This window comes from Tenrec ecaudatus, chromosome 1 (assembly GCF_050624435.1).
Source record: "Tenrec ecaudatus isolate mTenEca1 chromosome 1, mTenEca1.hap1, whole genome shotgun sequence".
Lineage (NCBI taxonomy): Eukaryota > Metazoa > Chordata > Mammalia > Afrosoricida > Tenrecidae > Tenrec > Tenrec ecaudatus.
The window spans coordinates 252,184,387-252,328,565 of record NC_134530.1 but is presented as its reverse complement, the minus strand read 5'-3'; the positions used below and the strand labels follow the sequence as shown (position 1 = coordinate 252,328,565).

Genomic DNA, 144,179 nt, shown 5'->3' with positions numbered 1-144,179 from the left:
CCTTTAATCAGTAGATGGCTGTAGACAAATTGTAATACACATGTCTTAGTCTTGGTAGGGTGCTTTAAAAAAAAAGACCCGACTTCTGGCAAGATGGCAACAAAGGTATACATACCAGAGGGACTCCGCAGACCTCGGCCCAGGAGAGTTGCTTATAGGGAAATTCAACACTGCCGGAACGCAGGAGAAGCATCATAAAGATAAGTAGGCACAGACCCATGGGGTTTAGAGGGACTGGGGGCTTTTGGCTTACCTCAGTGGAGGCCGGCTGCGGCTTGACCTTGGCCCCGCCACTGTCTCTGCTGGAGCCGGGACCATCTGGAGCCTGTAGGGCAGCTTGGGCTCAACACAGCCACAGCTTGCCGCTGCCTCCTCGGAGCAGGGACTAAACCCATGCAGCTCCACTGGCAGGGATCGCAACTAAGTTCCATTGTTTCTTTGTTTCCATCTCTTCACTATGTCCCCCCTCCCTGACCCCCAAAGACTCATCAGGCTTGCTTTTAAACTTTTTTTCCCTCCTCTTTGCCACTTTCTTGGTCTCTCACACTCTACTGCTAATCTCCAGACCACTTCCCTTAACCTAGGGCATTTACACCTGCAACACACCCAGCTAGGTGAGCTCCACCCTGTGTAGCTAGCGAGGCTTGAAAAAGCCCTGCTGACCCCCACCAGGGGATACTCTGCTCAACTTCTTACTGGGGAATTCCTGCCTGTGTACCTGGGAGCCAACACTCCTCAACACTCCAAGCTGCAGCAGGAACCTCTGCCCAACCTCCACAACACCAAAGCAGGAAACCCTTCTGGGTCACTCCTCTGAGAGGGAAGCCACAGGAGGATAAAGTGGTAGGTTAATTCCATAGTGAAATAAGCTATAGGCAGTTCAAAGAAACACTCCTACAAGTCTCCCAGAGAGAGCCAGTACTCTTCGACTCCCTGGAAAATGGCACCTGGCTCATCTAAAACAACGCAACACAAACAGCCATCAGCCCCAACAACTTCAACAACAACAACAAAAGGGAGAAACAAAAGGCAATGCCAGAAGATGTCCTGAGCATAATGACATGCATAGAGGAAGCAGACATTGAGCTGCCACAGTAAGAAATTTTCACAATGCTACTTGGAGTCATAGAGGATATGAGGGAAACAATACAGAAAAACGATGAAATGATAGAAGAGGTAAAAGCCATAAATCAAAGAGAAATACAGGAGCTTAGGGAGGAGATAACAAAACCAGTAGCACACACACGGACCTCGAGAAGCGACTGGAGGAATCAGAGAAACGCATCAGTGACTTGGAGGACAGCCAAGCAGACTTTAACAAACATGAACAAAAATCTAATAAGATCATCAGAGAAGCTGAAGAAAACTTAAGACCTATGTCTGATGCTATGAAGCAGAACAACATGAGAATTATTGGCTTACCAGAGGAAGACACAACAAAGAAGTCATCTGCAACAATAGTGAGAGAATTCTTGGAGCAAAGCTTCCCCAGCTTAGTGAATGAAAACCAGGCAACCATTCAGGAGGCTGAAAGAACCCCAGCAAGATTGAATCCCAAGATGAAGTCACCAAGGCATGTAATAGTTAAATTATCCAACTTTGAGGAAAAGGAGAAAATCATGAGAGCAGCTAGGGAAAAACAAGCATTCACATATAAAGGTTCCCAAATAATAATATGCTCAGAATTATTAGCAGAAACTATGAAGAAGAGGAGAGAGTGGAATAACATATTCAAAAAATTGAGGGAAAATAACGCAAACCCAAGAATACTCTATCTAGGCAAATTATCGATCAAGATAGATGGAGAAGTAAGAGTCTTCCCAAACAGCGAAAAACTCAAAGAATATGTTAGAAGAAACCCAGCCCTACAAAAGATCCTTGCCGACCCAGTATGGGCAGAAGAATAACACGCACCATGCATAACAACACTCACCAAGACCACCACATAGAACAACCTCACTCAGAGGGCATAAAAGAGAAAACAGACTTCAAGATAGCATTGACTTAAATATAGAAAGACTTGAAAGTCTGCTGAGATAAGCTTTAAAAATAAAAAAAGGCAAAAGGGGCATAGGGAAAAAGCAACAGTATACAAATATTCCTGGGGTGAGAACCAGGTAATATGGCAGGGACCAGACCAAATACAGGGATACATATGGTAGACAACTAAAAAGGAGGTGGGGAAAGGAAAAATAAAATAAAATATAAGGGTAGTGGGGGCACAGAGCACTAACCTACCCAAGGGGAAGGTATTGTTTGTGTCTCCACAGGGAAAGACTTCAACCCGATGCTCCAAGATGTGCATGCAACATGTCAGCATGGAGTAGGGAACCAGTGGAGAGGTCTGGGGGGCTGGCCCCAACCCCAACTACTAAGGGGACATCTGCCTCTTCCCTCACAAGAATTAATTTCAAAGGACGCCACTGAATCTACAGCTCTGTAAGAGGGACATATTTGATCGGAGCACATGGGAGTAGATGAAGGGGAAGGCGGAGAGAGTGGAGCACATGATGGCCTACCAGGCCAGGAGGTCGATGTTCCCAATTAGAACAGCCAGTTGACAGAGAGGACCACATGGCCAGCCCCACTATGAGACATGACGTTCCTCACTGACCCATAGCCCTACAGGTGACAACACCGGAGACACAGTGAGGGAATTGTACCTGGTCGGATCCTACCACACCAAGGCAAAACATCAAGGGGGTGCAACAGAATAGCAAGGGAATGGAGGGCAAGGTCCTCAGGGAATACTGAAGGTGTACTTTGCGGCCAAGGCATGGTGCCCCAATAGACTGGACTGGGAAACACTCCTAAAGGACAACAAACAATCCTGGAACTAATTACAAGTTTTTCTTCCTTGTTGTGTTTTGTTTTTGTCATTGGTTTGTTGTTGTTTTGTTATATATTGTTGCTTGGTTATGCTCTGTCTTGTTTTTGTGCATGTTATTATCTCCGCAGATCTGTCTAGATAAGATAGGCTGGATGAACAATTGCAGGAGAAAACAATGTGACCAATAGTTCTGTGGGGACATGGGAGACGGGAGGTGGGGGGTGGGGGGAGGTAGTGGTGTTAATAAATCCATGGACAAGGGAACAACAAGCGACCCAAATCGGTGGTGAGGAGGGTGTGGGAGGCCTGGTTGGGCATGATCAAGGGTAATGTAACTAAGAGGAACTGCTGAAACCCTGGTGGGGACTGAGCATGATAGTGGGACAGGAGGGAAGTCAAAGGAAACAGAGGAGAGAATTGGGAGGCAGAGGGAAGAGGTCTAGGTAAAGACATGCACATATGCAAATTATATTTATACATGAGAATGAAGAAATAGATCTATGTGCACATATTTATAAGTTTAGTATTAAGGTAGCAGAGGGACATTGGACCTCCACGCAAGTACTCCCTCAATGCAAAAGTACTTTCTTCTATTAAATTGGCATTCTATGATGCTCACCTTCCTGACATAACCGCTGAAGACAAAGTGGGTGAACAACTAAAGGTGGTGAAGAAAGCTGATGGTGCCCAGCTATAAAAAGAGATAGTGTCTGGGGTCTTAAAGCCTTGAAGGTAAACAAATGGCCATCTAGCTCAGAAGCAACAAAGCCCACATGGAAGAAGCACACCAGCCTGTGCGATCACAAGGTGTCAAGGGATCAGTTATCAGGCATCATCACAACAAAAATCTTACCATAGTGAAAAAAGGGGGAAGTACAGAGTGGAGACCCAAAGCCCATTTGTAAGTCACTGGACATCCCCTTACAGAAGGTTCTTGGGGAGGAGATGAGACAGTCAGGGTGCGACGTAGCAACGATCAAAAATGCAACTTTCCTCTAGTTCCTAAATGCTTCCTCCCTCCATCCCCCCTCCCACTGTCATGATCTGAATCCTACCTTGCAAGTCTGACTAGACCAGAGGAGGTACACTGGTACAGATGGGAACTGGAAACACAGGGAAGCCAGGGCGGATGATTCCTTCAGGACCAGGTGGTGTGAGTAGCAATACTGGGAGGGCATAGAGAGGGTGGTTTGGAAAGGGGGAACCTATTTCAGGGATCTACATGTAATCTCCTCCCTGGGGGACATACAGCAGAAATGTGGGGGAAGGGAGATGTGGGACAGAGCAAGATATGACAAAATAATAATTTATGAATTATCAAGGGTTTGTGAGGGAGGGGGAAGTGGTGAGGGAGGGAAAAATGAGGACCTGATGCCAGGGGCTTGGGTGGAGAGCAAAAGATGCCAGGGGCTTGGGTGGAGAGCAAAATGATGAGGGCAACAAATGTACAGATGTGCTTTACACAATTGATGTATGTATGGATTTTGATAGGAGTTGTATGAGTCCCTAATAAAATGATTTTTTTAAAAGACCCAGTTAAATCAGTTACTTCCCTAGGGAAGCAGCTGGGTCAGTTAAATTCAAAGCAGAGATGTCAAAAGGCTATGGCAGCTCTTTAGGGGAAAGTCCAAAGTAATAATCTTCATAGAGCTTGTTAAAGGAAAGAAAACGATGATAGGAACTTACTATAATGAACTTTTAAAATTGAAGATTGCATTGGTGGAACAAGGTCAAGAAAGTTGCACTGAAGAATTTTTTCCCACTTCCCCATCACCGCAATCTCATTCTTTAAGATTAGTAAGGGCGTGGTATGAGAATTTTATTGGGAAGCCTCATCCCATCAAATCTACAGCCTTGATCTTGCCTCTCCAGATTTCATTTTGCTCCCAAACTTAAAGAACAATCAAAAGGAACAAAATGGAGGATGCTTAGACTGTTGTTTTAATCAGAGTGCAGAATACTGCGAGGAAGGATCAGAAAGGGAAATGTCACCTACAGGTGGTATAAACGTAGATAGAGGATATGTGGAGAAACAATAGTTTCACTTTTCATATTTTTTAATAAAAAGGTCTATGATTTTATAGCTACAGTTTTGACTTGTCATATATGATTAAAGATTGAATGCACAAAATTCTAAATATATGTCCATAATTAAATATATCTGCTATTCTCCTATGGAGTCCTGATGGAATAGTGGTTACAAGTCAGGCTGATAACTGCAAGGTCAGCAGTTCTAAAACCACCGTCCACTCTGTCAGAGAAGAGGAGGTTTTCCATTCCTGTAAAGAACTATGGTCTCAGAAATGCACAGAAGCAGGTCTACTCGTCCTCTAGGGTCAATATGAGTAGGAATCGATTGGAAGGTAGTGAGTTGAGCAGTCTACTGTGCTGTTCCAAAGGTTGAAGGTTTGAATCTGCATGCTTCCTTAATAAAACTGCAAATTCATATAACCAAAGTTTCATAATTACTGTTCTTTAAAATTTAACATTATGATTCTATATAAAAGACCCTAGAGTATTCCATGTGAGTTTTTTCTTTAAAACATCTATTTTTATAAGTAAGTGTATGTGTTTTTAGAGTCCTGGTGGCATAGTGGGCTGGCAATGAGCTGCTCAAGACAACATCAGTGGTTCGAACCCATTAATTGCTCCATGGGAGAAAGAGGGGGATATCTGCTCCTATAAAGTTTTAAGAAAACCCAAAGGAGCAGTCCTATAGGATTGCTGTGAATTGGAACCAACTTGTTAGCAATGGATTTGGTTTAATATATTGTTTGAGAATGGATTTTTATACTTTAAAGTTATCTGATACACATATTATTTTACCATATAATTTCAAAAAGTTCAGAGTTTCAGACTGTTCTTCCTTTGATGACTTCTGTACACATCCTTCCTAGTACATTACTATGCACAGGAAAGATAAAAGTATTTTGGAAATCGGTAAATGAGCATGCAGTGAATTTCTGAGACCACGGTATTTTATATATTCATTGCATTATGATAGAATGCTACTGTAAATAGATACAACAAATTTTGATGAGCCAGTTGGGGCCACAGTTCATAAAATCTGAAGTTGATCAATAATATCCGTGATTTTTTTTTTTTTGCTACGCTACTTATCAAAGGCCCTGGTTAGAAATGAGTGAGTTATCCATGAATCTGAGAAGGCGAGGAAACATGTACAAATAAAATGAAGACTTTGTTCTTGATACAAAAACTTTATAGTCAGTGTCACTTTATATTAAACCTTGAGTCCAGTGGGACATAATGTTAACAGCATTTGGCTTGGTCTTGATAAATTTACAGGACTTTCTGGAGTTAAGGTACAAACTGAAGGGTAGAAAGGCTAGCCAAAGTGAGACCCCTAGGTTAAATGGACATTCAAGGGAAGGAAAGATTACAAAACGCCAAAGAAAATTACTGAACAAGTTAAACTATAAAAGTAAATGTATACTATTAGGTGAGTCCAGAAAGTTCAGGGGGGGAATGTGTGACCCTCAGGAGTAGCAAGATCACTAAAAGTAATGAGCAGTTATTAATGTAGCAGTTAATTTCAGTAGACAGAAATTTATGTAGGTGGAGAGTGGAAAGAACAGGGTGATGAAGTACAGTGCTACCAAGAATTTTAAAACGGTGGCTGGTGGAGCATGAGCCCTTATAATATAAATATATTATATAATTACAATAAATGACAATGGAAGTGGACATATCTGACTTCCTCTGGCTTCCCTATTGCCACAAGACCTGGGTCGGACAAACCTCTATGGTCCGTTCTTCTTTACCTATTCAGACACTAACTGTTCCTCCCACAGGATTCTATATTTATGTTGGGTTTGATAATTCATTGAAATGGCCATACAGAACTCACAGACAATATTCAAAAGTAAGGGGATTTGTTACGGAAGTCAATAAGTTACCACAGGTCAAGATAAGCCAACAGTGAAGATATAGCCATTAGTCTCCTTAGCCAGCATCTAATCTCTCTGGTTCTGTCTCTCAGTCACATAGTCCCTGGGCTTTTGCCTCCTTGGACCAGGAAGCCAGCCTGTGGCTCAGTCCCACAGTTCCATAAACTTGGGCCAGATGAGAAGGTACCCTCTAGTCCTGGCACTGTGCTTCTTAGGCTCTGTACTGCAGACTCTGGCATATCTGGTCTTGATGGCCTCCACCACTTCAGAAGCCTTCAACATGCTTTCCCAAATAGTCCTGGAGAGTTTTCTCCCTGTTGCTTCTTCAAAGATGACTCACCCTTATAGTCGGGGAGGTGATAATGCATCCCCTCTATTAGTGGTACATACACCCAATTTACATAGGCCCACCCAATCATTTTGGTGGAAGTTACAGAGACTTGGGTCAAAGAGCCCTTAAGAAATTTCATTCTACCACAAGACCTATATATAATATCAATATATTATATAATTAAATGTACTCCATAAGTATATATTATATGACCTGTATTGTATATATAACAGGAGCCCTGGTACTTTAGTGGTTATGAGTTTGACTCTAACCACAAGGTCAGCAGTTTGGAACCACGAGTTACTCTAAGGGAGAATGACGAGGCATTCTACTTCCTTAGAGAGTTACAATCTCAGAAATCCTCAAGAGGAATTCTACCTTGTCCTATAGGGTCACTGAATCAGAAAAGATTTGATGGCTGTGAGCTTGGTTTGGCTTTTTAATATATATAATGGCCTATATTTTTCTTTCTTCCTATTTTCTGTTTTGGAAGAACCCCGAGGAGAGAGGGAGAAGAGATGAAGAGAATATAGAGGCCAATAGTCACATGACCCATGAATTCCTCGAGTCATAACTCTGGTTTGGGGCAACCAGAGCCAACAGGTTTGGAGATTTCAGAGTATAATTTAGCTGGGAACATAAGTCATCCTAACTGTCCCCTTTGTTTTCTCAGCTCCTGTGACAACCCATCCCAAACTAGAAAATGGAACGATAGAAGCAGTTCCAGGAAAAACAGCGATTGCTTTATTACCACACAAGTGGTTCAGAGAGGCATTGAGATTGGTCCCGTCTGAAGGACTTGCAGATCAATACAGAAGTGTCTCTGCACCAATTCCCAGTGAAACTGCCACGGTAGAGAAGCTACAGATTGCGTGGAAGTTAGCAGTCATCAAGTGGTATCACTAAATTTCCCAGGTATCATTTCTAGTATCGTTTACACTTATGAAAATAAATCATGCCTACATAGGTAATTCTCTTTAAAAGGCCTGGAGATCCACTTCAGAAAGGCCGCAACCTTGAAATCCCTATGCAGTACAATTCCACCCTGCACACTTAAACTTCCCATGAGTTGAAATCAATTAGACAGCACTAGTCTGGGTTTTATGATTGTTGTATTTTTGTTACATGCTCTCAATGAAGTGGATTGTGTGATTTATTTATTTTAAAAATCATTTTACTGGGGAGTCTTACAGCTCTTATAACAGTCTATGCATTCATTATATCAAACATATTTGTACATATGTTGCCATCATCATTTTCTAAACATTTACTTTCTATTTGAGCCCTTGGCATCAGCTCCTCTTTTTTCCTTCCTCCCTGCCTCCCAAACTCATGACCCCTTGATAAATTATAAATTATTATTGTATTTATATCTTATACTTACCACTGTCTCCCTTTATCCACATTTCTATTGTTCATCCCCTGGGGGGTGGAGGGTGTTATGCATCTATCATTGCAACTGGCCCCCCCTTCTATCATAATAGACCATAGAATTTTCTTCAACTTCTTTATCTTTGGCTTTAGTGGTTGATGAGTAAAATTTGAATAGTAATCATATGAACTGGTCTTCCTTATAGGCCTATGGATATCATCTTATCCCTGACAGCATAGAATTTCAGGATAAATATTGGTATGTTCCTTTCGAAGATGAAAGTGAAAGCTCCTCTTGAATCAATCATTCCTGTCATAATGGATCATAGAATTTTCTGATTCAAAATGACAATCCCAGTCCATGTCAATTCATTTTTGTCAAGGATATGTTTTCAAATATATTATTCCATGTTTGACAACTTCCAGTGTTCCTGGATTCACACATCATACGTTCCAAATTTTGATTATTAATGGATGTTTGCAGCAGTAGCTTCTCCTTTTGTAATCATGCCACAATGGTAAATTAAGTTCCTTAAATCTTTACTCCATCTACATCATTAAGGTCTATTCGAATAGTCAAGTACCATGACTAATAGACCTTGGTCATCCTGTGGGGAAGTTCTACACTGTCTACTAGTAGCACACAGAAGGAACTCAGCAGATTGGGTTTGGGTTTTGTCAAGGATCTCCCTCTCTTTTTATTTATTAACAAATAGACCTTGAGATGTGAATATCAGAAACTAGAGAAATATTCCAAGCATCTACAGTTCAGAGAGAGTGCCTGAGACCAGAGTACTGAATGGAATTTACATCCAAGAGGGTCAATTTCTATTCAGAAATGTGGAAAATAAGATGGAAATGGAAGGCACTTAACCTTGTCTTCAGACCCAAGCTCTCGTATGCAAAGCTGTGACTTTTTCAACAAGTGAATTATCTTTGCCCTCAAGCTCTTCTTTCCAGAGTGTAACAACAGCAAATTAATCTCAACAACTTGAAGTCACATCTCTTTTTAAATGTGCTACATTTGAGTAAATAGTCTAAGCTCATGTATCAAGGCTGGCATCTTGTCTGTATTGGATTTCCAGCTGGATCTTGCTCTTGGTATCAGTCACTACCTGTTCTCTGAGCAGGGACTACGCATGGCTATTGCTCCAGGGAACCCACAGATCTCTGCTTCCCAACCTCCTCAAAGTTTGCAGCTCCTCTGAGACTCAGCCTCTTCTCCCACCTGCCCTTTCCTGGGAGATCTGCACCCTCTCAAGTCTCAGAATTATTATTATATAGTGTAATTTTCTGGTATACAATAATCCAACCCCACTGTTGTGTAGTCAATTCCAACTCAGAGCAATCCCACATGTTACAGAGTAGAAGTGCTTATTAGGGGTTTCTTGGTGTCATCCTATATGAAGGCAGATCACCAACCCTTTCTTCCGTGACACTTCTGAGTGGGCTCAAACTACAACCTTTTAGGTTAGTAGTCAAACCTAAACAGTTTGCACCACCCAGACACCTGGGTACATAATGTTGTTGTGGAGGTGCTGTTGAGTTGACTCATAGTGGCCCCAAGGGACAGAGAACTCATCTACAGTGTTTTCTAGGTTGTAACCTTTATGGAAGCAGATTGCCAGGTGTTTCTCCTGAGGAGTCATTGGATGGGTTTGAACTGCAAACCTTTTGATTAGCATCTGGGCGCTTAACCATTAAACCACCAGCCTCCTTGAGGGATCCCCTAACTCTACTGATTTCAGTTGGCCGGACAAAGTACAAAGGCCTTAGCACTCCCCATCACCACACTTGACACTCCTATTGTAGGGCATTCTGACCTTCGGGTATCCCCATTTGTAGAGTCTTTCTCGAATTTATGAACATATCTACGATCCCAGAAATTTCATACTGAAACAAAGTCAGGGGAAGTTCATTTTAAAGTAACTTTCTCATCTGACAGAGACCTTAATTTTCCAAGAAATATAATTCACTCAGGTGCTAGACTGGAGACCTGAGTTTGATCTGCCACCTCGCCCCTATAAAACTCTGTAAGAACTAATTCTGTGGGCAAGTAAACTTATGCCATGAAATATTCATCCACTACTTCTATATAGCTGAATATGTATGTTCCTCTGGGAAAAAAGTATGAATCTCTTCCATTCAGTGGGTCAGGGAGCTGTCTTCCAAATGTCTTGGCAGACAAGTAGTGCATCCAGTGCTTCACAGTATGTTGAAACAGTTTGGTTTTCAGTCAGTTCCTAGAGTCTTGTTTTTCCTTAATGCATTCCATGCAAGTTGGACTTTTCCCTCTAGTACCATAAGTTATTCATCATGTGTTACCTCTTAAAATAGTTGTATGTCAATTGATTCTTTTAGGTACAGTGACTGTGCTGCCCCTCCATTTTCAAATGATGCTTCCTGTATCTTTCAAGACTCTTTCAATATTTCAACTTGAGGTTTGAACTTTTCCTTCAGTTCTTTTAGCTGACTGATATATATATATATATATATATATATATATATATATATATATATATATATATATATATATATGCTGAGACATAATGAGTGTGCTCTTCACTTTTGGTTTCTAATGCCAAGTTCTAATACTTTGTCTCCTTGAGCTGCCTTTTGAAATGTTCTGTTCAGTTATTTTGCTTCATCATTTCTTTTGAACTTGTTCAAGAACACGTTTCGGAGTCTCTTCTGACATCCTTTTTGGTCTTCCATTTCTTTTAAATACCTTTTTGGTGTCGTGGGTTACATGTTGAGCTGCTAACTTCAAGGTCAGTAGTTCAAAACCACCAGCCGCTCTGTAGAAGACAGATGACATTTCCTACTCATGTAAAAATTTACCGTCTCAGAAACCACAGATGCACTTCTACTCTGTCCTACAGGGTCACTATGAATTGGAATCGACTTGCTGGCAGTGAGTTTTCATGTTAGTTTACTTTCTTCGTGTACGATGTTTTTGATGTAATGTCATAGTCCCTCAGGTCTTCTGTCATCAATGTTCAATAGAAGGATTCAGTATCTCAAGCATAGAATCTATTCTTGAGATGTTCTCAAAATTCAGGAAGGTTATACTCGAGGTGGCATTGTGGCACTCGTGGACTTGTTTTAGGTTCCTTCAACTTCAACCTCAACTTACATATGAGTAATTGATGATATGTTCTACAATCGGTCCCTGGTCTCATTTTAGCTGCTAACATCGAGCCTCTCCATGGTCTTTTTCAACAGTAGTAGGCAATTTGATTCCTGTGTATTCTATCTGGTAAGGCCCTTGTATATTGTTACTGTTTATGTTGTATAAAACATATATTTGTGGAGAAGAAGTTGTTAGCTTTTCTAAATTCTGTCATGCAATCTGAAACTTCATTTCTGTCACCAAGGTCATACTTTCCCACTACTGTTCCTTCCTCTGTTTCCAACTTTGGCATTCCAGTTGCCAATAAATATCAGTGCATGTTGACTGCATGATGGATTGATTTCAGACTGAAGAAACTGACAGAAAGTTTCATCACTTGTTTCAGTGGCTGATGCGCAAATTTGAAGAATGGTTGCATAACTGAATTTCCTTGTAAGCACATAGTTATTATTCTATTACATTTAGCATTGCTCTTCAAGACACATCTCGGAAAGTTCTTTTTGACAGGGAATGCGATGCAATTACTCTTGCATTTGTCATTCCTGTCAGAGTAAATCATATGATCGTCTGATTATAAACCAATGTCAGTCCACTTCAGCTCAATAATGCCTAAGATAGCTATCTTAATCTCTGTTTCATTTTTTTGACAACTTTCAATTTTCCTAGATTCATACTTCACACATTCCATATTCTGATTGTTAATGAATGTTTGCTGCTGTTTCTTCTCATTTTGAGTTAAGATCTATCCACAAATGAAGGTCCCAAAGGCTTACTCCATCCACATCTATCTGGTCAGTTCTACTTTGTGAAGGCAGCTCTTTCTTAGATGCATTTTGAGTGCCTTCTAACCTAAGGAGCTCATATCCAGTACTGTATGTGACAACGGTCTGCTGCTATTCATCTAAGTGGCATTCTCATGCAGACAAAAAGTAAACCAAAATAGGACTGTGATATCAGATGAACCATTTTGAAAATGTATGATACATTAATAATAGTGCAAAATTTGAGACAATTAAAGTAAACTAGATCTTTGGGTGTGGTATCATATAAACTGAGAGAGGTGTAATCAAAACTGAAGTATTCTAAATTTTTTGGTATTTTTGATAGAAAGTTAAATGTAGACTTTAAGTCAATGATGACGTGTAGTGACCCCCATGTGGTTTTCTGAAACTGTATCTGTTTATGGGAATAGATAGCCTCGTCTTTCTCCCTTTTAAACTGAGTGTATATTTTCCAAAGGAATATATTTGTAAATGAATAATAAAAGAATAAACAAGTCAAGAAAGAAGGGGACCAGAATTGTTTCCGACAAAATTATTAGGCAAGGCATAATCAGGATTAAAAACATTCTAGCCACATGAAAGGCAGTAAATAAGCAAATACATAGCATATTTATTTCTACCATAGATATAAAATGAAACATAATTAACTACAGTAAACAAAAAGTACTGGATCCCCTAATTAAAGAACAAATACTATGATAATAGATAAAATTAGTGAAATCTGACTGTGTATAATTTCAAGAAATACATATAAAACATAAGTTTACAGAAAAATGAAAATCAAAGGATAAATATATATGCATATATTAATATAAAATGAAAAATAATGCAAGGGGCCTGTGAAACATTATTTTGTGTGTGCCAACATGGCACCTGTAAGAAGATGAGTGGAGTTTAACCTGGCAATCAAGTCACACACTGATGACTTCTTGAGGGTATGAGAATGTGTGACACTGAGACCCTCATTCTCTGTCTCTCACTCTGTCTTCCTCTTCTTGCCTGCTGGCCCCAAGAGCTGTTGGAGCCCTGCTATGCTTCCATTCACCTTCCTTGGATGCATGAGACTTTGCACCCACCAGCATACGATCGTCTTGCCTTCTACATCATTGCTTGTGGCTGCATGAGTCTGAAGAGGGACTTATGGAGAAGTATCAAACTATGAACTTCAGTGGACTGGGATGTTGTCTTGATTTATAATTACTTCTTGATATAAACCTCTTTCTTTCACATAGATGAGGGTCACTGGATTTGTTTCCTTAGTCAACCGACCTAGTAAAGGGCTTCAAAATGTTCTTGGAAAAATATAATGAAAAGATAATGGTGGAATTCCAACAAGACGGCAGCCTAGAGAGAGGCACTGCATAGACGCTCTACAACAAAAATGTGAGAGAACAAACACAGATAAAAATTCTCAATCCTTGAGTCTCTACGGAAAGATTAGATAAGTGAACCAAATATCAAGGAGGAAAACAGGAGGACTTGCATTCAGAGAAGAAACAGATGATCAAATTCTTGGCTGGTCTTCAGGAGATGCAATCAAAATTAGCTAAAAACAAGCAAACAAGCAAAACAACCCTGCAAAAACATCATATCTATCAGTAACTACATTGAATTTAAATACATTAAATGCATCAGTGAAGATACAGAGAGTGGCAGAATTGATAAGAAAACAGGTCCCAACATTGCACTATTTATGAGATATATACATTACACACAAAGACAAAAATAGACTGAAAACCAAAGGGTGGGGCAATATATATCAACTAATGACAATCAAAAAAAGAACTGGAGTGACAATAATAATTCCTGATAAACTAGACTTTAAGGCAAAATCCTGCAAAAGGGACAAAAAAGGCTATGATATGACGATTAAGAGGTCAATTGAACAAGTGGTTATAACCATAATAAATACTCAGAATACATTAATCAAAATCTAACAGTTGAAGAGTGATGTAGATAACTCTAGAGTAATAGCAGACTTTAACACACCACTCTTGATGAAAGACAGAACAACTAGAAAGAAACTCAACAAAAAGACAGAAGAACTAAACAACACAATCAAGAAAACTTGACCTCATAGACATATACAGAACAACGGCCGCAACAACTGCACAGAATACATTATTATTCAGCACACATAGAACATTCTCCAGAATAGGCCATATGTGAGGCCACAAAGCAAACCTTAATAAGTTATAAAACATCAAGGTATTACAAAGTATCTTCTTATATCACAACACTATTAACTTAGAAATCATCCATAGGAAGAAAAAGGGAAGAAAAATCAAATGCATGAAAATGGAATACAACATACTGCTTAGAAATGACTTGACAATTGAAGAAATAATGAAGATTTACAATTCTTTGAAACAGCGATAATTAAAATACAGCATAACAAAAACTTTGGGACACATCAAAAGCAGCAATATGGTTTCCAAGACTGCAAATATTTACAGAAATGGACAGCCCTCGGAACAGCTAGTGTGTTTGAACCACTGACCTTGTGGCTAGCAGCCCAAAGTTTAACCCACAGTACCACGAAAACTCCTTATTTTGAGGACAGGGATCATATATGATTTCTGTACAGTGCTTGAGGTATTCCCTTGACTATTACATTAAAAAGGTTTTCTGATTCAATGGCACTTCTTATCAATTGAAAGATTTTAAATGCATTTAATTATTATGGGTGTGTTTGTGTGTGCATGTACCAGATTGCCCTTCTCTGTTATATTCATTCAGTATCATATTAAAATAGGATTGATGAGTAATTGAAGACAGCGAATCTTTAGGAATTGAGCATAACAAAAAGAGGAAGCCTTATAGTCAAGAAATCCAGAGTCAAATCTCAGTGATAGCTTTGTTCAGCCTAGTTATTTAACCTATACAAGCTTATGCTTTCTTATCTGTAAAACAGAACTAGTAGTACTTACATTTAAGGGGCTATTATGAAAATTAAGAGAGAGAATGTGCTTAAAGTATGAGCATGTAGGTACAGTACATGTTCAAATAATTTTGCTGGGTATTTTTTGTTTGTTCTTCAATATTAGATTATCGGTACAGTTATCGGTACATGTTGACCCTTGAACAACATGTGTTTGAACTGTATGGACCCACTTACACCCCCCCCCCCCCGCTGCTTTGCCTTGAACTCAAGTGTTGCAAGTTTCACTTTATAGGCCTGTAATACTAATTGGTTTGTGAGCAGAGAACTGCCCATGCGCAGATGATTAGTGTTATCATCAGTTCATGTCACTCCTGTTGTTCAAAGCTTAATCATACTTTTGAAAATGGTGGCTGAAAAAGAGAAATCAAACATAGGTAACCCACTGATGGGTAAATGAAAGTTGAGCTAACTACTTCTTAATAGCATTAGTTAACTTCACATTCAATGTTATTTTACTTACTGAACTGTATAATACCACATAAAGCAACTATAGGAATTTTCTATAGGCAGATAGCGTTCTTCTTCTGTTGCCTAAAAAATAAGAATATGTTAACTTTATACAGACAGGCAAGTCACAGAGAAATTGCTACTGACCTAATATTTGAGAAATGATCAATTTCAAAATAGAATTAAAAAGGATACATATAGAACTAGTTCAATTTTTTAAGTCACTCTCTAAAAGGAAGAATTCAGCACTGTGAATGGTAGATTTAGAAAAGGTTTTGATATCTTGTGACACCCCCCCCCCCCATCCCATTGCTTCCATTACATCTGTCTCCTCACTGAAACACAGTTCCAGTCATTTTCTCATTCAGAGGTTTTCCACTGAGGCTCCTACGTGCTTTTAGAAACGTCTGGAAACGTTTTTAGTTGTTACAATGGAATGCGTTTGCATAAACCTCGCAAGTCAGATGTATCTCCTTAACAAGTTGTAGGATCTGATGTCACTGTACACAAATGACAGATTTGTGTGTGTATTTCTTACGTAACATTGTGTGTTTGTCTGGGCTTCCAGTAGACGACAAAAGAGAAAGAAATCCTTTGGAACTGAGCTTTACAACTAGTAAATATTCATGGACCCGAGAAAGGAAGATCCAATAGGGATTGAAACGTGAATTAATAATTATTTGGTCTCTCCCACATTACTCTCTATGGTTGGCCACTGAAATGAGGGATTATTAATTAAGGAGAAGGCACAAACCCCTAAATAAAGGCAAAACTAGTCATGTGGAGTCTCTGCAGCAGTGGTTTCAGTCATACTTCTGTGGGAATATCAGTTGTGAGGTAGTGATATTTTGTTACTAATGTAAGTCTCAATGTTCTCAAATATTTTCATTTTTGTATTTGTAAACTAAAGAGGATTCAACTTCACTCTCACTCATTTACATTCACAAAAAGTTTCTTGAATAAAAGCATTTTTTAAAAAGCATTGAAGTGAAAATCATATATGCAAATTGCTCTTAATAGTGGGTGTGATCATAGGAGTAAATGGCATAAGTCAAAACTTCTTATTTCGGGGTACTATTACTAGATAATGTGAGGATAGCAAAGAACTGGGCAGCAATTTGCCTTGTTGTACTTTGGGTTATTATGAACCAGAACTGACTTGATGGCACCAAATAACATTGTCAGAAAGGTGGTAATTATGAACATTAGCATGTATACTTATTAATACTATATATACTAAAGTAAAATTATATATATGTCATAACAAAATTTGATTTGGCATATTATGACATATATCTAAAAATTAATGCTGTGTCAATTGTAAATTTCAACTAGTTCTTACTTATAGTTACAATTAATGCTATTTAAAAACAGTTTAAAATAGGTGGATAAGTTCAAAAGATAGGCAAAATAAAATGTAGCTGGGAAAATTATTAAAAATTTAATAAGTTACCATTAAAATCAACTTACTGGGCCTTGAACGTGTGGTTTTACCTGATGAGTACCAGGAATACAACGTATTTCTGTATTGGGTGATCTAGTGTTTAAAAAGAATGGGAAAAGAGAAATAACTACAGATGCATGTGAGATTGATAAAAACTTTGGAAACTCAGTGAAATGGACTGATACAGACTCACACCATGAACTCAAACATATCAACATTCATGAAGATGATTCAGGACTAAGCAATTAAATTTCTCTCTCTTTCTTTTTAAAAATAATTTCATTAGGGGCTTTTACAGCTCTTATCACATTCCATCCATCCATCCATCGTGTCAAGCCCATTTATGCATATGTTGCCATCATCATTCTCAAAACATTTGCTTTTTACTCGAGCCCTTGATATTTGCTTCTCATTCCCTCCCCGCTCCCTCTCTCCCTCATGAGTCCAAGGACGAGGCAATTTTCATTCTGTTGCACATAAGGTCTTGGTGAATGGAGCCAATTTGATGGCAACCACTAACTATTTTTTAAGCCTTAAAATGTCATTTGTGCGCTAGTAAAAAGTAAATGAAGAATATAGCAAAACGTAATGCCTGTTCCATGTCCACAGTGGTTTTGTTTTCTTTACATACCTATTTAATGGGCAGAATTTTATATTAAATTACAGCCTTGAATCCGAATTTCTACACGAAATGAATACCTTTTTTACATGCCAATACACAAATGCATTGACATTCACAGCAAAAACCTTACCTTGAATCTTTTATAACACAAGAGTCTGCCACACTCCAGTGAGAAAATGATGTTCCTTCATACTCTAAATGAATCTAAGAAAAGAAGGCAAAATACTTCAAACAAAAAAGTCTACCCCTATATAATTATCTAATATCCATTCATATGGTTTCATTTTCTGGTTCCATCTTTTAAAAAGAAAAAGTAACTAAAACTTTATTTTTGTGAACTTGTCCAAAGCAATATAACAAAGGAAAAGCAACCACCTTTCTGGGACATATTTCAGTGGTCTAAAAAGAAGAGAAAAGAAAAAAAATCCACAGGATCTTAATTTTTATTTATTTATTTTAAAAATGATTAAATTCCTAGGATGGAAATGGCACTGTGATAGGTTTTGGAGATTAAAAGTTAATCAAATAAGATCCATTACTCAAATCAAGTCCGAGAATCTGGTATTCATGTATGACTGACTCTATAGCTACCATCAAAACTTTCATTTTTTACTTATAAAATGACGCTTTTCTTGAAACCACATTCTTTAACTTATAAATTCGATTTTTCCCTTTCTTCCAAGCTAAATTGATTTGTTTCTAATTTTCTTATTCTCAGCAATTTCATCTTTCAATACTCATTACAGAAACATTATATATAAATATTTATTTAACATCTTATTTGTAAAATAGAGATTATAATACTGAGTACTCCATGAATTTAATATTATAGAATTAATAATTATATAAAAAGAAAAATTTATTAAAGACAGCATAATCTTACAATACATGAAGAAAATTTGATAATGGTACATTTTTTTTAATTGCAACAATTTTTAAAAATTTTAGATAATGGTACATTTTCAACACACTTTACACTATGTAAGCAACTTTGTTGACATATATGTTTAAAGGAATATATGCATAAACTATACATATTCATTTACTCTATCACAATATTTACCAAGATTAATTATATACATGAAAACCTTAACTAACTCCCAAGAATTATTATATATACCATGCACATAGAAAATAATAAAATGATAATTTTGCATAATGTTAACCTTCTTAAGATATCTGTAATCTTAATAAACTGTGATTTATGGAGTAGAGCAGCAATCAAAATGGAAATTCAGATTACTTAAAAATAATTAAGATAAGTATTTGCTATTATTGCAATTTGTAGCATTCAGTATAACAGCCCTTAACATGTCCCCCCAAAGTAAGATTGTTTAAAATGAATAAATTTTGCTTTTGGTGTGAGATGTTACTAAAAGAACAAGTGTGAAAAAACTTTTAAAATAGAAGAGCGAATCTAACTAACTAACTACATAAATAAATAGAAGAGCAGGCATAAAAAGCAAAGGACACAAAGAAGAAAACAAAGGGAGAGCATAGGGAAGTTGCAATAGTGAGATATATTTTTGATCTTCCTGAATTTTCTTATGCATATAAATAGAGAAATTAGGATAAGTAGCGAAAAGTACTGGACAACAAGAAAAAAACTCAAGGGCAAGGTATCCCTCAAATCTCCCCAAGTGAAAATAAGCTGGAAAAAATCACCTAAAATTGTAAGACTCTTGTGGTTAACAGCATATGGAAACAAAGGAAAGCAGCAGGATCTATGACAGTGCTGACACAGAAAATCATTTAAATCACTCACAGGTATTCAGAGAAAAGTGTAGAAGGTGGCCCCAAACTCCCTAACTTAAGAGGTGTTTGTTTGTTTTTTGTAATTTTCCATTTCTAGGTAAGTTAGAGAGGTCCACAATAATGTTTGAAAAGAAAAAGGAGCTAGAATCTATGAACTCTAAAACTAATAAGCCAAAATTTCCTTCTAGGAGAAGATTTCATATGAAGAGAAATTGAGGCAGAAGAATCCCAACTGAGTAAAAAGAGAAGGATAAATACAAAGAAAAGAAGTAAACATAGGGATAGGGGAGGAAAACAACGTGGGGCCTCATAAAGTATTCTCTTTATTTTTGAACACTTTACAAAGACAACAGAAGAGGGAACACTAAGGCTACCAAGTAAAAAGGTTCTTTGACCCACAACTCCTATCTACAAAGATGAAGAACATTATTTTCATGTAAAATATGAGATACAATAGAGGAACAAGTCAAATCCTATAAACTTATTATAAAGAGAAAGAGAGACTAAGAAGCAGAATAATGAGGAGTTCCGGCAAGATGGCGATCAAGTAACACACATCAGATGGACTCTACAGAAATCAGCACAGGAGAGCCACTGAGAGGGACACTCCACTATTCCAGGTCACAGAAAGAGCAGCATAAAGATAACTACACACCAATCCACTAGATTTTGAAGGGCTGTGGACTTTTGGCTTACCTCTGCGGAGGCTGCCTGGGGTTTAGTCTCAGCCCCATCACAGTCTCAGCCTGTGCCAGTCTGCTTTGGCCAGTCCCAGGTCTACACTTCAACACAATCACAGCTTGCCACTGCCTTTGGGCAGGATTTGAACTGCTTCAGCCCACAGTCAGGTGATCGGGGCTGTTTTCTCTTTACTTTCATTTTCTCTCTCTCGTCTCTTTCCCCCCATAGTTTCAGTGGGCTCAGTTTACTTATTTATTTATTTTCTCCTCTCTTTCTTTTCACATGACACTGCTGGTCTTCAGGCTACTCCCCTCCACCTAAGGCAACTCTGTCTGCTCAGCTGAGGGAGCTCTTTCCCACCCTCTGTGACCTTACATGCTGCTGTGACCTTACATCCCACCAATCTTTGCTGCACTCCAAATGGCTGGGGGATCCCCCCTTCAAATGGCTGGGGGAACTCCTGCCTACCCTACAAGGGATTGGAGGAACACTTGCCTGCCCGTTTCAGTGCTCCACTCAGCTGGAGGATATCCTGCCCATCCTCTGTGGCCCTACATGTGGCTGAGGGAATGTCCTCCCGCCTGCCTCAGTGCTTCACCCGGCCAAAGGAAGCTAAGTCAGCCTTCTTCAGCACTTCAGGCTGTTGCAGGAACCTCCACCCGACCTCTGTGGTGATCTTACTGACTAGGAAAATTCTGCACACCATCTGTAGTGCTCTATACCAAAGTGGGTACACTCACCCGCAACAGGGGGATACTCCTGTTGCAGTGGGTACCCCCGCATACATTCCGACACGCTCCAAGCCGCTGTAGGACATACCACCACAGCTTCCTGAGATCATCCAGTGTATCACTTTCCTCGCAGGCCTACAACCACCCAACCAGCATCCCCTGAGAGGACCATCCAACTTTCCCTCCAAATAACAGAATTCTGGTTGACTAGGGAAACAGTGAAACCACAGAGGATAAAGCTGTAATCCCCTATTCCCACCCAGTGCAGTTAGCTGCAAGCAGTTCGAAGAAGCATTCCTGTGAGTCTCCCAAAGAGATAGCTCAGTGCTCTTCGACTTTCTGGAAAGTGGCTGCGGGCTTCTCTAAAATGACACATAAATAACAACCAGCCTCAACAACCTGGAGAAACAAAATAAAATGTGGGAATAAGTCCTGAACCTAACAATGTTCATAGAAAAAGCAGCTATTGATCTGCCACAGAAAGAAATCTTCAGAATGCTGCTTAAGTCCTACAGGATAAGAGGGAAGCAAAACAGAAAAGGGATAAAACGATAGCAGAGATAAAAGCCATGCATCAAAGGGAATTACAAGACTTAGCAAATCCACAAACTTTTTCCAACAGACTTTAGGAGGCAGAGAATTGCACTAGTGACCTAGAGGATGACCAGGCAGACTTCAGCAAATGGGAAAGGCAGTCAAATAAGATAATCATAGAAGCTGAAGAACACCCGAGAGCCATGTCTGATGCTATGAAGAGGAACAACATTAGAATAATTGGACTACTGAAACAAGACACAATGAAGACGTCCACAGCAAAGATAGCGAGGGAATTCTTAGAGGAAAACTTCCCCAGCTTAATGAATAAAAACTAGGCAACCATTCAGGAAGCTGAAAGAACAACAGCTAGACAGAATCTCAAGAAGAAGTCAACAAGGTATAGAATAGTTAAACTATCCAACTTTGAGGAAAAGGAGAAAATCATAAGAGCAGCTGGGAAAAAACAACAAGTCACTTATAAAGGCACCCAGATAAAAGTATGCTCAGACCTATCAGCAGACACTATGAAGAAGAGAAGAGAGTGGAAAATATTCCAAAAATTGAAGGAAAATAACATAAACCCAATAATACTCTATCCAGCCAAATTATCTATCAAGATAGGTGGAGAAACAAGCATCTTCCCAGATGGGGAAAATTCCAAGAATACATTAAAAGAAACTCAGATTTACAAAAGATTCTTGCAGATCCAGTATGGTCAGAACAACAACACTCACTGGGCACAAATAAGAAACCATCACATAGAACAACCCCACCCAGAGGGCAGCAAAGAGTAAACAGACCCTAAGTTAGCATTGGTTCAATGGTGGAAAGAAAGCAAAAATGAGCCACACACACCTGCACAACACACTGATAAAAAAACAGAGTCCACACAGATGGATGTAATAACCCCAAATAACAATGAACTGAACTCAGGCATTAAAAGGCAGAGGCTAGCAGAGTGGCTTAGAAAACACAACCCACTGGTTTGGTGCCTACATGAGACACATATCAAGATTACAGACTACAATAGGCTGAGAATCAAAGGCCAGAGAAAAATATACCAAGCAAATGGCAATTCAAAAAAAGAAGGGGTTGAAATCCTTATCTCTGACAAAACTGATCTCAAGGTGCCAGCCATAACAAGATATAAGGAGGGGCATTGTATAATGTCTAAGGCAACAGTAGATCAAGAACCAGTAAGCAAAATAAATATATATGCACCCAACGAGAGACTAGCAAAATTCAATTATACCAAGCATTCAGGAAAGAATCGACACCAATCCTATACAAACTCTTCTAGAACAAAGAAAAAGATGGCAAACTCCAAAGCTCTTTCTATGAATTTAGTATAACTCTGATACCTAAAGTAGGCACAGAATTGAGAACTACAGACCAATATCCCTAATGAAAACCAATGCAAAAATCCCTAACAAAATACTGGCCAATAGAATACAAAAGTATATAAATCAATTCACCATGACAAAGTAGGATTCGTACCAGGGATGCAGGAATGATTCAGCATAGGAAAGACCATTAGTTTTATTCACCACATTGACATGAAAAAATTTAAGAGCCACATGATAATATTGATAGATGTGGAAAAAAGCCTTTGACAACATCCAACACCCATTCCTGTTTAAGACACTCAAGAAGATAGGAAAGGAAGGAAAATTCCTCAATTTAATACAAGCTATATATGAAAAACCAACAGCCAATGTGGAAGTCAGTGGAAAAAAGACAAAAACCGATCCTACTGAAAAAAGGGGATCAGACAAAGATCTTTTGTCTTCATGCTTATTTAACATTGTAAAAGAGGTCCCAGCTAAAAACATAAGGCAAATAAAAGGCATCTAAAGTATTATTCTGGGGAATGAAGAGGTGAAATTATTGTTTGTCTGGAGCCATGAGGCCCGGCCATTACTTGGAATTTATTAGCCTGAGCTCTGGGTATTCTTCCACCCCAGCCTACGTGACAGAGCACTGCAGCTGTGTTTGACATACTTAGTTTGCCAGACATAGATAAGGAAGTCTCTATCTGTCTGTACGATTCTGTTCTGCGGTCACTATTCCCAGAATGAACTCTGCTCACAACCTTGGGTAAACATGTGTGTAATGATTATATATGAGCACCTGCATCTTGATTCCCCCACTATTGTTCTCAGGGAAACATCTGCAGTTTGCTTCCCCCATTGCTGGCCTATATAAGCTGTACCTTTCCACTAAATAAATGAAACTTGATCAGGCATATTGTCTTGTCTCCATTCCTTGTGTCTCTTGTCTCCCCAATTCCCACTCCCTCCTCCAGGGTCTGCATTGAAGTTCCCGTGGGTCAGGACAATTGTTATTAGCAGATGATAAGATTATATATATGGAAAACCCCAAAACTTCCACAAGGGGGAGTGCTGGAAGCAATAGAGGAATATGGCAGAGTGGCAGGACACAATATCAACAAACCGAAGTCGAATGGACTGCTATACACATCGAACAAGATGATGGAAGAGTGGATCAAAACGGTAGTATCCTTAACAATAACCAAGCACAAATTGAAATATCTAGGAATATATCTGACTATTAAAAAATATTTACATGAGAACAACTACACAACAGTATTACAAGAAACCAAGAGTGACTTCAGACAATGGAACAATATTCCATGCTCGTGAATTAGAAGACTCAACATAGTAAAGATGTTAGTTCTGCCCAAGGTACTGTATAAGTTTAATGCTATCCTGATATAAATATGAGAATATTTCTTCAAAGAATTGGAAAAACTGATTACCAACTTAATATGGAGAAGGAAGAAGCCCAGAATTAGCAGAGAACTCCTCAAGGGAAGGACAAAGTGGGAGGGCTTGCTTTACCTGACTTTCACACCGATTAAACAATATGGTATTGATATAATGGTTGCTATTTAGACCAATGGAAAAGAACTGAAAACCCAGAAATAAAATCATCAGCATACAGACAACTGATCTTTGATAAGGGCCCAAAAAATATCAAATGGGAAACACATGCCCTCTTAAACAAATGGTGCTGGGGAAAAAATAGATATCTACCTGCAGGAAAATGAAGCAAGATCCTTGCCTCACTCCATGCACAAGAAAACTCAAGGTGGATCACAGACCTCTAGGTAAAACCACAAACTATTAGGGCCATCAATGAGGGAACTGGCACAAACCTAAGAACTTTGGCGCAGTGAATACATAGGCTTTTGGAAATAGGGAAGGACACAAACACAGAGGAGGTACAAACTGACAAGTGGGATATACTGAAGATAAAACACCTGTGTACATTGAAAGAATTCACCAAGAGAGTAATAAGAGAGCCACGGACCAAGAGAGTAATAAGAGAGCCCCAGGGAAGGACACAAATACAGAGGAGGTACAAACTGACAAGTGGGATATACTGAAGATAAAACATCTGTGTAAATTGAAAGAATTCACCAAGAGAGTAATAAGAGAGTCCACAGACTGGGAAAACATCTTTAGCAATGACACATCAGACAAAGGCCTTATTACTAAAATCTAAAATACTCTGCTAGTTTACAATAAGAAAATAACCTAATTGCCCACTGAGGAGGTGGGCAAAGGACCTGAACAGAAGTTTCACAGGGGCAGAAATAATATGAATGGCCAATAAATACATGAGAAAATTATTAGCCATGAGAAATGCAAATTAAAACAAGTGGGATTTACCACCTAGCACCCTCAAAGATAGCCCAACTCAAAAATCAGACATTAACAAGTTTTGGAGGGGCTGTGGTGAGATAGGAACTCTTTATTCCCTAGATCCACTGCTGGTGGACCTGTAGGTATGTATAGTCACTATGGAAATCAATTTGGCGATATCTAAAACAGATGGAAATAGAGTTACCATATGACCCAGCAATCCCCCTACTGGGCATATACCCAGAAGAGGCTAAAAAACAAACCACAGGCAGACATCTGTGCTTCATTGTTAATCATGGTGCAGTTCACAATCTCAAGGAGTTGGAAAAAAACCCAAATTTTGATCAACGGACAAATGGATTAAAAAACTGTGGTATACTCATACAATGGAGTACTACACTGTGTTAGTCTGGGTAGACTAGGGAAACAAATTCATGGAGACACTCATTTGAACAGAAGAAAGAGCTTTATATATATGAGCAATTGAATATGGAGAGAACATTCCAGCCCAGTCCCGGTCAAGACCATGAGTCTATTAACCCATATGTCTGAACCTATCTATAAAGTCCTCTTCAGACTCATGAAATGCATGCAATGATGCTGGATGCAGAAAGATCCCAGGCCAGTAGGTGGGAAGGAAATCTTGTGGATCCAGTGGCGTAAGCATTTCAGGCCTGGCAGGGGTCTCCACATGGCTCCTTCAGCTCCAGGGTTCTAGCATAGCTCCATGTGTCTTCTCAGCTGCAATGTCTCCCAGGGAGTGAGGCTGCATCCTGCCTCCAGCAAACTATTTATCTCCTTAGCACATCCAAGAGAGGACATCAAGCTGTGCTAAGCTCCACCCCTTCACTCTTAATCTTCTCAATTGACAACAGATTATATAACTACCACGTACACACCCCAAAAAGCAGTGATGTATGCATGAAGCACATCGCTTCATGGGAAGAATTGGAAGAAATTATGCTAAGTGAAGTAAGCCAACCACAAAAGGACAAGTACAAAATGAGCCCTCTTAGGTAAGTTTAAAAATGCAAACGGGCATAGGGGAAAAGCTACTATATACATACTTTCAGGAATCAGACCAAATCCAGAGATACATATGGCAGCCAACTAATAACAGGAAAAAATTAGAAGTTTTAAAATTTAAATAACACAAGGGAACAGAGATCAATTATTTGGGAATAAGTAAATGTAAAATACAGGCAAAGAATATATAATATCTGTATACTGTAGTCCCTGAACAGGAACCCCAGTGGAACAGTGGTCTATGAATTGAGCCCTAACCACAAGGTCTTTGGTTCTAACTCAAGAGTGGCTTTGTGGAAGATGAGGATGTCTACTATAAAGACTTAAAAGTCGCAGAAACCTAAGGGGCAGGTCTATTCTGATTATAGGGCCACTGTGAGTCAGAATTGACCTGATATCAGTGAGCTTGGTTTTTGGTTTGGAGTTTCTAAAGAAAAAACCAAATCACTTAAAAAAAAAAACACAACAATTTTAACTACAATTCAAGAATAAATTCTAAAACAGTAACACTTAAAACACTATATTGAAAGGGCACATTTCATAAGTAGAAAAAATAATTAAGAATTACCAAAACAAACCCAAACCCAAAACAAAACAACCAACCAAACAGAAAACCACTAACACCACCATAGGACTTATTCTTATATTGGATTTAAAAAACAAAACAAAAAACAAAACAAGCTGCCATCTAGCTCAGAAGCATCAATGCCCACATGGAAAAATCACACCAGCCTGTGTGATCACAAGGTGTCGAAGGGACCAGGTATCAGGCATCATCAGAACACAAAAATCACATCATTGTGAATGAGGGGGATTGCGGGGTGGAGAACCAAAGCCCATCTGTGGGCCAATGGACACCAGCCCCTCCAGATGCTGCAGTTGAAGAGGCTAGGCCTATACCTACTACTGGAGAGTAACCATGCTACCTCAGACTGACCATACAGGGTGAGCTAAGGAACTACAGTAACTGTGAAACAAGGTCCTGCTGTGGAGGAATTTACATATTTAAAGTTCCATTGCACTAAAAGAATTGTCCAGGGTTGGAGAAAATGTTAGTATTAACAGTTATATTATGTCTGGAAATTCCAGACAGAGAAAAGCCATCTCCACTCTGATCTCTGAAGTAAGAGACTTGCTGTGGCTGGGTCTGATTTACTTCCTCTGGCTCATGTCACAGTAGTACCTCACTCAGTGGAATGGGATGTCCTGTTGGGGGTGCTTTTGGGGGAACGAGCTTACAAAAGTTGACAGGGACTGCAGCCAACAGGGGTCTTTGAAGGGAGGCACACAGGAAGCATTGAGTGGCATTTTTTAGCACCTGGCTTTGATTAAGGAAAACTAAAGTGTGTTGGATTAGCTGAATCCATGAGGACATGACAATAGTCTGAGGTCTGTAAGGTATTTGATTTTGAAGTGTTTGTTCCTCGTATCTGGGCTTGAAAGGCCAAACCGTATTCCGTCAATGTTAATGCTGTCTGAGGGCCGTGAGCTGTATTGAGAGTAGGAGAGTTTGCCTATGACTCCCTCGACTCATCTCTGGTTCCATGGGTCGGTAATGCGAAGGAGAATGTTTTTTCCTGAATAAAAAAGGTTGACTCAGCATGTACTCATCCATTGTATGCGTCGTGTAATTTGCATGACCCGTATGGACACCCACCATACTGCTCAGGCCACAACTGACAGGGGGCCTATTTTTGGTAATATACAAAGCAGGCATATGATCTAAAATGAGTTGTGACTGCCTTAAGACTGAGGGGAATGACAATCCAACTTTGGCACCCTTGGAGAGAGCAGTCTTCTTGGCCAACAAGATGAGTTATCTCAGTTGACGGGTGTAGGTTTCTTTGACTTTAAAGTGCCACACATAAGGGTTTGGGCTTCAACCATCATTAGTAGGGCTATGATTATGACTCAGGCATATTCGAGTGGGTTCCAAAACCTGACAAACATAGGGCGATTCATGAGGATTAAGAGGAAAGTGTTTGACTTGGGAAATATGGTGCCACCCAGGGTCCCCTAAGAGTTTTACTGCTGTAGGAGTGGTAAGGATTACGATGTGTAGACCTGACCACCATGGTTGCAGAGGTTTTGGATGAAGAGTCTTGAGAAGCACCTAGTCTCCTGATTGCAGCGTGGCTACCTGAGAGGTTTGGTCTGAGTCTTCAGGATAGGGCAGGTACCTGTTCGTGTGTTCTCAGAGCAGCTGTCTTAAAAGAGTGAGATAAGGGAGGGAGGATGTCAAGGGGGTTCTTGGACTGGTACGTGGTGGTTAAGTAGGAATGGTTTCCCATACATGAGTTTGAAAGGACTTAAGAAGGTGGGACTCCGAAGGGCAGCTCTAATCCAAGCAAGAGCTATAGGTAAAAGTGTGACCCAGCACTGGTGGAGTTCTACAGAAAGCTTTGTGAGGTGATCTTTGAGGAGTCCATTAGCCCTTTCTATTTGTCCTGATGACTGAGGTCTGTATCGAATGTGTAGCTTCCGATCTATGTTTAGTGCTGAACATGCCTGATGAGTAATTTTGGAAATGAAAGCAGGCCCATTATCAGATTGTATGGAAGTGGGGAGAACAAAAATGGGAATAATGTGGGTGAACAGGGTGTCTGTCACTACTTCTGCAGTTTCATGTTTGGTAGGAAAGGCTTCCACCCACCCTGTAAGGGTGTCAACCATGGTAAGAAGGTGTTTCAGCTTTTTGTGCGATGGTATGTGAGTGAAGTCCACTTGCCAGTCTTGTCCTGGGAGATGTCCTCTCATCTGATGGATGGGGAAACTTGGTTTAAGTCCTTTCTGTGGGTTAATAGAGGTGCGAGTGCAGCCGACAGAACAAACAGAATCTATAAGGCTTAGCAATGATGGGTGATGAGACAGAGGCTTACGGAAATGGCTAAGGTGTTTTGGGGTACTGTGTAAAGAGTGATGGAGCTGTTGTACGATGGTGGCTGCCTGGGCGTGGGTAAGGCTAGCTTTTCTTGCAGCATTGCCCACCCTTCTGAGGTTAAGGTTCCTCCCTTGGACAGGAAGGAGAATAATTCATGTCTGTATACTGTGGCCGGACTTGGGGCCATGACAGGCAGAGGATGGGAGCGGGGTGAGGCTGGTTTGAATTAATTAGGTTGCAGGCGACCGAAGCACACCCAGCCACACCATCAACTCAGCACAAGACCGATTGCAGACTGCTTTGGAATCCAGCTCAGCCTCCTTAGCCTCGTTACAGCACCTCTCTGGACCAACTCTGACTAATGTTGCCCTACAAATCAGACGGGCCATAGATCTTCTCACTGCTGAAAAGGGAGGTACTTGCCTCTTCCTCAAGGAAGAGTGCTGTTATTACATCAATGAGTCATGGCTCATAGAGCAAAACACAGATATACTGACTCACTTAAGCAAAGACCTCTGCAGTCATGGAAGGAAAAATTACTTACCATTTGGCTGGCTGGAATCACCCTTAACCACCTGGTGGTTGTCCCAACTAGGGCCACTAATTCTTATCTCTTTATTTTTTTCTCTTAGCCCCATGCCCCAGAGTATGTCAATAATCTTTACTTGTAAAAACTATTGTAAGGGATAGGAACTGGAAACAAAGGGAATTCAGGACGGATGATCCCTTCAGGACCAGTGGTGAGAGTGGCGATAGTGGGAGGGGAGAGGGAGGGTGGGGTGGAAAGGGGGAACCAATTACAAGGATCTACATATAACTTCCTCCCTAGGAGGTGGACAACAGAAAAGTGGGTGAAGGGAGATGTTGGACAGTGTAAGATATGACAAAATAATAATAATTTATAAATTTTCAAGGGTTCATGAGGGAGGGGTAGTGAAGAGAGAGGGGAGGAAATGAGGAGCTGATACCAAGGGCTCAAGCAGAAAGTAAGTGTTTTGAGAATGATGATGGCAACAAATGTACAAATGTGTTTGACACAATGGATGGATGTGTGGAGTGTGATAAGAGTTGTACAAGCCCACAATAAAATGATTAAAAAAAAGAAAATGAAGATGGCAGCACCTGTACAAGTTCGCTTGATGCAATCGCTTATGGATTGTTATAAATGTTATAAAATAATCAATAAAAAATTTTAAAAGAAAAAACTATTTTAAGGAAATAGAAAATAAGAATAAAAAACATTTCAGCTAATAAAACTCTCTGAAAAACCAACTACAAAGCACAAGAAAACTAGAACCTAACATTCCCAACTAAATATACTCAAGCACCTAGTGATAGGGAAAGAGAGAATTATAAATTCCCAAAATTGGAGCAGAAAAAAAGCCACAAAAATTAAATAAGAGAGGTGTTGGCTAAAGTAACAATACAAAACATTATAATGAAAATAAAGACTACATTTAAAGATGTACTAGGGAGATTACAGTTGAATAAAAGTTTAATAAAGCACATTGAATAAAGGCTTAAAAACAACCAAAATAATATTCGTTCACAAATAAATATAGACATAAATCCAATCCACACAATGTGTGTATTTATCAATTCCCTATATCCCTACTTCTCAATCATCTCTGACATTATCCATCCATGCAACACTTTCTGTCTCTGACCCTAGCCCACTTAGAGACAGGTCAGATCTCACAAGGTAAAAAAACACATGGTCCCTCAGGCTTCCAAATAGTCAGGTACCTGCTGCAAACCCCAGAGTATACACGACATCCTTCTGTCTGACCTCCTGGTTCTGATTTGGTGTTTTCTCATTAACCTTTCAGGATGACAGTCACAAGTCTGGGCCCTCCCCTGGGATGCCTAACTTTTATCTGCTCTCCCCCATTCCTCCTTTGGGTTTGATAATTTTTTTGGAAGAGCTCACAGAAAGTACTATACTTACTAAAGATTTATCATCGCAATTGTATACATATTAGAATTAGCATAAAGAACACATAATCCCTAGATATCTGAAACAAGAGTGATCACTCTCACTATTTATATTCAATATTGTATTAGAAATTCTATTCAGAACAATAAAACAAGAAAAAGAAAAGATATCCAGATAAGAAAAATAAGATAACAACTCTTTGTTTTCCCTTGTAGCCATCATGTGGACTTGGTTGTATGAGCCCCTAATAAAATGATTTAAAAAAATTTTTAGTTGTTAGTTTGGTGCTGTTTTAAGCTAGAGTTTTGACAAATATTTCCTGTAATTCCCAGAGTTAAAAAAGAAAGAAAACAAACAAACAAACAAAACAAAAACCAGCTCTCCCAGATTTTGCAGATTGACTTTATGCTTGCATGTTACTTCAATATTTATCCAGCCAAATCTTGATCCTAACAGTCAAAAGCAGTTCAAACTATGTGTTTTTTCTGGTATTTCCTGAGCCTTCACCCTGACCTGGGCATGTACGTGGCTTTCTAAATTGTCCCACAGTTATAGGTGTTTTTTTGTATACCTTAATTGCTCACAAAAACTCTCTCCTCAGGCTTGACTCCCACTCTTTAGGTAGTCTTTTGTATATCTTGATTGCACTCTTTTGCCCTGGAAGCTAAGGCATTACCTAGTGTTGGAGCACAAGCGGAGGCGCCTTGTATTAATCTCTCTGGGCACACAACAGGTCAGAACAGAGGAACTCAGTAGTTTGTGAATATGATCTTCTCTGCTCCATACTGAACACGCTCTGCTATTTTCAAGTCAGATTTCAAGTCAAGCCAGATATGCAAAAAAAAAAAAAATCACAAAGCTTTCCTACAATTTTGAAGTTGCCTCCCTCCCCCCCCCTTTGATTCAGCATTCCTTTGCTTACTCTAAATCTTTAAGTATTCTTCACGATTCTGAGAGTTTCTCCTCCGTTTTATTTGTTTGTTGTTCTGTTTCTGTGTTGACTGGGAGTGTGGAGCTTTTTACTTTGCCATCTTGCGGATGCTAATTTTCAACACAACCTCTTTTTACTGCATGCATATTTAGGGATTACAACAGAGAAGATACCTCAGTTAGAAAGGCAAATGAGTATAGGAAATAAGGGGGAGGAAAATAAATAAAGATGATACAGATATGGATTAAACTGTGGTCCTTCAAATCATGTATTGTAAATTCTAATAGCACTCAATATATAGATGACACAGCCTTGCTGGCTGAAAGTGAGGACTTGAAGCACTTGCTGATGAAGATCAAGATTGCAGCCTTCAGTCTGGGTTAAAACGCAATGTAAAGACAACCAACATTGTCACAACTGGATTAATTGGTAACATCGTGATAAGTGGAGAAAAGATTGAAGTTGTCAAGGATTTCATCTTACTTGGATCCACAATCAATACTCATGGAAGCAGCAGTGAGGAGAGCAATGGACACAGTGCATTGGGTAAATCTCTCATCCAAGACCCTATAAAGTGTTAGGCAACAGAGATGTTATTTTGAGGACTAAAGTGCACCTGATCAAACCCATGGTATTTTCAATCACCTCAGATGCATGTGAAAGTTGGACATCGAATAAGGAAAATGAAAGGAAAACTGCTCCATTTGAACTACAGAGTTGGTGAAGGATATTGAAAGCACCGTGACTTCCAAAAGAAAAACCAGATCGGTCTTGTAAGAAGTAAGTCAAGAATGCTCCTCAAAGGCAGGGACAGCGAGATTTCACTGCTGTGCTGTGGTCATGTTGTCAGCAGAGAGCAGTGCCTGCAGAATGACATCGTGATTGGTCAAGTGGAAGGGCCTAGGTAAAGAGGAAGGCCCTCGGCAAGGTGGATTGACCCAATTGCTGCAAAAATGGGCTCAAGCACAGGAACCATCGTGAGAATGGCACAATTGTTTGCGCAGTGGTTTGGACAGTGGTTAGCTCTACTTTGCATAGGGACAACGTGATGGCTCCTAACAACAGTAACAACATTGGCTTGGAATTAAAATCCCACTGGAGAGTGGGTGTTCTTTGTTATACTTATGGGTCAATATTGGTGGAGGATGTGTTAAGTCAATCTCATCTGAGATACAAAAATGATTAGATAAGTGAGCAAGCAGAGATGGGGACCATAGGATCCTCACATGAAGGTCACCATAGAAAAAAATAACAAACACCATCAGTCAGAACATATAGAGAGAAGAGAGTCTTCTCCTAGAGCCAGTGCCTGGAATTCAGACTTGGGGCCTCCTAAACAGGGAGAAAACAAATAATGTCTTAAAGCCACCCAACTTGTGGATACTTTTGTTACAGCATCACTAGATAACAAAGATGGATACCGTGTCATAGCATTGAGTAGGATGGACTTTGCTCTGCAGTCTAAAGAAAAGTAAATCCTTAACATATAGCTTTAGAAATATTAAATACTTACAGCACTTCTGAGACTAAAAATGATGTAATTTGGACTTTTACTGTGATACCTGTGGAGGAGAAGGCCAAGCATGAATATCACTGCTACTTCTTCCTATAAAAGAAAGCTATATAACATCCTATACTCTCTCGTCAGAGAATGGCCAGGTTGACAAAATCTCGTTTGTGTGATCTGCCGCAGGAGCCCAAAGCATTGGAAACCAATAGCTGTTTTGAAGGGGAAAGATGAAGTTTTCTACTCCTATAAAAAAAATTTTAAGAACAGTTTTATCGGGCTATATTTCATATCATACATTTCAGTAATTCCAGCATATTAACAAGAGATATACAATCAACCTCAGAACCATTTACTTCCTTCTTGTGCCCGTATCATCAGTCCACCACATGCCCACCACCCCGCTTGCTGTACCCCTTAAACCATCCAGGCAGCCATTGTCTCCATAGCGCTACCCATTCTCGAGTTCATACACAGAAAAACCAACCAGCCAAACAAAGAAACTAACAAAAATGCTACACTCTGTATGACAGCAAGCTGTGTTAGTCTGGGTAGACTAGAGAAACAAATCCAGAGACACATGCTTGTGAGAGAGAACTTTATATCAAAGATAAATTGTACAGTAGGAAAACATTCCAGCCCAGTCCAGATCAAGTCCATAAGTCTGATATTATCCCCTATATCGATAATAGTCCATAAGTTCCTCTTTAGACTCATGCAGATATGCAATGACACCGAATGTGGGAAGATCACAGGCCAGTGGGTGGAAAGTGTTGTGGATCCAGTGGTGGTAGAAGCATCTCAGTGCTGGTATGGGTCTCTACGTATGCTCCTCCAGCTCCAGGGATCTGGCTCCATCATTGTAGCTCCATGTGGCTTGTCAACAGGAATGTCTCCCAGGGGGTGAGTGAGTGTCCTATCTCCAGCGAGCTATTTATCTCCTTGGCGCCTTTAAATGAGGTCGTCAAGCCATGACCTGATCGGCAGACTAAACTCCACTTCTTTACTCTTAATAGTCTCGAGTTGACAACAGATTATGTAACTACCACACAAGGTTATTCACATCCCTGGACTGTGGTCAGAGGAGATTCTATGTGTGGACCCTGCAAATTGATTTTGGGTTCCTACTGTCATTTATAGCCCTTCAAAGACTGGTTTTTCACATTTTAAGCTCTGACACCATTCCCTGCTTCAAGTTTGGATTTTATCATTCATAATCCTTGGATAACACAGGCTGATGTGCTTCTTCCCTGAGGGCCCAGTTGATGCTTCATTGAGATGTCTGCTTGTTAGAAGACAAGCCTTTAAGACACCGAGATGCTATTCTTTTTAATATCTGGGCACCATTTACTTTCTTCATCAAACATTGCTACAGCTACTTCAGTAATCTCTTCATGAGGATGAGCATCAAGCATGGCTATACAATCAGAATTATTTATTCTCAGACTGGGGTTAGAACTAAGTGTGAGCCCCAAATCCATCCATATATCTATGATATGTATATGTCTCTAGTTCACTTTAGAAAAATATCATTATCATTTTATGTTAGAGAGAATATTATTGATCATCCTCCTAGGGCATAAGGTAATTCTACTAATAGTATCATCAATTTAGTCAGTAGCATAAAAGGGGGACAACATTGGAGACACAGTGTGGGAATTGTGCCAGATTTCAACAATCATATTGATGTGAATGACGGGGAAGGCAGAGTGGAGACCCAAGGCCCATGTGTAGACAATTGGACATCTCTTAGAGAAGGACCACAAGGAAGAGACGAGCCAGTCAGGGTGCAGCACAGCACCAACAAAACACACAACTTCACTCTATTCCTTTACTGCTTCCTCCCTCCCTCCCACTATCATGACCCCAGTTCTACCTTACAAATCCAGCTTGACCAGAGCATGTACACTGGTACAGATGAGAGCTGGAAACACAGGGAATCCAGGACAGATAAACCCCTCAGGATACCAGGAGGGTAAGGGGAAGATGGGGGGAGAAAGGGTGAACCAATCACAATGATCAATATATAACCCCCTCCCAAGGGGACAAACAACAGAAAAGTGGATGAAGGGAGAAAGTGGTAGGTGTAAGAAATGAAAAAAAACAATTTATAAATTATCAAGGGTTCATGAGGGAGGGGTGGGGGATGAGCTAATACCAAGGGCTCAAGTAGAAAGAAAATGTCTTGAAAATGATGGCGGTAAAATATTACAAATGTGCTTGACACAATAGATGTATGTATGGATTTTGATAAGAGCTGTAAGAGCCTCCAATAAAATGATTATTAAAAAAGTTGAGAAAAGGACATTACATAACTGTAGGCCTGCTATAAGCTTCATTACATGAGTTGATGACTTGCACAAATTAAACCCACAAGTGAATGGACACTATTCACACTAACAGTGGGAGTTGATAAAGTCTGGGAGTTGAAAAAGTGATAAAGTCTGGTCCTACTACAGTGAAAGAGACACAGACCGATGGAATAGGGCAGAAAATCCAGAAGTAAAAATATCTGCCTACAGACAATTGATTTTTGACAAAATAACAAAGATTTGCCGTCTTGGAAACCCCTAAAAAAGAGTTCTACTTTGTCTTAATAGAGTAAACAAATCTGAACCAACTTGACCGCAGCAGGGTTGTTCTTGTTTTAAGAAACCAGTGGTGAAGCACTTGGCTGCTAACAAAAGAGGGGCGGTTTAAACCCACCAGTTGCTCTGGGAGACAGGTGTGCTCATGTACTTCTGTCAGGATTATTACCTTAGAACCCTATGAAGCCTTTTCTACTTCGTTCTTATGAGGTCACTGTGAATCAGAAGAGGCTCGACAACATATCACAAGAACAGGCTAGCTTCTCGAATGTGGGTTTGGCATGCGATGGCTATGCTGTGGGAGAAATGCTGGGCTGCTAATCGCAACACGGAGGCGCAAACCCACCACTTTGTCCGTGGGAGCCAGATGACGCCCTCTGCTCTTTTCAAAACCCCCCATGTCACAGTGTTTCCCAAAGTGGGTGATTGCGCCCCCTGTTGGATGCTGGAAGGATGGGGGTGGGGAGCTACAGAAGGAGATACCTACACTTTTCCCTGGATTATGGGCTTTGGTACAAAAGTACTTTTTCACTGCCAGAGGGGGCTGAATAATTTCCGTTTTCTCTTTCTGAAAAGGGGGCAGTGGGAAAATGAATTTGGGAATGTAAGTGATATAGGAAAGAGCCCCGATGGCCCGACAGTTCAAAACCACCACCTGCTCCATGGGAGAAAGAAGGGGCTTTCTACTCCCATAAGCAAGTACCGTCTCAGAACCTCGCAGGGGTAGTTCTACCCTGTCCTATGGGGTTGCCGTGAGTCAGCATCACCCCATGGCAGTGGGCGAGTCTTCTACACAAGGTAACTGAGTTGGGTGAACTCTATGAGAGTAGGTTTTGGTTATCAAATTGATGATCCCACATAGATAGTTCTTCAAAGAACATTATAGTCAAGGCAGACACTGTTTACGAGCTAAGATAAACTACTATTTGGTTTTAAGATGACTTAAGCCTTTTTTGGTTGTTGTTTACAGTTTAAAAATTATCACATGCTGTGGTAGTTACATAATCTGGTGTCAATTTGGGACAAGAGGATTAAGAGTGAAGGAGTGAATCTAGTCTATCAATTGAATCATAGTCAATGAGGCCTCTGTGTGGGCATGGCCTTCTCCTGAGAATTCTGGGAACTCCTAGATTTTTTTTCCTCCTTGGAGGTGGAGACAGTTTCTCCCTCTCTTTTTCTCTCCTCACTCCCTGAGGCGATGCTCTACTGACAGGGCACATAATGTTATGCCCTGGGAGCTGAAGAAGCTGCATGGACGTATGCTGATGCAACCAGACCTCTGGAGCCAGAGAAGCCATGTGTAGACCCTGCTAGTGCTGAGATGCTTCCACTGCCACTGGATTCACAAGAGTTTCCACCCACTGGCCTGTGATCATCCTGCACTCGGTGTCATTGCATGTATTTTGTGAGTCTGAAGAGGACTTTATAGATTGGTATCAGACATATGGGCTAATATTAGACTTATGGACTTGATCTGGGCTGGATTGTTTTCTCAATATTCAATTGCTCTTGTTTATAAACCTCTTTCTTTTTTAAATTAAATTTTATTTTTTAATCATTTTATTGGGGGTTCATACAACTCTTATCACAATCCATATATACATCAATGTGTAAAGCACATCTGTACATTCATTGCCCTCATCATTCTCAAAACATTTGCTTTCCACTTAAGCCCCTGGCATCAGTTCCTCATTTTTCCCCTTCCTTCCCCCCTGCCCCTCCCTCATGAACCCTTGATAATTTATAAATTGTTATTTTTTCATATCTTATACTGTCCAACGTCTCCATTCACCCAATTTTCTGTTGTCCATACCCCAGGGAGGAGGTTATATGTAGATACCTGTAACCATGAACCTCTTTCTTATTCACACGAGTCTCTATAAATTTGTTTCTCTAAGTCTACCCAGACTAACACACATGCCAGCAATTTCAGCAGTTCACTCACCCTTTATCCTCCAGGAAATCTGGAGCCCATGATAATTTAAGATTCTGTTCTGAATTTCTCCCTTCACTCAGAATTCTTATAAGTAATCTTTTATAAAATGCTCCACAATGGTACTATTCCGTTTCTTTATTTTCATAGCAAAGCCTCTATATTGTTGTTATTAGGTGCCGTTGAGTTCCAAACCATATGGAACTTGTGCTCACCAGGACAAAAATTGCCCAGACCTGCACAATCCTCACAATTTTTCCTACGCTTGAGGGCCTTCCTCTGTTTCACTGCCCTGCTATGAGGCCAAGCATGATGTCCTTCTAAGTCTCTCTGGAAGACATGTCCAAAGTTTGTGAGATGCAGTCTCATCATCGTGACTCTGAGGAGCATTTAGGCAAGTCAGGTCGGTTTGTCCTTTTAGCAGTCCACAGTACCTTATTTCAATCAATGTTAATACGTGAAACTGACTTATTGTATCTATGTATTGTCCTTATGTAATTTTTTAATAAGGACACCTGGGCCTCATCAAGCTAGATGTGTAGATTCTTTACCAAGCCAACTGCCATGGACTCACTTCTGACTGAGAGCAACACACTAGGACAGGGAGAGCTATTCCCTCGGGTTTCTGAGGCTGTAAGCTGTACAGAGTTAGCCTCATCTTTCTCCAAAGGTGCACACTGCTGATCATGCAGTTAGAAGCCCAGAATATAAGCCTAGTACTATACCACTAGGATGCCTAGAGAGATAGGCCTTTTTTCTATTTTCCAAAACAACTTATATAAGTTAAAAATAGTTATTCCTTGAGGGTTTGGTAGGACTTCACAATAAAACTATCTGGACTTGGGGGGGAAATCATGAAAAAGTTGGATCCTCTCACCCTATTGATGTAATCTTTATATTGGGAAAATCATCTGAGAAGCTGACTCATGTGAAGGAAAATGTGACATCGGGATTGGAGGAAGGCTTATTAACAAGCGGAAATATGCATATAACACAATTTTGCTTGCTGAACGTGAGGACTTGAAGAATTTGATGATGAAGATGTAAGATTGCAGCCTTCAGTACAGATTACAACTCAACGTAAAATGACCCAAATCCTCACAAATGGACTAATCAGTAGCATGATAAATGGAGAAAAGGTTGAAGTTGTCAAGGACTTTGTCTCACCGGGATCCACAATCAAAGCTACTGGAAGCAGCAATCAAGAGCTCAAAAGATGCATTGTTGGTTAAATCTTGCAGCACAAGACTTCTTTGGTTTACTGAAAAAATCAAGGATATTATTTTGAGACCTAAGGGGTTCCTCAATTGCCTTAATATGCATGTGAAAGTTGGTTGTTGAATAAAGAAGACTGTAGAATCAATGCCGCTTAAACTTCTTCCTTTAATACCATTGGTTCTTGCTCATATGTTATTTCCTGAACTGGTGTAAAGTCAATCAGTTCTTTTCGGTACAGTGATTCTGTGTATTCTTTCCATCTTCCTTTGATAACTTCTGCGTCGTTAATACGTTGTTCATAGAATCTTTCAATGTTTCAACTCAAGGCCTGAATTTTTTGAATTCCTTCAATTTAAGTATGCTGAATGTATTCTTCCTTTTGGTTTTCTAAGTCTTTGCACAAATTCTAGCATCCATATCCTCCTGCTGTTCCTCACTCTCCTTCTTCTGTTGCTCCAAGTGAATAAGGACCAGTTATTGGGCCTTGGGTGATTGCTTGCTAAGCTTCTAAGACCAAACACACGGTACATTGAATTGGAGATAGAGCAGAGACATTTAGTGTGTTACTAGGCCAATTAACTGGGATGTCCTTACCTACCCATGGTTCTAAAGTTTGATACCAAAAAGTCAAATCACATTAGATTTTTGTTGTACAAACTCAGACTCAGCAGGTTGTTGTGAATATGAGCGTAAGTAAAAAGTATTGGTACAAAATCACAGAAACCCTTATTAAACAAAAAAATATCAAAATGTGAAGCTATTATTTCTCAACCTATTCTCCATCTACAGACTCCTTTTCCCCTCCCAACAGTTTTATTGGCATATAATTCACATATCATACAATTCAATAGTTCATTTGCAACAAGAAGAATTGTACAATCATCACCACCTTCAGAAATAGAGTGCCATGGAAGGGACAGTTATTGTCAGAGTAGGGTTAAGAAGGATTGAAGGTAGAGGCATGTCTGGCCTCTACTTTGTGGCAATTCCCATTGGGACTTGGAGGATGTCAGATGTGGCCCCACATCATTTTGTCACTAGTAATATAAAACCCCATGTAGGGAAGCTAAGTGTCAAACCAAAAACCAGACTCACTGCAATTGAGTGGATGCCTTCTCATGGTGACCCAGGGCAGGGTAGAACCCCGCCCCCCTGTGAGTTTCCATGACTGTAACTCTTTATGGGAGTAGAAAGCCTCATATCCCCCCACCCCCAGAAGAGCAGGTGGTTTTGAATTGTTGACCTTGAAACCACTGTGCCACACCATGAATCAGAGCCCACTAAATAGCAGCTGTTTCCTCTTCTTTTCTTTTGTCCGATCGTGAGGTTACAGAATATTGAATTTGCCTTAAGGATCTCTCAGAAGTTTACTCTCATTCTCCCTAACAACTCACCTTGTAAAGACATTTCCTGATATTTGCATACTAATTTACATTTTAAAAATACACTGCCTCACAAGTCATTCAGCTTCAACTACCTGATAGGAATTACCAACTACTTTTATGACATTTACTTTTAGTGTCGCCCTTTCCAGCTCCCCACCCTATCCCTGGTTTTCAGTTCTCATTTCTGCCTCTCCTGCTCTGACAAGAGAAAATAAGACAAATTTAAGAACTCAAAGCGGCTCAACTGTCCTCAGGTCAGTGACATGAAGATCGTAAGACCTGTTTGTATGCAGGAAACAGAACCATGAAGCCCACAGGTGCTTCTGCTCCATTCTACAGGTTTGCTATGAGTTGGAACGGATTAGATTGCAGTGTGTTTGGTAAGGTGAGTTTGACAGTCCTGATTGAGCTGCTCACCTCAAGAACAGCAATTCGAAACCACCAGACGCGCCACGTGAGAAAGATGAAGATTTCCACTCCCATAAAAAGAAATTCCTGTTGGAGACCCTCAGGGGTAGTTCTGCTCTGTCCGATAGGATCATTTTGAGTCAGTATTGACTCGATGGCGTTGAGTTTTATTTTTTATTTTAAATCAAAACCTCCACCCGGCCTTCACTCGCTATCTGAATCCATTGGAAACTAGGTGGAAGTAAGGGATAGGTCGCTGGTGCTGGTATCGGTGAACCGGAAGGCGAGTTGGTGCCATGACCAAGCGGGTGAAACTGGGTGTCCTTCTGCTGTGGCCTCCCAAAGTGCTCCTGGACACGTGGGGTGCTCACTGCCAATCAGCCCCGGGGGACGCTGGGGAGACACCCCCCAACCCAGGGGTGTGGGACGCCCTCTCTACCTCCACACAGCAGAGCATCTGCAGCTGAGACACAAAAGCAGCAGCGCCGCTCCCCTGGCCTCCATGGCGTCGGCTGAGCCTTGGCCAACTGCCTGCACCGTTCCCAGACCAGCCGCGCGCCCTGGAGTGCAGACGCTTGGATGGGAAGCGTCTGAGGATGTTTTCCATCCAGACAAAGGATGTGTGAACCTGCGTGTGGGCAGGCACTCGGCTCCCTGGACTGTGAGGATGCAAACAGGCTTGAAGCACTGCCGGTTAAAAAACAAACCCCTTGCTGTGGAGTCTGTCTCACTCATGCCGACCCCTGAGTGTGTGTATGAAGAGAACTAGGCGCCACTGGGTTTTTAACAGCTGGTTTTCAGAGGGAGCTGGCCAAGGTCAAGGTGCCCCTGTGTATACTGAACTCCCAACCTTTCAGTTAGCAACCAGTATCTATAGCGGTTTGCATTCCACCCAGAGGCTCCTACCTTTTCTGCAGTGAAATAGCAAGCGTACTACAAAAAAAAAAATTCTAGTTGACTTAATGAAGGTGACACTTTAGTGTATCTTTGAACCAAAGCTTTGTTGTGACTACAAGTGTGTAACCACTGCAGTAACAAAAATACACTTGCCTAAGGGGTAGATAGTAATAAGGACACATTGTTTACTTGAGCAGTAATGTATGTTTATTGAGCACCTACTAAAGCCTCAACATTAACTTGTGCACTCTAGTACAAAGAACTATGACAGTATCCTTGCTAACAAAGTGTTTATAATCTTATGGTAAAGCCAAGTAAAACATCAAAGTTATTACATAATATTGTAATTTCTCAGTTTACTTCCTTTTTGTTATAATCATGACTTCTTTATTTTGTTTAAGTGGTGAATTACTTTTTTAAAAAACATTTTATTAGGGGCTCATACAACTCTTATCACAAGCCATACATACATCAATTGTGTAAAGCACATCTGTACTCTCCGTTTACTTATTGAGGTAGTTAGTTTATTGTACCAACCTGGCCGATAAACACATGTGGGGTTGATTGAAGGGCAGAGGGATAAATGGCTTGGTGAGCCTCGCCTTTCTAGTTCTAGGGTTTCTTGCTCTGTGGTGGTCGGAGCAGGGTGCAGCTGCCTTAGCCAGTTCCCTGCTTCAGCTGGCAAGGCTCACCTCCTGCAAGACATCCCAAGGAGAAGCTGCATGGACCTACCGCAATGCAGCCCTGGGCGCTGGAGCAGCCGTGTGGAGAGCCCTGCCAGTGCTGAGATGCTTACAAATTCATTGACTCGGCTTTCCTCCTGCAGTTGGCATCATAGTGTGTGTTTTGTGGGATGGAAGAGGACTTTGTAGATTGGTGTTGGACATATGGGTTAATGTTGGACTTGTGGGCTCCGGCATCACTGGGTTGGGATATTTTCTTGATGTGCACTTACCCTTTATGTCAAACTCTCTCATACATATGAGTTTCCGTGGAGTGGTTTCTCAAATGGACCCAGACTCACACACTTATCTTCAGCTCAAATATGTGACTCCCTGAGTGCTGCAATTATGTACTTTTTCAACTTTATGCTAATCAGTGCCCAGCACACTCCTAGATTGCAGTAGCTTCTCAATGTGGATTCACCTAATAAACCATTTTTTCACAATAATAAGCTAAATTGTGTTATATACATTGCCATAGTCAATTCCAAGTTGAGTGACACAAGGCCCAGATTTGAACTGCTCCACAGCCTTTCCAAGACTGTAAATCTTTACAACAGCACGCTGCTACATCTTTCTCCTACAGAGGCTGGTTGGTGTGTTTGAACCACTAGCCTTTTGGTTAGCAATGCAGTGGTTAATTACTGCATCACCAGGAATCATTTGAGATAAACTATAAAATAAAACCCAAACTCACTGCCATCAAATGAATTCCAGCTTGTAAGGACCCTAACAACTCTTTTGGATCTGAGACTGTGTATCTTTACAGGGGCAGACTGCCTCTGCTTTCTCCCTAGGAGTTGTTAGTAGGTTTGAACCAGCAATCTTGTGGTGGCAGCTCAATGCTTACCCTCAGAGCCACCAGGTCTCCTTTTAAAATGTGCTACAGGTTCTATTGAATAAAGGTGAGTGTACACACGATTTGAGGTACTACATATAACAGATTTCATTTCCATTTTGTTTCCCTTAAGCAACTTTTATCAGTTACCTAAAAATATTGTGTTAACTGTAAAATATTGGACAATGTATATTTGAATCCAGCTGCAACTGAAACACTAAGAAGAGAATATATATCGTATGGACATGCATTCTGGATTGTCTAGTACTAATACAGGCCTCACTAAAGCAAAGTTAACCTCATCTTTTACACTGCAGAATCATGTAATGTAAAGAGTGTACATATCACAGTCCTCATTTGGTTATGGACATTAAGAGTGCTTTAAAGTATCTAATATATACTATATGCCATCAGCAAGTCACTCAACCTAAATTTCTGTTAGGGTGTAAAACGGGAGACGGTAGGGCACCTGTTACTCTCAAGATTTTCAAGTCGAATTGTTTTCTACCTCACTGCTTTCCTCCAGTTTCTTTGTGATCTCTATCTCCATCTCTACTTTCACTTCTAGACGTCTCCTTTCTAATTATACCTATTTGCATTTGGAAATTCTTCCTTTGTGTTTTGTGCGCGCTAACTCCTTCTTTTAATAGAAACAAATGATTTCCTTTATTAAAAACGGACGCTTTCAGAGATGGAAGCCTGAGGATGGCGGACACCGAGGTAGCGGAGTACGTCGCGCGGCGCAGAGCGTTGCATGCCGGGAGCAGTAGTTCCGCTCGCCCCCGGCGCCCCGGGGGAAAGCGGAAGGGCGGGTAGGCTGGTGGGCGGGGCCTTCGGGAGGGTGTGTGGCGCGCTGGAAGCCCCGCCCCATTTCCCTGCCTGCTCACCGGTTCTCTCTAGAGTGGCGGGCCAGACCGCGGAAGGGGCGTGGCCTCGGGTCCCAGGTGGCGGCAACTGCTGCCACCAAGGCCTCGCCGCGGGCGGTGCTGCCGAGGCCGGCCTGCGCGGGGCAGTCATGGTCCCTCATTAGGACGGCAGCGGCGGGGCGGGGCCTGGTTGGCGGGTGGCGGCGCGGGTGGCGGCCCGGGCGGGGGCGGGGCCGGCCTCTAGATCCTTCTTCCTCCGCATGTGGCTTGTGGCCGCAGAGCAGTGCAGTTCGTTCACTCTTCCTCAGCTTCTCCTTCGGGCCCTCTTGGCGTCACCGGAGCCATGGCGTTCGCCGAGACCAGCCCGGCAGCAGCATCCATGCCCAACGGCGATTGTGGTCGCCCCAGGGCGCGGCCCGGAGGAAACCGGGTGACGGTGGTGCTCGGCGCGCAGTGGGGCGACGAAGGCAAAGGGAAGGTGGTGGATCTGCTGTCGCAGGACGCGGACATCGTTTGCCGCTGCCAGGTGAGGCGACGGGAAACCGGGCCCGAGATTCGGGGTGCCCGGCTCTAGTGGCTGGGAACTGGGGCCCAGAACCCTAATCTACCGGCCAAAATAAGGTGTCACCTTGAGGCTCTTTTGATGCAAGAGGCGGCGACGTGAAGAATTGGCGGGAGGTCAGGGGCCCCTGCCCTAGAGTCTTGGCTGAGGATTGGGGTGGCGGGGTAGGGGGTGGGGGTGGGTGGGAGCAGCTCTAGAGGAAAACGCGAGTTGATGGGGAGGGCGAGGGAAGCCCTGGAGTTGCAGTTTTAGGTCTCAGGACGGTGTTCAGCCCCATGGATTGGGCAGTGTGTGATTGGTTTCTGGTCGGTTTAGGAAGCCACCGCCGGAGGCCTTCACTTGACTATGGGTGGCGATTTAGTACCGCGGGGGCACCCCCTCACACCAGGCAGCCAAGTGGGATTGGAGTGTTCTCAAACGCACCGAAATCCGGACCCACCACTCCCTCACCTGCAGGCCCTGAGCTCGCAGAGATTGACTTCCTCCTGACCGGTTTGTTGACATCAAAACCCACAGTTGGCCTTTGGGCTACTTTAAGGGCCTCGGTGTTGCTTGTTCATTTTTCACCGGTTACCCCATCCATTAAGGAGAGATTATTTGTTGGTCCAAGCGGAAGAAACCCTTGCCCAGTTAAAAGAGTAAGTAAGGCAAGTAACATGGATATCAAATCAGCTGTTTAGAAATACACGGTGTTGGGGTAACATTGAAAGTGAACTTTAGGGAAATACAGTGGTTATGTGCTTCCTACTGGGAGACACGTGGTTTTCTGTGTACGCTTTCCTCTTATTTGTTCTTTGCTTTTAAAGGAGCATAGAGGCCTTTGTAAAAGTTCTCAAACAGTTGTCCCCAGTTTCAGCGTTTGAGCAATCCCACTTCCAAAGCAACATGTAACATCTGAGAGTGACTGCTGTCTCATTAGATTGCGAGAATATTTCTTGTTCTTGAATGTACTGTATAAAGTGAGGATGTTTTAGCAAGTTAGTAGGCTCACTTTCTACTTAAACTTGAGTACCATCTAAGTATCCAGAAACAAGGATATTTCAGTTCCATTTAGAAAACAAAACAAAACATTACCATGGAGTCAATTCTGACACTTAATGACCTTATATAGGATTTCCCAGACTGGAGATCTTCACAGGAGTAGACAATCTCACCTTTTCCCTGAGGCTTACACAGCTTCAGTTAGCAGCCCCAAACCCACAGTGACACCTGTTACATGAAAAGCTAAATGGAAACAATTCCCTTGATTTGCCCTGTTTTCTGCAAACACATCCACCTTCCCTTGACACCCATTACTTGGCTAGGATAGCGCTTGCATCAATCTCCTATTCTCCTTACCACCACCTTCTTCCCTTACAGCTTCTACCCTCCAAACAACACACTTAGTAGCACTCTTAACGGTATGGCCATTGCATTCCTGCGTCCACACTACTTTCAGGGGCTGTTCCCAAAGCCTGGTTTCCACCTTCCATTTATCCTAAAATCGAATATGGCCATGCTGTGGGGAAGAAGGATGGGATTATCTTAGGTAAAAGGGGAGAGAGGCTGAGGCCTGCTTGACTCCTATATTTCCTGACACTCCCTTTACCTGGAAATAGTAATGATCAGGTTGAACTACATTATGGGCTGTAAGTAGGTTCTGAATGGTCCCTAATTTTAATATCCCTTTGAAGAATGTTAGCAGTAGTGTGAAAATTGGAGAAGACATTAATGTATCATATGACCGTTATCCTGGAGGTCATGAACCATTGTGACCCGATGCCCTTTGAGAACCTAGATAAGCGATTCAGAAAGAGCCGATTTGGGCTTTTAAGGAAATGTTAGCTGTAGACAGTGGAGAGGCCATTTTGCACACTTGTTCGGTCAGCTATCTCCATCTGTACATTTTTCCTTATTGCCTTCCCTATTTTAACACCCCTCCCCCCATGCTTTTTAAGAGCCATCATTACTGTGATTGTAGTTAGTCTTGTCCCCAAACTCACTGCCATCGAGTTGCTTCCACCCCAGGGTGACCCTTTGGAACAGGGTGGACCTGCCCCTGTGGGTTTCTGGGACTGTCACTCTACAGGAGCAGAAAGCCTTGTCTTTGTCCTGCAGAGCAGCTGGTGTTTCAAACACTTGACCTTGCAGTTAGCAGCCCTACCCATAACCACTACACCAGGACTCCGGTCGTTAGTCCTGTTAGTGAACTGTATGTAATAGATTGAAGCATGCATCTTTTATCGTTCACCTTTAGTTGATACTAGTAAGCTAACATTTACCTGATGAAGTTCTCCTGGCACATAAGAATAAACAGGGTATGTGTTTTAAGTTCCTAATGTTTGTTTACAGAACTAGGAGAAGCCAATATTAGGCAGATATTATAAACTCGGTGGCCTAGTGTGATATTTCAAGCTTTGTGTGCTGTTGGAAATTTGTTCTTTGTTAGAATTTAGTTTCCCCCCCCCCCCAGAATTCATGCCATGAGCTCTAACTTTATCCAGTATTATTTATCCAAAAGTAGTATAACAATGAAATCATCATTAAATAAGGAGTTTCATAAACTTTCTTGTCTAAAATAGTGTGTTTTTTAAAAAAGTAACTATATATTTTTAATATGTAAAATGCCATTCTGGAAAGAATAGAAGCAAAATTAATGGTATATTCATCAATATAGCACTTAAGCCATACATCTTTCAGAGTCTAAATTACTGGGCAGTTATTTCTAACTTGCTTAGGTACTCTAGATCCATAAATAAGTGTAAAGGACTGCATTAAAGGACAGCCACTGCTGACACTTCATTTTTAAATAAGTGTTTTAAGCAAAGTAGAATTATATATAGGACCAATTTGAGACAAAGTTAACAACAAAGTTGATTGAGTATCTCTACAAAGGGACCATTTAACCCTGGAATTGAAAAGATAGGACTTGTATCTACAAGGCACTTAGTTTAGTGGAGCCAGCATGGGGATGGGTTCAGGCAGTCCCTGGGCTAAACAAGCAAAATCTGTTCCTGAGAGTGACTAAGTATCATAGATAATTCGAAACAGTTGCATATAGTTCTTATTTAATCTTCAGTAAGACTTAGAAGCTCCACGTGCAACATGTGATGATGATAGTGGTGAATGTGTTGGAATAGGGGTTGATTCAGCTGTTTCATACATAGTGAGGGTGGATTTATGTAACATTAAAGGGCAAGTCATCCCCCGGATCTTCATAAACAAGGGGAATTACTCTGTATGTGCTCCTAGATGGGCAGAGGAGCAATTAGTTCTCCCTGAAAGATTAGAGAAGGGTGTTGTTAACTGTATGTTGGCTACTCGTTTGACCTAAACTCATAGGAACCAGAACACAAATGGGATCAGAACCTTGTGATCCATAGGATTTTCATTGGCTGATTTCTTTTCTAGTAGATCTCCAGACCTTTCTTCTGAGCCCCACTTAGCTAGAAGCTCCACTGAAACTTATTGAGTGTTGCAGCAACAAGCACTGTCTGAGTGGTGCTTCCTTTATTTTATTGAGAAGAAAGTGTAAAGATGTTAGTTATTGGCGGTTTTACCAGATCTTCAGGGCTTTATTGTTCTTAGAGAAAGATAGCTTGGTGGTCTTGATTATAATGAGACATGAAATTGCCTATAATCTGGAATGGTTAGAACAATATTACTTTGTGGTTTTGGCAGGTTTTAAAGTCAACATAAAGAAGAAATACTAAATTTTAAAAGAAATATTAATTAAAATTAATTATAAAGGGAAAATGCTCAGGGCTTCAAGACATTTGTGAGAAAATTCCATTGTCTTTTAATTTCCATAAGCTTTGAAGTCCCATCTAATTTGCTGTAGAAACATGTTACCATAAAAATAAAATCAGTGAAAAAACCTTACTAAGTTCTTTCTAGATTCGGGTATCCAGTGAAGACTCTGAAACTGTGGTTGTCAAAAGGGAGACTACTAGTAAGTGATAAAGGAGAATAGAAGACAAACCATACAACAAACATCTTGTCTCCTTAAAATAGGAAGAGTGAATACAAATTCAAAAGAAATAGCATCAGTAATATTTAATGCCTTGATTTTGGATGCTTAAAAACATTGCCAGCCTGTTTCCCATATTTTTGAAGATGGTAAGAAATTAACATTTAATGGGAAACCATTCTTCCAGGTTTATAGACAATTGCTATTTTTCTATTTTCTGACTATTGTGACTATATATATATATATTTAATTGTTTTATTAGGGGCTCATACAACTCTTATCACAATCCATACACACATCAATTGTGTAAAGCACATCTGTACATTCATTGCCGTCATCACTCTCCACTTAAGCCCTTGGCATCAGGTCCTCATTTTTTCCCCCTCCCTCCCCACTTTTCCCTCCCTCATGAGCCCTTCATAATTTATAAATTATTATTTTGTCATATCTTACACTGTCTGACGTCTCCCTTCACCCACTTTTCTGTTGTCCGCCCCCCAGGGAGGAGGTCACATGTAGATCCTTGTAATCGGTTCCCTCTTTCCAACCCACTCTCCCTCTACCCTCCCAGTATTGCCACTCACACTGCTAGTCCTGAAGGTATCATCTGTCCTGGATTCCCTGTGTTTCCAGTTCCTATCTGTACCTGTGTACATCCTCTGGTCTAGCCAGTCTTGCAAGGTAGAATTGGGATCATGCTAGTGGGGGGTGGAGGGGGAGCATTTAGGAACTAGAGGAAAGTTGTATTTTTCATCGGTGCTACATTGCACCTTGACTGGCTCGTCTCCTACCCCAGACCCCTCTGCAAGGGGATCTCCAGTGGCCGACAAATGGACTTTGGGTCTCCACTCTGCACTTCCCCCTTCATTCACTATGGTAAGTTTTTTTTTGTTCTGATGATGCCTTATACCTGATTCCTTCGACACCTCGTGATCGCACAGACTGGTGTGCTTTTTTTCATGTGGGCTTTGTTGCTTCTGAGCTAGATGGCCACTTGTTCACCTTCAAGGCTTTAAGACCCCAGACACTATACCTTTTGATAGCCGGGCACCATCAGCTTTCTTCACCACATTTGCTTATGTACCCATTTGTCTTTGGCTGTACAGTAGTATGTGTTCAAGTCAGGTAAAGTAAGCCCTTCCACTGTGTCCTTCTTGAGGAGTTCCCTGCTAATTCTGGGCTTTTTCCCTCTCCATATGAAGTTGGTAATCAGTTTTTTTCATTTCTTTCAAGAAAGATGAAGGCAATTGCATCAGGATTGCATTAAACTTATATAGTGCCGTTGGCAGAACTGACATCTTGACTATATTGAGTCTTCGAATCCACGAGGATGGAATATTCTTCCATTTGTTGAGGTCGCTCTCGGTTTCTTGTAGCTTTCCCCGTATAGCTCTTTTGTTCTTTTAGTCAGGTGTATCCCTAGACATTTCTGTTTGTATTTGGCTATTGTGAAGGCTACCACCTTTTTGATCTCCTCTTCTGTGGCCTTACCCGATATGTATAACAGTCCGATGGACTTCTGTTTATTGATCTTGTATCCTGCCACTCTGCCAAACTCCTCTATTGCTTCCAGTACTCCCCTTGTGGAATTTTTGGGATTTTCCATATACAAAAATCATATCATCTGGAAATAACAATAGTTTCACCTCTTCCTTCCCCAGAAGAATACCTTTGATGTCTCTTTTTTGCCTTATGCTGTTAGCTAAAACCTCCACCACGATATTAAATAAGAATGGGGACGAGGGGCATCCTTGTCTGATCCCCTTTTTCAGTGGGATTGTATTAGTCTTTTCTCCATTGACTTCAACGTTGGCTGTTGCTTTTCATATATAACTTGTATTGTCTTGAGGAATTTTCCTTCCATTCCTGTCTTCTCAAGTGTCTTAAACAGGAATTGGTATTGGATGTTGTCGAATGCTTTTTCCACATCTATCGATGTTATCATGTGGTTCTTATAGTTTTTCATGTCAATGTGACGAATAATACTAATGGTCTTTCTATGTTGAACCATCCCTGCATCCCTGGTATGAATGAATTCCACTTGGTCATGGTGAGTTATTTTATGTACTTTTGTATTCTGTTGGCTAGTATTTTGTTAAGGATTTTTGCATCGATGTTCATTAGGGATATTGGTCTGTAGTTCTCGATTCTTATGGGATCCTTGCCTGGTTTTGGTATCAGAGTTATACTAGCTTCATAGAAGGAGTTCGGGAGTTTGCCATCTTTTTCTGTGTTCTGGAAGAGTTTGTGTAGGATTGGTGTTAGTTCTTCCCTAAATGCTTGGTAGAATTCTCTAGTGAAGCCATCTGGTCCAGGGGATTTTTTTGTTGGTAATCCCTTGATAACCTTGTCATGACTATATTTTATATTGTTTATGGTATTTTCCAAGGGCATTCACTCAATGCCATTGTAATGACTCTTTAGGGCAGAGTAGAGCTGCCTCTTTAAGGTTTCGAGGCTGTAAATCTCTATAGGAGTATACAGCATCATCTTTTTGCCAAGGAGTGGCTGGTGAGTTCAAACTGCTGACCTTGCAGTTAGTAGTCCAATGTGTAATATACTATGCTACCATATGTAGTTAAATTTTACTTTCTTTGATTATTATGCTTTCCCAACTAGAAAATAAATTTACTGAAAAAGTGGGATTTCTCCTAGTTTTTCTTTCATAGCACCTAGCATGATGTAAAGCCCTACAAATGTTTCTAGCATGGCTGGACCACCCCAAGAAATTTTTAGAAAATCAATTAACCTCTTACTGTAAATTATTTTAACATCTAGAGAATCTTGTTTGTTGACCTGAATTGGGCAGAATTTCCAGTATTCCTTGAATTAATAATTGGTATTTAGTCTCTGCCTTTTGATATTTAGTCTTTTAACTACTTTTTTACATTGTATCATTTTGTTGGAAAGCTGGTTATTTTTGTTAAAGTCTTCTTATATGTGTGCAGAAATAGATAACTGCTCTTTTTATTCTCTTATTTCTCCTTAGTATGTTTCAGTTGAATGCTGCCATGTAGTTCTAGTAAATTGTTTTCTCTGCTGTGGTTGGTAGATCTTAAAGTGTGGCCTATGAAGATGTCATAGATTATTCGCTACTTAATTCTGCTTTATTAGAATATATGAAACACTAGCATCTCTACTTTTAAAAAAGTTTTCAATAAACCATTTTATTTGGGGGCTCATACAGCTCTTCTATCAATCCATAACATCCATTGTGTCAAGCACATTTGTAGGTATGTTGCCATCATCCTTTTCAAAACATTTTCTCTTTACTTGAGCCCTTGGTGTCAGCTTCTCATTTTTCCCCTCCCTCTCCCATCCTCCCACCCTCATGAACACCCCCCCCCCTGTTTGGTAGCCAATGAAGATTTATTTATTTTTTGATTAAAAATCATTTTATTGGGAACTCTTACAGATATAATAACAATCCATAGTTAAATCATATCAAGCAGTATTGTACAATTTCTACTATAGTCAGTTTCAAGCCACCTTCTTGGACTTTTATTCCCTCTTCCCCTCCAGGAACCTTTATTTTAATTTCATTTTTACTGCATCTTACGCCATCCAATATTTCCATTTATGTACAATTCTGTTGTTCTCTCCCCTCAAATGGGGTTATACAGCCATCAGTGCTGTCAGCTGCTCTCCCTTTCCCCTTTTCTCCCCCCTCGCTTCCTGTTCCGTCAGGGAACCATTACTCCTGTTACTGTTTCTGAAAGCGTCTCTGTCTTGGCTTTCATATATTAAATAATCTTAGTTATATGAATCAACATACACAAGTCTAGCATGATTAATGAGGTAAAAGAAATAAAAACCATAATAGTAAGGGGAGGAAATATTAAAGAACTAGAAGATAGTTGTGTGGTTCATCAGTGCTATACTGCACCCTTCTATGGGGCCCTTCTGAGAGGGCCTGTTCAATTAATTTGCAGGTGGGTTTTGGGTCTCCACTACCTCCACATACCTTCACATTGATTTGGTTGCTTGGTTTTGAACTTCTGATACTTTTTCCTTTTGACACCTCATGATCACGCAGGCTGGTGTGCTTCTTCCTTGTGGGCTTTGCTGCTTCCCTGCTAGGTGGCAGCTTGGGTTGACTACAAGCCTTTAAGATTATCCTTTAATAGGTGGGCACCATTATCTTCACCACATTTGCTTATGCACCCATCTTGTCTTCAGCAATCATGTCAGGAAGGTATCATACAATGTCACATTATTGGAACAAACCGTTCTTGTACTGAGGAAAGATTTAAGTAGAGGCCCAAAGTCCATCTGCTTCTTTGTTGAATTTGCATTTATATACATATATAAACAAATATACCTACATTTAAATAATGATCCTGTATATGTTTACATACATAAATATATGCACATATAGATATATGTTTTTTCTTTTGGCTTCTTTCCTCTTTTTATTTTTTCTTTTCTCCTCCACTATCATGTTTACCCATCGTTCACCTCTCAGTAATTCCTGTCAGATACAATTCTATTAATCAGACATAACCAGAAAAGCAACATTTTCCTTGCCATCCATTTTAGCACCCCTTTTTATTCCCCTGTACCCATCTTTATTGGCTCACGGTTTCATACCCCTGCCTCCAACCCTTCCCATACCCCCAGGAATTGTTGGTCTTATTGCTGTCTGCATGGGATTGCCTATCCTGCCTATTTTATATAGATGAACACAAAAAAGAACATACAAGTCACAAGTCTATCAGGAATCCTGACACAGAGCAGATGAATATCTCCATTGAGAGAAAGACATGTTATAATCCACCATTCCAGTTCCCTTTTCTTTCAGAGATCCATATACCCGTTTGTTCTTCAGCATTCATGTCCGAAAGGCAGACATCCTAAAAGCCCTCATTGTTATACCTGCAGTCAGGAATGGAGCAGTCTATTGCCCTCCACTTCCTCCCTTAAACCTTTAGTGTAGGAATCAGATTTCTCCCAAGTTGTCTTCCCCAAATATCTGCTTGCTAAACATGGCAAATGACTATATACTTCAAGGTTAATGAAAGTAGGTCAGAGGTTATTCTCCCTAATGACTATTGATCATCTAGAGCAATCAGGCTGTATAGTCTGTCCTACCCTAAGTAGAGCCCACTCCTCTTCTTTTTTTAAACCATTTTACTGGGGGCTCATACAAGAGCCCACTCCCTTCCGATAAGGATAGTAGTAGATTGTTTCCCTGTAGGAAAACCCTGGGAGGTCAAGCCCATTCAAGGGTGACCAAAGTTAGGCTGCCATCAGGAATCTAGGGTCTGCCCTTCTTGTCACATATACACCTCTAGTCCATCCCCTTCCTATTATGTGTACATCCCTAGCTCATCCCCTTCCAGTTACGCTTATGCCCATTGTATATCCCCCTCCTATTGCCTGTATTACCTACTGTACAACCCCTTCCTGTGATGTATGTCTTTACCTACAATTAGGTGGCATGCACGCCGTCAAAGATATATAAGCCTTGGTTAGCAATAAATCTCTCTCCTGCCTCTCTCTCTTGCCCTCCTGTCTCCCATCTCCACGTGGACCACCAAGAGGAGCGGAGGTGAGCATGCTACCATGAAATGTGTCTGACTCCGTTATGTTACTCTCTCCTATTTCTCCATGACTTTATTATAATATATATAGATATAGTTTGACCGTACAATTGTGCTTACTGAACCTGTGATTAGTTGTGGGGGCTGGATTCCCCCACACTTTAGACTTTCGGTGTGGATCTCCTGTGTGTGACCCCTAACCAGTTCGGATGGGGTATCACTGGTCTGTTGCACTCCCCTATTGGTTTGCCTCCAAATGGGCCATTCAGGCAGGCCACTCTCCCTGAACTGTGTCTTCTGGGATGTCCTCTGTAGTGCTGCTATCTAGGGAGAGGCCAGCCCTGCAGTCATCTCTGGGAGTGAGCTGTTCCAGGCAAGAACATTACCCTAGGATGGGCACACTGGAATAAAGTCTACCTTGCTCTGTTTCCTGTGGACATATAAATAATCCCCTCCTCTTGGGTGGGTTTGTGCCCTGGCACCCCCACCCCCTTGCCTCTTTTTACTTTCCCACCCCTCTCAGGGCCTTAAAGGCATATTGGTGGTGGGTGGGGGGAATGCCTTTCAGCACAGTTTTTGATGACATATGAATCTGTTTGTCATCATTGGTTTGGCTCATGTCAGAGTATCTGGTTCTCAGCCTGGCGATTGTGTGTTGTGTGCGTTTCCCCTTATGCCCATTCTGCTATTTGGATATACCTCAGTGGACTCATATTGTACTTGACCTTTTGTGTTTGGCTGACTTCATTCAGCATAATGTCCTCCAACTCCTTCCGTGAGCATCCTCTCTACTTTTGACACATGATTGTTTAAGTGATATGAGACCATCTCAGTGTTGTTTTAAGTGTCTCTCCGAAAAACTGTTGCCTATAAAAAAATCTGGAATGAAGCTGTACATTGATATTGACTTAATATCTTAGTATTTAAACTGGATATAAATTTAACTATATAATTTTGGGGATTATAAGATTTTTACCTTCTATCGCTATGAAAAAGGTACCTAATACGTGAAGATTGATGACTTAAATAGGAAAAAGCATATTGTATTCCCCGCTGCTGGGAAGCAATGGGAAGAAGAGAGGGAATTCCCAAGGCTACTCTGACTACAGTTTCTTGACACGGAAGCACTTTTAATTACATGTACTTTAATTCATTATAATACAATTCTACTTAGAAAATAGGAGACCCATGAGAATTTTAAAAACAGGATTTTTAATCTATATATCAAGTTGTTTATAATTCTTATAAAGGTAGGGTTTTATTAATGGCAGAAAGCTTTCTTTGATTTTGAAACTGCATTAAATTTCAGGGTGTTTTAAAGGAAAATTTAAAAATGGAATTTAATAACTAATGGTGAATCAATAGTTTATTCATTTTTCTTTTGGGTTGTACATTTCCTCTTCATGGCGGTGACTCTAGTAAGTGTGTCTATTAGCATTTAGTACCTAGAATGTAAAGCTTCTCAATTAGGAGTTAAAATCCTATAAGGTAACAAAACACCCATTTCCGAGTCGCTATACTAAGGCAATTTAAAATATAAAATAAAGATGCCTGAGGTTTTCATCATTTGTGTGGCATTTACATGTGTATGAGATCGGAAAGTAATCACAATAATGTAAGGTAAAGCTTGCATTTTTTAAGCCTTGAGAAGATAACGGAGCTGGGCATTTGGATGTCTTTACTAAAAAGGAATTCAGATACCCTGTGTGTGTTTTCTCTTCCTAGCTTGTGTATCTGGTTACCGCTGAATAGTTCAATTTGATCAACTTACAGGTAGTAACCTCACCCGCTCTTCTTTGGAATCGTGTTCATTTCAGTTACATGATTCTGTTATTGCTGTGGATTGACAGTGCTTTCGTTTTGGTGATTAGAGAGACTTCATCTGGTAAAGAAGATGCAGACTTTACAGCCTTTATGGAGAAAGCAACTTAGTAATGAACATTACTTGTTGGTTGTTAGGAAACTTGGAGATTCTGGGACAAGACACTCTTGACTTCTTGATTGATCTCATTTTGAGCTCAGTGATCACAGTACAGTGTTCATGTTTTCAGAACCAGAAGGTCATAGGAAAGACAGACTGTTATAGAGGAGGACTAAAACATTGAAGTGCCCCAAAACATGCCTTATGGGTGTGGGTGTAAAGTTGTTGGCCCCTGACTCCTGCTGGAGAAGAGATGTCGTTGTTTCAAGTTCATGGTGCTACACTGCCTTCATCTTGATCCCAACAGGAACACATTAAGTAGAGAAGGAGGAGGGTAGTGATTCTGGGAAGGGAAAAACCTAGTGGCACACCATGTTAAGCATAAGGAATCATTGTTACAGAATAGTGAATGCCATTCCTTCCCTTTTAAATTAGTGACTATTAAGTGTGTGTTTTTTGGCCTCACCTAGACTAAAGGAGTTTCTTAATGAGAAACACATACCCACATTTCCCAATCCAAATTTTTGTTCTAGAGTTGAACTTGACAGGCTCTGATTCCAAGGAGCCATGAAAAAAATATCAAAATCAAAACACATGTCTTCGGATTAAACTCAAATTAGAAAGATAAAAATATATGTGGAAATACTGCAGACAGTTGCAAAACAACAAAATAATATTACCCTTGTGTCCTGTGGTACCATGTCTTTTAGAGGAAGGATTACCCTTGGTAACTTAAATGCTGTTACCATCCTGCAGTGATCATTTTTATATTCAGTTATCACTGGTACAGGATGTGAACTCAGCAAGATAGGTCCAGACTGTGTGGCCGTGCTTTTGTTTGGTGAGTCGTTTGGATCTTTGTGAGCAATGGAAAAGGCAAGATGGGAGGACTAGGTGTGAGGGAGAGTAGGACTGCCAGGCCCCGGGTGACGTGAAAGTAATTCAGAACTGCAGCCTTTCTCTGAAGGATGCACGCTCTGCAAGATAGCAGCATCCCCCGACTTCTTTTCTACTCAAAAGTCAACCTCTCAAGAGAGAATCTGATTGGTGCAGGTTGAATCAGACCTCCTCTGGTTAAGTTAATCACTGTGGCCAGATGAATGATTACCAAGATTTGCAAAGTAAGGGAAAATAAGAGGGGCTGGACATATCAAAGCTATAGATGACCTGGACTTTCTTTCACATTAGAAAATAAGAAATGCAATAATACTTCTGGGTTGTGCTTGCTTGTAAATTGTTTCCAAAACAGTTAAACTGTGTAGACTTCTAATGTTGTTTTATATGAAATTATTAGGATTTAAATAGGGTTTTTTGTTTGTGTATCTTTCAAAATTGAAAATGTTTAAAAAGAGATTCTAAAATAAGGATGTTTTCCATATTGGCATTTTTGATCTGAAAAACAACACTGATCCTCATAGCCTTTTTCATCTCATGAAAATGAATAATTAGCACATTCTATTTATATGGAACATCACAGCCATGGCAGCTCCAAGGTTACTTAGCTCAACTGTTAACCAAGAGGAGTGGGAGGTTTGAGCCCACCAGCCACTCCAAAGGAGAAAGACGTGTCAGTCTGCTTTGAAGTTGTGGGGGCAGTTCTGCTCTTTCCTTACAGGCTTGTTGTGAGTTGGAATCGATAACAACTGGTTTCATTTGGTATAGTACATACAACTGTGATAGACGTATTTATTACAGGCTACATGTGTGACTGGGATTATAGCTGTAATGGGAATTTAGCAAAACAGCAAGAAGTTGTGCCAAGTAACTATATATATACATATATATGTGATATGTATATATATGTATATGTGTGTATATGTATGTATGTGTGTGTATGTGTATGTATGTATATATATAGAAACAAGCGTGGCTTGAGGGGAAATGTATATCCCAGTTAAAAGTAGAAGGAGCTCTGGTAGTGTAGTGGGTTATGAGTTGGGCCGCGAACCACAAAGTGAGCAGTTTGAACCCACCTACCACTCTGAGGGAGAAAGATGAGGTTTTCTGCTTCCGTTAAGATAGTCTCACAGACCCATTCTCAGAAACTGTCCTACAGAGTCACTGTGAGTCAGAATCAACTCAATGACAGTAAAAGTAGATATAAGTGTGTGTGTGTTCCCAATATACTCTCACTCAAGATAATTCCAACCTCTTTATCTACTCCAATTTCAATTAGTGGCTTTGAACTTCTAATTAGCAGCCCAATGGGTAACTAACTCACTACGCTACCTGTGTGTGTACCCAAATAGTAGATATGTATTTCCAAATATTTATATAATCCATCATATCTCCCCAGTATTATTATAAAGAATTGGTAAACATGATTAAATATATTCGCGTCCTGGAGCATACTCTATAGATCTGCCCTTGTGAGAAGCAACTTCGTCACAAATTTGGAAATATGCACATGATACATTAGGGTCACTATGAATCAGAACTAATGAGATGGCAGTGGATTGGTTTGTTAGGAAAGAAGGTGAGGTGGTGGCTAGCATTGATGCTCTTCATATATGAAACCTCTTTATTTTGCTATGTGTTTATACATAAGACCCTTCCTTGTACTAGGAAAAATTGAGATCGATTTTGCAAAGATCATATAATTATGTTCTAGGTCACTTCTTCCAAATAGACACTTCAAATTTGATGCTTTATCGTATTTTATGAAATATGAGGATAAGTCAGAAGTATTGCTCTAAGGCCACAGAATCCTTTTTTATTAAACAAAAAATCAAAATATGAATATATTAGTTTCTCAACATATCTTCTATCTAGGTATATACACTTCTGATGGTGGTATTTCCATCTCTAACCTTCCTTAATGAGTTCTGTGATCATCAGATTAAACTAAGTCAAAATGGCAGTTTGGCATCCTCGGGGGCCTCAAATTGTGTCCCTTTACAGTGTTCTTTTGAGTTTTAGGAACAAAAAGAAGTCTGAAGAGTAAGATCAGGGATGTGGGGTGGATGGGGTAAGGTTTCCCAATGAGGTTGTCGGTCAGCCCTGGCTGCCCATGAAGAATGATTACATGCAATTGTTGTGATGGAAACAATTTCCTCCGCAGAACTTTCCTGACCATTCCTGGGCAGTGCAATTTATCATTTTCTTAAAACTCCTTCAGAATAAGCCCTTGGGTCCGTCCTGTTGCCTTTGAGAAAATCTATCAAGATTACCTCTCTGAGAGCTCTTAAAAAACCTGTTGCCGTAACCTTATGAGCTTACTTGTCTGCCTTGAATTTAACTGGCCCTGCCGATCCCCGCAGAAGCCACTGTTTTCATGGGGCCTTGCTCTCTGGACTGAATTGGTATACCTAAGACTCCTTCCTGGTTCCAATTTGTTATGTACACTTGTCGTTGTCCATTTCGATCTTGGTTGAAATACAGATGGAAACAGCAGCTCCTTGAACTAGTTCATCTTCAAAGCCGCGTTTTGGGCGCTCATCCAGACCAAAGCTTGCTGAGGCCAAGCTTTTCACTCAACATTTAAAGTGCCAGCCTGAAAAAGAGGACCTGATGCAAGGGGCTTAAGTGGAGAGCAAATGCCTTGAGAAGGTTTGGGGCAGGGAATGTATGGATGTGCTTTATACAATTGATGTATGTATATGTGTGGATGGTGATAAGAGTTGTATGAGTCCCTAATAAAATGTAAAAAAAGAAAAGAGGAGAAAAAAATGATTAAGGCAAAGACTGTACAGATGTGCTTTATACAATTGATGTATGTATATGTATGAACTGTGATAAGAATTGTATGAGCCCCTAATAAATGGTTAAAATTAAAAAAAAATAAAGTGCCAGCCTGCTTGAGACCTCCTCGTCCGTAGCTATCACAGCAGTGGTGATCCCACTCTCTTCTTCCACCAGTTTCTAGCCTCAGTCACAGTTTCTTCAGTCTTCGAGGTTGATGGTTGCCCTCTTGTGGTTCATCAGAGACTGTTTCCCTAATCACAGAAGTTTAGGATGAAAAAGCCTTATATTGCCCTGCGAATTAGAGTAAAGAATTGTTTACAGTGAAGGAAATTGAAGAAAACAACCCATAAAAACAAGAATTTTCTGTAGTGAGTTATTTTAAGAAAATTAAGTTAAAGTCAATATGCTCTTTTGGTGTATTATGTTTTAGGATTATATCAGGGTGGATGGTAAATTTACACACATGTAAAATACTGTGTACTAGATCCTTTGTGGAAACATTGTAATAACAAAAAATGCCTTTCAATTTAATAAATTGTACACTCATGCACACAAGAATACAATGCAACAGTTAAGAGGATGATTATGGAATAAGCAATAAGTTTATTGAGTGAAAAAAGCAAGCAGCATATGCATTGTTTGCTACCACTTATATAGATGAAATAAGACTGTATGTGTCTTTATGTTTAAATTACTTCTGAATCCTCAGTAACCTTGTACCTCTTATGATTTGACTTTTCATATTGATTATGCATATGCTAACTTTATAAAGTCAAAGATTCATCATAGGTAGATAGTATGACTCAGCTTTAGAGATCCCTTGTCCTAATTGTAATATTTTAGCCCAAGTTGAGTAGGTTCCAGAGACCTGTCACTTACCAGTCTCACAAGAGAGTTTTATAAATTGATAAATTAGAACCTCAAGATAACCAATATTTGGGGGAATGTAGTTACCATATATACTCGTGAATAAACTGAGTTTTTCAGCACAAAAAATGGGGTCAGTGGTACCCCAGTGAGGTATAACATTCAAAGCCCCGCTGACACTGCAGGGCTTTGAATGTTTGTTTACTCACATCTAACCAATCAGAGCCGTCCTATGACATGGACGGCTCCAATTCGCAGAAGCACCCGTAGTGATCACTTATGCCAGCAGCTGAACTGGTAGGATGTGTCTGTGGCTGCGCTCCATCTCTCCCCTCTGGTCTCTGTGTTAATTCACATCCTGCATCCCCCACCTACACGGACTTCCCCCCACCCCCATCCTCCCTGCTAACACGTCATGGGGGGGGGGGGAACATTACCATGAAAGTTCTTTTTCAAAGTCTTGTTTTTTTATCCTATTAGAAATGGATACTTTTGAATCAAAACGAAAATGCCGGTCATATGAGGCTGGTTTCAAAATGAAGGTTGTGTCAAGAGCAGAAGAGAGCAATAACAGTATTGCAAGGAGGGGATTCTGTATTGACAAAAAGCAAGTGAGGGAGTGGCGGAAAAATGAAGGTTGACTTGGAACATATTCTAAAAGCTAAAAAAGCTTGTCGTAGTTTAACGTCTTTTTATGGGGCTCTAGAGAGTGAATTGCATAAATGGGTTATGGAGTGTCATCAAAATGGTTACTGCATAACACGCATGGGAATCTGCATACGTGATCTACAAATGGCTAAAGATGACAAATATAAAGCACCAGGCATTTGAAAAATTTGCTGCGTCAAGATGGTGTACCCACTTCATGAATAGGTTTGGCCTATGTTTGAGACAAAGAACAAAGATTTCCCAGAAATTGCCACAAGACCTTGAAGACAAAATTATGTCATTGCAGTTATTTATTATAAAACAAAGAAGGATTTATAATTATGACCTGGCAGATATTGGGAATCTGGATGAAACTGCCATGACTTTTGATCTTCCAAGCAACAGAACTGTGGCAAGTTTAGGAGAAAAAAAATTTTTTCTCAAAACCACAGGAAATGAAAAACAAACAAACGCTTTACAGTTGTTCTATCAGGTTTGGCTAATGGAACTAAGCTGCGTTCTGTCATTATTTTTAAAAGAAAGACCTTGTCTAAAAAGATCAATTTCCCACCAAGAATTACTGTGCATGCACATGTTAAAGGCTGGATGGATGAAGACAGAACAAATAAATGGCTGGAAGAAATTTGGAACCGACGACCAGGAGCTTCCTTAAAGAAAAAGCCATCGTTACTTGTTTGGGGTATGTTCAGAGCCCACCTATCGGATGACATAAAAAAAAAATTGGAAAAATCTAGTAAAGTTACTTTAGCTGTTATTCCAGGTGGGCTTACATCTGTACTGCAGCCTCTGGATGTATCTTTGAATAAGCCTTTTAAAGACCGTGTGCGAAGAATGTGGCATGAGTGGATGTCATCTGGTCAAGCCCGACTAACAAAAGGAGGAAATCTCATGAAGCCTGACATAGAGTTAATAGCAAAGTGGGTTCAAGATGCATGGGAAGACCTTCCAGAAGACATGGTGCGACGTGCCTTCCAGAAATGTAGTATTAGTCATGCTATGGATGGCAGTGAAGACTGCGCTTTGTATGAAAACGACAGCAGTGATGGTGATGACGGCGGCGAGCTCAGTGAGGACAGCGTCTATGATGACCTCACACCAGCTGACGCTCTGCATTGGGATATGGATGATGGCGAGGAATCCAGTTTTGAGCGATTTGAACTCTACATTTTAGCTTGGTTGCTGATTGAGCTCAGGGAATAGTACTCTTAAGGTATCATTGTTGATACCTTGTTGTTTTTGTTGAACCTATTTTCCACTTACTGTGCTGGTTAACTAATGTTAGTGACTTGTCCTTTTATTTATGTTTTTTTATTTAAAATAAATATTTACATACATTACCCCACTGATGTCTCAATTTTTAGTAATTTTATTTTCATTTGTTTTGATTATTGAAACTCACCAATAGCTTCTGCATTTTCCACCCTAGGCTTATACTCGAGTCAGTCAGTTTTTCTGATTTCCCAGGTAATAATTAGGTACCTTGGCTTATACTCGGGTCAGCTTATATTCGAGTATATACGGTACTTGGATTTCTTGGTTAAGAAATTTCTTGACATCTTAACATGATGTAATTCATGTAAGAACATAAACTTCAGATCATAAAGTTGCTTGGAACAGTAGTAGGACTGTGGGAATTATATATGTACATCAAATTAAAGTAATTATAAAATTATGCATCTCTGCGAGGCATTGCTATGTAGATAATTGTTACAAATATTAGGAGCATGTCTTCCTATCTTCCTGGGACAAGAATTCTCTAATTTCCATATTATTTCAGGGATGATCATATAAGTACCAATTGTGCTATATTGGGAATGGAGGGAAGGACAGCCAAACAATTCTGAAACCACTGTTTCCTGGACTGGTTCTGACTACAAATATTTACATTTCTTAAGTGACGCATTAACAGAAATTATTATTAATTCACTCAGGAAGGAGATGTATTATTTGTCATTAATTGTGTTAGGCTCATTTTTCACTTATGTTTCAGGGAGGAAATAATGCTGGCCATACAGTTGTTGTAGATTCTGTAGAATATGACTTTCATCTTTTACCCAGTGGAATAATTAATCCCAACATAACTGCATTCATTGGTAAGTACATAGTGTTAACTGGACTACTTGGGGAATTTCCCCCCCCAAATGATAATGGTATTCATTTTTTCACTATCAAAACTGATTTCGTTTCTCACCAATCGGTTTATGGATCTCTTACACATGGTAGCCGTGATGCTTCTGGAACATACCTAAATTTGGCTCTTGAACTCTTCTGGACATTTTAATAGTGATACTTTTGGGATGATTACTTTGCATTTGCATATCTATGATTGTTGACAATCTTAATTCTATTAAGAAATATGATCAAATTAGGTTTTCAACTATTTGATTATGAGCCTGAGTAAAAAGTACAGTAGGAATATGTTATATAGAATGAATCTGACTACCTGTGGTACATTCTGATATTTTCTCATTTGTAAGAAATGTTAATTGGTTTTATTTGCACTAATTGAGTGTGACTCTTCAACTTAAGAGACATGTATAGTCTTAATGTAGAGTCTACTATTCTTTTATACTCTGGCTTGACTTGCCTAAAGCTACATAACTAGTTTCTTTAAAACAAACTTGCTTCAGGAATAAATGTGAAAATGTTAAGTATTATTTCAGTTTTATATTCTATTATTAAAAAACATTGAACAACTCACTGCAATCATGTTGATCCTGACTCATAGCCATGCTTTAGACGATAGTAAACTTCCCTTTTGGGTTTCCAAGGGTGTAAATCTTTATGGGAGCAGAAAGACCCATCTTCCTCCTTTGGTGTGTACAGTGGATTCAAACTGCTGACCTTGAGGTTAGCAGCCCAACATGTAATCCACCATACCATCAGGGCTCTATCTATCAGTTATATTATGTCATAATATTCCACTACTTAAAACTTAAAATAATTTCTGTGCTAGCTTCTTGATAAATCAGAATGTCCCATTAATCTGTCTCATTCCTATATATTTTTAAAAGAAAACCTCATTATTAGTTCCTGTGTCATAGTATAACATGTGTGGTGGTATAATGGCTGAATATTTGATAACTAGAAGAAAGGTTGCTGGGTAGAACTTACCCAGCCACTCTGCAGAAAAGAGCAGGAGATCTGTTCTTGTAACATTGTTCTTATGTTACAAGGTGCCGTCAAGACCATTATAACTCATAGCTACCTTATGCACAACAGAACAAAACACTGCCTGGCCCTACGCCATTCTCACAATTGTTCTTATGTTTGAGTTCATCGATGCAGCCACTGTATCAATCCATCTTCACTACTCCACGAGATTACCAAGCATGATGTTCTTCTCCAGTGACTAGTCTCTCTCCTGGAGAGAGAAAAGATTGAAGTTATCAAGGATTTTGTCTTGCTTGAATTCATAATCAGTGCTCATAGAAGCAGCAGTCAAGAGATCAAACAATGCTTTGCATTGGGTACCAGTTGCAGGAGATCTGTATAAAGTTTTGAAAATCAAGGATGTTACTTTAAGGACTAAGGACCTAAACCATGGTATTTTCAGTTGCCATATTTGCATGGGAAAGTTAGACACTGATTAAGGAAGACCAAAGAAAAATCCATGCATTTGAATTGCAGTGCTGGTAAAGAATATTGAAAATACCATGGACTGCCAAATGAACCAACAAATCTATCTTGGAAAAAGTACAACCAGAATGCGCCTTAGAGGCAAGGATGGCGCAACTTTGGCCTCATGCTCTTTGGTCTGGTACTTGGTTGTCAGAAGAGACCAGTGTTGTAACATTACAACCTAGAAATTCCATTTGGATAGGCTCTACCACATGGAGTTGCTGTGAGTTATAATCCTCTCGATAGCCCCTAGCAACAAACACATAGATGTCTTTATTATAACATTGCATGTGTATGTTTATAGATGTTTGTGGGTTCTCCTTTAGGAAATGGTGTGGTAATTCATCTTCCTGGATTGTTTGAGGAAGCAGAGAAAAATGTTAAAAAGGGAAAAGGTATGAAGGAATGAATCTGTTTTACCTGATGCAACTAATATTTTTTTTGGTTAGAATTGTATTAGAAGGTCATAACAGACAAATTTGACAATTTTTGGTGTTAGTAATACATTGTGAAGTTGCAGGTTGTAGGACAAGCATTTTAAATGTTGGTTATTGAATTTGACTCTTTTTTTTAGTGTTAAGCAAATTCAAACATGAGGGGGCTTCAAAATGTTTGTGGAAAACTGGAATTGAAAGATAATAGAGTTTGCCTGTGAACTTTTTGACTTCCCACTTCATATAATTGTTAACACAGTGATAATCTGCAAACTTTTAATTGGGGTAACTAAAATTACTGCAAACTTTATCAAAACTGTATCATAACTTTATCACAAGCTTTATCATAACCACAAAAGCCAAACTTATTGCCTTCAACTTTATTCTGAATCATAGCAATCTGATCATTTGTTTCTGAGACTGTAAATCCTCACAGGAATAGAAAATCCCCTCTGTCTCCAGTGCAGTGGCACTTGGTTTTGAACTGCTGGCCTTGTGCAGTTGGCAGCCTAATACCTAACCCACTGTACTACTTGGGCTCCCTAAGCCAGATCTTGGTTTGGAAAGAAAAGGCTATTAACTTGAGAGCCAATGATAAAATAAATTTGAAACCTACCGCTAATGTGTAGCTACCTTCATGGCCTCGTGGTATGAATGGAAACTCGTGCCTTTTGCCCTTAAGCACTCAACAGTTTATAGGGAGAGGCAGGCTAATAAATAAATAATTACAGGTCATTGTGATGCATGCAGTAATAGAGTACTTTTGAGGATTTAATTAGGAGGTTTCTTAGTTTACTCACACTTTCTATAATTGCTTTTTGGCAAAAGCTGCCATTCTCAAAATTATTCCTATTCTATTGAATTTGCCCTTTCCACTACCTCCAGAAAGAGAAAGCAGCTTTCTACTATTTATCTTTTAAACTTCTAGAAATACTTTATGTGCATTTTGCTAGGTTGTAGACTGGTCCTCTTTAGAACAAAACACCTGGAAAGGTAAGTCTTGTGAGTCTGTGTATGAATGACAGGCAGGAATGTTCTTAAGTATGCTGCTTCTGCTGTAGAAAAGATACTAATGTGATTTGGTCCATCATTGAAAAACAGACAATGTATTGATATTGTATTGCTAAAGAAATTATGATTAACATTTTTTCTGTACAAAATGTTCAATTTAATGCATGTTTTTCTTTCTCTCCTCTAGGTTTAGAAGGCTGGGAAAAAAGACTTATCATATCTGACAGAGCTCATATTGGTAAGGGAACAACTATATTTCCGTAAACAACTCTATCAAATTTATCAGGCGAAAGCGTTTAATGACCAGTTTTGTCAGTTAACTTTGTTTAACCTGTGTAGAGTGGATTGTAATAGCATAACTAGGCTGCATTCCAGTGTTTCAGTATGTAGCACATGATCAAGAACTAATGGTACTACTGGTCCAAACTGTATGTAGTGAAGACATTAACCAAAAACAAGGTTCCAGGAACCAACAGAACACCAAGTGAAATGTTTTAGCAAGCTGGTGAAGCACTGGAAACACTCATTCACCTGGGCCAAGACATTTGGAAGACAGTTACCTGGCCAACCGACTGGACACAATACATATTTTTACCCATTACAAAGAAAGGTGTCCCAGCATAATTCTCAAATTATAGAATTTCATTAGTATCACATTCAAGTAAAATTTTCCTGAAGATCATTCAACAATGGATATAATAATACATTAACCAGGGGCTGCCAGAAATTCAAGCTTGATTCAAAGACGACTTACAATATGGGATGTTAATTGCTGATGTCAGATGAATCTTGGATGAAAGTATAGCATACCAGAAAAATGTTTACTTGTGTTTTATTGACTCTACACTGGCATTCAATTGTGTGGATCACAACACACTTTGGATAGTCTTCAGAAGAATGGGAATTCCAGAATACTTCATTGTGCTCATGTAATATATGAGGGGGTATCCCCCCAAAAAATCAAAATTGTTTTTCAAAGTTATGAATTAAATTTTTTTTTTAACAAAACAACCTTATCACCTTCAACGATCATGTCAGGGAGATGAATATCCTGGAATGCCAGTTTAATAGAACAAAGTGTTCTTGTGTTGAGGGAGTACTAGAATAGAGGCCCAATGTCCATCTGCTATCTTAGTACTAAACCTATAAATATATGCACATATGTACATACCTGTATTCATACCTCTATACATGCCTGTATTCATACCTCTTTGTCTCCTAGTTCCTTCCTCTATTTCCTTTTACTTTCCTCTTGTCCCACTATCATGCTCAGCCTTCATGTGGGTTTCAGTAATTCCTCTCAGTTACATTGCCCTTGATCAATCCCTACCCAGGCCTCTTACACCCTCCTTGCCATCATTTTGGATCACTTGTTGTTCCTTTGTCTCTGCGTTGGTTAACACCATTTTCTTTCCCCAAACCCCATGTCCCCCCAGAACCAACGGTCTCGTTATTTTCTCCTCCAGATTGTTTATCCCACCTATCTTATCTAGATAGACCTGCAGAGATAATAAAAGGCACACAGAAAAAAAAGAGCAAAACAAGGCAACAAAAGAAAACAACAAAAACAGCCGACAAAATAAAGAAAAGCCTGTAAATAGTTCAAGATCTGTTTGTTAACTTTTAGGAGTGTTTTCCGGTCAAGTCTCATGGGGTGCTATACCCTGGCCCCAAAGTATTTTTGGTATTCCCTGGGGATTTCATTGCTCATCTCTTCAGTTTTCTTACTTCACCATTTCTCCCCTTTGCCTTAGCCATTTTATGATTAAGCAAATTTCAGAGTCTTCTGACATCCACCTGGGTCTTTTCTTTCTTTCTTATCTCCTTAATGACCTTTTGTTTCTTCATGTGTGATCCTTGTGATGTCATTTCACAGCTCAGCAGGTTTTCTGTCACTAGTGTCTGGAGTGTCAAGTCTGTTATTGAGATGTTTCTGAAATTCAAGTGTGATGAACTCAAGTTTGTATTTTGCCTCTCATGGACTTGTTTGAATTATTTTTAGCTTCAATCTGAATTTACATATGAGCAGTTGATGACCTGTTCCACAGTCAGCCCCTGACCTGGTTTTAGCTGCTGATAGTTAGCTTCATCATCTCTTCCCATTTATGTAATCTATTTGACTTTTGTGTATTCCATCTAGAGAAGTGCATAAATGTAGTTACAGTTTATGTTGCTGAAAAAAGATATTTGCAATGAAGAAATTTGTTGGGCTTGCAAACTCTGTCATGCCCTCTTCATCTTCATTTCTATCATCAAGACCATATTTTCCAATCACGGTGCCCTGCAGTTTTCCCATTCTAGTCATCTGTAGTTATCAATGCATCTTAACTGCATGTTAGATCAATTTCAGACTGAACACGTTGTTAAAATTCTTCAATTTTTTATCACTAGGTTTAGTGATTGATGTGTAAATTTGAATACTTGGTATGGTGACTGGATTTCCTTGTGTATACATAGGTATTATCCTATCATAGGCAGCAATGTACTTCAAGGTGGATATTGAAATTTCCTTTTTTAATTAATGTGATGTCTTTCTTCTTAACTTTACCATTCTGGCATAGTAAGCTTTGTCCACGTCTGACAAATTTGTATCACTGTTCATGAGTTTTTCAGTATCTAACAGTGTTCTGCTCTGTTCATAAGATTTTCAGTGACTAATTCCCTTGAAATGTATACCTTTTTCTTTCTTAGTAGTCTTTCTGTAGTCTGGAAGCTCTGCTGAAACCAGTTCACCTTGCAGGTATTTGAAATACAAGTGACATAGCTTTCATGAGCACAGCAATATTCAAACCACCACAGTAAGACTAATAACTTGTTATTCTGATAGAATGTTAGTAGCTGTGACATGATTAGGAAACTACATTTGCAAATGAAATAAAAATTATAAACCATGTTGGAAACTTCTGAAAATTGATTTGAACTCTTAAATTATTTTTAAATATGCTTGAGTCCTGAGGGACTAGATGCTCTAATTTTTGCACTGACCTCCATTTATTTGGCAACCTCATCCAGGCTCCTAATGGTATTCCCGAGCGTAGTACAGAAGTCAGAACAATCACAGACTAGAGGCTTATGTGATACAAAAATACAATAAAGTTGTTTTTATAAATAACTTTTGTTTATGCTAAACTAAGGGTGTTTGTTAGTTTAAACTATGAAAATATTAATCGGAAAGACAGGCCTGGCAATCTACTTTTAAAAGTCAGCCAAAGAAGACCCTATGGTTTCTAACATTCAGTCTGCAACCAGTGCAGGGATGGCTCTGCACCTGGCACCATTTTGCTCCGTTGTGCTTGGGATTGCCGTGACTTGGAGATGACTTGACAGCAGCTGACAACAACAATATTGTATTTTATTTTCATTTTTACTTTGACACTTAACATTTTTTTTCTGCTGTGAATTGTAGATTTTAATACGGAGGGTATGATAATTATCATAAATATCTAACTTCCTACTGAGAAACTATTTTCTCTGCTGAAGGAGAAAGATAGACGATTGGGATAGAAGAATGCTAAACATCGCAGTAGCATTTTCAGCATTTTACAGTATCTGAATTGTTAAAATTTCTTTGATGAGAAAGATTTAATTTACTCTTATGAGAAGGTTCTCAGAACTATGTTGCTTTTATTGAGAAAATACGATGTAAATAATAAATAATTGTATTTATACTGAAGCTTTTTTCTGTAGCTTTCATGGTATTTAGTATAGTGACTGTGTGTGTGTGTGTGTATGTGTGTGTGTCAAAACTGACCATGTATGTTTTCAGAATAATAGGCAGCATAGATGCCTAACCAAGGCAAAAAAAAGAAAGAAAGCTTTACAATCATAATTTTCAACTTGGTTAAAGATAAAAGTTTTGTTTTGTTTTTGAAGAAGAACATTATAAATTTGCAACTTTTGTTTCCCATTTTAAGCATCTGATTTAAAAAAATGTTCTCTCCTTCTTCCTCAAATAGCTTAGCATATTTTTTATGGTTACTAATTAGTTTTAGAACTTTGATATATTACTATTATAGTGCTGCTTGTCTGTAGTAATATAGTAGTATTGATATTTAATATTCTTACTGATAGTCTCCTAGATATATAGTGAAAAATACTATATTTGTATATTACAATACTACAAATGTATATATAATTTTAGTATTTTTGATGCTTATATGCATTTCTCATTAACTGTGTATACCCCTCTTCGGGTTTTTATGTATACTCTTCTGGTATTCAATTCCTTGCCTTGTAGATAAGTGAAGCAGTGGATTGTTAGATGTTAGATGAGGAAAGATTTTTATCTGTAGAACTTTCTAAGTCTGCTATGTGAGATTTGGTACCTTAGTCAGAGTTTTACAATTTAGGATTGCAGAATAAGAAATACCTTGTTCCTAACTTTTGAGTAGCATAATGTCAATGTACAAATCAAGTAGTTGGTTTGACTCTGTGTAGATGTAAACATACTGGTGATATCAGCCGTCCGAAAAAATATATAGTGACACATGACATAAGGATTTAACGTTCTTCATTATAGATTATTTGGATCTGTCACTTACTGTAAACACCTTTGGGTACAGCACATTGGTTAAGTAAGATACTTGATTAAACTTAAAAAAAACCCACAAAAATAAAACGACACACAACAGACCCGTTTTGAAGCCGCTTCTGTACTGGAGTTCGGTCTCTCATCTTGCCCTATTTTTTCTGTGTACTTGGTGCAAGTAAGTTGTGGAGAATCTGCTAACAGCTAATGGATGAATTTTGGCTTACATCTACTAATGAGGAATTTATTCTTGACAGAAGTATCTTAAAAGAATAATATTTACAATGACATCAGCAGTACTCAGCTCTGTTCCCATTACTGCTTCTCGTTTTGCTGTTACAAGTAGATAGTGGCAGTGGTTCTGATTCTGAGCCTGCAAAAGGCAAAACTTGGAACACTGGACAGTCTTGACGTTGGAAAGCAGATCAACTACGAATGTGAAAAAGAGAGAAAAAAGAAGGAAGAACAGAAGAGTGAAGCAAATGAGCTTGGAAATCTTGCTTTTCGGAAGAATCCCCAGAAAGCGTTGCCTGCATTTGTAACACTCAGCACAGGCTTTCACTGTCCCACCAAGTACCGGGGTCGCAAGAAGGGAATTGGCAAGAATGGAGACAGATGAGCAGCTGACATCTGAAACGTTTGAAGCAGATCGTGAGAAGGCATTGTTGCCAAGTGAAATAGAATGCGAGGAGCACAAGGAGGAGTATGAAAATTCTGAATATGCTTCAGCTCAGTCAAGGGGCATGAATGACAAAGATAAAAGAAAGACTCATGGGGAAAAGACAGCCCTCTTGCGGGATCATGGAAGCTCTTCAGTCTGAAGAGCTCATTAGTAAAATGTCTGAGCAATCGAGTTCCTCTCAGACTCTATCCCCTGATGGAGGATTTCTGCAGTCTACTGGAAGATGATGTTCATAAAGTTCTTATTGGAGAAAAAAGGGAACACCTAACAGAATATGATGGAACAGAAAACTGTGCAACTCAGGAACAGCTCTGGAAGTGGTTCTGAAAGGTCGAAGAATTGAAAGACTAAAGTTGGAACTTGAAAGATACTGAAATCCAGAAGTTAAAAAGTGTGATCACTCAATGGGAGGCAAAGTGTAAAGAAGTGAAGGCAAGACATGCACAGTTATTGAAATTGTGAAACAAAAGATAAAGCAGAAATATTTCTCCAAGATGCTGAATCAGAGGATCAAGAATGAACTCACCATCCAGGTGACTTCAGTTTATGCTGCATTCGAACAAAAAAGACCTGCAGAATTAGCCAAATACCAGGTTGGCAGAAAAGGGACAAGAAACACTGATTCCGACCAGCGTAGGTGATTCCATTAACCTTCGAGGTCCATACAGAAACGCAAACCTTCATTTAGGGTTTCAGAAAACTAAACATTTGATGCTGTGCCACTGCACGCAGTCTCTGTGCAAGAGGCTGAAAGGACTAGCTCACTAAAAGGCTGTGATTTATGTCCTTTTGGCCTAAATAGTTTCAGAAGAATTCACTGATTGTTGTTTACTGTCCATACTTACTCATTTTAATTTTTCATCCATCAATAAATTTTACTCTTCCACTAAAAAAACAAAAACTCAAAACCAAAGAAATCATACAACAGGATCATAGGTCTGGATAACAGGAAAGTAACGTCATCTAAACCGTAACAGTTAAGAATGAATTTCACTTATTATTAAAGAATTAAAACAAATTTTCCTTGATCATAAATGCATGTCTTTAAAGAAAAGTATTTGGATAGAAGAGAACTGAGCCCAGAGAGATTAAGTGCAGACTAGATTATAGATACTAATAGTTGTAATATGAGTAATAATATGTATTTTTAAAAGAATACATTATTTAAAAGTCTATAAGAGACACGTATTTTTAGTTTTGTGAGTCTCCATCAGTAGAATGAGGGAGAGGGAACTCACCAAGTGGAATCCATGAGGGAAAGGATGTTGTATGTTGGATTCATGTGTACATTCAGGTCGTATTGCTTCCACTTGGTCATATTACTCGTTTTATCCTAAAAAATACTGCTGTTCCATTGTTCACTGTTACAAAAGAGCATGCATAGGATTGATATTATTTCTTCCTTAAAATGTTTGGTAGAGAGGGGGGAGCAGGGAGGGAAAGGGAAAAAAAGAGGACCTGATGCAAAGGGCTTAGGTGGAGAGCAAATGCTTTGAAAATGATGAGGGCAAATAATGTAAAGATGTGCTTTACACAATTGATGTATGTATAGATTGTGATAAGAGTTGTATGAGTCCCTAAAAAAATGTTTTTTAAAAAAAGGTAAAGCTTGAAGCCAAAGATTAATAAAAAAAATTTTAAAAAGGTAGACTCTTTGTAGGAAATTTTAGTTTTCCATTCCATTTCCTCAAGTATAGGAATATTTGGTAGTTTGTTCATTTGTTTTTGTAGTTTTGTCTTTTAGTTTTTTCAAGTCTATTTTTGTCTAGTGTCCTTTGAAATTCTGCTTGCTCACTCACCACCACTGAGTTGATGCAGACTCATAGTGACGCTATAGGACATAGACCTGCCTGCTTTAAGTTTCCAAGGCTGTAGCTGTTTATGAGAGTAAAAAGCCTTGTCTTTCTTCTGCAGAGCAACTGTTGGTTTCAAACTGCTGACGATGTGCATCACAGCTCCATGCACTACCACTATGCCACCAGGCCTCCTCTGTGAAATGTGTGCATGCGAGGTGCATGCGCATTTGAAGCTGTCATTATATTTTGATTAGTCTATGGCTACCAGAGCTTTCTTAATATTAGTACTAAAATTTAACACTTATTCATATTTGTACTCCTACCACCCAGTGTGTTCCAACTCACAGAAACTCCATCGGGCAGGGTAGAACTATCCCTGTGGATCTCTTTATAGGAGTAGAAAGCCTCATCTTCTCCTGCAGAGCTGCTGGTGATTGTAGAACTGCTGACCCTTGTGGTTTAGCAGCCCACTGGGTAGCTACTGTCCCAGGAGGCACCTCAAATTTAACACTTAATAACTATTATCAGTTATTAATTTGTACAATGTATCACTTTCTATCTTCTAATAATTTTAAATTTATTTATGTTTTTATATAATGCATTTTATGTGTTGAGTCTTTTATAATCTACTCTGACAATCTACATATAATCCAGCTTTTCTGACAATTTGATTAACACACACACCTAACTGTTAAAATTCCCATTCTTCACTAGTTTATCCATAGTTTAGTATGATCCACATAATTGAATGCCCTTGAATGGTCAAGCAAACACAAGTAACCATTTTTCTGGTGTTTTCTGCTTCCAGTCAAGATCCATCTATGTCAGTAAGGATACCCCTCGTTCCACATCTTCTTCTGATTCAGTTTGAGTTCCTGGCAGCTCTTTGGTGAGGTAGTGCTACAGCTCACTTTGAATTATTTTGAGCAAACTTTTACTTGTGTGTGATACTAGTGATATTGTTTGATAGTCTTCAAATACCATTACACCATTTTTCTTTGGAATGGGCATAAATATGGCAGGTTGCTGTCTTCCAGATTTCTTGGCATTGACTTAGTCAGTCCTTCATTAGCTTGCTGAAACGTTTCCATAGGTATCCTGTCAAGTCCTGAAGCCTTGTTTTTCCCTAATGCCTTCATTGTGGGCTTCTTTCTTCAGTACCATCAGGTCTTGACCTTACGCTACCATTTTAAAAGCTTGAATGTCAAACTGTTCTTTTCGGTACAGTGATTGTGTATTCCTTCCAGCTTTTATTGATTCTTCCTGTACTATTCAACAGTTTTCCCATAAAATCTTTCAACATTTCAACTCAGCACTTGAATTTTTTCTTCCTAGCTCTAGTTATGCTGAGCATGGTTTTCTTTTGGCTTTCTGACTCCAGTTCTTTGCACATTTCATTATACTTTGCTGTCCTATAAAATTTTCCGTTCAGTTTTTTTGTTTCATTTTTCCCATTTGCTTTAGCTACTACGTATCCAAGAACGAATTTCCGCAGTCTCTTCTGACATCCGCTTTAGTCTGGTCTTTCTTTTCTGCTTAATTAACCTTATCTCTCATAATATGTGAGGTTATTGATTTCATGCCAGACCCCCACAGATCTTCATTCATTAGTGTTCAATGTGTTAATAAATCTGCCTTGATAGTCAGATGGGATATACTCAAGGTTGCAGTTTGGCTGTCCTAGACTTGTTTTAATTTTCTTTCTTTTTTTTAAATCTTTTTATTGGGGGCTCGTACAATTCTTATCACTATCCATCCATTGTGTCAAGTGCATTTGTACATTAGTTGCCATCAGCATTCTCAATACATTTGCCTTCTACTTGAGCCCTTAATATCTGCTGCTCATTTCCCCCCTCCCTCTCTACTCCCCTTCCCTCATGAACCCTCCATCATTCATAAATTATTATTTTGCCATATGTCGTGCTGTCCGATGTCTCCCCTCACCCTTTTATCTGCTGTCCATCCCCCAGGGAGGAGGCTATATGTAGATTCTTGTGATCAGTTTCCCCTTTCTACCCCATATTCTCTCCACCTTCCAGGCATCGCCACTCTCACCACTGGTCCTGAAGGAGTCCTCTGTCTTGGATTCCCTGTCTTTACAGTTGCTATCTGTACCAATGTACATCCTCTGGTCTAGCCAGATTTGTAAGGTAGAATTGGGATCATGATAGTGAGGGGGAGGAAGTGTTTAAGAGCTAGAGGAAAGTTATATGTTTCATTGTTGCTACCCTGCACCTGGACTGGCTCATCTCCTCCCCAAAACCCTTCAGTAAGGTAGTGTCCCGTTGGCTGCTGATTGACTTTGAGTCACCCCTCTGCATTCACCCACATTTACAACGATACGATTTTTTGTTCCTTGATGCTTGATACCTGATCCCTTCGACAGCTAGTGAACACACAGGCTAGTGTGTTTCTTCCATGTGGGCTTTGTTGCTTCTGAACTAGATGGCCACTTGTTTATCTTCAAGTTTCCAAGACCCCAGATGTTATATCTTTTGATAGCCGGGCACCATCAGCTTTCTTCACATTTGCTTATGCACATGTTTGCCTTCATTGATCGTATCAGGAAGGTGGGCACCCACTGATATGATTTTTAGTTCTTTGATGTCTGATATCTGGTCCCTTCTACACCTTGTAGTCAGACAGACTGGTGTGCTTCTTCCATGTGGGCTTTGATACTTCTCAGCTAGATGGCCGCTTGTTTATCTTCAAGCCTTTAAGACCCCAGACGCTATATCTTTTGATAGCTGGGCACCATCAGCTTTCTTCACCACATTTGCTATGCACTTATTTTTCTTCAGCAATCGTGTTGGGAAGGGGTGTGCATCCTTGAAGGAGCAATTGATGGCCTGGACTATATCTAGCCTTTGGCTTTATTTTGGCTGTTGGTGTGGAGCTTCTTCATTGTTTTTTTCTACAGATAGAGTTAATTTGATTCTTTTGTATCTGGCTAGCTCCACATGTATGTAGTCACCATTTATGTTATTGAATTAAAGCTATTTGAAATGAAGTCATTGTTCTTGAAAAATTCTGTCATGATCTCCAGCAACGTTTCTATCAGGGCCATGTTTTTCAACTACTAAATCTTTCTGGTTTGTTTTCAACTTTCTCATTCTAATCATCATTATTTGTGTTAGTACAGGCAGACTAGGGGAACAAATCCATAGACACACAAATGTGTATAAGGAAGAGGTTTATATACAAGAGTAATTGTAAATTAAGAAAACATTCCAACCCAGTCCAAGTCCATAAGTCCGATATTAGCCCATATGTCTGATACTAATCTATAAAGTCCTCTTCAGATTCATGAAACATATGCAATGAAGCTAAATGCAGGACGATCACAAGCCAGTGGGTAGAAAATCTTTGGGTCCAGTGGCGTTGTAAGCATCTCAGCACTGGTAGGGGTCTCTCTGTGGCTTCTCTGGCTTCAGAGGTCTGGTTACATCCATGTGGCTTGTCTTCTGTAAATGTCTCCCGGGGAGTGGCAGAGAGAGAGAAGTGTCTTCCGCCTCCAAGGAAGAAGTACCAGCTTTCCCAGAATTCTCATGAGAAGGCCTTGCCCACACGGAAGTATCATTGACTTATCTCCAGATTGACAGCCTAGACTCCACCCCTACATTCTTAATCCTTAAATTGACACCAGATTAGGTGACTACCACAGTAATTATCAGTGCATTTTCATTTTATGTTGGGTCAATTTTAGACTTAAGAAATTGGTAGAACTCTTCAGTTTTTAATCACTAGCTTCAGTGGTTGTGCAAATTTGAATAATAGTTGTATTAACTGACCTATCACAGATAGCATTGTACTTCAAGATAGGCACAAGAAACTGTTAGTGGGCTAAGCTGACATGGGTGGTTGCATCTTGGTAGTAGTGAGTAATTGGATGAGTGAGTGAGTGAGTTAGAGCAGGGAAACTCATGCATGTACATCATGAGTCATATTCCATGCAGAAGGAACAGCATATACTCTTTAGTTAAAAGGTGACTAGAGGCAGAGATGTGACAGACTGAGAAAGAAGATGAAAGGGCAGAGAATGCAAGCAGGTCATGTTAAAGTGCTTATCTTTTCCTTTTGAACAATAAAAAGTCACTGAATTTTGAGGGTGAGAGACTACGTACTACATACGGCCTATTGATCATTTGGAAACATTGCCTCCATTAAAGAGTCTGGGTTGACTGAGTCTGAGTAGAAGAAGCTAAAACTCTGAGAGATGATGGTAACCTAGGACTAGTGAAGAAGGAAGTATCAAAACTCTTCAGATTTCTAGAACCCACAGTTTTCATAAAAGCGAGTATGTTTATAGAGCTTCATGGACTATTAAGGTTAAGGCATTCTTAAAGGCTGTTTAAAATGTGTAGATATATTTTTATATTAGTTTACAGTTGTCATCACCTTTGTCTCATCTGAAAAACTATTCCTCACCTCCCTGCTTTTAAAAGTTTTCCCATTTAATTTCTCATAATGAAATGGAATGGTTTATAACTGAAGATTAGTAATTTAAAATGCAATAGATTTTGCTTTTCCTTGTGTTACTTTGTTTCAACAAGATTCTTGGGTTTTTCTTCCCCCACAGTATTTGATTTTCATCAAGCAGCTGATGGTATCCAGGAACAACAAAGACAAGAACAAGCAGGAAAAAAGTATGATTGTGGGAAGGGACATGCAGTTCAAGTACACTCAGGCCTTTATTTTAAAATTCGAGGCCAAAGATAAAAGAGAAATAAATATTAGAATATCTTTGTTAGACTTCAGGGGAAATTAATAAGGATTGTTAACAGAAACTAAGTCTTATATCACTTCATTTTTTTGTGAATATCTGACTAAGAATTGCATCTCTCTTGTCTGACTTAAAATTTGTCTTGCTTTGTTTTTAAGTTTGGGTACCACAAAAAAAGGCATTGGCCCAGTATATTCTTCCAAAGCTGCTCGGAGTGGACTTAGGATGTGTGATCTTGTCTCTGACTTTGAGGGCTTCTCTGAGAGGTAATTAAATTGTGTTTCAAAATCGATCAAGGGAATGGATTGTTTTTAAAATTCGGGTACAGTTGTGGGGGAATCAATATTCCAGTTAAATGGTGGTGGTTCAGTTTTTTCTTTTATTTGAATTATTAAGGTTATTTATATCACATCCAATTGGTCCTTAATTTTAGATTTAACTCAATAAAAATCACATAATGGTGCTGCAATAGCAGCGCTCCCAGGAGGCAAAATCAGATTCCCATTCAGAGGTTGGCGTTTGGAAGGTTTGGTGAGAATCAATGCTTCATGGGTAAGGGGTGTGATAGTAGTGTAGTTTGAGTTCACTGCTTTCTAGGATCTTGATCCTAGATATTTTGGGGTCCAAAGATTCAATTATGCCTACCCATGCAGAAACAAGTAGCTTCACTTACTGGTGAGTTATTTTGTCCCAAGTGAACCCTGAAAATTTGAACTGTCACATAAATGTTGACTCTCTGTGGAAAGTCTCCATAGGAAAGCTAGTCATAAGAAAGCCGTACAGTGACGCAGTGCTGGGGAGCTATTGGTTGTGTAAGTGTGAGCAGTAGTCTATAGCTGGAATGACTTGACGTGCCCATCTGCAGTCAGCTGCCCGTTGCGCTAGCAGTCTGTTTCCACTCAAAAACTTTAGACGAGTTGCTATTGTTAAGTTGCTCTCTTTTTGTTTTTACACAACACATAATTAATTCAGATTTTAGTTTTACTAATTCAATCTCATTTTATTCACTGTCTCTCAGCAATACACTCGTAATTGCATAATTGACCTTTGTTATTTGGTTTTTCCAAATTTGAGTAAAAAATTAGGGTGTCTTGTTTAATCAGTGGCTGATCTCACTCATTAAAGGGTAAACATTTATTCAGTTTGAGGATTAATTATTAAGACCATTTATCTTCTATAGAAGTCTTTGAATCCCCCCCCCCCCGCCCCCAGAGCAATTATTTTAAATAGAATTATAAATGTCTTGATTTTCTGTATTTCTCAGGTTCAAAGTTCTGGCAAATCAATACAAATCCATATACCCCACTTTGGAAATAGACATTGAAGGTGAATTACAAAAACTCCAGGTAATACTTTCTGATTTTTTTTTATGTTCTTTTAAACACTTATTTACCAAATTGGTGTCTAGCTCACTCATCCAATCTGGTTTTGTGTTAGGAACTAAAAATATAAGAATGACAAACAGTGGTATCTGTCTTTATGGAAATTACCTGGTATTGGAGGACATGCATGTTGAGTCATTAATATAGTATGAAAAGTGGGATCCCTGATGGCCCCGTGTTTAAGCGCTTGGCTGCTACTTAAAGGTTGGCGGGTGGAACCCACCCAGCTGCTCAACAGGAAAAAGAACTGGGGCATGGCTGTCCTGTCAGCCTAGGTCCTGGGAGTCCGAATTTGACTCTATGGCAATGGGTTTGGTTTTATTCTATTAAATGTGCATAACCAATATGTTTTAAGTATTAGAGGTAAGAACTGCTCAGTAAAGTAAACCTACAAGCATGTAGGCATGAAAAAGGAATGCATATTTGAACTTCAGTTAGAGAAGACCAGATCATAGGTTTTAGGTGCAACCAAAAGGAATTTAAATTTTATTCTGGAGATAATGAAAAGCCCTTGAATAATACGGTACAGAAAGAAAAACTAGATTTGTATAAAAATGTGGAGGCTAGATCAGAAAACCAATAGTAGAGACAACTTTAGAGTTAAGTAGCCCATTTAGGAATGATGTCCCATAGGGTTAATCTATTTCACGCCATTACCTTTGGAGAAAATATGGTATGGGCTACAGACTGCATACATACACAGAGACAACGATTAGGCATTTGTATCAGGTAAATTAGTCAGGAGTCGAGACTCCTCTTCTTCCTGTCTCTCCATTTCCCATAGTCTCCTAAAATATCAACTTCCACTCCTAGAACTGAGAAGAAGTCTACAAACTTCAAATTGCCATTCCACATCTCAGGTTTACCCACTTAGCAAAATGACCATGCAGGGACATTTTAAATGCTAGATATTTGACCTTTGGTGTATTCATTTTTGCCTAAAATAGACGACTGCTTCTCATAATTTTGTCCTGAAATAAATACTTTTAATATCAGCAACTTGGAAATATTTATGTGCTAAGGTATGGCTATGGGGTATTATGAACAGTATAGTGGTTTCCAGAGTGAAGAGAAGGAGTAAGTAAGAGATGGGAGAGTGGAGCCAAGAGGGAACCCTACATTCATTAATGTGTACAACACAGGTTCATGAGTTAATAGTAAAATTTACATATTTAAACATAGTGAAAACTAGATTTTTGTTGCAATTATATTGTAAGCATTGGGAGAAGATCTTGTTTATAATACATTTTTAGCTGAATTATAAAATTAAGTGGTATTGCTGGCACTTTAAACATTTGTGAGGAAATTTTATAATGCTAACATTTAAAATAGTACTTAATGTCTAATAATGCTACTGAGATATTTTACTATATAATCAAATGTGAAAACAATGTTAACACTCAATTGTTGAATATTCCCATGCTTAATAGTGTTACTTGTGGGTTTCACCTCATTTTGGGAATAATTGTGAGACAAATTTCAAAATTCATGACCCTCCTATGGATTATAAATACCATTTTTTAAAAATCTCATAAAATTTTAAAAAGCAATGTAATATAGTCCCTTTTATGTGTCTGAAACCCAGCTTATGAAATATAAATACATGAACACTGGGTATTTGCAGCGAGTTTAATATAGAACCTTTGGATTTCTTTATATCTATATTTTTCTTAAACTCGTGTCTTTTCTGGTATGGAATTGGTATGAGAGACCAAAACTAACCCAGAGGTTGCAGTAGGATGGGGACCATCACCAACCCCTTTCCAGCTTACACATGTCAGTGTCTGCTGTGAGAAAGCTGGTAACTTTTACTCGTATTAGTTATACTGTGTATCTATTAGCACACATCGAAACTTGTTTTTTGTCTTTGTGGACAGGGTTATATGGAAAGAATTAAACCAATGGTGAAAGATGGGGTCTATTTCCTGTATGAGGCCCTACATGGACCACCGAAGAAAATCTTGGTAGAAGGTGCAAATGCAGCACTACTTGATATTGATTTTGGTAGGTAAGATATGTTTTCCAGGAAGCTTCACTGAAACTTAAAGTACAGATAACGTTAGCTTTTAGCTTAGATTAAGTAATGCTGAAAGATTGTCAGTTTACTATGCTCATCTAGTTTTGAAGGAATACTGAAAGAAGCATATTATGTGTATTGAGTTTTGTAGTTCATAGAGTAGTTAATCATTTGATTTTACTAGATTTTGGGTTCTTAAAATTGTCATTTAAAAATATCTGTAATATATATTTATATTTTCATCTTTATGTTTCATATATCGATGAAAATGCTAAAGTTTGGTGGGGTATCACAGAGCTACTATGTATTCAGTAGTTTTGTTACCGTAAAAAATGTTTTACCTCACCATATATACTCGATGTGATATATGCAATAAACGAAATTTTGTGGTAACAAATGCTCGCTATTTATTTTAGGATCAGACAATTAGCATGGCAAAGGCTCTAATATATATTACTATTAAACATTCATCTCCTAAAATTATGAAAGCCTGTTTGGTTCCCAGGTGTGAGACTCTCCAGGTAGATTTTGGAGCCTTTTCTGTATCATCAAAGCGTTAAGGCTGAACTTCTTCAAACTATTGCCCCATTGCCTTCCTGACCGTTCCCTCCCTGTCAAGACAAGTGTGGTTGGCATTTCATTAGCTTTTGAACACAGGATTCCAATTAAATATAGAGATGATATCTATATTATGTACTGTATCTATATTTTGATATCATAATATGCTTATCCAATCTGGAAAGAAAACTAAGTGTCTAATTAGCAGAGTAAATAGGTAAGTATAAAGAGAATCTTTGTAGCATTTCTACAGTACTGCTTGATGTGATTGAACTGTGGAATGATTTGATATCTGGATTAGCTCCTAATCAAATGGTGTGGGGGAGAAAAAAACAGAGAATCTTTGGGGGGCATGATATGCCATTTTAACTAAAGTGGTTTTGAGAGTATTCTCTGTATAGAAACCGAAGGGTGGGAGAGTCTAAATGCCAAAATTCTTGGTATACTGCAGTCACTCTAGGGGGCCCCTGCACCTTAAATATCCAAATTAGAAATCAAAAGGAAATTGTTATACATTGCAATACGTTGATTATAATTCTATTTAAAGAAATAACACCAGGGTTAAGAAATTATCAGTCCATTAGTTGAGAACCAAGCCTACAATGTAAAATCAGTAATGTGCTTTAACCTTTTTTTTCTTCCCTGGGCCATTTGGTTATTTATAACATCATTTATAGGCCATGCTGGCCAAACATTTATTTAACTCACCCCTAACGTGATGGCTGGACTTGATTCTCTTTGGTGAGGCGCGTGATGTGAGCTGGTATTGATGATTTGGGGGCCTTATGTGCCTGAGGGCCAGACATTCTCCACCCCTGCTCTAGGGCCTTCTTCAATGTAAGCATTTCAATCGTAGCTATAAACACCTATATTTTTATTTTTCTACAGACAAAAATAATTGGGATTTTGAGAGGGAAAATACAATTGTGCCCCAGTCTGTCAAATATCTAGAATATACACAAATGCAGAATTTGAATAGCAGTTTGTTTTGAAATACTGTCTGAGTTTATTTTTTACTGTTTGTTTCTAATTTTAGGCACTTATCCTTTTGTAACCTCTTCAAACTGTACTGTTGGGGGTGTTTGCACCGGTTTGGGTATGCCGCCTCAAAACGTGGGAGAAGTGTATGGAGTTCTGAAAGCCTATACGACTAGAGTTGGAATCGGTGCCTTTCCGACAGAGCAAGACAATGTAAGCTTGCTTCTAACAACTGTAATTCAAGAAGGAGTGAAAATGTATCTTTTGTTCTTTACATGCATTCTTCTTGTAGCTTGTATTTTCCTCCTTGTTTTTAAGTCGATCAGAGTAAGATTGTCTTCTGTGTGTGTGTGTGTGTGTATCTATTTGTTGTACTTGGGTGTCTTCAAGTCAATCCTGACTCCTGTACAACAGAGCAAAGCACTGCCCGTTTCTCCTCAGTCCTCACAGTTGTTTTGATCCAACCACTGTGTTGATTCATCTTGTTGGTGAGGGCAGAGCCCTCGTGTTCCCTGGCCTGCCCCAGCATGAGGTCCTGCCCTGGACGTGGTCTCCCCTGTTCAAGTTACGTGAGGTGAAGTCTTGCCATCCTCACTTTCAAGGAGCATTCCAGCTGTACTTCTTTTAAAGTAGACTCGTGTGTTCTGACCGTTAAGATACTTTTAATTTCCAAAACGTTTTCTTTCTTCTTGAGCCTGTGGTATCAGCTTCTTTTTCTCCCTCCCTCTCCCACCCTCACACTCTCATGAACCCTTGGTAATTTATAAATTATTTTTATTTTCATATTTTACATCATCCACTGTCTCCCTTCCCCCCCATTTCTGTTGTTCATTCCCCGGGGGGTTGGGAGCAGTCGATCATTGTGCTTGGTTCCCCCCTTCTCCCCTCTACCTTCCCCCTACCCTCATAGTATCACGATTCTCATTATTGGTCCTGAGGGGTCTTTCTGTCCTCGATTCTGTGTGTTGAGAGCTCTTATCTGCACCAGTGTACATGCTCTGCTCTACAGTCATGACAGTGGATGGGGAAGCATTAAAGAACTACAGGAATGTGTGTTTTCTTGGTGCTATGCTGCACCCTGGCTGACTTGTCCCATCCTTGTGACCCTTCTGTGAGGGGATGTCCAATTGTCTACAGATTGGCTTCCCCTCAGTCGCATCGAAAAGATTGTTTGTTTTTGGTCTTCAGATGTCTGATACTCATCCCGTCGATATCTCATGATCACATGGGTTGGTGTGCTTCTTCCGTGTGGGCTTTTTGCTTCCCTGCTAGATGGCCGCTTGTTTAACTTGAAGCCTTCAAGACCCCAAATGCTGTATCTTGTAACAGCAAGGCACCATCCGCTTTCTTCACCATATTAGTTTATGTACCCATTTACATACAGATATTTTAACAATCCACAAATTAATTATATAAAGTGAACTTGTACATATGTTATCATGGTCATTTTCAAAACATTGTCTTTTTACTTGAGCCCTTTGATATCAGCTCCTCTTTTTTCCCTCTCTCCCCTACCCTCCCATGCTCTTGAACCCTTAATAAATTATATATATGTATATATATTTCATATCATACACCGTCCGCTGTATCCCTTCACCCATATTTCTGTTATTCGTTCCCCTCAGGGCATGGTTATACATCCATCATTACTCTCAGCCTGCCCACCTCCTTCCCCCAATACCCTCATGGTAAAGCTACTTCCATTACTGTTTCTGAGGCGTTTATCTGTACTGGATTCCATGTGTCCAAAGCACATCTCTGTAACAATGTACATTTTCCAGTCTAGCAGGATTTGTGAGGTAGAACTGGAGTCATGATAGTGGGAGGAGGAAACCTTAAAGAACTAGAGAAATGTTTGTTTCGTCAGTGCCTTGATGCACCCTGGATGAATCCTCCCTTCCATGTGACCCTTTTGTGAGGGAATGGACAAACCTTCCTTTCTCAGTGCAGCCAAGTGGGTTCAAATTGCCAGCCTTTCCGTTAATAATTAAAAAAAAATCGCTGCAACCAAATCAGTTTCGAGTCATAGCAACCTTGTGTAGGACAGGGTAGAGGTGCCCCTGGGGGTTTCCTAGACTGGAACTCTTTCTGGGGATAAAAAGCCTTGGCTTTCTCCTGAGGAGCACAAACTGCTGACCTTGTGGTTAACAGGCTAATGCATAACCACTATGTCACCAGCACTTTTTTCAGTTCATAGGTGAGTGCAAACAGCTTGTATTAATGACTTATTAGGTATGATTTTACCTTAAGAATTTCAAGAAAAATTAGAGTTGTTGCAGCAATTTTATGTTTGTTTTAACAACCACTTAATTTTTAATATGCATTATTTGTTGGTCTTTAAATTTATTTATCTAAATCCTAGAAAATTACCAACAACATGTAAAAAAAAATTTTAGTGAAAATAAAAGCCCAAAAGGATCCATTCTAATAATTGCCTTCCTCACAGTAAACATATTGTCTCTGTGGAATTCTATCTTTAACTTGTACTTCAGTCACCCTCCCCGGCCTGTTGCCCAGCTCTTTTTTTCTCTTTATTGTCAATTGGGTGAAAGCTTACAGAGTAGATAAGTTTTTCATTCAAGAACATGTTTTGTTCCATCTCATTGACTGCAATCCTCACAAGGAAGCATCTCTTATCCCATTTCCTCTTTTTGGTTCCTGTTCCCCTTCCTCCTCTACTGTACTTTCTGAATTTTGTCTTTAGGCAAATATTGCCCTTTTGATCCTAAACGGCTAATTAATGTAAGATGCACATACCTCCCCCAGGCTTATTTTTCCCCTATAGACTTGTCTATTATTTGACTGAAGTTGAGCCATGGGAGTACTTTAGTTCTAAACCTGAAACGTAACTAAAGACTATTTGAGTTAGGCCGGTTGACTAGAGAAACAAATCTAGTGACACCTATATATGTGTAAGAGAGAGCTTTGTATCAAGGAGTAATTGCATGTATCAGGAATACATCCCAGCCCAGTCCAACTCAAGTCCATAAGTCCAGTACTGGTCCATAAATCCCTCTCAGACTCACACAGCCACATACAATGATGCAGAATGCTGGAAGATCACAGGCCAGTGGATGCAAATTCTTGTGGGTCCAATGGTGGTGGACACATCTCCAGGATACCACAGGTCTCAGAGTGCCTTGCCACAGGAAAGTGAAGGCAGAGAGAGAGAGAGAGAGAGGAGGTTCCTAGAACCCTTCTTATGAGAAGGTCACACCCACAAGAAGGTACCATGAGGCTGTGATCTGATTGACAGACTAGACTGCACCCGTGCAGTCACAAATTATGTAACTACCACACTATTGTCCCAGATTCTACCAGGCATTGATGGTTTTGAGTTTTTTCCAGTTTGCTCTATCCATGATTTTCTACTATGGTCCCTTTCAGAGCAGTTGGGATTAGTAGCTAGGTACCATCTAGTTTTTCTGGTCTCCTGGATGCGGACACATATGTTCTCATGGGCATTTAGTCTTGCTGCAACTATATCCAGGAATGTGGTAGATAACATGAGGACAAGATGATGGCTTAGCCAACCACCTCAAGGGAATGAGTTGCTGGGCCTGGGAACTGAGGCTCTAGTTTCAAAGGGACACCGAAGTTCACTAGCAGACCGTGTTCTGCACAGACAATGCCCGACATCCTGCTTGCTGACTAACAACTGAGACTTCGGCGCTGGGGAGCAGCCGTCCAAGGGGCGACTGTTGGTCTTTGCCTGACTGAAAGAAAGGGTAGTCATGAAAACCGGAGGTGTGCTTGGTTATCTTCTGATGTCCATTGTAGAAAGGCTGGCTCGCTGACGTGTGGATTCCAACTCACAGCTACCGTGCTGGGCAGGCTTCTCAAGACTGTACATCTGAAGGAATGCAGGCTGCCTTCTCCACGCTGCTATTGGAGCCGGCCTGCTGACCTTTGCACCGTCAGAGATCCTTCAGGCGATTTTAATTTGCTTCTGTGCTCTCAGTATCATTTCATTAGATTTATAATACTGGCATTAAAACCCAGTTTCTGTTCTCTATTTCCTAGGAAATTGGAGAATTACTTCAAACAAGGGGTAGAGAGTTTGGTGCAACTACTGGAAGGAAGAGAAGATGTGGCTGGTTGGACCTGGTTCTGCTTAAATACGCTCACATGATCAATGGCTTCACTGCGTGAGTACTCTGCACAGACATGTATCTCAAGAACGAATAGGACTGTTCATGAGCCCAGTGTTCATTTTGTGGGGTGAGACTTGGGATAATGCCCAAATTGAAAAACAGTGCTTTATATCCTTTAAGTAAAAAGTTTAGGTCCAAGTGAAATGGACCATAAGATGTGGCGGGAGGGTAACTGGTTTGAGGGGCTCATGTTATCTTCTAGGCCATCCAAGATTGGAAAGAGAATCCAGGAAGGCAGTATAGGCAGTAATACTTTGAGCATATGCCTTGATGTGTCTAGGTCCCCTAGTTCAAAGCTCAGGGTCGTGCATTATACCTGTGTAACTTGGAGCAAGTTCATCTCCCCGTTCTCAGTTCTATCATCGGTAAAGTCAAGATGCCCACAACATATAGGGGTTTGGAGAAATGTAGTGAAAGCATACATAGCAAACCATCTGACACATTGAAAGTGCCCAGGAAAAATTAGTTATTAACATAAATATAAATATAGTCCTGTCTGTATCGAGTAGTTTATGAATTTTTAGCTAGTCATGAAACTAAAGGATAAAAATTAATTTCTGGTCAAAAATCTCAAACCTAGTATTTTACCTAAGTTCTCCAGATTTTCCCTAAAAACCTTGTTTTCCAGTCAGGTTATCGGGAGATGTTGAAGTGTCATGAAGAGGTCTTTGATGTGGTTTCCGTACTGCTTTGACAGTTTCCGCCTGGAAGGGTGGACTGCAGGTGTTGGTAACTAGAGTGAGGAAAGGAGGGGAATGGCATGTTTGTAAATATGTATAGATCTCGTGAACTCTGTGGTCATCCATGTGGAACAGTGAGTGTTGCTATGTCTCACAGCCAAATCCCTTTGCATCTAACTCCAGGCAGCCTTCACATGTGACTGCGTGTGGTCCATCATGGAAAGCTAAGCAAGAGTGTGTGGATTAATCAGCAGAAACTTTGTTATAGTTGTTATAAAAGTAACTTAACCCAGTGGTAGGTCAGTTGAGCTTTTTTAAAAAACAAATATTATGAAGACTATATGTCGGTATGTACTTCACTAGAGATTTTTTTTTTATGTGGCATGCTTTAAAATGTAATCCTAATCCGTTTTCAGACATGCTTGGGAACTTTTAGTTTTTTATGCGCTTTCCTGTAAAATCCTTCTTCATATTAAGTCCTTAATGAGTTTGCTGTGTTAATACTGCCCTTTCTTCCAAAATTAGGTTGGCACTTACCAAGTTGGATATTTTGGACATGTTTACAGAAATCAAAGTTGGAGTTGCTTACAAGTTAGATGGTGAAATCATACCTCATTTCCCAGGTATTCTTTCATGTGGCTATGTATATAGAATATTATAGAGGAAATACAATAGAGCAGTTTCATGATATTCACCTTTATAATTTATGGCATTTAGCTAAAGACTTGAAAAACCCATGTAGATGGTGCACACATACTGACTTGTTAGCACTTTCCTTCAAGTCACACAGATGATTTTCTTTGACATATATCCTGCGTCCAGACTAGAGGGATATACTTCTACTTAAGGCATGCGTGTTTTCAAACCTGGATATAACTTACATGATTTTTTTTCAGTTATTCAAATTTCCATAAATGTTACCATCTCAGAAATAGGGATCGTTTGCAACAACTGAGTAGTTGTAATGAAGTGTAGCCCATCCAATGGGGAGCCGTTACCTAGTATGACCCTTTATAGTTGTTGACCCAGTGTCAATAAGTGAGTGAGTAATTGAGGGAAGTGGCCAGGACTTTGTGCCTCCCATCAGCCAGACAGTTATTGCATGAGGGCTGTGCCTTGCCCTTTAGCCAAGAGCCGTTTGGGGAGGGACAGAGTTATGAGTCATCAACATGCATCACTCCCTGCCTGCTTGGGGCTGGGAGTGCTTCCGCTTTAAAGAGGACGATGTGGGCACCGTACCACAGGGACAGTACAGTCCACTGTGCTGTTTAGATTTACTGACATTGTAAAATAAGTTGCTAGCTCCACTCTGGGAATAACTTCTTCAGTGTTCCAGGCAGTCTCTTTTCTAGGGAAAATTACAAAAGATTGGTTAGTGATAGAATTATAGCCCATGTTGCTGCTATCAAAGTGAAGATGTAGAAACAAGGCTCTCTGTTTTGCCTTGTCATTGCTGGATTTTATGTGGCAAAGCCAGGATGGAAAGAAAGAAGTCACCGTTGTAGCCCGGGTAGAGGAGGAGGTAGAGTACTACTGCGGACCTGCCCTCTTGGATACTGATTTCCATATGTCCTAGCTGGTTCAAGTCTAGCAATTGGGCAAGTGGTCACTGCAGTTCCCCTCGGCCTCTGATAATCCATCTTTGGTCTATTTTGGTTCATAAATGAATGCCTTTATTGGCTGCTTATGGAGCCTTCGTGGTGCAGTGAGTAAGAACTTTGGTGCTAACTGAAAGGTCAGCAGTTCAAATCGACCAGCTACTGGTTCTTGGGAGGAATTTGTGGCAGTCTACTTCTGTAAAGATTGCAACCCTGAAAACACTGTTGGGTATTTCTTCTCTGATTTGGTGTCTCTCTTAGTCAGAATTGACTTATTAGCAACAGTGATTAACAAGTAATTTTTTGGTTGCTAACCACAAGGTCAGCAGTTCAAAACTGTCAGCTGCTCCATGGGAGAAAGTTGAGGCTTTCTGCTCTCATGAAGAGTTAGTCTTGGAAACCCACAAAGCCAGTTCTTCTCTGCCCTACAGGGTCTTTTTGAGTCAGGAATGACTCAATGGCAGTGAGGTGGTTGAGTTTTGATCTCAGTGTGTCACAATATTTCTGATGACCAGGCAGGGCTTCCTGACTGCTGCTCGGACTTTGCTACTCATGGTCATTCCTCTTGCTTCTGAACATCATGTGCGGCTTCTGCATCCGTATTATTTGGGGATCCTATTATCCCCATTGCCATTAGACCTCTCAGTTATCTAACAACATCTCTCATCAGACCTCAGGTTTTGAGGATGACATCATTGAGCTTTCACCTTCTCACTGGTGCCGTTTCTAGCATTTTGGTAGAGTCCCTCCTGGAGGCTCCCATGTGAATTTGTCGGTTTATTTTTCTGACCATTAATAATTTCTTGGTGAGAGGAGTCAAGAGTAGAATCATCTGCCTGGCGCTCCTGCTGTCAGACCAGAAAATTAAGAGATAGGCATGGGAAGCCGGCTTGAGGAGAAAGCCACTGGAGGAGGAGGTGGGGGAAGGGAGGGAGCGGTGAGTAAACAACATAGACGTAGCCATAGACAGGAGAACTGCTAGGGAATTAAAATCAACAACAAGAAGGATATACAGATCCTGGGGGTGATGGAGCGACAGCAGTCTAGCTGAGAGGAATTACGAAGAGGCAGAGGAAGGCTGAGCGTGATGGTGGGGCAGGAGGAAGGTAAAAGGTGATAAGAAAGATCTAGGAGGCAAAGCTATGGATAGAGGTATAAACATAGGTGTGTACATGTGTAAATACATGAATTCATAAAAATAGATGTATTAGCCCATGTACATATATTTATAAGGCAGTAAATACACTGAGGTAGTGGGCGGACTTTGGGCCTCTGTTCAAGCCCTGCCTCAATGCAAGAACACTATTTTTTTAACAACCTGGTATTCAGTGATGCTCACCCTCCCAGCATGATTGCTGAAGACAGAATGGGTACATAAGCAAATGTGGTGAAGAAAGTTGATGGTTTCCGGCTATCAAAAGATAATAACATCTGGGGTCTTGAAGGTTTGAAGTTAAATTAGCGGACATCTAGCGGAAAAGCAACAAGCTCACATGGAAGAAGTACACCAGCCTGTGAGATCATGAGGTATTGACCAAATAAAACCATATCATTGAGAACAAGGGAGGTCCGAGCAGAGACCCCCAAACCCATCTGTAGACAATGGGGTATCCCCTCACAGAAGGGTCCCAAGGAAGGAATGAGTCAGCCAGGGTGCAGTATAGCACTGATGAAACACAAACCATACTCCTCTGGTTCCTTGAGGCTTCCTTGCCCCCACTATCATGACCCAAGTCCTACCTTTCAGTTCTGGCAAGACTCGAGCATGTACACAGGGACAAATAAAGAGATAAGAGCTCACGACACTGAATCCAGGAACAGGATTGGGAGTAGCAATATCAAGATGGTAGAGGGAAGGTGGGGAGTGGAAGGGAGGAAGGGGGAACCGATTGCAATGATTGACACACATCCGCCATCACCACCACCCCAGGGGATGAACAACAGAAACCGTGTTGGGGGAGACAGCTGTCAGTGTAAGATATGGAAGCAATAATCATTTATAATTTATCAAGGAGTCACGAGAGTCCCAGTAAGCAAGAAGGCTAAGCAGAGGGTTAACTAGGATAGGAGGAGAGGGATACCAAGGGCTCAAATAGAAAGTCGATGTTCTCTTACTCAACTTCATGCTCCACCATTCTGACCAGCACCTTCAGGATCCAGTTGCTTTCCTTTGATCTATATGCACTCAAGTATGTTGGCTTGGTCTTGCAGATCCTTCAGGATATAGTCCCCGTGGTAGTTAGATGATTTTATGTCAGCTGGATACTATTGGCTAGGGGTGGAGTCACACCTGTCAGTCAGGTCACAGCCTGGGAACCTACGCAACCCTCTGCTTAACCTTCTTGCTTACTGGGACCATCCTGGGCGATGCTCAGATATGCCCTGCCATATTTCAACCTACTTTGAATCCACATGACTCCACCCACTGGCCTGTGATGTTCCTGCATTCTGCATCACTGCATGTGGCTCTGTGAGTCTGAAGAGGGATTTATGAATTAATGTTGGACTTATGGAGTAGAGTTGGACTAGGTTGGGATGCTTCTTGATATCTAATTACTTCATGATATAAAGCTGTTTCTTACACATGCAGTAGTGTCACTGGATTTGTTTCTCTAGTCTGTCCAGCCTTACACAGTCCCTTTCCTCCCTTAGCTGCTGGCCAGTAGGGGATAGAGAGTTGATCTGGAGAGGAGGAAAACAGTATCTTCAAAGGCAGAAGCCTCTGCATGGTCTTTAAGCAAGGGAAGTGTTTGACTTTGTATAAGAACTGTAAAGGGCTATTCTGCAAGCCACGCAGCGCCACAAAGCCAGGGATCAAGATTTTCAAGTTGTCAATGCAGATGTCCGCATCCAAATTCTCAATGACCCATTCTTTCCCCAACGGGGCTCTGGCCTTGCCATAGCAGATATGCTGGGCTCGAGTATAAGCCGAGGTACCTAATTATTACCTGGGAAATCAGAAAAAAACTGATGGACTCAAGTATAAGCCTAGGGTGGAAAATGCAGAAGCTATTGGTGAGTTTCAATAATCAAAACAAAATAAAATTACTAAAAATTGAGACATCAGTGGGGTAATGTATGTAAATATTTATTTTAAATAAAAAACATAAATAAAAGGACAAGTCATTTAACATTAGTTAACCAGCACAGTAAGTGGAAAATAGGTTCAACAGAAACAAGGTATCAACAATGATACCTTAAAGAGTACTATTCCCTGAGCTCAATCAGCAACCAAGCTAAAATGTAAGGAGTTACAATCCTTCAAAACTGGATTCCTCATCATCATCCATATCAGTACTATTCCCTGAGCTCAATCAGCAACCAAGCTAAAATGTAAGGAGTTACAATCCTTCAAAACTGGATTCCTCATCATCATCCGTATCCCAATGCAGAGCTTCAGCTGGTGTGAGGCCATCATAGACGCTGTCCTCACTGAGATCGCCGTCATCACCAACACTGCTGTCATTTTCATACAAAGTGCAGTCTTCACTGCCATCCATAGCATTACTAATACTACATTTCTGGAAGGCACGTCACACCATGTCTTCTGGAATGTCTTCCCATGCATCTCGAACCCACTTTGCTATTAACTCTATGTCAGGCTTCATGAGATTTCCTGCTTTTGTTAGTCGGGCTTGGCCAGATGACATCCATTCATGCCACATCCTTTGCTCACGGTCTTTAAAAGGCTTATTCAAAGATACACATCATAGGACGGCTCTGATTGGTGATGTGAGTAAACAAACATTCAAAGCCCTGCAGTGTCAGCGGGGCTTTGAATGAACAGCGGAGAAACGGCAATCACCCACGAGATAACGGGCGCTCCTCCTGTTACCTCGGGGGTGGGGGGGAGGGGGGAAACCAGCGAGATGTTACACCTCACTGGGGTATGTCTGACCTGTGTATAAGCCGAACCCGTTTTTTTTGTGCAGAAAAACTTGGCTTATACATGAGTATATACGGTAGTTAGTTTTTCTGGCTTTTGATTTGTGTAATTTAGCCCTGGGACTGGTTATCTGACTTCTTGGTCCTTTGCTATAGCAGATAAGATTTGGCTCTCTGACTTTCACACTTTGTCTTAAACTTGTGATGAAGCACCGTTAAACTTTCAGTGTGTTTCTCTACAAGTGTGGAGTGTCGCAAAAGCCATGCAGTTCCAATCTTCTGTTGTTCTTCTCAATGCCTGCGATACTGCCAGAGTGAGTAAATGAGTGCCGCGCACTGACAAGGTGCTTGGTAGCTAAAAAGCTAGCTGTTCTAAGGGCTCGTGGGCAGGCAGGCCTGGCAGTCTACTGTCAAAAATGAAGCCATCGAAAACTGGAGCGCAGTTCTCCTCTGACACGTGTCTGGTCACCGGAGTCAGAATTGACTTAGCCATAGCTGATGGTGCTTTGACTTCCATCAGCATGGCCTCCCGGCTCCTCACTCAGGGAGGCTGTTAAAATTGCACAGCATGCCAGGGGCCTTTCTGTACTTGCTTCCAGCTGGAGCTGGTCAGTGTCCAGCTCTACAACCTTTCTATAGAAAGGTCATCTCCCTTAGACAGTTATGGCCCCAACTGCCTTTAAATTGTGCTTCCTGGGGAAATGGACTCTAACAGGGAGATTTGCAGACAGGAAGTTTGTTGGTGAGTATTCTGAGCAACAGTATCTTTGAACGAGTGATAGAAGTTGTTGGACTACAATGTAGTTACAATAAAAGCCATCCGATGCTCCCATGGGGACTCTGGAAGCAGGTGGCACTGAGTTGCCCTGAATTAAGGTGAATGCCAGGTCCTTTGTCTCCTCGTGCTCATATTGGCTGTGGACTGCTACAAGAAGCCGAGCTCTCTAGCGTGGGACAGTCGGGAAGATGCGAGGCTGTAAGTAGACAGCAGTAGTGCTTCCAGGGGATGCGTGCTGCAGCTTGCAGAGGGAGATCTGGGCGGCCATATACTTGTTCTAGTCAAAGGTCTGGTTTTTATTTCTATTTTAATTTTAGTTTTGATTTGGGAGTACAGAAAGAAGAGTTAGGTGGAGCAGTGAAGAAAATTTCCAGCTATGCTTTTGTACGCAGCCATAAAAGCATATGTTTTTTTAGATTAACGGTGTGCTAGCCTTTCTGTGAAGTTGGTAATATAGTTTTCTCCAATAACTTACCCATAATTCAGAATCTAAAACTCCAAATATTTCGAGTTTTTGTAAAATTCGACACCAAAACTCCTTTGACAGGAAAACCTATCTTACACTATTGTTAGAGCTACATGATCTTTATACCGAAACACTGAAAACCCAGTGTGTAGATATTACTTCAGATGCCATGTTTTGTTTTGCCTTTCTAAAATCAGAAAAGTTGTAAATATATTTGGTGCCAAGGATTTTCATGAGAATAGGAACCTGTGATATATTTTAAAAGCAAAAGCAAAAATTTTTTTATAATAGACATTGTGTACAATGAGCAAATATGCTTACTCTTTATTTTCAGCAAACCAAGAAGTCTTAAATAAAGTTGAAGTTCAGTATAAGACTCTCCCAGGATGGAACACAGACATATCAAATGCAAGGACATTTACAGAGCTACCTGTTAATGCACAAAATTATGTTCGCTTCATTGAGGATGAGCTTCAAATTCCAGGTAAATTGAAACATTTAATGCACAATGTAGCTTTACTTTTTCTGTTTTTGACTTAACCTATCATTAGTACATTTAGAGAGTGCTCACAATATGCATGGATGCCTAGGGAGACTTAGAAAATTGTACTCCTTGGCATAAATAAATTATTGCTCATCTTTAAGTAATCCTTCATATGATGAAGATAATAGATTGCTTCTGACACATTTTGGCCCTGTCTTTAGTTTTGTTGGTTTTTCTAGATCTAAGACATTCATACTGATTCCTTTTTTCTTTTAAGAACACACATCCTTTTGTATTATCACCATCACCCAGAGTGGATTTTCATTTGGGGTTAAACAGCCCTGGAGAATAAATGGAGGGGAGTGTCTTGATTAGACATCAGGAAATAATATGTACAGAAAGCAGGAAGTCTCATTTTAAAGAATTGATGAATGTCTTTAAACAACAGCAAACTAAACATAGGTGGCCGGGCATAACCATGTTATGGTTAATAATTAGGTATATTAAGTGTTTCTGACAGATTCCTTTTGTTTCCTCTAATTTTCATGCTGGAAATTTGAAAGACAAGAAAAAGGACATTGGTAGGAGCTGTCTTCCAAATATAATGTTATGGCAGACTAAGTTTACTCAATGGTCATTTCAAACGTGTGTCTGTTTTCTATATTACCAGCGGCCTCTCCCAGCCTGCTGCTCAGTTCAATAAGCTTATCTTCTCACTTTGCTTCTGCACCAGTTTTTAAAACATAAGCTTCAATGAGGCTAGCAGTGGCTTCTGTAAAGTATCCCGGTTCCTGATTACGCGAGAATAATCTAAAACCATAGGATACAGATGATTAGAGAGTCCCACGGGCTAGTCCAGTGGCAATTCTGAAGACTGTACAATGTCAAATAATACTCTTGTCTAGTGTGACCGGAGCATGGGCACAGGTATAGATGAGAGATGGGGGCTCATGACATCCGGAATCCAGGAACAGGAGTGGGAATGGCGATACCAGAAGGATAGGGGAAGTGGGGGTGGGGGGAGAAAAGGGGAACCGATTGCAGTGGTGGACACACAGCCATACTCTCCTCTCCAGGGGGAAGAACAACTGAAAACATGGGGAAGGGAGACAGTGGTTGGTGTAAGATATGAAATTAATAATTTATAGTCTGTCAAGGGGATATGAGGGGGGGAAGAGGAGCTGATACCAAGGGCTCAATAGAAAGTAAATGCCTAGAAAAGAATGAAGGCAAACATGTACAGTACACGCCTGATGCAATCCATGTTTGGATTGTAACAAGAGTTGTAAGAGTCCCCAATAAAATGATCTTTTAATAATAATAATATGCTCTTCTGTATATATAGGGTTGTTATGAGTCAGTTGTCAGTTGTTATGGTTTCTTGGTTTATGTATTTCTACTTCTGAGATGTAAAAGTTACAAGGACACTTCAGTACCATCTTCCCCACCCCTGAGTTATCTGAAACTTTATTAATGTTTAAGTCTCTGCTAATTTCAGCCAATACAGTATTGTCCTTATTAGGAATTAAGAAATTGTAGATACCATGAAATTAAATCGGGTAACTATCCTGTGCTATATATATCTTAACTACTTATTCTACTTAGTGTGGAGAAAACTCCAATGCCACCGCGTCAACGCTAACTCATAGCCAACTCACAGGACAGGGTAGAACTAGTGCTGTCAGTGTTTATGGGAGTAGATGGCGCTTTCTCCTTCTGAGCAGGTGGTTTTGAACTGTTGACCCTGTGGATCCCAGCCAAATGAATAACCACTACACCGCTATGGCTCCTTCGCATGGAGAGAGAATTTAAATGGTGATGTCTTAATCCCAAAGATTGGACATTATAAATGAACTTACACTTGTTTTTTTGTTTGTTTTCCAGTTAAGTGGATCGGTGTAGGTAAATCCAGAGAGTCTATGATTCAACTCTTTTAAGGATTCTCAGTGACGCAAGAAACACTCCTTGAGAGAGGGGGGGAAATAACTTTGGTAAACATTTCATTTATGGCCTGCAAATTCCAGAATAAAGACACTGAAGTGAGTTGTCCGCTGTGCAGTTGTTTCCAGTCTTGTAGGATGGATGCTGTCATGGAAGTGAACTCTGGCATATCCCAGGGTCAGCTTTCCTCAGCCAGCATCATTGTCGAGTCCTCTGTTGCTCCTGCTGCTCATGGTGCCACGTTTCCTGTCATGTGTAGTCACAGCATAGTTCATATTTGAAATCTCAAAGTTATTTTCAATGTAGTGTTTAATTATTGGCATTTGTGTGTTCTTAAGTTTTACTTTTATATGGTAATTACAATGACTGCAGTTTTGCACAAATATTTTTACATTCTGATCATTCAATTCTGTCAGTATAAGTTTTGCTTTTAGGAAACATTATTAAAGGACAGGGTTCTGTTAATTTTTTTAACCCCTCCTGAGGGTTCTGTTGATTTTTGTAGTGCTGTAAATTCTGTTCAAATTGTGAACTTATTTTCTGGTGAGACCATTGCAAAATTGACCTTCGAGCAGGGGAGGGGGTACCATCCTTTAATGTGTACAGAATACAGAACTTAGTTCTCTCTGTAAATTATTTAATACACTGAACATTTAATTCTGTGTTCAAAAAGTGTTCTGCAAAACATCTGTCTTTTTTCCCCCTCCAAAAAATGTCTTAATGTTATTTTTTTAAGTCATAAAAAGATCAACTGTGATATTTGCTAGATTTTCCCTTAATTTTGGATAGCATTGTTTGTCTCTCCTTTATTTTACCATTATTCCTGAACACATTGGATTAGTTTTTCATTATGCCTGCTCACCTGCCTATAAAATCATCTGTAAATGTCCAAATGAACCTAAATTGTTTATTAATGTTGATCATGCCTTTTATATCTCCCCCTTGGGCAGGGGGAGGCATTTTTTTTACCATTAGGCATAACATGTTGTGTGGTAGGTTATCCTTCAATGAAATGTTTAAATTAGGAGCCACTTAAATTTATTTTATTATACCATCGATAGCTGATTAAAAAGAACCAAATATTTCTAGTACACTTGTGTATTGTGTATTTATTCTCATAAGAAAAGTAACGTTTAATAATACTGCCATGTGAAGGATCCTTGGGTGTGAGGATAAAGGGAAGAATGACAAAAAACAATCTTGGTGAGATCTTTCATTTTTCACTGGACTTCATTTTATTAATACGTGGTCCAAGACAATTCTAAATTGACAGCAGTCTTGTTGAACTCAAATAAAAAATATAACTCAGATGAACTTACAAATTAACTCTGCGCAGTAATACCTTGTAGAGAAAAATAAAATAGATTCTGATGAAAACAAATGAGATTTTTTCTTCTTACTCTTTCCTCTCCCTACTTGAACTTTAGATTAGTTACCCAAAACAGAAGTTAACAAGAGTGCTTTTTAAAAAGGTTTACATTCTTTTTGGCTTATTAGCATTGGATTGTTGATACTGTCATTATTGTATTTTTTAATTAATGGCGTACAACAGCAGTTCTCAACTTGTGGGTCCCGACCCCTCTGGGGGGGGTCGAACAACCCTCTCACAGGGGTTGCCTAAGACCATCGGAAAAAACTTATTTCCCATTGTCTTAGGAACCAAGACACCGCTACCCGTCTCCAGGCGGGTCCGCCCACATGAAGATCCTCCCACATACGAGTACCTGAGCTGAAGACTGTTACCCATGCTACACGACAAAATTTCATTTCACAATATATAATTATATATTGTTTTTGTGATTAGTCACCATGCTTTAATTATGTTCAATTTATAGCAATGACAATACATCCTGCATATCAGATATTTACATGATGATTCATAACAGTAGCAAAATGAAAGTTATGAAATAGCAACAAAAATAATTTTATGGTTGGGGGATCACCACAACATGAACTGTATTAAAGGGTCGCGGCATTAGGAATGTTGAGAACCACTAGCTTAGAAGCAGATATAAAGAATCCATTCTCGGAGACTTTTAAAACAGTATTCCCTGTTTTTTAAAGACAAGCACTTTGCTCATTAGATTGGTAAGAGAGGTTTGGTTCTTCAGATATAGTTCAATCTTTTCATAGATTATTCCATTTACATCATTTTTTATTGAGCCAGTACGTCTGTTAGGTCTGCAAGGCACTGATAGGTGTGCAACAAGTTGGCAGGTTTCCTGAGAAGTAGTGGGGTCGCCATTTTAGATCGTACACTGGTGGAAAAATGCAGGGTACTGTGGGGAAAAAAATCTAACAATTTTTAAAAAGGTCAGAGAAAACCTTTAGGAAAGGTAACATTTAAACTGAGCTCAAACAGAAGAGTTGCCAGACACGGGTAAAACACAAAGGTCAACTGCTGGGAGGAAAGTTAGAAGTTGGGATGTCGGAGAAACAGAAGGGGCAAGGGACTCATGGAGCGGATGATATTGGTGACTTGGAGGAAATCTTAAGACTAAGCAAACAACCATAACTTTTTATATGAAGGGATTCTAAATAAAAACATGCTTATAAATGCACATGTTGATATAGACTTAGAAAACGCAATGACAAAAAAATAGCTAACATTTTTAAATGTGCACTATAATTTGGAAATTTACTACGAGACCTGGATAACAGAACAAAATATTGTAATATGGAGAGGCCCTACTTGGTATTTATTTTTAGAGATAGGCTAAAGTAGGAGTGTCAGTTCTTCACAGATTAGTACATGAATTTAAAGCTATTCCCATCAGATCATCCAAGGGTTCTTTGTTACCAGATAAAATTATACTGACACTTAGAGTACGTTTGTCCCACAAGAGGTTAAAACTACAATCAAAATAATGTAGTTATAGTGTGAGAAAGAACAAGTGCATGAGGGCAGTTGAATTGGCATTCCAGAACTAGGTGCCTGTGTGTGTGGAAACTTCATGCGTGTTCAACATAGCATTTCATTTCAGTTGGAAAGCGAGGCATTAAAGTAAAAACAGGATGACAGCACAACTATTGAGAGGAAACAGTCTCAGAACACAAAATAATGCATATAAGATAGAATGAAAACTAAATTATAAAAATTTTAACAGGAAAGTGATACGGGAAAATTGGAGGGAATATATTCTTTTAAAATAAAACCTTTTATTGGCACATCATATTGTTGAATTATTCAATCATATTAAGAATCGTACAGTTATCACCACAACCAATTTCAGAACAGATTCTGGTTAGCTTCCCATTCCTTCCCATCCTCCCATGCCATGATTACCATATGTACTCGAGGATAAGCTGACCCGAGTATCAGCCGAGGCACCTAATTTTACCACAAAAACTGCATTAAAAATGTGCTGAAAAACTCGACTTATAATCGAGTATATACAGTAATCCCTATAGATTTACCTAGCCTGGGTTTCATATACAGAAAATCATACAAAACAGATGGGAAACATGCACACACACATCCCACCACCCAAAACAAAAACCCCCGACAACAATGGCTAGACGACACAGAAAAACCTCAATCTAAATGCAGAAAATACTAAAAAGTGAAACTTTAAAATGGGTCAAGAGATAACACATGGCATATGATAAAGTTTTTTACAGTTGGACACAATTTGGAATAGAAGAATGGAGGAAGAAAGTTTTTGAACTGTGCTCATGAAGTTGCACATGAGAGTCCAAAAGTACTGCTCGTAGGGTTCCAATTCATGCGTACATCGGTTTGTTTCGCATAAAATGTGCTTAAGCATGTCTGCCATCGGCGGATGGTTCAATAAAGTGCTAGAGCTTCAAAAAGTTTGTGGGAAATTAAAACAAAGGAATTGTTCCACAGATGTTTTGAAGCCCCTCATACACTTGTCTTAAACACGTTAGAATACCAACAAAGAAAAGAATACTTTTTTATGTCATGAAAAACAAATTTTTTTCAGTTAAGCCCTAATTATGAGTAGAGTCTTAACTCAAGTGAACATCTTCTCATTGAAGCTTTGCATTAAATTGAGGGGAATGTTGTTCCACATAAAACGATTTAGGTCAGCAGTTCTCAACCTGTGGGTCGAGACCCCTTTGGGGATCTAACGACCCATTCGCAGGGGTCACCTGATTCGTAACAGTAGCAAAATTACAGTTATAAAGTAGCAATGAAAGTAATGTTATGGTTGGGGATCGCAGCACGAGAGGAACGGGATGAAAGGGTCGCGGCATGAGGAAGGTTGAGAGGCACTGGGTTAGAGGGATAAAGCATTCCAAGGATGGTCTGGGCGACCTCAGAGATGGAAGACCTACTTCGATGAATGAAAAGACTGTGGCTTAAGTCCAGAAACTGGTGAACGAAGACTTGAATTGATATGGCTGCACTAGCTGCTGAAGTCAGGGTATTACATGGCGTGATGGTTTTAACCTTAAGCAAACACAACATTGGGGGCAGATAAGTGCCAAAAGCATTGAATGAACATCAGGAAGCTCGAAGAGCTGACCTTTCTATTAGTCTTTTAAGACAATCTTATGGAAGGGATCTGAAGTTGGGGACAAGTCTTGAATTTCCCAACATGATCCAGAAACTGAGGTCTAATCAGAAAAAACTTTTGAGAGAATTGCCTGGGTCAGTTAAGTTCAAAGCAGAGAGGTTAGCTCAGAATGTTATGGCATCTGGTTTTTGTGAGTCCGAGCAGCAACCTTGAGAGGGTTCTAAAGGACACTATGTTGATCACAGGTGTTCATGAAGTTCTTAGGTGATGGAGAACTACCTTCTTGGGAAAAAGGCCCGGAGAGTTGCACTGAGGAATTTTCCCATCACAACACTACACCTGCAAGGGCTGGCCTATGTTGGGAAGCCTTACTCCACCCAACCTAATCGTTGAGCGTTTACCATTGACACCACACAGGGACTCCTTATCAGATATATAAATTGTAACTCTTTCCTTCCAGTCTGTGGCTTGTCATTCATTGTTTAACTGTGCCTTTCATTGTATCCTTTTTTTTAATCCAGGTTATAGATTGTTTTAATGCTGCATCTAAGCAATCTTTGCCTAACTCAACGTCATGGAGATTCTAGCCTATGTTTGATTCTAAACATCTTGTGATTCAGCTCGCACGGTGGCCTCTGATCCATTTTGAGTTGATTTTCCCATCTGAGATAAGAGTCTTGCGTATCATGTTGAATGTGGATACTTCATCGTGCCCGCACCATTGTTGAGAAACTGTCCTCATTTAATTAACGGGCACCTCTGATCTATGTACGTCAACTGCGAGTCAAAAGGTTGGCAGTTCAAACCCAATGAAAGTAAATCAGAAGACTGGTGATCTGTTTCTGATGGTCACACAGCTTTAAAACCCAGCGAAGTGCCATTCTACTCTGCACACGAGGGGCTGCCGTGACGCACAGCCAACTTCACGGCATCTAACAAGAACAAGTCTGGTGCCACGCTGCTTTCAATACCGACGTTTTGTCATGAACCTCGGAGTAGTTAGCGCTCCAAGTTTCTGCTTGTTAAGCTTGTACCCTACTTTACAAAACCCCTCAATGGTTTCAAATGGTCGTTTCGTGGGTTCTCTCTCGATTAAATATTGTCTGCAAATCGAGCTTCACTATATCTTTGCCCAGTTGGAGTCCAACAGGGAATCTAATTTAAGGAGATATAATGATACTCGTGCCTGGTCCACAAATGAAACTGATTACAAGACAGTTTGCCAGCCCCAGCAGCGAGTCTGCGAGTGGGTTCAGGAAAGATAACAAGCCTTCTAATGCTGGGTCTTGATTCTTTTAGATAGACTAACCAGTTTAATTTGAAGATCATTTTCAATATGTAAAGATTTTAGGATAGTAGGCCAGCTACAATTATCTTAGTCTAAAAGAATCATTTAGGAATGCCAAGTGTTACTTTGTTTGAATGCTATGGTTACTTTAGTTTGAAAACATTTTCTCTGAGAGTCACATTTCTCTTCAGTAATACTCTGACCATGAGTTAAATGGTCCAGGAGTTGATGATACCGGGCTTAATCGCTGGTTCCAATCTGGAATGAAAAATAAATTGTGACTTACTTTAAGAAAAATTATTCTTAAATTTTAATACATTGTCATTTGAACAACAATCATGCCCAGTAACAAAATAATGTATGGGACTTAATACAAAGGAATCCGTTTCAAACATGTGGGATTTTATGTATTTGGTTCAGACTCTGATTGAGAGGCATATTTTTTAAGTCTACCAAGTTTGAATAAAATAAAATATGTAAATTTGCATATTGATACCCTAGTTCCAGAGCTTAGCCCTTTAAATTCTGTATTATCGAGGGGAAACTTTGGATCATTTAATACCAAATCACAGCTGTTCCCATTCATACTCATTGGAATTCTCTTGTCTTACTAACCTCTTAGTCCTAAATCATGATCAGAACTGACTTTCTTAAGGCCAGGGCTCGAGGAGGGCGAGGAACACAGTAACTGTTACATTTTGCTCTCAGCTCAATAAACTAACCACTTTAATGTTTCGATGATAGCCTTCTAACAAGAACTTCATTACATGCGGTGCTGGCACCATAGGTATTTTATTTATATTAACTCACATTTTAGCAAGTCTCAGATCTATGTTATTATAACCTTCTCAAAGGAATTAAGTTGCCCAATTTCACACAGTTTGTAAGAGGTGGAACCCATATTTGACCCCCTATTTAGCTGGCTCTTAACAATCCCTAGTTTTTTTTCACTGTTCTGTGCCACTTTCCAGATCAGTCCACCAGGAGATCCTTGGTGTAGATTATATTGGCGATATCTGGATATTAAAAAAAAAAACTCTTCAAGATTCTAATAATGTACTGGGTCGCTATGAGTTGAAATCTACTCAATGGTAGTGAGTTTTTTGGTTTGGAGATTAAGAACATTTCCTTACCAGCACTACAATGGCCTCCTGACTTCCATAATTCAACATTTCCCTCACTCTACTTCCTTCCCTATCCCCTTTTCTTTTTCCCGTTACAGAGTCATCTTTCCAAGATCCAATTTTAATCACGTCACCGTATCCCTCCCCTTATATTTCTCAACTATTTTCCATTAGTCACGGGCTAGAGGCCAAAATCCTAAACCTGACCCGTAGTTCTTGTTCTAACCTTTACCACCTGCCAGCCACATTCTGACCATGATCCCTCTTGATTTCTTTGCTTCCCGAACACTCCTCATTTAGATCCTCAAATATCCGACGGTCCCTTTCACGGCAGGGCCATGGGCCATGCTGCATCTTCTGTACCGGTTAACTTCTGATTCATACTTCAGCACCTCTCTCGTTATTTCCTCAGGGACACTGTCTCTGACATCCTATTATACAGTCCTGTAACACCACAGGTTTGGCAAATGATTAAGCACTGGACTAACTGAAAGATTCGTGGTTCGAAACTACCCAGAGGCACCTCAGAGATAAGATCTGCTGATCTGCTTCTGAAGCATCTTGGAAACTGTGGAGCCCTTTACTCTGCACAGTTGAGGCTGCCACGAGTTGACAGTAAGTAACTGACAAATAACTTGTGCGTCACATCTGTTTATGACAGCTGGACTTTTGTCTGTTCTCTAACGGATTCCACCATCGAAACTCCTTGAATATAGAGACCATGTGTCTGATTTTGCCTCATGTATCATTGCTAAAACCTAGCATACTGATTGGCATAGAATAATTTCTCAGTTTATTTCCCGAAGGAATGAGTATGAATGAATGAGATTCTACACAATCGACAATTGATGTCACTTCCAAAATAAGTGTGGGATCCATTTCTTCATTTTCCTCTATTGTCTTGATCCAAGACACCGTCATCTCTGGTCTAAACTACTGAATAGACTCCTCACTGGTGTTCATGTGTTCTCTCTTATCCCTCTCCAAACTACTGTATTAAATGCATCCTGAGTGATCTTTAAAAATATAAGTACTATGTGTTCTGTTAAAAGATTTGTAATGTCTTCCCATTGTTCTTAGAACACTGTCCAGTCACCTTACCCTTCTCACTAGCTCTACTGGCCTCCTTTCCTTTCTCAAAGATGCCCAGCCCTTTCCTGCTCTCAGATTTGTGTACTTCCTGTTTCTTTTACTGAAATGCTGTTTAAGTGACACATTCTTCTTTTTCAGGACCCAACTGAAATGTCATGTTGTATACAGGTTTTCCTTTAAAGTAGGTCTGCTTAATTACACTATTTATTTCCCCTATAAGTAGCTCTATCTTTCTATCTATCTATCTATCTATCTACCTACCTACCTACCTAAACTTTACTGGGCTATGCTATTAATTTCCCACCCAAATGTTAGGTCCATAGAAGCAGGGATTAATTTTATTCTGTCTCCCCAGTGTTTAGTTCATAATGGGTACAAAATAAATGACTAAATCGGACTGTGGTTGTCAGCCTCCAAGATGATTCCCAATGATTCTAACCACCTGGTTTGCATGGATTTGTATAATCCGCCTTCCACACTGAATGTGTGTGATGAGTAGCCTATATCTGAAAGGAATCGCTATTTCCATCTTAATCTCTTGGATTAATTCTTTTGAAAGAAGCCATCAAGACACTCGAGTAACCCCCCTGAAAGATCCCTATGGAAAGGCACTGAGACCCCCGAGCAGCAGTCAGCGCTAACACGGCAACCCTATGAGTGACAAACTGGGAAGTGGACATGCAGCCCAGTGAAGCCTTTAGAGAACTGCTAAAAGCCAGGACATGGACGGCTGTGCAATTGGGGGAAGGCAAAGCACTGACCATGTCTTGAACCATTCGTTGCTGTCTAGTCATTTCTGACTCATGGTGATTCATGACCCCCATGTGTGTCACAGTAGAACTTGGGCCCCAGAGAGTGTTCAGTGGCTGCTTTTTAGAGGTAATTCTCCGGGCCTTTCTTCAATAGCATCTGTGGGTGGACTTAAACCTCCAACCTGTAAGTAGCAGTTAGGTACAGGTCACATGGTCAGTGCCCCCCAGATATTGGGATCTGCTGATTTAGACATCCTGTCAATGACAAAATGTGTTCCACTGACTAAAATCCACCATTCCCCGGATTTTCCCCTCCAACTGTCTCACACAAGTGGCAGCGTAGACACATCTACTCCAAAAGGCATTTTGAATTTCTGAAATTAATGTTCAAATAAGAAGCATACCTACTCCTCACTCTCATTATTGAACATTTCACATTTATGACAATAGTGAAAAACTACTCTCTGACTATTTACTTGCAGTAAATGCTGACTTAGGCGGCGATGAGAGTAATGCTGACTGTGTGGTTAAAAATCAAGGTTATGCGTTAACTTGACCGGCTATGCTTCCCAGTGGGCTGGCAGTTATGTAATAATGTAATTTGGCGTATGCGAAGAGGTAGTCAGACTCCCACACCATACCAATGTTTTGTCTAATCACCATGTTGATAAGTAGAATGGGTCTAATTGCCACAAAATCATTAAAAATAAAGAGTGAGAGGGAGTAAATTCCCTCAATGAAGATTGATGAGTAACTCATTGAAGAGTGGTTAGACTTGAATTTGCCTCCTACTTAGGACATTTATGCATTTCCTTCCTTGCTGTGCTGAATGCAGGTACATAGGACAGGCGGAGGTAGGACTCTGGAAACAATCTTCTACATGCATTCGGTTTCTAGGCGCACACCACCCATTCCAACTTGGCTGGTTCCAAGTATGTGCTGGAATGGAAAGTAGACAAGATGTTGATGTGGGACCCGCACAAGGGTTTTCTCAGAACAGAGAGCCATTGACTTGACTTACCAGTGTTGTAAAAGGGCAGAGAATAGTCTCTTTGATAAGTGGTCTCTTTATACCATGGTTCCACAGGCTTTGAATATCTTCGGAAACAAATATATCGAATGAGAGTTTGTTGGTCTAATTGAGGCCGATAGTTACTTTTTTCCCTGGATGGAATTGTCACGTCTACGAGAGGTCTAAATGAAAGTAGAAATAGCTTGCTAAACACTCAGTAGAAGGAAAGCATTCCATTGTCTGATCTGCTGAAATCCACTCCCTGGCAGTGGACGGGAGGCTAGCAAGACGGTACTGGCGACTCTGCACAGCTACTAGAGCAGCCATCACAAAGTGGTCAGTAGATGCCACAGGGCGTTCAGCGCCGTTTTCCCTTTTAGCATCACTCCTCCCTGCAATGCAAAAACCAGGGAGAGCCATTGGCATCAGACCTTCGACTGGATTTGCCAAGATTTCTCTGGTTCTCTTCCATAGTATCCATTGCTGACAAACATGTCTGGTTCTCTCAAGAGAGCAGTGTTTTCATTTAGTCAAACTAATACCTACACCTGTTTGAAAATCCCTGAACTCCCACCAAGATTGATACACCTTTGGGCCAAAGTAAAGAAGGGCCCAAATGGAATGAAGAAGTGTCTCTACAGGTTTGGCGTGTGTGGGGGAGGGTTGTATAGGTTGCTACAACCTCTTTAACAGTCATCTAAGTAAGTGGATTAAGACCCTTAACATGGGTATACAACACTACAAGAAGGTCAACAAAAAGACAAAGGATGGGGACAGGGCAGACAGTGGGAGGGAATGTGTGAGTTCAAGGTAACAAAAGCAGATACTCTTATAAACACAATCCTGCAATAATGGTCATCTACAAAGAGATGAATGGTACAAACTCAGGTGGAATAAGTGTGGAAGGGAGACTGGGACAATACTAATGATTGTGCACAGGTTTAACAGAGGATATGCCTTTTTGTTTTAATCATGTTATTGGGGGCGCTTGTAGCTCCTATCACAAACCATCCATCCATCCATCCATTGTGTCAAGCACCTTTGTACATATGTTGCCATCATTCTCAAAACATTTCATTTCTACTTGAGCCCTTGGTATCAGCTCATTTCCCCCCTCCCTCACCTTCCCCCTCCCTCATGAACCCTTGATAATTTATAAGTTTCCCTTCACCCACTTTCTGTTGGAGGGGGCTATATGTTGATCATTGTAATCAGTTGCCTCTTTCTCCCTCCATCTTCCCCTTACTCTCCTGGTATCACTACTCTCATTAGTGGTCCTGAGGTGTTGTTTTTTTTTTAATCCTGGATTCCATGTGTTGCCAGCTCTTATCTGTACCCATGTACATGCTCTGGTCTAGCCAGATTTGTAAGGTTGAATCGGGTCATGATAGTGGGGGGTGGGAGCAGGGAAGGAAGCATTAAAGAACTAGAGGAAAGTTGTATGTTTTGTTGGTGATATATTGCACCCTGACTGGCTCATCTCTTCTTTGTGACCCTTCTGTAAGGGGATGTCCAAGTGTCTACAGATGGACTTTGGAGCTCTACTCTGCCCTCCTCCTCCTTCACATTGATATGATTTTTTGTCCTGGATTTTGATGCCTGATACCTGAATCTACCTCAGGATTACACAGGCCGCTATGCTTCTTCCATGAGTCTCTTAGCTTGTTTGTCTTCAAGCCTTTAGGACCCCAGATACTATATATTTCGATAGCTGGGCACCATCAGCTTTCTTCACTCATTTGGTTATGTACCCATTTTGTCTTCAGTGATCATGTCAGGAAGGTGAGCATCACAGAATGCTGGGTTATTAGAACAAAGTGTTCTTGCATTGAGGGACTATTTCAATAAAGGCCCAAAGTCTGCCTGCTGCCTTAATACTTAACATATAAATATATGTACATAGATCTATTTCCCTATTGTTATATGTAAATATATTTACATATGAACATCCCTTATTATACATAAATATATCTAAATATGCACATGCCTGTATTTGGACCTGTATAAATGTGCTTTTTTCCTATAAAGTCCTTTGCCTCTTAGTTCTTTCTCTATTTCCTTTGACTTTCCTCTTGTCCAGAGGAAATTTCTATATGCATATTTACTTATGCTGTAAGTATATCTGTGGATATGGTAGGGTTCAAAGTTATGAAAACTTCATAGACATAACAAAATACCTCGGGGAAATGAGTCATGGGCACTAGAGGCTCAGGACCATGGTTTGGGGGAACACCAAGATCAATTAGAATAATAGTCCACACAAGCAATGTTTTAAATCATACTTCGGCTAACGTCTTGAAAGCTCATAAGCAGCTATCTAAGGTGAAAGTATTGGTCTCTCCCTGCCCAGAGCAAGAAGAGTGAATAAAATGTAAGCTGCATGGAAATGATTAGTGGAACACTTGAAATCAGCCTCTCTGACCTTCAGACTAGAAGATCTAGATGGTGCCTGGCAATCACAGTTAATAGTGAAATGAATGGAATGATCATATTAAAGAGTCCCATATAGAGTGAGAAAAATGTGGAAAAAGCAGAAAATCATTAAAAAAAAAAAAGACCCTTAGCTACCCTCCTATTCAGAAAATGAGTTCAATCATGTGACTTAATTCTAGCTAAATAGTGAGGGTAACAGCCATGCTAGGGAAGCACACACCTTAGAATAATGAACCACTGGAGACCAAAAGGGCAGCATTTGCCCAAGGACAAGGTTCAGAAGGGCTAGGTAAAAGGAGGCCTGGCAACAGGAGACAGGCAAGAAGTGAGATACAGGATGTTTCAATGACATGAAATAAACCACATATGAATTGTTGAATGAAAAATGTATCTGCTCTGTACACAACCACACTCACTTCACAATAAAAAGTTAGGGGGGGGAGGTATAAAGACCAGGCTATGGGATCTAGAAAAGTCCATTCACATGAGGCAGGTTAGCACAGAGCACTGGACTTTGGAAGGGGATCTAGCAAATGAGTTTGGACAAAAGGCCTTGACAGAAGTTTAACTGCTCCGCCTAACTGAGTGAGGAGACATTTGGAGTTTAGAACCTGTCTATATATACCAAAAAGAAATGAATAAACTGTGTATACATGTTATCTTAGCAATTCTAACAATACAATATGTCAACAAAAATGTTGATCAAAGTGTTTTTATGATAAATAACAACCATGTAAAAGAAGACATGAAGAGGATTATCTAGACAATGATATATATCTAGGAATACCATGCTCCCGTGAAAATGATAAAATTTAGGATTTAAAAGGCTCACATATTAAGTTTTTTAGAAAAAATTTCAATTGCATTGCATACTTTACATGGGTATATTACACAGTATGTGAATTATTTTAATAAAGCTGTTACCAAAAAAATAGAAAAAAATATTTCAAATATCCCCTTCTATTTTGGTGATTCAAAGATTTTGCATGGGTGATTTTGTATTTTTTAAGTCTTCTACTGCACTTCTTTTACCTTTAAGAGTGATAAAATCAGCTGCTATGGATGTGGAAAATGTTAATTAGTGACTGGTATTTAGGAGTATTCTGTGCAACCCAAGTAACGGGAATCGTTTTTGCATGATTGTATCATCCTGGCCTTAGCACACTTAGTGAAGTGACTAAACCCATAATCTAGGTCTGTGTGTGGAGGGAGGATGAGGGAGTGATGCTGAGCCTGTTGTGGACAGGCATGGAGAAGCACCGAGGCCATCTACCCTCTATTTGTTCTGATTTCATGCTTAACAGGCACTTGCTGTTGTAGAATGTGTGCCTTGAGAGTGGGTGTACTCTTTTCGCTATAAAAGTATGTCTACTGCCGTCCATAAGACAGCTGTATGAGGAATATTACCAACTTCTTGTGAGCCTAGGTTCTGTGCCACTTATGTGCCACTGACAGTGCTGGCTTCTGAACCACATTCTGCTGGCCACCCGACCAATAACCCTACTTAACTCCTAGCCAGCCTCTCTGCCTTTGTTATGGGTTTTTTGATAGACCCAGAACAGCATTAAGAACTACATTATTTTCTATGTTTTGGGTTTTTTTTTTTAAGCCAGAAGCTTTACAAATTCATAGATTGTCATTTACATTCTGTTTTCCTCTTCAGGCTAATCGTGGACAAGAGGCAGGAAGAGGTCTCTAGTAACTCAGCCATCCTTTGGTGGGAGGACTAATATTGGGTGGAGCACTGGCTGGGTGGAGGGAAGGGCATAGGTAGAGGGGTGTGTGGTAGAGGAAGACTGTCAAGAGTTTACACGGACCATGAGCACCTCTGGAAGTGAGTTCTGTCATTTCCTCTCTTATGTATCCATAGTCCTATGAAAAGTTTAATATGTGGATGTATTTGAGTCAGAAAAGTGGGCGAAGGGAGACATCGGTCAGTGTAAGACATGAAAAAATAATAACAATTTATAAACTATGAAGGGTTCATGGGGGAGGAAGGATGGGGGAGGGAAAAAATGAGAAGCTGATACCAAGGGCTCAAGTAGAGAGAAAATGTTTTGGAGATGATGATGGCAACAGATGTACATACGTGTTTGACACAATGGATGTATGGATGGATTATGATTTTTTTTAAAAAGATGCTTCACTTCTCTGGGCTGCATTCTATTCATCTAATTAAATCAGACAAGCCTGTCAAACGACTTCCAGTTTAATCATCTCTTAAGTATGCACTGTGTTTTGAATTATGCCCCTCCAACATTTATGTTAAAGTCCTAAATGTGAGTGTGACCTTGGAAACAGGGTCTCTGAAAATGTTATCAGTTAATATGAGATGATACTGGAGTAGGATGTCCAGTTTAGATGGTATTCTCTAAAAGGGAAGAGGCGTGCCTAGGCTACCAAAAGCTAGGAGAAATAATCTTCCCTGGTACTGCGGGTGATGCTTTGGGCTGCTAACAGAAAGGTCGGCATTTTGAAACCACCAGCTGCTCTGCAGGAGAAAGGTGAACTGTTCTTCTCCCATAATGAGCTGTTACAGTCTCGGAAACTCCCAGGAGCTGTTCTAGCCTGTCCTATAGGATTGCTATGATTTAGAATGGCAATAATTTTGAATCCAGACTAGAAGTCCCCAGAACTATAAGACTAACATATTTCTGTTCTTATAACCCAGATTAGTGGTACACCTGCTCCTCACTAACTGTCTTGTTATCTGACACTTCACAGTTATGACAATAATGAAAAGCTACTATGGAGTATCTTGCACATTAACAATGTATTTGGCAGTAACAAATACCAAGGTGTGAGGCAAGAGTAGTACTGACTGTAATGGTTAAGGCTGTAAGGTTAAGGCCAATTTGCCTAGGACCTAAGTCTCAGGGGGTTGACAGTCATGTAATGATGTAACTCGGCAAATGATGTAACTCGGCAAATATGTTGTCATACCCCATTTTTACATGACAACCTAATCTTTGGAACCTAACTAACTTCGTTGATAAGTGAGGAATGGGTACACCTTGCTATGGTAGCCCTAGGAAACTAAGGAGCCCTGACTGGTTCAGTGGTTAAGCAGTCGACTGCTAACTGCAAGGCTGACCATTCAAACCCATCTCGTGGCTTCTAGGAGAAAGACCAGCAATCTCTCAAAGACATAGCCTTGGGAACGCTTTGGGGCAGGTTTAGTCAACCAATAGGAACAATCAGGAACAAACTCAGAGTTTAAATTGCTTTAAACCAGAGATACCATGGCTTTTTGAGAGATAATCAAGAATTGACTATCAAAGGTAATTAACAAAAGAGAAATTAATAAAATAATAGACATTGTTATGTGAAGTGCTTACTATATTTTGGATTTTTCATCAATTACTTTATTAAATAACTGATAAGGGAACCGATACTCAGAGTAGAAATGTTTTCATCACCCCTAACAGATACTCAAGGCCCCTTAAGCAATATTTTCCTATACCCCTCTCCCCACTCACCCTGGTAAATACTAATAAGCTTTGTTCTCTATGCATTTGTCTGTGCTACATATATCCTTTTTATATTTTTAACTTATTGTAAACTTGAGAAATTACAAGACAAATCTTGAAAACTAATATTAAAGAACATATTTCACCTGGAAGGTCTTGTCACACTAGAATCAAAATGTATTCTTGCCAACTGCCCCGGATAATAGCCTTGAATGTCCTTTCCTTGATGAACAATGTACATGCTAGTGGAGAAAGCAAGGAGGGGAGAAAGAAGCAATTATTACAATATGTTTTTTAGGAAGAATCCTTCATTGCCATTGATTGATTGACTCATGGTGACCCCATGAATGTGCAATAGAACTGTGCTCTATGGGGTTTTCAATGACAGAATTTTGGAATTAGAATACCAGCCAGTAAATTTAGTTGGGATGATGAGTGAGAATCTAGCATTTCACAACCTTTAAACCATTAGGATATTTGATGAAGAACTTTGCAATGACAAGATTAATTTGTACCCACTAAAGAAACTAATTATTTTAGGGATTAAAAGTGAGATAACTACACATTATGTGCTTATGGTATAATAAAATATGAAACATACAACCTCATCTAGGTAGCTTTCTTGCCAAATGCATGAAACTGAATCTATTAAAGGCTTTATTTAGATCTACCTTTCAGATTACAGAACATCATGACAAAGTTGATAGAGGAACAATTTAAGGATATCACAGTAGACATTCAGATACGAGTCATTCCATAGCACAGCTGACCCTGTTTCTTCAAGGTCAAAGAAATCATGAAAAAAAATTACAGCTGTGAGAGTGGGGAAGAAGACAGCTCTTGATGAGAAAATACTTCGCTGAACTATCAAATGCAGTGTGAAGACCGTAACTTGATCCTGATTAGAATAATCATGAGAATACATTTATGATGTGTGGAAAGTGTTCATGTAAACGCCATATTAGATAGTGTTTAAAAACTGTGAATGCTGTTAGATGTGATAATGGCATTTGGGTTATGTGAAAAATATATATCTTTTCGGGATTTAAGGTGAGAAGGGTTTTCCACTCTTCTGGAATCCAGATTTCTGGCTTTCATGGAACTTGGGGTAACCCAGGGTATTGTCCTTTTAAACCTTGAGCCTTGAAGAAAATGCTTTCCAAAAGTCACCTTTAAATCAAACAAACAGAAGTCTACATAAATTAGTGAAAACTAGTTTGCATTAGGATACGTTGAACAACTATGTTATGAGGTTAGTTTGGAGAAATAGAAATTCTAAGGACTAGAAGGAGGTTTTAAGGGTAATTTTTATTATGAAAACACTATTTTGACCCTATTTCTATGGCAATTCCAATAAGATGTGGTTTAATAATTTTGGAAGAATTAAAAAATTTTTCAAAACACTTTGACTTCATAGTGAAAATTTACCCCAATTTTCAAACCCTATATTAAGTAGACTTCTATCCTAAATCAGATAGTGCTGCCTGTCAGAAAAAATAGTGTGAGGTCTTACCTGTTATCTTAAAACACACAATCATATAAGTGGAGTGAGTGAATCAGCTAGGTGAGCTCTTCAGAATAGACCGTATGTTAGGTCACAAAGCAAGCCTCAATAAACTTAAAACATCAACTATTACAAAGGATCTTGACAACAATGCTAGGAAATTAGAAAGTAACAGTAAAAAGGTCAAGAAGGAAAAATCAGATACATGGAAGTTGAATGCAACACCCTGATCAAACACTACTGGATAATAGAAGAAATTTAAAAAATTGAAACAAGTATAAAAATACAACAAACCAACATCTTTGGCATACAGGAAAAACAATACTCAGAGAGTAGTTTCTAGCAATAAATATATACCTCAAAAAAAGAAGGAAGAAGTAAAATCTACCCAAAGTAATATACACTCATGTAGAAAACCCAAACAGAACCATGAAAAAGAAGAAGTTTATCAGGTCATTAAAAAAAAACTCTCAGTTAAAAAAAAAAAAGTCCAGGAACAGATCGCTTCCCTGGTGAATGCTAACAAACATTCAGAGAAGTGCTAATATTAATTCTATTAAAACTATTCCAGAGGATAGAAAAGGGTGATAAAATCTTGAATTCACTATGAAGTGAACATGACCCTGATATTCAATCCAGGCAAATGTATCATCAGAATAGAACAATTAGAGATAAGTAGTCTTCATAAACATAGAGGCAAGAATTCACAACAAAATCCTAGCCAATAAAATCCAGCAATATTTAAAAAAAAATCATGACCAAGTGAAATTTATACCAGGTATGCAATGGTGGTTCAATAATTAATTAATTGGCTAAACAATCAATGTAGACTGTCACATAAACAAAGCACAGAAAAGAACTACAAAACCATATCAATTAGTACAGAAAAGTCCTCTAACAAAATTCCTCGCAAAATTCATCAGTAAAATAGGAATACAAGTAAAATTCCTCAACATAATGAAAGGCATATATACAAAACCAAAGGCAGCACACTCTCAATGGAGAGGAAGTGAAAGTATTCTCTCTGTGAATGGGAAGCAGACAAGATGCCCCTTTGCACCCGTATTCAGTAGTGTGCTGGAAGTCAGCCAGAGCTATCAGGCAATGAAGGGAAATCAAAGGCATACAAAGGTGCAAAGAAGTAAAACTCTATTTGCAGATATAATTCTATACAGAAAAAAAATCCCAAACATTCAACAAGAAAATTGTTGGAACTAATCGAAAGATTCAGCAATATGGCATGGTACAAGATTAACATACAAAAAGAGTTGGATTCCTGTATACTAACAAAGAGAACTCTGAAAAGAAAATTAGGAAAACAATACCATTTACAATAGGCACCCAAAAGATGAAAAACTTAGGAGTAAACTTCTCCAGAGAAACAAAATACCCGTGCAATGAAAACCTACCACAAGAAACAAAGAGAGACCTGTATAAATGGAAGAATATATCATGTTCGTGGATAGGAAGACTTAGCATTGTGAAAATGTCGATACCACCCACAGCAATCTACAGATACAATGCAATTCCAATCCTGATTCCAGCATCATTCTTTAAAGATATGGGAAAACTAATGACTAATTTTAAGTAGAAAATAAAGTGAGCCTGTATAAGCAATGCCCTAATAAAGAAGCACAATTAAAAGGCTTCCCAATTTAAGGAGCTACTACATAGTCGCAGTACTTAAAACAACATAGTTTTATATATGACATATATATAGACAAATGGAACAGAATTGAGAATCCAGAAGTAAATCTATCTACCAACAGACCACTAGTCTTTGATAAAAGCCAAACACATCAATTAGGACACAGATGGTCTCTTTAACAAATGGTGCTGGGAAAACTGGATTTCCCTTTGCAGAAAAATGAAACAACCCATATCTCACTCCACAGACATATAAATATAGATCAACAATATAATTGTAAAACCTAGAGCTATACAGATCAGTAATGAAAAAAATCAGAACAAGCAATAACAACAAAAAAACCTTACTACGCTGGGTTGGTTCCAACTCATAGTGACCCTATACGACAGAGTAGAACTACTTCTGTTAGTTCCTAAGGCTATACATTTTTCTTTTAGTTTAAAAAATATTATTTAAAGATCATTTTGTTGAGGGCTCTTACAGCTCTTATACCAATCCATACATCAATCATATCAAGCATATTTGTACATGTTACCATCATTATTTTCTAGACATTTACTTTCTATTGAGCCCTTGGTATCAGCTCCTCTTTTGTCCCTCCTTTTCCACCCCCACCCTTGTGACCCCTTGATATATTCTCCCTTCTCCCATCCCCCTTGGTTTCTGTTGTCCATCCCCCAGGAGGGTGTGTTTGTGTGGTTATGTGTCGATCATCATACTTGGTTCTCCTTCATCTCCTCCTTTCCCCACCTGCCTCCTACCCTTCTAGTAAGCAGGCTATACATCTTTATGGGAGCAGAAAGCCTAATCTTTCTTCCTTGGAACAGCTAGTGGGTTTGAACCACCAACCATATGATTAGCAGCGTAACATGTAGCTCATTACAACACCAGAGCTCCTTTGGACAAACTTAGAGGCCCTCATCCATGGTATAAATACACTATCGAACATAACGAAACACATACACATACGGAATACAAAGCAGATGACTACAATTCCTAAAATGTACATCAGAAAGCAAGACAAAACTGACACTGCCGTCGAGTCAAATTTGACTCATAGTGATGCTGCATAGACTTTCTGAGGCTGTACCTATGACTTCCTGAGAAGAAAATGGGTGGGTTTGAACCGCTTACGTGGCAGCTAACAGTTCCACCGTTATCTAACACTACCAGGACTCCATCAAAAGAGTGAAAAGTGAACCTACAGTCTGGGTGGGAGTGGGTTGGGGCGGCAATTGCTAATTATATATTGGACAAGGGACTAATCTCTAAAATGTACTAAAATGTCAACAAGAAAGACAAATAATCTAATTTAAAAATGGGCAGAGGGCATAAACCAAAGATGGCATTCAGACACTATGAGCTCAAATCAACTAGAATGCCACTGGGTTTTAGAGCCATGACTCAAATGTTACCTGGTGAATGGAAACTAGAACTCTGCCTTCAATTTAAGCAGCATATGTTGATTTCACTTGATGCACTGTACTAGATTCTACAAAGTGAATAGAAAACAGTCTATGTCTTCAAAATACTTTTATGCCCTGAAATAGAGATTTGGGGGTGCGGGGGGTGGGGTGGGGGAATCAGTTAAGCACAGAAGGGAAAGGAATTTCTCAGCAACAAGGATGCAGAGTTTCCAGTAAGTTTCCAGGTAAGAGGAATTCTAGATGTAGATAATATTAAGATCAGAGTGTTTGGGAATTAGGCAGGGCCTGACTCTCTACTTAGAAAATGAGCAGGGCAGGTCTCTGTCTCTGTGCAAATGGGAATGCCAACAGCGCTTACTTTTGTAAAAACCACAGACTGTCTGTGCCTGCCCGGTGCCGGGCATAATCTGACTGAGCCCTGACTCATCAATAACAGTGGGGGATGAATTCATAAAACAGCGAGGGCGTTGGTAGACTAATGGGGAACAAATGATAGTTGTGAATGCATTGGAGAAAGAGACATCACTTTCTTAGGCACCCATCCAGCTTCTGAAGCATTTCCTTGCAAAGAATGCCCCAGGACCATGCTATAACTTGCTGAAAATCCACCGTAAATTCTAAAATGACACACTGGTCTCTCACAGTTCTTATTTTGTTTCCAGTTGGCTGTGTCTGACCATGGACTCTTCACTGCATGCGCACAACAAACACCCGTTGAGTACAAGGATGAGGGTCGTGAGCCTGGCTCCTTAAAGCAGTCTGTAACACACCCAGGAACACCACTCTGCTCTACTTCTTTGGGAGTGTCTTGCAGCAAATTTTGCCTAAGAATAGGAGTGTACAGGAAAGTGTAAAAAAGTGGGTGTTGGAGGGAGATAGAGAGGAATTGGTGAAGGAGAGAGGTTTGAAAAACAAAACAAGCAAACTTTGCCTCCAATTTTTTGGGTAGCTAAGCTGCCCTATGTGGCCTTCATCACAAACATGAGAAAGCTCTCAACTAAGTAAGAGGTTGAAATGTCAGTTTTGTGGAAGAGAATTTTACTGCGTGAGTGGAAACAAGGAACTTGGCAAATAAGCCAGCCTTCCCAGAGGCTCCCACAGGGAGACTGGGTATACAGCATAACCAGTTGATGTTTGTGAAACACTTGCCAACCCTCCAATTTGGCTAAGGAGCCTTGCCCACAGCTTCTGTTCAGACATGCTCTATTGATTTAGCGTTCAAGATTCTCGAATAAGAAAGAACTTATCTTCATGTAGGTGGGAGCAGGTAGTCTTTCTAGATCGGATTCCATTATACATTATTTACCAGAACCTGACAGCTGGCAGCTGGACTCTTTGAGGCGGTGTATGTCTCATGAGATGGATTGACACAGTGACTGCAACAATGGGTTCACACAGGGCAATGATAATGAAGAGGGCAGAGAGTTGGTCAGTATATATATATATATATATATATATATATATATATATATATATATATATATATATATTAACATAGGGTCGTTACTAGGCAGAATGTCCTCTACAGCATCTAACAACAGTGCAATTCAAACAAGAGCCAACCTGTCCCCTGGGAGAGTGAATGTAACCAGAGCAGGAGTGGAGTTTAGCCTCAGACAAAATTCAATATGCACCAGATGTGTCAGGATTGTTTGTCCATCAGGAGCTGAGCCCTCAGCTTGAGGCATCCTGTATACCTGTCACTATGCTTTCCTGTTACAGTCTGTTGTCTCCTAGGCTTCACAAAACCTTCTAACCGAGATGACCTCAATCACTTTGCAAGGCAAATATCAGCACCCTGTTATGGAAAAAACGTGAGTTCCTGATTGACTTACCTATTACACGCTCAACCATTAAACAAAAGGCTGTCCTGGCCGGTAGAGCTCACTTACGGGAACTTTGAAAGAACGGGCTGGCAATCTGTTTCTGAAAGCCCACAGTTAACCAAAAAACCTATAAGAGTCCAGTTCTACGCGCTACATACGGAGTCACCATGAATCGGAACAAGATGGATGGCAATTGGTTTTGGTTTTATATAAAAGAGCAGACTAGGGCTCAGAGGCGGCATGTGGGTTTTCCAAGGTCGCCACACTAGTAAATGCCAGAACCCTGAGTCAAACTCAGGTTTGTTACCATCATGTATGTGTATGTAGGGTATTTTCCCACCACGCTTCGGTGTTATTTTTGTATGACCTTTGTGGTTCTCCCACTTATAAGCTGATAAATAGATATGTACCAAAGGAGTCGGAAATAAAGCCATTGCAATGCTAGCTGGAAACTGCTTTCAATATAATAAAAATGAGTATTTATTGCAGGCTCTGATGTGTCTGAAATGTGCTAGGAACTAGTGACACAGTGATGACAAACACTGTCTTTCCACCATGAGTTCATAATGTAGTAGAAAGCTGTATTCATGTGTCCAGCTGTGATAGGTAGGTTTATTGTACCAACCTGGCCAATAAGAACGTGTGGGATTAATAAGGTTGTGGTTTGATTGTAGGGCAAAGAGATAAATGGCTTGGCAAGCCCCGCCTGTCTCTCTCTTGCTCTCTGGTGATCAGACCAGTGTGTGACTGTCTTAGCTAGTTCTCTGCCTCACCTTGTGAGCTACACTATCTGTGGGACAGCCAACCCATGGACCATGTCGCTATCGCTTGAGGTTCCTTCGAGAATTGCTTCACCACACTGCTGGTGCACACATCGCTTGAGCTGGGGACTGTCGGATCCTGTCATGTGGCTGACTGTTGGGGACCCGCCCTGCTGTTTGCTGCCTGTGGCCAAGCCACCTGCATTGCTCTGTGGAAGATTCAGCTGTCTGCTTCCTTGACCTTGGACCCAGCAGCCCTCGTGAGTTGAAGGACTTCTACCATATTAACTGTTTCACAGAGGTGAGTTGAATTGAGCCTTCTGTACTGCGTGTGGACTAATTAGCTGTTATATTCCTTTGTGCCATATATATATATATATATATATATATATATATATATATATCACAAAAGTCCTTGTTTTGTTTCTCTAGAGAACCCTGTCTAACACACTAGCCATGCATCATGTGGCAAGCACTATATCAAGTGGGAAACAGGCTGACGAGGAATAGGCAACTTAACTAGGACCATGAGCAAATGAGTGCCGAGAGATCCAAATGGCTTTATTGGGTGTGTGATGTCACCTCGAGGAAGATGAGGGGCTTTAGCTTCGTGATCAGTGTAGTGGAGATGAAGATGATTGATTTTGATGATTGACTGAGTGCCACCTGGGAATGCACTTGGGGACTCAACTAGCCTGTTTGGTTAGTTGTTGCTCCCTTTTAGGAGAAGGATCCCTGACAGCACAATGGTTAAGTGCTTTGACAACTAACTGAAACGAAGTTGGCAATTTCAATCCATCAGCGATTTCTTGAGAGAAACATGTAGCAGTTTGATTTGTAAAGACCAACCCCTCAGGACCAATAATGAGAGTAGCTAAATCAGGAGGGTAAGGGGAGGGTGGGGTAGAAAGGGGGAAACCGATCACAATAATTTATATATAACCCCCTCCCTGGGGAACGGACAACAGAAAATTGAGTGAAGGAAGTTATCAGACAGTATATGACATGACAAAAAAATAGATTTATAAATTATCAAGGGTTTGTGAGGGAGGGAGGATGCGACAGGGAGGGGAAAAATGAGGAGCCGATACCAAGGGCTGAAGTAGAAAGAAAATGTTTTGAGAAGGATGATGACAACAAATGTACAAATGTGCTCGACACAATGGATGTGTGTGTGGATTGTGATAAGAGTTGTATGAGCCCCCAATAAAATGATTTACAAAGACCCAAGATGTGTAGCCTTTTGATACATAAACCCTATGGGGCAGTTCTACTCTGTTCTCAAAGTTGCTATCAGTCAAAATTGACTAGATGGCAACAGTGTGATGAACAGATCCCCACAGCTGTTTCTGAATCTTTCCATCAGTATTTTGAAAATCTACTTGGAATCTGCTGCTATCGAGTCAATTCCAACATATGGTGATCCCATGTGTTACAGAGTATAACTGTTCCTTAAGGTTTTCTTAATTTTCATCCCAATTTGCCAACAACCCCAAACTCACTTAATTGTAATCTCAGTAAGTCAGCCACAAAAATTCATTGTCCTTTCTATGATTCCAACGCATAGGAATACTGAAGGTCAGAGTAGAACTGCTCTTGTTGGTTTTCAAGGCTGTAACCCTTTACGGGAGCAGAAAGAGTGCAGCTGGAGGGTTTGAACTGCTGACCTTGTGGCTAACAGCCCAATATAGGACTCACAGTACCACCAGGACTTCTTTAAATGCTAGATGGGTTTAAATCAGCAATACTTAGGCTAGCAGTTGAGTACAAACCATTGAGTGATACAAATGCTGTATCTTTTATCTTCCACATCACACTGAGTCTAATCCACTTGATGTGTGGTTTTTGCAGAAGCATCCTGGGTTTCACAAACGAACAAGCAGCCCTGTTCATGAGTGACAGACCTTTGGTCTACAGCTTAGGGATGGTAGCTAACATTTTGCTTTTTAGGAGAATTTTATGTCATCATTACTATTTGTGAATCACTTGATATTTAATTTTATTAGGTACTCTTACTGGTTTATAATTTAATTTTCCCTAGTATAGCTTCAAGCATTCAGTGTTTGAAGATTAATTGGATAATTGCTAATTCAGAAAAGCAGAAATTCAAACTCAGCTACTGTCATTCACCAGGTCAAACCACAAACAAATGACAGTCTAATTTTTCTAAGACAAACAAGCCCCAATTTGGGGAAGTGATTAGTTTTCACTTGGCAGTGACAGGAAAGAAAGGTTTGGTGACCTGCTTCTGTCAAGATTCCAGACCAATCCCCCAGACCCCTCAAAAAAAGCAACAACAAAAACAACTATGGATCATTTCTTCTCTATAATACATGAGGTCATCATGAGTCAATATTAATTCAACAGTGATGGGTCTTGATTTGGTGATTAAGAGCACAGAGAGACTAGCAGGTTCAAACCCCACTTCTGCCAATTACTTGCAGTGGGATCTTGGGGCAGTCACTTAGCCTCTTGTTGTCTTAGTTTCCTCATTTGTGACTCACGGTTGTTGTAAAAATGAAATAAACTAATATTATTTGGAATACCCTAAATGCTGTATGAATGCTGCCTATTTTCTTTCCAGCGTGAGAGACAGAAATGAAGACATAAAGGAAGCCCTCAAGGTGCTGAATGGTCAAGGTAGAGAGGTGGAAGATTAGGAAAAGGCCTACACTAGCCAAGTGACCAAGGAAGAGTTCTCTGGGCAGTTGATAAGAATTGAGAAATGCAAGGTTAACAGGGTTAAGACCTCAAATTACCATCAAGCAGACTCTGACTCCTGTCAGTTCCATGTGTGCCAGGGTAGAACTGTGTGATAACAGGTCTTTCAGTGATTTATTATCTTGGAAGTAGATTGCTAGGCCTTTTGTTTGACACACCTCCAGATGATCTTTAGCCTCCAACCTTTCGGTTAACAACTGAGCATATGAACCATTTTCACCAGCCAGGGACTCCAAAAAGCAGTAAGTAAAATACAGGGGCAATCATTTCAGGAGGTAGCATGGGGTCAAGAACCAGTGGTACCAAAGTTCAAGCTGCATTGAAGGCAGTAGATTAAAAAACAAGACTCCAGGAATTGACACAATACCAATTGAAATATTTCAACAAGCTATAAATCTTTAAATAAAAATCTGTAACAAGACAGAAAAAGACATTACATAATAATAAGAGTATTCATCCAACAAGTATTCTTATATGCTCATAACAATGCTGTAATATATAACAAAAAACGGAAGGAGAAATAGACAATTCCACTATAACAGTAAGAGACTTCAACACACTATTTTCTATTATAGGCAGAACATCTGAAAAGATTACTAAGGACATTAAGAATTTAATTAGAAGTAATAAATTATTTTTCACCAAAAAAAGAATTTAATTAAGCCATAAGCCAACTGAACCAAACAAATAGAGAGAACAGATTCTAGCCAACATCAAGATACTGTACAGTTGAGGGTAAAGGGAAGGTAGGGGGAGAAATGGGAAATTGATCACAATGATCTGCCTATAACCCTCTCCCAGAGGGATGTACAACAGAAAAGTGGGTAAATAGAGACATTGGTCAGGGCAAGACGTGTAATAATAATAGATAAGTTTTCAAGGGTTCATGAGGGAGGGATGGAGGATAGAGGAAGGAGGGGGAAAATGAGGAGCTGATACCAAGGACTCAAGTAGAGAGAAAATGTTTTGAAAATGATGATGGCAACAAATGTACAAATGTGCTTGACACAATGGATGGATGTATGGATTGTGATGAGTCGTTAGAGCCCCCAATAAAATGATTTATTAAAAAAAAGACTCTGTACATTCTTCTGCCATAGACAGGAACCGTTTTTCTAGAATAAAACATATGCTAGACACAGAACAAGAATTTTTAAAATATTGAAATCATATGAAACATCTCTGACCATAGTAATATGTCGCTAAAAAGCAGCAACAGGAAAAATAAAAGGAAAAAAATTGAAACTAAATAATATATTTTTTAAAGTATTGAGTCATAGAAGAAGCCAAGTTAGATTTTTAGATTTAAGTGAAACCACAACGTTTGCGACAGCAAAAGCAATGTCCAAAGGGAAATTCCTAACAATGCTTTCGTTTCTAAAAGATCATAGATCGTTGACAAACTGGCAACGTGAACAAATAGTAAAGGAAGAGCAAAAGAAACCCAAAGTTACTGGAATAAGGAAATATCAAAGGCCCTGGTATAATAATAGAGAGCAGAACTATAGCAATGCAACCAGAAATAAACTAAATAGGGAATAGAATAGAAAGAATGAAGAAAACCAGAAATTGTTTCTTTGAAAGAATCAATAAATAGACAAAAAATGGGTAGATTGACCCACAAAGAGTAAAAAAACCGTATTAAGAAATGAAATTGATGACTATAATCATTTCAGCCGAGGTAAAGATTATAACTGATTACAATGAAAAATGTTACTCCAACAAATATGAAAACAAATTCCTAGAAATGCACTGTCTACCCAAACTAACAAAAAGTAGAAAATTTGAAGACCCATTATAAAAGAGATTGAGGACATTCTTATTCCTTAATGCCAGCATCCACAAAAAAAGCCCATGACGAATTGTAAGGTGCTGTCGAATCGGTTCAAACTCCTAGTGATCCTATGTACCCCAAAATGGGACTGTAGTCTGCAGCCTCCTCATAATTATTGCTGTGTTCCAGCCCTTTGTTACAAACACTATGGCAGTCATCTCCTTGAAGGGCTTCCTCTGTGTCATTGATCATCGACTTCACCAAGCATGATATCCTTTTTCACAGACTCATCCCTCCTGATCAGATATCTAAATGAAACAGTCTTGCCACTCTCAATTCTAAGGAACATTCTGGCTGTACTTCTTCCAAGACAAATCCGGTTCATTTTTCTGGCAGTACCTGGTAATTGCTATATTCTTTCTCTACCACAATGCAAATGCTTGCATGGTTCTTTACTCATTATTGTTTTTGTAGGCATATGACATGATTGAAGACACCATGACTTGGGTCAGATGCACTGTATTGGACAGGGTTCTCTAGAGAGACAAACCAGATTGATAGTAATTATATATAAATATATTTATAAAGATAGATATATAATTCAAGAAATAAACCATTAAATTATATACAGATAGAAAATACAAGAAATTAACAGTTAAATTATAAAGCAGTGAGACACTAGCAGTACTTCAAGGCTTAAGAGCTGCCAGGTGCCAGTTCCCTTCTGTAGAGAGAGCTGGGCTATATATACCCAGGCAGCAAACAGCAAGGCAGGTCCCCAACTGTCATCAACTGTCAGTCCCCAGCTCCAGAGATGAACATTCCAATCGTGTGGGCTTAAAGGGACCTCAACTTACAGCGACACAGTCCACAGGCTAGGCATCCCACAGGCAGTGTACTCCTTTAAACTGAGGCACAGAACAACGAAGGTGAGGCTCCGAGCCATTTATCCCTCTGCCCTTCAGTTAATCCTACTTGTGTTTATTGGCCAGGCTGGCACAATAAACTATAGCATGCACCTTAGTCCTCCACGCAACATCTCTGTTCTGTAACATCTTTAAGAGGTCTTGGGCAGTAGATTTTTCCAGTGCACCATGTCAGTTTATTTTATTTTTCTTTTCCTGCTGCTTCCATTGCATGACTGTGGAATCAAATAAAATGAGATCCTTGGCAATATCAATATTTTCTCCATTTATCATAATGATATCGATTGGTCCAATTGTGAGGCTTTTATCTTCTTCATGTTAAGGGTCATCCAGTATCTCAGTCTGCAGGAACAACTGCTTCTTGGTCTATGTACAGATTTTCACCAGGAACACAATCAACTATTCTGGCTGGAGTCATCATTCTTCACAAGGTTATCCACATTTTGCTACAAGCCGCATAGTTGAATGACTTGCTTAGCCAATAAAACACAAGTAAACAGTTTCTGGTATTTTCAGCTTACAGACAAGATTCATCCAGTAATGATATCCTGGACTTCTACGCCTATTTCTGGATTTTCGCTTGAATGAACGACAGTTTCCAATTGATGTACTGCTGCAAAAGTAATTTGAAATGATCTTCAGTGAAACTTCACTTGCATCTGGCATTAATGGTATCGTTAGACAATTTCTGAATTCTGTTGGGTCCCCTTTCTTTGGAATCAGCAGAGATATGAATATTTTTGGTTGGTTGGCATAGATGAGTGGGCACTTCTGATGCTGCATCTATTTGCTGATCCATCAATTCCCAGAGTTCTGCCTTTTTGCCAGTGTCGTCAATGAAACGTGAAGTTCTTCCTTCAGTCCGTTCAGTTCTTGATGTTATCTCCTGAAATGGTTCGATGCTGCGGAATTCTTCGTGGTACAGTGACTGTGAATTCCATCTTCTTTTGCTGGTTCTTGTGTCTTTCGATGGTCTCCCCATCGAAGCCTTCAATATTGCAATTCAAGGCTTTAAATGTTTAATTTCTTTCAGCTCCCTTTCTTGTTTTTTAATGCCAGGCCCTTGCGCATTGCCTCATATTTTCTTTGCGTAAGCTGCCCTGAGAAAGTTTGTGTGCAGCACTACCAACTAATCAGTTCTTCCATTTGCTTTATTCTGTGTTCCAAGCAAGTTTCAGGGTGTTTTCCCCCCTTTATGACTTTTTAATGGCATTTTTCTTTCTTCATGTTTAATGTCTTTGGAATCACCCACAATTCTCCCTGATTACTGGTCGTTAGTGTTCAGTGTGTCAAATCTATCCAGTATTTGTGGAACTCTAAAATGGTATCACTACTATGGAAAACAATATGGCACTTTTTCAAAACAAGAGCATTTAGAAATGGAACTACACTCTGTGCAAGCAATATCACTTCTAAGGTACTTAACCCAAAGCACTAAAAATAAAGATACAAACAGACAAATGCACATCGGAGTTCCTTATTGTATTATTCACGATAGCAAATAAATGGAAATAAGTCTAGTGCCTACCAACAGATGAATGGATAAGCAAGCTGTGGTACATACAGTTGACGGAATATTACATAACCATAAAGAATGACGTTAATTCCAGGAAGTACACTATAACATGGATGGACCTGGAAGGCATACGCTAAGTGAAATAAGTCACGCGTAGAAGGACAAATGTTTAAGATCCACTTTTTAAAGAGAGGACACGACTAGATAGAGTTGCCGGCAAGGGTGGGGCGCTGGGTGGGGGTGGGTAGAGGATGCTTTATATTGTAGAGACTAGTGGAGCCTGGTGATAATAAACTATCACGGAAAGGAATGCAGTGAGTATAGCACAGCTAAAGTAAAAGCAAGTGTTTGAACACATATAGTGAACAGGAAGGTGCAGATATCGGTGAGAACAGATGAAAACGTCTATAACCACCTGCCCATTGCCATTGGGTTGATTCTGACTCATAGCGACCCTATCAAGCAAAGTAGAACGGCCCCCTCTGTGTCTCTGAGACTGTAGATCATTACAGGGGCAGACCGCCTCACCCTTCTCCCAGAGCGGAGCTGATGGGTTTGGACGGCTACCCTGGGCTTAGCAGCTTAATGCACAGTCCACTACACCATCCAGGCTCTTTTTGAAGTGTCCGCAGGTACGTGCAAATACAAATATAGTAGTGCAGACACATAAGTTCATCGGGGGTACAAGCGCAGATACTCCCTCAGACTTAACCAAACACCCTCCAAATTGATTTTCTGGGTTTGAAAGCACAGTACCGGCATCTCATGGGCTGACTCGGTTTATTGGCATAACACAGTTCACACAAATCATGATTTCCTGAAGCGAGGAGTATCAGGAGTCGTAAAAGCTGGTGAATGACCACCTAAGATACAACTGTGAATCTCTACTTGCCAGGAGCAAAATGATAAGAAGGTAATTAAAAACTCAGAGAAAAAAACACGTCTACAGGGGCCACTGCCTTATCCACTCTGACACCAGAACTAGATGGTTCCTCACTACCAACACTGCCTGTCATAATCAGGTTCTCCATAGAGGGGCCAAGCAGAATGGGAGGAAAATTTGGAGCAGAATTCAAATTCTTAAAAAAAAAAAAAACAACTCAGGCAATAAAGAAGAGTAAAGTGCAGAGGGCTCCTGGAAACCATTGTTCTAGGATATTCATTAAGCTTAGAACCAAATCTATGCCCTTGAGATCACCTTTCAGCAAAATAGCAGAGCGGCACACAAGTAAATGATAGTACCTTTAAGAGCCATGCTCTACTTGAAAGCCATCTGTATGAGACCGAAGTGTCAACAATTCCTCAAACCAGTGAGGAGGAGCTAGGGGACAGGCAAATGAGTGTACTGAAGCCGGACCCAACAAAACACAAAGAGAATGTTGACACGTGGTAACGGTAGCCCACGTCACTGAAAAACTTGTAAAAAAAATGTCAAATGGATTCTGTCATATAAACTTTCACCAGAAAAATCAATCAACTATTAGTTGTTTTAAAATGCTCGTGGCATAATGGGTTATGCATTAGGCTGCTAACTGCAAGGTCAGCAGTTGGAAACCACGAGAGGCTCCATAGGAGACAGACGAGGCGTTTTACTCTCATCAAGATTTACAGTTTGGGAAACACACAGAGGCTGTTCTACTCTGTCCTATAGGGTTGCTGTGAGTTGGAATGAACTTGGTGGCAATGACTTTGGAGGTTTTCTTTGGAGGATCTCTTATTCTTGTGTCATAGGTGCACTTAGAGAAAGAGTGGACATCCTCTCCGTTGCTGTCTATGGGATCACAAGCCTCTCTGATTGCAGAAGCTCTGGGAGTGTTTAGACTTATCTCTAAACCAAACCAAATTTTTCCTTGTTTATTTGGCTGAGACTTATGTGGACCCCTTCCTTACAGAGCAGGGCTGTCTGCTGTAATCCTGATGGAAGCAGATTAGCAGGCTTTTCTTCCTTGGGCCTGCTGGCTAGGTTCAAATGGCTAGCGGTTGGTTAATAGATGTGCACAAACCATCGATGCCACGCAGGAACCTTATTTTATCCCAAGCAAGAAGTGAAAAGTACCTTTCAATCCTTTTGCTTGGGTCCCTCACACTTCTTGCTTAACCCTTTCTCAAGCATTATATAGCTGCATGTTTGTATACACATACACACGCCTATATACACACAGTATGCATACATGTGTATAGATACATGTACATAGGAGCCCTGCTGGTGCAGTGGTTATGTGTTCACTGTAATCCAAAAGGTCCATCATTGGAAACCACCAGCTGCTCCAGGGAAGAAAGATGGGGCTCTCTCCTCCCTTAAACATTTAACAGTTTTGGAAAGTCAATGAATCAGTTCAACCCTGTCCTATAAGGTTGCTATAAGTTGGTATTGACTCAATGGTTGTGAATTTGGTTTGAGTTTATGTGTATACACGCACACATATACGCACATACACATAGTTTTTTTTTATATGGATGGATGTCAAACTCAAATTCACTGCCATCGAGTGGATTCCAACTCACAGTGACCTGATAGGACAGGGGAGAACTGCCCCTTTAGGTTCCCACACTCTCTTCACTATAGTAGAAAGCCCCATCCTTCTCCCACAGAGTGGGTAACTACTATGCTAGCAGGACTCCTGGATAGATAGATGATTGGTAGATAGATAGATTGATAGATCGATCGATAGATAGATAGATCCTTGTAATCTCGTAGGCATTTATAGTTGCATGCTTTGTTTAGATTCTGCTATATGTGAGATGATTTTTCTTTTTTTTACAACTTTACCTAAGCCTAGAGAAGCCTCACTAGAACCCTTCTGGCAGCCGATGTCTCTCAGCGGTATTTAGGACAGCAGGGAGAGCAAGTCCTTGGGTACCTGTTTGCTTTGCTGCAACTCCGGACCATGTCAACACCTGGAAGAACATTACCTGGGTGGGATGGTTGGGCGGCGATCAATAAATTCTCGTAACTTGATGGCAGCCATGATGGATGGGAATCTTACAAAAAAAAAAAACCCAAAATATTAAAGTAAGTGGAATATTCTTAGGGCAAGTTTACACATATTCTCAGGAGTGGGCTATCTAGGACTACAAAACCCTTCTTGAAAGAAAATCCAGTAAGGAAGTTGGCTGTAGGATGGTGCTTGCCTGATGCTGCTGCCGAATATCTATATAGGGAAGGAAATTAAAAGCTGGTAAGAGGAGACCACCACCAAGCCTCCGTGTGTCCTACTCTGGCCACCTGCCCATTGCTGGAAGCTATGCTGCTGCTGTTGGAAATAGCCGCAGCGTCTCCCAGAGTGGACCGGTTTTAGCAGAGCCTCCCGACTAATATGGGCCAGGAAAAAAGTTATAGTGGTTTACATCTGATAATTAGTCAATGAAAACTCTCTGGATTGTAGCGAAATATACTCAAAATGCAAAGTGGCTGCAATAATGAACTCAAACTTACCAATGATGTTGAAGATGGTGTAGGACCAGGAACGTTTTTTCCTATTATACATGGGGCTACCATGAGTCGTAGCAGACCGGATGACAACGATAACAAAGTTACTTTAGGTCAGTACTTAGCCTTCAATGTCACCTCTTCTTACAAGCTAAGCACTTCCATTTCCAAACTCTCTTGGAAACAAAGTTCTGAATATGACTCAGATCCCTACAACCAGGTCTACATAGATAAGCTTTAGAATATGAAAATAAAGCAGAAGCCACTTCCTGCTGCTTTGAATTTATTCTCTCCTGGCAAGCCAATTTGTAGCTATATGGTAGTTTTTCTGCTCGTCAGGGTCCCGTCTTCAGTTCTGAGGGTGTCCAGAGCAATTGCTGTGAACTGATATGAGCTCCCCTGGTAAGAGGCAGCACCCAATAGCAGACTTGCTGACCCGGCTGCTCTGTGGCTAGAGCTGCTGCTCCCAGTTCTGCTCCCAGCTGCCTCTGAGCACGTGTACGCACTGGGAAAAGGCAGCTCAAGGAAGGTTTTCAGTGATACAGCCCCGTTCGATTCTGTTTCCTCAGGAAGTCAGTCTTCAGACCAGAAATGTTAGTTCTACACACTCACCAATTTGTATTGTGAATTCTGCTGCCAGAATGTTCTCCCTTTCCTCCCGGTGCAGTCTAAATTGCACCTGTTCTTCTGGGCCTTATCTAAACCCTATAAAGCCTCTGTTCTATTTGAGTTCAAATGGCTCAACAGTCTCCTCTGAATCCCCAACGCCCTTGATTGAGTCTATCATGCACTTGGCTCTTTCCTCCTCGTTGGTTTCTGAACTGATGTATTCGTTCTCTCGTTGATGAAAATATTTAATCAAGAACAACTTTGTGTTGGGTTCTAGAGATTCTTCAAAGAACAGGTATATGTTTTATGAGGTGTTTTGCCTCTATAGCTAAAATGTAAGCCCTGCGCTGTTAAGGACAATAGTTTTTTGGTGGTCACGATCTTCATTTTCCTTTGTTCAGTTGCCACTCCATTGTTCTGCCAAGTTAGACCCATTCAAACAAGTTCTCAATGCCTATTTCAGAATGAACGAGACGGTATTTTGAGTTTTGCCAGTCTTATGTCATGTTATTGCTACTTTTGTTAAATCGACTTTGACTCTTGGTGACCTTGCGTACAATAGAAAGAAGCATTGCCTGGTTTGTCATGATCCTCACAATTGTGAGCGTTTTTGAGTTCATTGTTATAGTTACTGTGCCAATCCATCATACTGAGTCTCAAAATATTTCATTAGACATCTATGTCACCAGACATGATGTCCTCCTTTCATGACTGACTCTTCCTGATGGCATGTCCAAAACAAATGAGTTGGGTCTATTGTGACCTATACAGTTTTCATTCACTAATATAGGAACATAGGTTGCCAGGAATTTCTTCCTCATCTGTCTGACTCTGGAAGCTCAGCTCAGGGTGATCCTGCTGGTATTTGAAACACCGAATGGCCTAGCGTCTAGTGTCACAGCATATTAGTCAGCACAGTGTCACAAAGTGACAAGCAACAGTGTCCCATGTTATCGACACCCAAGGACTTAGGAAACATAGAGATTTCCACTCTAACTCATCTTTAACACAGTGTACACATGTGCGGGAGCACGTGCATGCACATACACACCATTCAAGTAATTAAAATGTAAGCATGGACATCATTCACTTTCTAAAACAATGATCAACTTTACATGACGTTTTGCCACAAGGTTTCTTTACATTGTGAATTCCTGATTCTGTAACATTCAAAATACAAACAGCTATTCAGCAATGTAATTTCTAAGTTACTACAAGCAGTAATGAAGTAACTAAATTACCTGCTTGTACTTCCGTCTGTTCTTAAAAGCAGTCCTCTACAGCAGTTATTGTAGCTGTTTCCTGGTGTTGGACATACTTCAAAGATGTACTGCAAGTTGCAGGACTTGATCCTTTTACATCATTAAAAGGGTATTGTGATGCACTACCAGTTAGATGTCTTGCTAGGCCATGTCTTTCAGGTCTTGGGTTTGTAAAACACAGGAAGCATTTTGGTCTCGATGGAGAGCTCACGTGCATGTAGGACAAGAGGGTAACGTTATCTAGACAAATGACCTAGACTGTCTAATCACAAGAACTTTCTGTTACGTAGAGATTGCACTAGGGCGGCAATGAAGAAGTAGTTGCCACCAGCAGCAAATGAGCCCAACTCTGTCGCATCCAGGACTATCCTAGACTTTCTTCGGCTGCTACTGAAAGTTTTTAAGCATTCAAAGTATTAAGTTTTCTTCAACCCATAGAGTGGCACTATATCAATGGTATATCACTCGGCAAGTCATAAAGAGAAGAACAAAATGGAAAAAATAGGTCGGGCAGAGTCAATCTTTATATATTAAAATAATAAAATGCGGTATCAGTAGTATCCACAACGCAAGGATTAGGATATAGAGAAACCTCTCAGATAATGTTTATAATTATTACCATAAAGTTCTACAGGTAATACAGAAGGGACAAGAGATAGTTTGGGGGTTCTCAGTGCGAGCTTGTGTTAGATTTCTCTTGTGGGAGAGATATACCTAGGTCCTTGGATTCTCGTGCGAAAGAATTTACTCGCAAAAGAAATTCCTCTGAAACCTGGTTTGTGATCCAAGTGAGTTTTATGAAAGGTAAACGAAGCTTCAGGTTTACACAGGCACCTCAGGGCCCTTCACGCCCACACGTGGAGTCCTGAGGCCAGAGGAACTCGCTGGACGGCCGCCAAGGAGCAGCTTGAGGGGCAGAGGGCCACAGGCTCTCGATTCTGGCTTTTCAGGTCCTCTGCTGGGAGACCCCATTCGCTGAATTGAATTCACCTGGCCCGGAAGCTTGAACCTCTGAGCATGTGCAATGGACGCCCCAGTCCCTGTGCTAGCTACCTAACCCTTGCTCCCCCTCCCCCAGGGCTTTGCTCTTTCTTCCGTTCAATAAAACACAAGTCAACATCTTTCTGATATTCTCTGCTTTGAGCCAAGATCCATCTGACATCAGCAATAATCTTCAGTCCTTATTCCACATCCTCTCCTGAATCTGGCCTGAACTTCTGGCTGCTCCCTGTCAATGTGCTGCTGTATCGATTGTTGGATGATCTTCAGCAAAATTAAACTAGTATGTGATAACAATTATATTGTTCTAAAATCTGAGCATTCTGTTGGGTTATCTTTCTTTGGAACGGGTACAAGTATGAATTTCTTCCTGTCAGTTGGCCAATTAGCAATGCTGCAAATTTCCTGGCCTAGATGAGTAACTCCTTCCAGTGCTCCAGCAGTTGCTGACACATTTCAGCTGGTATTCCATCAATTCCTTGAGTCTTATTTTTGGCTTATGTTTTGAGATATAAAAGAAATCAAATAATCGAGGAGAGAAGAGTCTATACTCCCCAAAGGAAGAGAGAACACGCCCAGTTTGGTTCACGGTTTGCTCAGCCTAGTGCACAGTTGCAAACCAGAAGTGGATTGTTGCTACACTTTAGCCCCAATTTAGATACTCCTGAAAGACAACCGTGAGGGGAAATATTCCCAATGGGAAGATATTCCAGTAGGGGAAGGTTATCCCAAATACAGGATTTAGATAAGGATAAGGCTATAGATGACTCCTGGGTCTTGGTGAATACTGGCCTGGTTGGTCAGGGGTCAGAAAAGAAACGATTTTGAAGAGCAGGAACAAGAAGGTCTGGAAAGAGGCCTGTCAGGACACAAACTCAATTGAAGACAGTCCTGAAGCGGCGTCTCTTGAGAGTCTCCATCCGATTAGCGCGGCCTCGGTTGCAAGTGCCTCATAGCTCGGTTTACTCCTCTGCCAAATGTTGGCCCTTTGCTCCTTCAACACATTGCTCCGTGGCGGACAACAGAAAAGGGGGGGAGGGAGACGCCGGACAGGGCAGGACAGGAAAAATAACAATTTATAAATTATCAAGGGCTCAGGAGGGAGGGGGAAGCGGGGAGGGAGGGGAAAAATGAGGAGCTGGTGCCAGGGTCTTGGGTGGAGAGCAGATATTTTGAGAATGATGACAATGAATGTATAAATGTGCTTGACACAATTTAGTAGGTCTGGATTGGTAAGAGTTGTATGAGCCCCTAATAAAATGATTTAAAAATGAAAAAAAAACATAAATAAAACAAAACATTGCTCCATGATCACACTCTAATAAATATCCTCCATGTAAATTCCCCACTTGAGTCTGCATTTGAGGAAAACCTATGTAAGAAACCCAATCCAAAGTAAGAAGGCTTCCCGTCACACAAACCACAACCCCTGTACTCCTCATCTGCCATCAGTTAGAGGGCCTCAATCTTAGACTGAATTTGGGTGTAGCCTATGCTATGAGCAGACATGGGAATCAGAGAGCTAGTCACTGAAGAGGTGTTTGTTTTTTAATTAAAAGACGGTTTTTAGTGGGAGGATGAGGGGACAAGGGAAAAAGCTATTTCCTGAGGTTCAAAAGTTTTCTTCTGTGGGGGGAGCCTGCCCTTCACACGGTCACAGGTTCAGTAAGCTTAATTGTACCATTAAGATACATAAAGATTATAGGAAAGTCATAAAGAAGAAGGAGAGATAGGAGAGCGAGTAACATAAAGACGTCAGACACATTTCAGGGTAGCATGCTCACCTCAGCTCCTCGTGATGGGAGACGAGAGGGCAGGAGCAAGTGAAAGCGATTTATTACTAAACAAGGCTTATATATCTTTTGGGGGCGTGCAAGCCCCCTGATTACAGGTAAAGACATATGTCACAGGAAGGGGTTGTACTCTATACATACACATCAGAGGAAGGGAATGCGCTTGGGGTGTCCACACTATAGAAAAAGGAGGGACTAGGGGTACATATGACAAGGGTGGACCCTAGATTCATGATGGCGGCCTAACCTTGGTCACCCTTTAGTGACTTCCTGGACTCTCCTTCAGAAAGGAGTGGGCCCTACTTAGGGTGGGACAGTCTGTACAGTTTTGATTGCTCTAGATGACTGATAACCATGAGGGAGAATAACCTCTGATCTACTTTCGTTAACCTCCGAGTGCATAGTCATTTACCATTTGTAGCAAGCAACCAGATTTGGCACATATTTGAAGGAGACAACTTGGGAGAAATCTTTCTGTGTCCCACAGTCTTCAGATTTCTACTTTCTTAGAATTAAACCAACAAATCCGTAGTTCTCAGAATCATCTAACACAATGTTTCTCAAGAACAATTCTAAAGTTTCCCCTTCTCAAACAAATGATATGTCAGTGTTTGCGGAGAACCTGCTGGGCGTTGACTGTTTTGGTCAGTGGGGTGAGCAAATCGGAAAGGACTTTCATCAAACACAGCCAGAGTGGCAACCCTACAAGTCCACTAATGTTTCTGCACTTTGGCTATAAAACTGGTGAGTAAAACCTACCACAGATGATGCAATCACATTCGGATTGTAAAAATCCTAGGATGTATAAAATCATGTATAGGTTTCTACTTAGCTGGCCTGCAGATGTGAATTATTATACCAGTCTCTGCCAATGAAGGCTTCTATAAGGCCACAGTGTTTCAGTAGCGCTTCCAGACTGAAACCGATTGAGAAGAAAGGCCCGCGTAGTAGCAACACAGAGGCACATGCGTCCTTTTTGCTGGACTGCGCTGTTGCTGCTGCGCATGCTCCATGCATTAGACTCAGATATCGCTCGATCATCGGACCCTTTGGGTAAAATGTACTCAAACACACAATATTATGGAATCTGAGGTTGTGAGGCGACAGGTCTGGTTATGCTCTTATGCCATGTGCTTTCATTTATTGTCCCCCCTTCTCCCCCAATGTACATCTTTCGTTTCTCCTCAGTAGTATAAGCCTGAATTTTTACCTGTGACCAAGATTGACTCTACTAAAGTCTATATTGCTCAGCCTCCTTTTTACTTGTTAAAGATAACATCTATCTATATCTATATCTATAATCTATCTAATGGAATGATGAGCATAAACCTTTTGTCATTAAACAGGGAAACTGCACTGGCACAGATTCCAGGCTCTGATGACTTAGCTTCAGTGAGGAGAAATGTAATTTTTTTAAATCAAGAGACCAAATACTGTTTCCATCTTATATTACAAAACAAGGATGCCTGATAGGCTGGCATTGGGGTTGTTTGGATGGGTAAGCATTGGGCTGGCTGGAAATTGTGCTGTGCATGTGAGGTACCTGTCTTGGGATCGTGGCATCTAGTTGTCACTGCTTGATCAGAATTATCATGCCCAAGAAGTCTGCACCAAACTGAGCCAATGGAGTGTCCTTTGTCTCAAAATGACTAAGAAGGAGCCCCTGAAATTCATGAAAAAAAGAAATTAAAATATCATGAAAAATTTCATGAACTATTTGTAGCTCCTTCATGTGTCTAATTCTGGCCAACTAAACACAACTGGAGATGTGCTCGGTCTGAGAAATATCTTTCAAAGAAAGAGACATGGCCTTCTCCTTCCTGCTGAGTGGCAATGAGGATAAGATGCAGGGATTTAAGCAGTCATCTTGGACATGAGAGGTCATCTTGGACCTAAGCTATGTTGTTAGGATGACAGAGTAGAATCTGAAAAAGGCTGTTTCCGACCGTTGTAGCGTCATCAAACCAGTTCTTAACTGCTCTCCTCTGAATGTTGCTGACCTCAGAGTAGCAAACTTCTATTTTGTTTCAACTTCTCTTTGAGGAGCCAAGATGTGCCTCAAAACACACACACACACACACACACACACACACACACACACACACACACACACACACACATGAAAAAATCAAACTCATGGCCATTGAGTGGATTTATACTCCTGGTAACCTTATATGACAGAATTTCTGAGAAAATGTCATCTTTTTCCTTCAGGATGACTGGTGAGTTTGAACTGCAGACCTTTTGATTAGCAGATGAACGTATAACACACAATGTATGGCTCCAGGGCTCCTTGATTAAGACACTCAATGGCTAGCTGTCTGGTTGGAGTCTTGAGTTTACCCACAAACACCCTGAGGAAACAAGTCGGATGACCTAGTTCCAAAAGTCAATCATTAAAACCCAGTGGAGCACAGTTCTACTCTGACACACGTGGAGCAGCCGCGAGTCACAGTCAATTCAACAGCAGCTGACTGGGTTATAGAGCGAAGCTCATGAGTGCAGAGCAGGACAAAATCCACTTCTTTAACGAAGACAGTCTTTGTTAATGAGATATTTCCACCTATCCACTGTCCCTTCATTTGTTACCAAAAAGAGTTTGGGATCGTGTACTTCACGCTGTGCTTCGGGAAGGGCAAGCTGTAGGATCACAATGACAGCACTGAGAAAAGCCAGCTGCCATCGTCACCAACATTTTTTTTTTTTTTTGGCTTCCCAAGCCCGCTGTTTCCTCGGGAAAACAAGGGCTGCCGAATCACTTGGCTATCACAACACGATGAGCGCTACCCATATTTTTCATGCTCATAATAACGGGAGCAGGTTATGAGCATCTGAACTGTTTTACTGTGGAAACTTGCATTATTCCTCTTCCCGATACGGCGGCCAGAACGAAACCCATTGCCATCGGGGCGATGCCGACTGCCAGCCACCCTGTGTCGTGTGTCCGAGGCTGTACATCGTCATAAGCATAGTCGCAGCCCTCCCCTCTGAGTGACAGACAAGTGCAAAAAGTGCTCCTTTGTCCTGGGGCCCAAACCCAAACTCACTGCTGACTCATAGTCACCCCCTGTGGGTTTCCAAGGCTGTAATTGTTTAAGGGAGCAGAAAGGCCTGTCTTTCTCCCTTGGAGTTGCTGGTGGTTTCGAACTGCCAACCATGCAAATCGCAGGCCAGCTTGTAACCGCGACACCAGCACTTAACAGAACCCGTTGGACAGTAAGGCATTTTGTTGGTGCTCATAACTTAGACGCTGATTTCTTGAAGAAGAAGAAAGAGCCTGTGAAGAAATGATTGAAATAAGAATGTGGGTGGGCCATAGTCCAAATTAAATTTATGGAAAATAATTGCAAAGAAAGATTTCTAATGTAAGTTTTGAACCCAAACTCATACTTATAACTTATCTTCCTTTTTAATATTGTTTGAGCACTTTCCATAAGCCTGGCATGTTGCTACAGTATTTCAGAAGTGAGTTTGCTTAATCCTCACAACAGTGTTTTGGGGATGGGTACTACAAAGTTCCTTTCCCAACTGAGGCATATGAGCCCTGGGGAAGTGAAATAACATGTCCATGTTTGCCACGTTTGCATCAGCAGTCAAGGTAGCGTCTGAGTTTGACCCCAGAGCTGTGGGACTCAAAGTTCTTCTTTAAATCACTATTGCCCATCCTCTCTCTAGGTCCTGCTTTGAGACTGGGTGTAGCCCTAGACGGCAATTCAGATCTGAACTGAACTGCAGTCTGTTTAACACTCGGTTGCTCTAAGCCCTTGGGTGTGTCTCATTCTTCCGGACTTCTGCTTCCTCATTTTACACTGGCTCTCCTCCAGAGTCCCTGAGCAACATGGAACCTCTGCCTTGCAAACTTCTGTGGTTTCCGCCCAGTTCATGTGGACTCCTGCTATGATGCTGAGATGCTGTCTTCTGTGGCTGTAGACTCACCTTCTGGTCTGGGAGAAAGCCCCTGGGAGGACCTGAGTGGGCAAGGTCATAAGCAATGATGGTGTACTACCTGCGGTGAGGGAGGAGTCCGAAGGGAAAGCACAAAGCCCCAGAAGCTCCCCCCTCAGCTGGACGGAAGAAGCACTTTGTCCCAGAATTAGGTGACTCAGCAAAGAGAAAGCAGACTGAGGCTGCGATTGCCAGAGGAAACCAAACCATTCTTATTTACTAAATTGTCAAAATCCTATCATTGCAATTAAGGAGATAGGCAATTAACTGTGTCTTAATTACAGCAGCTGCCACTTCATCTGAATGTTGTAATTTACAGAGAGAATGGGAGGAAACTTTAAATTAATGTGTGTCTTTAAACAACGAAAAACATTGATGGAGCCGGGGGGAAAAAAAATTGTCTGCTGTGGCCGCTGAGGCTCCTCCTGAAGAGAGGCATTGTTAGAAGATAGGCAGGCAAGGCGCCACGATTTCCTTCTGTCTTTGTTGCCTGATGGCTACATTTGGAGTAAATGCTGGCACGACATTATGATGTGCTTTTTGTATAAAATACAACTCACTGATTTCAATAGCGATGTCATCTGTGAGACCTTCCGCAACTGCCATTCCAGGTTAAGAAAAGAAAACTCTGCTTTAAAACAAAGCATTTTAAACAATGAGTTCAGACTCATGGGGAGAAAGAACCCAGCTCTTAAAACTTAAGGGCGAAAGTCAGGTTTGTCTCTGTGTAACCACTCTATGAGATAGTTCTTTAAAACTAGCTTTATTGACAAATGATTCACCTATCATGCTGTCCAATATTCAACCATATTATGAAAAATTGCGCAAAACCACCACAGTCCATTTCAGAACATTTTCTTTTCTCTTGTACTTATTGTTCTTAGCTCGCCATTTCACTCCCCAACCTCCCCTGTCATGCCCCTAAGTAATTATTAATCTAGTTACTATTGATTGTCTCTATAGAATTACCTTTCCTGGGTGTCATGTACAGAAAATCATACAAAACAAAAACCCCCAACAACAATGATGAAATAGAGAAGAACTTCAATAGATGAGGAAGCAGAAAGCATTAAAAATTGAAACACCTTTAAGATGGGTCAAAGGGAGATCAAGTGAAAAGGTGATCAGAACTTTAACCGTGACTTTACAACGCTCTCTGTCTGATAGCAAGGCCATTCACATCCCTGGACTGTAGTCAGAGGGGATTCTACAGAGGATGCATCCACAGGGGGACCCTGAAAATGGATTTTGGCTTCCACTGTCACCTATAGCCTTCTGCAAATTGGATGCTCTGAGTTTAAGTTCTGATATCATTCCCTCCTTTGGGTTTGGATTTTATTACTTACAATCTTTGGATCACATGGGCTGGTGTGCTTCTATGTTGCCACTGTTGACATAGGGTTAGGGGTAGGGTTTATGACTGTGTTTTACATATAAGGAAGTGAAGGCTCAGGGAGGCTAGGAAACTTGCTCAGGGTCATAGAGCTGGGCTATCTCGTGGCCAACTTGATTTCAAGTCCAAGTGTGACTTCAGAGTCTTCTCAGTTCCAGAAGGCTAATTGGCAGCACGGCATCCAAGGAAGAACTGCAGTAAGAGACCCTAACAGGAGAGGACAGAGCTATAGCAAATCCAGAGTGAAATGACACTAGAAGTCACAAGTCATAAGGGGAGTGGACCAGCAAGCAGACAGACCCAGACTCAGCTGAAGTTGAGGCAATAACATCAGACTTAGCAGGCTTCAAACATTTACGTTATCACATCCTAGCCAGGAGACCTTGGGAAATGGTTTAACCCAGCAGTTCTCAACCTGGGGGTCGAATGAACCTTTCACAGGGGTCGCCTGACTCATAACAGTAGCAAAATTACAGTGATGAAGTAGCAATGAAAATAATGTTATGGTTGGGGTCACCACACATGAGAAACTGTATTAAAGGGTCGTGGCATTAGGAGGGATGAGAACCACTGTCTTAAGCTCTATGAGCTTCAATAACTTCAATTTTCTTCATTTGTTCAAAAGAAATTGGCATAGTGGCACCTATGAAAATACCTCTGGGGTGGGGAGGGAGTGGTTGACAAACACGTAAAAAGGCAGGCATGACTTTAGTTAAGGACACAGAATGATGGGGCCGTACAGCCTTCACAACTGCTCCAAGTGTGTGAAAGGGTAGCGCGTGTCAATGTTCCTGAGAAGGTGCGTGCCTGACTCAGTGAAGAGACTGCAAATGTTGGCATGCACCTCTCCTTCCTCAGAAGTGATTGGGCAGGGTCTTAGAAGTAGGGGTCTTGGAGACTGGTGAGGAGGGTGGCATCAAGTAGATGGACAGAGAAAAGAAGAAGAAAAAAATCCAGCACCTATTACGATCATTGTAGTTCCGAGGTTATGTGATGTAAATTGTTACCACAAGGTGCTGCTCACCAAACAGAGGTGCTTCCACCCAGAGGTGCTTTAGAAGAAGAAGAAAGGTCTGGCAGTCTGCTTCCTAAAAACCAGCCACTGAGAAAGGCTGAGGGTGCACAGTTCGATCCCAACATGTCTCGGGTCCTTGGAGACTCCGCCATGGCAGCCTGCAGGCATTGTCACACAGTTGACGGAACACGGTGTGAGGGGTGTGGCATTAGCAAACAGAACTTTATTCTCACAATTCGGGATGCTAGACATGAATTCAGGGCAGATCCAGCTCGACGGGATAGCTTGCTCTCGGTTGGCTCTGGGGTGGTGGTGGTGAGGGGGATTCTTGTTTCTCTAGTTCCTTAGTAATCTTTGTGGCATGACATATATGTTCCCCCATCTCTACTTTCTTGCTTGTTTGCTTCATCTCTTTTATGTCTCAAAAGAGTGACTGAAAGCATCCCCTACCCTAGAACTGCCTTATTAACACAGAAATGAAAAGCCGTCCTCCAGTCGGAGTATAACCACAGGTACAGAAGCTAAGATTTACAAAACAAGTTTTTTAGAGCCAAATTTAATTCCTTTATTTGGCAATCGCTTTTTTTTAACTGGATTCAACTTTGATTTCTATTTATTTTTAACTTTTTATTGTGGGTTAGGTGAAGGTTAACAGAGAAAATAAAGTTTCCAGTCAACAAATCCTACCCACTTTGCTGCTTGTGTTGATTGCAATCTTCAAATTGTAACATCTCTTTATCCCATGTCCTCCCAGTTGTTGTTTTTTTTTATATCTACTCCTCCTCCGTTCCTAACACTCTTTGCCTTCTGATCTCTATCCTTGGCCAAATGCTGCCCTTTTACTGGCAAATGGTCGCTAGTTCTAAGGAGTGCATGCTTCACTGCTGGTCCCCTTACAGACTCATTGTTTGGCTGAAAATGGAGCCACAGACAGCTTAATTGTAGGCATGAGATGTCTCAGGGGCTCCCCGATCTCTCTGCCACCAGGAAGCTTGTCTTCTTTATCACTGAGTGTCCTTTCACACTTTCCCCCATCTCTCCAGCACACTGTCAGGACAGTTGGTAGAGGTAGCTGGGCACCACCGAGAGAGCACTCAGGGCTATAGAGCCTGGGCATGGAGTGGTCCATTAGTCTCTTGGACGAATTATTCCCATGTGTCTTTGATTTTTTTCACACATCTTTCCTCCAGATGGGGAAAGACTAATAGTTACACCTTAGGTGGCTGCTTATGAGTTTTTAGGGTGCCAGTCATTGCTGACCAAAGTAGAATATTTTCTTTGTGGGCTATGCTGTGCCCATTGACCGCTCGGACCCAAGGTCTCATTGTTTAAAGAATTTGTTTCGGATTAGGAAGTTGTCATAATTTTGCCCCCTGATGGGTTACAAGTTGCTCTGTGAGAGAAAGATGAGGCTTTGTGCACCCAGAAAGATCCCCAGCCAAACCCAAAGGGGCACTTCTATTCTGCCCTACTGGGCTGCTATGAGGCAGAGGCCCTAGGTGACAGAGGAGGTTTTCTGCTTGGTTTTGAGTGTCCTTTCTTATATTCATAGATACCTTTGTAGCAAGGGAAAATATACTTGTAGAAATATCCATGACAACAACCAACCTCATTGCCATCTTCACAATTGTTGTTATTTTGAGTCCAGTGTTGCAACCACTATGTCAACCCATCTCATAGAAGGTTGAGGTAGTTTACTGTGCCAACCTGGCCAGTAAACACATGTGGGGTTAACTAAAGAATGGAGGGATAAATGGCTCAGTGAGCCTCGCCTTTTGAGTTCTCGGGTTTCTTGCTTTCTGATGGTCAGACCAGGGTGCAGCTGCCTTAGACAGTTTCCTGCTTCAGCTGGCAAGACTCACTTCCTGCAAGACATCCCCAAGGAGAAGCCACATGGACCTACTCCAATGCAGCCCTAGGTGCTGGAGCAGCCGTGTGGAGACCCCTGCCAGCGCTGAGATGCTTACACGCTCACTGATTCGGCTTTCCCCCTGAAGTCAGCATCATAGTGTGTGTTTTGTGAGATGGAGGAGGACTTTGTGGACTGGCTTGGGACATATGGGTTAATGTAGGGGTTGTGGGCTTGGACAGCACTGGATTGGGATGTTTTCTTGATGTGCACTTACTCTTTATATAAAATTCTCTCTTATGCATGAGTTTCTGTGGATTTCTTTCTCTAAAGTACCCAGACTGACACAGGGTGGGTGAACCTCATTCTTCAGAGGGACATCTTTGCTTTTGGACACTTTAGAGAGGTCTTTTGCAGCAGATTTGTTCAATACAATATGGTTCTTTTCTACTTAAATTAATTCATTTCATTTCTTAACCACTGCTTCCCTAGGTGTAGATTGTGGATCCAAGTAAAATTTAAATTTTGACAATTTCAACCTTTTCTGTTTATTGTGATGTTGCTTATGCGTGAAATCGTGAGGATTTTTGTTGTCTTTATGTTGGATGAAATTGACATTCAAGTGTTAGCTCTTCATCAGTAAGTTCTCCAAGTCCTTTTTGTTTTCAGTAAGCAAGGTTGTTTCATCTGCATAACACAGGTTGTTAGTGAGTCTCCCTCCAATCCTGATGCCACATTCTTTTTCATCTAGTCCCATTCCCATATGATTTGCTCGGCATATAGATTGAATAAGTATGGTGAACAGGCACAACCTGATGCATATTCTTCCAGATTCTAAACCATGTAGTATCTCTCCCCTTTTTCTGTTAAAACAACTGACTTGTGGTTTCTACAG

The 144,179-nt window shown here is 40.3% G+C and overlaps 2 protein-coding genes and 1 pseudogene across 2 annotated transcripts; 2 read left to right on the top strand and 1 right to left on the bottom strand.

Moving 5' to 3' along the window:
* The first annotated feature begins 44,544 nt into the window (after positions 1 to 44,544).
* ADSS2 (adenylosuccinate synthase 2) lies at positions 44,545 to 98,077 on the top strand. Its single transcript, XM_075531250.1, has 13 exons — positions 44,545 to 44,846; positions 63,506 to 63,608; positions 65,463 to 65,531; positions 66,769 to 66,819; positions 78,167 to 78,233; positions 78,469 to 78,576; positions 79,575 to 79,656; positions 81,570 to 81,696; positions 83,304 to 83,458; positions 87,269 to 87,393; positions 88,605 to 88,702; positions 95,141 to 95,290; positions 97,175 to 98,077. Exons 1-13 carry the CDS (start codon positions 44,664 to 44,666, stop codon positions 97,225 to 97,227), a joined length of 1,371 nt encoding a protein of 456 aa, XP_075387365.1. The 5' UTR covers positions 44,545 to 44,663; the 3' UTR covers positions 97,228 to 98,077.
* On the top strand, positions 71,394 to 72,432 carry LOC142437427 (G kinase-anchoring protein 1 pseudogene; annotated as a pseudogene).
* Positions 98,078 to 103,190: 5,113 nt separating the features above from the next.
* SPMIP3 (sperm microtubule inner protein 3) lies at positions 103,191 to 113,127 on the bottom strand. Its single transcript, XM_075542680.1, has 3 exons — positions 113,033 to 113,127; positions 106,993 to 107,069; positions 103,191 to 103,261 (listed from the first exon to the last, which is right to left on the bottom strand). Exons 1-3 carry the CDS (start codon positions 113,125 to 113,127, stop codon positions 103,191 to 103,193), a joined length of 243 nt encoding a protein of 80 aa, XP_075398795.1.
* Positions 113,128 to 144,179: the final 31,052 nt, after the last annotated feature.

Excerpts from the sequence above, each read along its gene's own strand:
- ADSS2 (XM_075531250.1), top strand. The coding sequence starts at position 44,664 with ATGGCGTTCGCCGAGACCAGCCCGGCAGCAGCATCCATGCCCAACGGC. Across the intron at positions 78,234-78,468 it reads CAAGAACAAGCAGGAAAAAA|TTTGGGTACCACAAAAAAAG; the intron begins GTATGATTGTGG and ends TTTGTTTTTAAG. Across the intron at positions 79,657-81,569 it reads GTGAATTACAAAAACTCCAG|GGTTATATGGAAAGAATTAA; the intron begins GTAATACTTTCT and ends CTTTGTGGACAG.
- SPMIP3 (XM_075542680.1), bottom strand. The coding sequence starts at position 113,127 with ATGTACATTGTTCATCAAGGAAAGGACATTCAAGGCTATTATCCGGGG. Across the intron at positions 107,070-113,032 it reads AGTGTGACAAGACCTTCCAG|ATATTCAAAGCCTGTGGAAC; the intron begins GTGAAATATGTT and ends TTGTTTCCGAAG. Across the intron at positions 103,262-106,992 it reads TCTGCCCTTTTACAACACTG|ATTGGAACCAGCGATTAAGC; the intron begins GTAAGTCAAGTC and ends TTTTCATTCCAG.